Raw genomic sequence first — 139,633 nt, 5'->3', positions numbered from 1 at the left:
TAGAGTCGAGCTTACATACCTTTTTCCATCCTTAACGCATTTAAAGAACCAGTTGCACCTTTTCATGTGTTTATATGTATGGATTTCACGTTTTTTCATTTGCATTTCGTTTTATCATTTGTTTAGGTTTACGGATCTCACTTTTCTTGGCCTTTTTCTTTATCTTTTATCTTTTGAAAATTTGGGTAGAAGTAGTGATTTACATCATTATCAACTGACCAAAAAGAATGTAAAATGATATTCTTGCCCTAAGCATGTGTTTTTTGGTAGAACCTAATTGTTGTTTTTAACAAAGATGAGATTATATTAAGCTTGCTTGAAGATTTGAGACAAGCAAAGAGGAGTTTTCAATACAAGCGGGTGAAGAGAAGCACTAAGACCTACTAAATTGAAACTTATCTAAATAGTATATTATAGTATACTATTATTTTCTTTTAAAACAAAATCCAACAGGTTTCGGAGTACATCCTCTTGAACATCATTAGGACTAGTTGAAGGAGCTTTCAAAACATCATCTTCTTTGGTCAACTTCACATCACAAAGCAGTATATTACAAATATTTAGAAAAACAACAAGAGAAATGAATTTTCCATTGAACAAATATTGTTTCTATTAAGCCAAATCACCCAATGAAGAGAACCTAGATTCTATAAAATCTCACCACTCATGCAATGAATTGCCAACAAATTTAGAAGACCATAATCATGTTAATATGTTGTACGTTGTGTTCAGTTTTGGTTAACTTAGAAGTTAATATTACATTGGATGAAAATCCATATGAGTTGATATTATCAGACAAATTTACCATTCAATATTCTCTTGAAAAACTGAGAATTTTTACATTTTCAAAAACTCTAAAAATAATCATAGGTCGACCTCAATCTCTTCTCTGAGAACTTATTAGAAATCCCCATAGATAAGTTTTTCATCCACACTGCGTTTACATTATATTCTTGGATTATCTCCAAGTCTCCATCTCTTTCTACTTGTATTCTTTCTCTTCTTCTTCTTCTTTCCTTGCCTTTATGGATCATGTGAATGCAAATTCGCTCAACGCACTCAATGTGAGTTTCAAGAAGAATGTAACAAATGTGTTCCAAGTTTCAAGATTTGGATTTTGCAGTATATAAAACATTGAAAGGGTGTGTGATAGTGGACAGATTTTTGTCCTTGATCAAATTATTTTAGGTTCACCAACCCTTATCATCCTATAAACATGTATTTGTCAGGGATTAATAAAAAATTACATTTGAATAAAATTGTTGACAGTGTCAGCTTAGTAGACTTTAATATGCTACTAAACTTAGCAGAATTGCTCACGATTGCTAGAAGACCATAATCATGTTAATCAAGTTGTAACTTGTGATCGAAGAATTTGGTTAGTACATAGAAGTTTTAATAGTACAGTTGGATGAAAATCCAGATGAGTTGATATTATCAGACTAAATTTACCATTCAATATTCTCTTGCAAAAACTGAGAATTTTTTCTTTTCAAAAAATCTTGAAATATAATCGTAGGTCGACCTCAATCTCTTTCTAAGGAGAACATAATAGACTCCCCAGTAGATGAGGTTGTTCATCCACACTGCTACATTTATTCGTTAGGTTATCTTCCATCTTTTTATTTGTAGACGATAAGTCTCCATCTGTTTTTACTTGTATTATTTCTCTTCTTCTTCTTTCCTTGCCTTTATGGATCATGTGAATGCAAATTCTCTCAACGCACTCAATGTGAGTTTCAAGAAGAATGTAACAAATGTGTTCCAAGTTTCAAGATTTGGATTTTGCAGTATATAAAACATTGAAAGGGTGTGTGATAGTGGACAGATTTTTGTCCTTGATCAAATTATTTTAGGTTCACCAACCCTTTTGTCCTATAAACATGTATTTGTCAGGGAATTAATAAAAAAATTACATTTGAATAAAATTGTTGACAGTGTCATCTCATTAGACTTTAATATGCTACTAATTTAGCAGAATTGCTTCACGTTGCTTCAGCACCATGCAGCCTGCAATCAAGATTGAAACTTGTGATCGAAAAGAATTTGTTTCGCATAAATAAATTTTTTTCTCCCAAAGTTTATTTACAAATCTAATCTACAGTCTCCCAATCTATTATGGTCGATCTAGAACATAAGTGACCACCATTGTGCAGCACCCAAACAAGTCCCCATGTCATATAATTTTTTTTTAATAAAAAGTTTGAATTATAATAGTAGGTGACAGGTGAGCGTACCATGTATTTTAAAAACAAGAGAGAATATAATATACTACCCATAAAGAGGATGAGGATGATAGCATTTCTTAAGATTAAATGGTTATGATGTCTTTCTTTTTGGTAACAATAAATGGTTATATTTTCAGGTGTTTGAATGATGAAAATGCAATCAGTCAGGGTGGTGGTCTAGTGATCTCAAACTCAATCTTTAGAGGTTTGGTAACTTTCGTGATTAGCTTTTTGGGGTCTTCTTCTTCTTCTGGTTTTTGCATTGATAGTTGTGTTTCTTCTCTTTTGCCTTCTTCTCCATTGCAACTCCTATGGACTATATTAAGCCTGGAATGAAGCCCGCTTTTAATGTCAAGAGCTTATAGTAGTGGAACAAGGCTAAGAGCTTTGAGATAGGTTATGTGACCGGATGAGGTCCAAACATTGCTGAAAACATGATTTCGCATCCACACTCCTGCATTATATTCCTATGTTATCTCCACTCAAAATCTTTGTAGATGATGGGTCTCCATCTCTTTTTACTTCTTTGTTTTCTTCTCCCATTGCCTTTATAAATCTAATCTATACTCTCCCAATCTATTATGGTGGTATGAAGAACAACAGTGACCACCATTATGAACAGACTAAAAGAGAATGTAAAATAATATTCTTGCCATATTTTGTTCATTTGGGTGATTTGTTTAATCATCCAGTTAATATGTTGCTTTGTCTTTTTCTACAGATCATTAGAAGTTGGATGAATATCTATGGATGAGTTGATTTTACCAGACAAATTTACCCATCAATCTCTTGAAAAAACTGAAAATCTTCATGATTTACACTTTCAAGTGTAATATTCGATCATTATAGTGCCACCCAGATAGATAAAGTAGTCTGAAATTATACAGAAATGATTCTGATTCTAATAGAATTACTATGCCAGTAGGTGAGACACCCTGTAAAGAATGTATTGTCTGAACCTTTTCAGTTGTGTTCTAGGGAGATATATGATAGTATTTCCTAATTTCATAGTTCAGGTTAGCTGTTTTTAATTTTTTGGTAAAAATATTGTCACTTATTGAATGATTGGAATGTCTCTATCATATTTGCATTTTTACACCTTTAGACCATTCAATTGGAATTATTTATTGAGAAATCTTTTTTTGAGTAATGTAGTCATTTTTTTGAATTTAAAACTTTTCAAAAGAGTACAATCAAAATTATCTATTAACAGAGGCCAACATATGCAGGGGGTGTTTGACATAGAAGAAGTCGATCAGTTTGATCTTTAGCAGCTTTGGGTGCATGGCACGATGATCTGCAACATTTATTTGCTTCCCTGAAGTCGTGATTGAATTGTATGTGATCAAAACTTGGAATAAAATGCTGAATTTCTTGGGAGATAGACTTAAACTTCTAAGATGGTTGTTGATCATCCTTTATATTAATCATCTGGATACTGAAAATTACAAAGCATGAAGAGGCTATTTATAACCTAAAATAACAGACTGTGACTCTAATTGGGATACTCTTGCTGATAGAATCCCATTACATATTGAATTGGATTCTTATCAAAACTCTTAAGAAAATGGATTGAGTTGAGGACCAAGGTCTCCTTGTTGGGTAGGCCTTGCTTGCATTATCCCTTCCAAAATAATCTAAGGGCAGGGGCGGACCCACTAAGGGGCCGGGGGGCCATCCCCCCCCCCGAATTTTTATAATTTTTTATTATTTGCTTAGTTTTTTTATTTTTTATATTAATTTCCTTCATTTTTCTAGCTTTTTTCTCCTCAAATGTGAAATATCACTATTTGGCCCTCCCAAATTTGAAAACAAATTTTAAAGGTAAAATAATGGGTATAAAAGTCATCCCTATTTAAAAGATAAACCATCAATCCGTATTTATTCTCCCCTCTCCTCTTTCATATCTTTTCTTCCTATTTATTCTCCTTAAAGGAAATTTTTGAAAAAAAATATTATTAAATATTCAAAATGGCATTTCTAATGGAAACTAATTCCTCAATTCCGATTAATTATCCTCTCTCTTCTCTCTCACATCTTATCTTCCTATATATTCTCCTTCTATAAATTGGGTTAAGGAAAATTTTTGAAAAAAATATATTATTAAATATTCAAAATGTCATTTCTAATGCAAATTAACTCCTCAATCCTTATCTATTCTCTCATATCTTCTCTTTTCTTCCTATTTATTCTCTTCAGTTAAGGAAACTAATTCCTCACCACTTTTCTTTTTATTTGAGAAAAAATTTTCTGCTCAATTAGGTTCTCTTTCTCTTTTTTCAATTTATTTATTTTTTATATTTTACTTATTTTTTATGTTATTCTTTATTTGATTTTATATTCTTTGTTTTTGTAATTTTTATTATTTAATTTTATATTGTAAATAAAATGTCTATAATTGTAAGGTAACTAACTACCATTGATTTGCATCTTTTACCTAAATTTTTTTTTTATTTGAAAATTTTTTAGGGTTAAAGTCCATTTTTTTTTTAAATTATGCTTTAATTTACCTATATCTTGTTGAAAAAAAATATACCATTATTAATAATTTATCTATTTCTATCAAATATAAGTGGGCCCCATAAAATATATGTAGATGTATTTCTTAATATAATAAAATAATTCATAGGTGGAACCTTAATGGGTCTTATTAGGGCCCACACAATATGTGTGGCGAAAAAGCATTTGTGTTCTCCAATCTGAACTTTTATTATTCGACCCCCCACTATTGAATTTTGGTTCCGTCCCTCTCTAAGGGTAACTCATTCACTAAAAATCTCTTATAGATTTCCCTGTAAATGATTTCTATCTTTTAGCTTCTGTATAAAACATTGAGGGGAGGAGGGGGGGGGGGGGTGATACTGTATAGATTTTTATCCTTAACTAAATCAAATTGTCTAAGGTTCACCAACTCTTGTGTCCAATAAACATGTGTTTTTGGGGGGAATTAAAAAGAAAATTACATTAGAATACAATTGTTGACAATGTCATGCCGTGTCATCTTATTAAAGTTAAAATACATAGTTCAGGGTCAGTCTAGTTGAACCTCTATTTCATATTAAATAAACCCATTTGCATTTCTTCTGACTTTATTAATAATTGATTATTTTATCAGCTGATCCTTGACCTAGAAGCGAACTCCATATTAGACTTCCTTTCTTTCCAGCCCTATTTAATTAAATCTCCATTTTATATAAAATAAAAAATTTAATTCCTTAATTAACTGATTAGTCAGCTAATTCTTGATCCACAAGGCAATAAGCACAAAGGATGTACGTTTATACTATAAACAAGCTTTAACCATGAGAAACATGAGTGTGGATCATCTCCCCCAAGAGCACAAAATGCTCCCCTATGATCTTACAACCACAAATTATGTGGAGTTTAAAAATAAAAAATAAATTTCATCACCCTAATCCTGTGGGGCCTCCTGTAATTTGTGGTCAACAGCTGTCGAGAGATCACACGTCAGGAAGATGATTTGGACTCGAGAAACAAGTATACCATTAAACCCTATAATTTGTGGTCAACAACTGTCGAGAGAGCACACGTCAGGGAGATGATTTGGACTTGAGAAACGAATATACCATTAAACCCTGTAATTTGTGGTCTATAGCTGTCCAGAGAGCACATGTCAGGGAGATGATTTGGACTTGAGAAAGAGTATACCATAAAGTATTGCTTAATTGCTAATAATTGGCACCTCTTACTAATAAAACAACTAATTTCAAAAATTCTAAATAAATGAATAAATAAAAACTAAGGAGAGACAAGGTTTACATCCTCTATAATTCTCACCTCCTGCAATTTTCTGTAATTCCTATTTAGGATTGTAACACGTGATAATTAATTATTCAACCATCACAATTAACACCTAACTAAGAATTGAATTTAATAAATTCTTAAAATTTCTCTGACGAATCTTGTTTTTTTTACTTAATTTTAGGAATTATTAGATTCGATTTTTAGTTAAATTAATTGTGATAGTTAGATAATTAATTACCTCGTATGCCAAATCCTGGATAAGGATTAGAGGAAATTGCCTGGGGTGAGAACTCTAGTGGATGTATGAATCCTGAAAAACATAACACTTCCTTTTTCTTTTTACATTGGACTTTCTTGCCTGGGAGAAAGAGAAAGTCTTATGAAGGTGAGGAATTCTTAAATTTGAACTCCTGCAATTCGTTAATCTGGAGTTTAAAATTCCAAGAGCTCCCTCTGATTCCTCTGAGGTTTGTTCTTTTTGTTTTTCATTTTTTTTTTTTTTTTTTTTTTCCTGGAAATCTTTCCGCTGAAGTCTTCCATTAGTTTTTATAAGTATACGAGAGTAGCTATGAAGCATCGTGAGAGGAACCGTTGGAGGTTGGTTTTATTGTTTGGTGTTCTCATGTGTAGTTTGGTAGGGGCTCTAACGCTGCTGGCGTCTCTGTTTTTGGCCGTTGCAGACTTAGACGACCGGCCAACTGCAACAGCTTACAAGAAAATATTTATTCTTGCTGGGCAGAGCAACATGGCCGGGAGGGGTGGCGTGTTGGATGATCGATGGGACGGAATCGTGCCAACCCAATGCCAATCCAACCCTTCCATTCTCCGATTGAATGCAGAGCTGATGTGGGTTGCAGCGGCGGAGCCTCTCCACGCCGACATCGATTTCAATAAGACCTGTGGAGTAGGCCCAGGAATGGCGTTTGCGAACGCGATGAAAAGCAGCAAGGACAGCAGCAGCAGCAGCGGAGTGATGGGTTTGGTGCCCTGTGCGGTAGGTGGGACGACTATAAACGAGTGGCGTAGAGGGAGTCATTTGTACAAACAGATGGTGAGGAGGGCTCAGGCAGCCATGGAAGGAGGAGGAGGAGGCAAGATTGAAGCGATTCTCTGGTTTCAGGGGGAAAGCGATACGGTGTACCAAGAAGATGCAGAGGCATATAAGGGAAAGATGGAGACCCTCATCGCCGACTGGCGTGCAGATCTACAAGCCCCAAATCTTCTCATCATTCAGGTAATTCTCGATCCATTGATCAGTAGGATGGATCAGCTTCTTTCATTGATCAACCAACACTAAAAAATTTGGAAAATTTGCAGGTAGCTTTGGCATCAGGAATGGGACCTTTTGTAGGAATCGTGAGAGAAGCTCAATTGGGAATCTCGCCTGCCCAACGTTAGGTGCGTGGATGCCATGGGATTGCCGCTACAACCAGATGGTCTGCATCTTAGCACTGAAGCACAAGTAAGGCTGGGTCAGATGTTGGCCTCTGCCTTCCTTAACTACATGTCCAGCTCCATCTTCACCAGCAATGCTGCTCCCAGCAGTTTATGTTACCCATTCTTCTGTTGACATCCCAGTAACCTTCATCCTCTCCTCTCCAATTAACAACCCAATACAGCAATCAAATGAGGAATAATGGGGTCATTCATTCCCTTACAACAACAAAAAACAAACAGGATCAAGGAAAATTAACTTTTCATTCGTTCTTTCTTTTCTGGGTAGAGCTCACAGATGAATTTATTGAACATTTGATCCATTATTCGTTTAGTGTATATTCTTTCAATCTCAAAATCCTGAACGTGGTGGAAAAGAATAAATTATATTTGATAGTGTTAATCATTGTACTTTGGACTTCTTAAAATTTTCATTTTGGTGGATAAAAAGGGGGTCAGCTGACACAAGAACAACAGCTACACAGAAGCAGACGTTTTGAAATTAAGGTCCTCTCGTGTTCGTCTATTTCCACTAAGATATCAATAGAATATCTTATCAACAAGGAAAAGAAGATCTCCGGGAATAAAGCCCTTATGTATCTGATTCCTTTCTCCTGCTGTCAACCATATTGATTTGCATTGGAATTGACCTGGATAGATTTCCTTCAATAATTTTCTCACCAAATTCAAATCAAAGGAGGTATTTAGCTTTCTATTTTTGGTAAAGAGTGACGTGTTTAATTAGGTGTAGACTGTGGAGCAAGGCATCAAGTCGGAACCGGAGCACAATGGCGGCTACTGCCTCTGCAAATCTTCTCTCTGCGTCATCCTTCAACAATAAACCATTCCCTTTATCTTCTTCTTCTTCTTCCTTGTCAGCGTCTCTCTCATGTCGTCCTTCTCTCTCCAACATCTTCAGAATGAACGTCGCTGCCCCTCGTCGCGTTGGGCAGCAAAGGGCTTCCTTCGTTGTGCTGGCGATGGACGCGAAACCAACGGTTCTCGTGGCGGAGAAGCTCGGTGAGGCTGGGCTTAAACTCCTTAAGGAATTTGCCAACATCGACTGCTCCTATAACATGACTTTGGAGGATCTCTGTACCAAGATCTCTCTTTGCGACGCCTTGATTGTTAGGAGTGCTACCAAAGTCACTCGCGAAGTCTTCGAGTCGTCTGGCGGCCGACTTAAAGTGGTTGGACGCGCTGGGGTTGGCATCGACAACGTTGATCTGTCGGCCGCTACAGAGCATGGTTGCCTTGTAGTCAATGCTCCCACAGCTAATACTGTTGCTGCCGCTGAGCACGCCGTTGCCCTCCTCACTGCTATGGCTCGCAACATCGCCAGGGCTGATGCCTCTCTCAAGGCTGGTTGGTCCTCATCTTTTCCCCTTCTTTTTATCCAACACTGTATCAGTCTTTCGTTTAGGCATTTTGTCGTTCAATTCGTATGTGTTCGTCAGTTATCGGGAATTCTCTCTGGAGTATTTTATACCTTGATTGCTTTGATGAATGCCCTTGTTCCTGAAACTAATTCTCTGCGTCGAAAAATATCATTATGATATTACTGCTGCGAAAAGTGGACACAACACATGCAACTGATTCAAGTAAAATCACTACACTGCCTTATCATATGTTACAACATACATCAGGTTCCAAGCACTCACATGAAACAGAGAACTGGAAGAGATTGTTGTCGAACTCAATTTAGCCAGTGAATTATCAAATTGATAACTTCTCAGTTTCCAGGTTGAGATCATAGGGATTTATTGAAGGCACCTACGCTGTTGAATTATATAGCATCAAGTCCTCCATCCAACAACTCATCAGAACACTATAATTCAGTGATTTAGCAAGTGATGCTCCTACTTGTTTGGTCCTCCGCATTTCACAAACCCTAATTTAGAAGAAATCAGAACATTGAACCTCAAGATGTCTTAACTGTTGGAAAGATTGCATGTTAGCTGGATATTAATGAGGTAAGATAAATTTATATTAGGTAGGGACCTAATTTAATCATATCTTCCCATAAGAGTCTATACCATAGTTGTTGACTAAGGTCAAGGTATCAAAACAGCTTCTCAGCAAAAATTGCCAGGATAAGACTGCATAAGGTAAATGCCACCCCAAGCTTTGCTTGTGCGGAAGCCTTCGACATGGGGTTCGCGCTTCTGGAAGCATCTATATCACAGCTTGAGATGAGACCTGGTAGGCGGTGAGGAGTAGTTTACACTTTACATATGGGGAATCATAGTTCCAATAGCCATGGAATTAAAACTATTGTTCATTTTGAAATATCACTCATTATACTGTCTGGTGAAAAGATCCAACATTTTGTAACTGTTTAATGTTGTCAACAGCATTAAACTTGTTCTTTTCTTTATAATTGCTCACTCTTTTCATTTGCAACTCCAAGCAGACACCATCCTTCAGCACATAGAAGTGAATGAAATCCAAAATGTACAATTCATCCTCTTTGTGCATGACTTTCAATTTGACTGATTGATTTTCCTCTGAAGTTTTTTGTTCTAAAGTGATTTTCCTGATTTATGTCCCATTCTTGATGCCTAAGAAAATTTTCAAACAAAGCACCTTTTTTCTTGTATCAGTACAATAGAATCCTTTTTCTTTTTTGGGTTGGGGGAAGAAAGCAGTGTTATTGAAGTAAATCTCACAGCATGTATTATAGACTGCAGATACGACTTAACAAGATTTTATGCACTCACCATTCACTCACCATGAATATTCGTTGACTTGATGAATGCAAACCAACATCAGTTCCCTTTTGCAAAGAAGATATTTCCTTATAACGTCGTAATATTTTAGTTCTTCTCTGAAATAAGTTTACTGAGGGATTATGGCATACATGATGAATTAAAACCATGATTGCATGTCCTTTTGTCTTTAAAAACATTATTAATAAATTCTACACCCACCAACACCCCCCTGCCCCTCAAAAAAAAAAAAAAAAAAAAAAAAAAAATACTGTATTCATTATGCAAATTGATCTTGCCAGTTCAAAAGGCACTATTTCAGAGTTTTGGTCTTCAGGATCTACAAAACAAAAGCAATAAAGCCACTTTATTTTGGTAAATGCAGGCAAGTGGGAACGAAACAAACTTGTTGGTGTTTCACTTGTTGGAAAAACACTTGCTGTGATGGGATTTGGCAAGGTGGGATCAGAGGTTGCCCGGCGTGCCAAGGGGCTGGGTATGCATGTGATTGCACATGACCCATATGCCCCTGCAGACCGTGCCCGTGCAATTGGTGTTGAAATGGTGTCTTTTGATGAAGCTCTATCAGTTGCAGATTTCATATCATTGCACATGCCTCTCACTCCTGCTACATCAAAGATGTTCAATGATGAATCTTTTGCAAAGATGAAGAAGGGGGTTCTCATAGTCAATGTTGCTCGTGGTGGAGTGATTGATGAGGAGGCTCTTGTGAGGGCATTAGACTCTGGGATTGTTGCTCAGGTTCTTCTCATTTCCTCTGGGAGAGCCTATACATCAATTTCTCTTTTCAAAAATAGAAGGAACTATTGATAAACTTTTCAATTTCATTCATCCAGGCAGCTCTTGATGTCTTTACTGAAGAGCCACCTCCAAAAGACAGCAAGTTGGTACAGCATGACAGGGTAACTGTGACTCCTCATCTTGGTGCCAGCACCACGGAAGCTCAGGTATGTTGGCTTTATCTACCATGACATCTGCTATATGTCATTCATTGCGTCTGTTTGCCATCTTTTGACATTTTTATTACAATTATCAGGAAGGAGTGGCCATTGAAATAGCTGAAGCTGTTGTTGGTGCCTTGAAAGGGGAGCTTGCTGCTACTGCTGTAAATGCACCGATGGTCCCTCCTGAGGTACTCTCTAGAGATCTTGGCTTTATGTGTCTCCTCTCCATCAATATAATCCATGTTAATCATCTTAATAGGAAATTTGTGGTTCTGATCATAGTAAAAAAGATCTGCAACTTAATCTCTTAAAAGGTAGGTAGCAAAATTTGGCTACTTACTCGATTATCATAATTTGATCCCTTTTCATCCATTTTAGTTTGTCCAAAAATTTTGGGTATTCCAAATTATTTGTTGTTTCTCCCATGATATATTCTGATGCTTCTCGTATAGACGAGTTCACAGGAGTTTATGATGAAAAATTGGTATTCCATGAGTCATGATTTGAGATCTCATTAATTAGAAGTGGCCCTGCCAGATAGTCAAGACCACCATACTTATCATTTCCTTCAAAAGTGTCGAGAAAGAAAATACTGAGCAGTTTCCAAAGTCTCCTGATTTGCTAACTCTGCATATGCACAAGTCTATGTTTGTGTGTGTGTGATAAAGACAGAATTAAAATGAGAAATCTGGTTCACATCCCATCTTTCTAACGATAGAGCTGCAACCAAGTATCTCAATGCTTTGTCTCATCTACACTCAACCTTGAGATCAAAGGTTCAAGTCTTGGCAATAACAGCAGCCAAAAAGTACAAAAGAACTGCAGAAGATGTGGTCTGTGGTTCGTTGGCCGTTACCACTGCAAATAGTGCAGATTTGTATTTCCCTGTTATAGAGGTTTACCATAGAGGCAAACTGTATTTGGTGCAAGTCCAAGTTTAAGTACTATTATCAAAATAAACTTCATCTCTACCATCTCATAAGATCATATGGTTGGGAAAGTGATTTGCATCCTCTACTTTTTCTTGCTCTGTTGTGTATAGGTGGCAAGCACCGTGTCTTCTGACATAGCGTATCTTTACCTAGTGAGTAATATTTACCATTCTTTTCTTAAAAACAGGTTTTGTCAGAGCTTGCACCATTTATTGTACTGGCGGAGAAGCTTGGTAGACTGGCTGTACAGTTGGTAGCGGGTGGAAGTGGTATAAAGACAGTGAAGGTTACTTATGCATCTGCCAGAGCACCTGATGATCTTGATACTAGGGTGCTTCGTGCTATGATCACCAAGGGTTTGATCGAGCCTATATCAACTGTGTTTGTCAATCTTGTAAATGCTGACTTCATTGCCAAACAGAGAGGATTGCGGATTACTGAAGAGCGAATCCTGCTTGACGGTTCACCTGAGAATCCACTTGAGTTCATCCAGGTTCAAATCGCCAATGTGGAATCAAAATTTGCTAGTGCTATCTCGGAGGCTGGGGAGATTAAAGTGGAGGGAAAGGTGAAGGATCTGACACCCCATTTAGCTAAGGTGGGCTCATTTGATGTGGATGTGAGCTTAGAAGGCAGCCTCATACTGTGTAGGCAGGTTGATCAACCAGGTATAATTGGAAAGGTGGGTAGTATATTGGGTGAAGAAAATGTCAACGTGAGCTTCATGAGTGTTGGGAGGATTGCCCCCGGAAAGCAAGCAGTAATGACCATTGGTGTTGACGAAGAACCCAGCAAAGAGACCTTGAGAAAGATTGGGGAGATACAAGCAATTGAAGAATTTGTTTTCCTCAAGTTGTAATCTTCAATTTGTGGCTTTCAATTTTGAAACTTAAGATGTTCTACGCCTTCTTATTGTCTAAAGTATTTCCCGGCTTTCAAATCAGTTATTATTGCAATAATCAAGTGTCTTGATGGTTTATAGCAGTGAGTTCAGTTATTTTTATGCTTCAGCTTTGTCTCTTGATTTTCATTAAACAATGTACCCAGTGCCCAAGGCTTCTGCAACTTCGGACCGTGATGAGAACCAAGCACCTTAGCAAGTCGCCCAGGGGATGGGAGCTTATATATACTATGGGGAAGAGGCTCTGGCCCCAAAGAGATTTGAACTTACGAAGTTATTACTTATTACTTCTGGCATTGAGACTTTATTTTTCTGTAATGTATTTGACACCACAAAACAGTTTGATCTTCTCTTTACCACGACTTACTTTGTATAAAGCTAATCAAGAGTTGAGAATTTTGGCTGCTACCTGATATTTGTATTATATATAGGCTATGGAAGCTTAAACTTAGGGCTTCAGATATAGATGCGTGTTCCCAGTGAGAATGTGAAGAGATGAAGCCGCTTTGGGTTCCGAGTGGGTCCCCCAATTATACCTGTCGTTCAAGTTTCCCGCTTAGAATTCTTCTCCGATGGCAACGACTGGAAGCCTGCACCGTATCAACCAATGGCAAAAGAATGGACGGAAAACCACGGTGCCTTTCAAAATTTCTGCTACTCGAATGCCTCTTTAGGTGAAATAATCCATCAGAAGTTCTTTATTTCGATGCGTTTTGGGTGGGTTCTGTCCAGGGTTTTCTTTACCTAAGATCACTGCAATTTCCTTTTTAGGCTCAGGGAAATTAGGATTTTGATGCCGCTGGCAAGAGAACAATTCTGTACAAATTGAAGCTTGGAAAGATTGCTACCCGATACCCACTTTTGTTATTTAGTTTTGTTCCAAATTCCATTACAGAGTGCTTCTTGTAAGTTTACCATCTTGTAGTTTTGAAATTTTGCAAATGCTTTGTATCTGATACGCATAATATTCAATCTTATGCAGCAATTTTACCAATCCTAGATGGTAACAACAGTAGTTAGTAATTTCTTGATTATTCAGGTTTTGCTGTGGAAACTGTGGAATACGAAAGTGTCACCTTCACGGTATGGGATCTACGAGGGCAAGATAAGATGCTAGATTTGTCCATACAGACTTGTATCATTTGCTCGCTTCATTATTCTTCATATATGCTTTTTTGTGTAAAGAGCTTTCTTTTCCTAAATGATGATTTCTCTGGCTATTTCATGTTGATTCATGCTTCATTTTCCCCTCAAATTTACAAATCTTCAACCTAAAATTCCTTCTGTAGGTTGGGTAGGTTGGGATGTTCATCCTAAACCCAAAATCTCTACATCATTTTATTTCTTCTGAGCATATATTTGTTCACATTGTAGGATACATATGATACCATTCTTTAATAATGTGCATCTTCCATTTGGACTTAATGCAACTTAAATGCATCTCTACAAACATTTTTTTTTCATAATGTCCTGAAAACAGAAACGTGCATCTTTCCAACTCACTATGAAATAGACTTGACTTTGTGGCGACAATGCTTTCAGAATTCTCAGGGAGTTGTTCTCGTAGTGTATAGCAATGACACAGAACAAATTTGGAGGCCCAAAATGAGCTATATTGAATGCTCGCTGAGGTTAGTAATAATTTTAGGAAAGTGTAAAACTGTTACTCGTTTCACTATCACTTGGCTTATTTCCATATGGTAAAACATGGAGTGAAATTTCTCATTCCTATATTGTATCATCAGAATTCAGAAACAAGACAGAAAACAGAGACAGTTTTACAGTTCACCCACTATTTATACCCCAACCTCTGATTATTCAGGAAGAGAAAAATGTGTATTGATTTTGCATCTGGATATTTCAAAACATAGGGAGCATTCTATCTAGTCTAGAAAAAAAGCCTAATCTCATGGATAACAACCAGGAGCCTCAGAACTGGTTATTTACATAAGTTGCAGAAAGAGGCCTACCAATTTGAGTCTGAGCAAGTATGTAGAGATTACAACTTTAAAGCAAGCTTACCCTTACCTCTCTGGTTAAAAATCAACCAGTCAGATAAGTAGTATACTCTGATCAAAATTACCATTGGACATCTGAGTGCAAATGGCCCACAACATACAGTTCATCAGATTAGATGATTATGATCAACAAATAATGTCGATTGCTGTTGTTGATACAGCAATAGGTTTTAGGTTTCTCCAGTGTTTGGCCTCTAATTTGACCTCTCCTCTTTTATCTTATTTTCTGTTCCTACTGCTAGGGCTGTGGCTATTTAATTTGATTGTTTCAGTTCTCATCTTGTTTAGTCATTTTCTTTCTAAGAGGCGAAATTACAAAGATTCATGATTGTTTCAGAGGATTCCAGCTCATTTTCTGCCACAAATTGTTGTTTTCTTGTTGACATAGAGAATGTAAACTAGCCCTGGTTGCAGGATGAACTGCATGATGCAACACTGCTTGTTTTTGCAATCAAACTAGACCTCCCAAATGCATCAAGTACCTGTGAGATCACTGTTAAACTTGGACTACTGTCACTTTGTCAGTGCTGGTGGTAAGCTCTGCTATCTTAAACTTACCCACTTCTGAACCTCTGATACATGGTTGTCATGAGTGGTGAAATCCAGCCCTTGCAGAGATTACTAGCGTTCACCATTAGGTAAAGCTGGGTAATTTCTAGTTCTGTATGTCAGGGACCTTGCAGATGCAATAACTTATGAGCTGCCCATGATTCTAGAGCCATTTTGCAATGTTAGTTCATATCTTATTTGACTTTGGATATGCATCTCCTCTCAACATATTTATAACATCAGAGTTTTAAAGATGTATAAGAAAAACTAGAAATCTAAACCTTTTGTTTGAGGTACTTCATATTTTTAAGGTACATCCAGATCACCTGGTGCCACTTCAGGTCAAGATCTCTACGAAGGGGTGGATTTGTTATCCAGAAGTATCTCTAGCAAAGCAAGAGTCTGTTTCCTTTATCTTTCTTGATCACCTCATTCTCTTGTGCTAACTGGAACTTGTGTCGATCAGTCATTTTGTTTATTTCTAGCACATATAATCTGCATTGTCAATTATGAGTTCTGTTACCATAATTCGCTGGGTGTCTCCATCATTTCTCCTTCTGAAAATTGGTCTAACGAACTAAAGTTGCCAACCAGAAAAAGATCCTTATTGAAAGGTGTAAAATATCATATCAAAGGTCTCTGTCTGGTTGACATTGCCATGTGCACCAAATCCATTGGTGCATTTGTTATCCACTATCCCTTTAAAAAAATGACAGAAAGATGTCTTTTTTCTTTTCTTTACTGGTTATCTATCAAACTAAGCCTCTCTTTAATGTTTAAATGCTAAAGAGTTTGTTTTGTCTTCAATTGAAAAAAGCACCGAACCTTCTTTGAATTCTGCTTTAGGTAGCTAACCCGTGGTCCTCCTCAGCATTGCTTATTCTAAAATCAAGCTTGAGGACCAAAACATGAGAAACAGTAAATAACCCAGCTTACAAAAAAGAGAATTCCCAAGGCTTGAGTTTGGTGGGCATCACCATGTGCACCAAATCCCCCTTCTAAAGAAAAGAGGGGAAAAAATGAAGATAATCCCTCTCACCAAACATTTGTAAATTTATCAAATTATTAAATATCTATAGAGATTCCTTGTTCTCAAGGCTTAAACATAAAGATTATGACTCCATCATGGAGAATTATTTTTTCTTGGTGTGTTTGTGTGTATTGGAAAGGATTTGTATTGGGTAGGTGCACCTTAATGCCTGGCTAACCGTTGGCATAATTATCAAATTAGGTTGTTGCATACTTGAATATGGACCGAATAGCTGGAAACTGTTCTCTCTCTCTCCCCCCATGAAAACTATTCTTCAGAGCATAAATCATGTTTTTATTTGGTTTTCATTATACTGTTCTGCGTGTTGCTCTGTTTTGGATGATCTCTCTGGAATTTGCTCAGATTAGCTGAATCGGAAGGAGTCCATAAACCAAACTGGACCAGAATTGAAAACGACCCAAAACAAAATTCCCTTTATTAGACTGGTTTAACATGATTGGAATGGGATTGAACCTACTGGTTGCCAGTTAATGATCTTACATTTGGGATATCTCCTCTTAAATGCCTTCATATTTTTGGACTGAATTCCATTTGATATTTCATCAGTTATCTCACTTTATGTTGATAGTATCAAAGGTACATTTAAGTCCACGGATGGTGATGGTGAAGAACTCAACACTTTAATGAGTGGGGTGACGAGAAAGAAGCATCAAGCATGCCGTGTTTTGCTGGTTCAAGTGCTCTCTGCTTCTTTTACCTTTTGACCATCACACAATAATAACCTGCTTCACCCAACAAGTATTGCACTGAAAGGAAACCCCATTTACAAGTGCCTTTCTCTTTTATTGCTTTTCGGAAACTTAAAAGGGAAGCAAACAACTCTAGTGGATCCTACCATGTTTGATCGTGTCTTTTACTTTTGTTTAAGTGCTTCAAATATTTACCTGTGAAACAGGAAGAAAAAGTTTTTAACACATCAGATGGTGAGATTTACTTTCTCCTACTGACATGATGACGCACATTCATATCCTTTTACCCAGAATTCATCATCACCATGGAGGCAAACCAAAGAAGATGGGTTAACCACTAGCATTACTGGAGCCCAAATGTAGAATGTATGCAATAAGGGCGAGAAGCGTTGGGCAGAATCTAGGTAAGAGACAGAGCCAGGCCGGGCAAAACTTGGGCAAACGTAATACTCTATTCTACGGTATTTCTACCCAGGTACCCAGATTCCTACCCAAAAAACAGTACCCAGATTACACCGTTGGTTTGACACACATGAGAAACCCAGAATCATCAATGAAATTTAATTCTCTTGGCTGTACAGAAAAAGAATCCAATGTAAAAACCCAGCTTCAGAAAATCTGAGTCGGAATCGGTTATTTATTATACACTCTGATCATTGTACTATTAGATAAAAATGGATAGATCTCAGGATCTGACAAAATGTATTAAGACTGAAAATCTAAGGACTGGGCCAGCCAGGGTACGCTCGCCGGCATATACGGCTTGGTCTCTGCGAAGACGAACAGAGCTGTGACGTAGCAGGGCAACTCTCAAGACAATTATCACCGAAGCTCCCAATCACCGACGACCCAGGCCCTGAGAAGAACCCTGCCGGTGGTTTCCCATTCAAGAAATTTCCGTCAAGGAACAGCCTTCTCAGACTCTGATCACTCACCTTCTTGTAGAACTCCCAGGGGATTGGACCACGGAATCTGTTATAACTCAGCGTAAGTGAAGCCAGTTGGGGGAAACTCGCGAAATTCACGGGCAAGTGCCCTTTGATACTGTTAAACCCCAAATCAACCGCCACCAGTTCGCTGTTCTTCGTGTACCCAGGTGTGGGTATCTGAATCCGTGTGAAACTGTTGTTGGCTAAATCAATTTGCTGCAGAGACGGCATGAGGAAGAACCAGGCTTCTACAGTTCCTGTGAAGTTGTTAGCACTGAGTTCCACAACCTCCAACTGGGTAATTCCTTGAAATGAAGATTGTGCAAGTGACCCTGATAAAGAATTGGCCTTCAGAGCCAGCTCCACCAGGTTTGGGGGAAGTTTGGGCAGAGAACCAGTTAGATTGTTGAAGCTGATGTCAATAGTTGTCAAGTTGGAGAAGGAACTCAGGTCCAAGGGAAGGGGTCCTGTGAGGGCATTGTTGGACATATCCAGAGACACGAGAGAAGCAAGTTTGGTTAAGGAGGGAGGAATGTTGCCGGAGAAGGCATTGTTTCTGAGGCTAAGGGTCTCAAGTTTAACGAGGGAGGAGAGGGAGGAGGGGATTGCACCATAGAAGGAATTGTCGGAGAGGTCCAGTTGGGTAAGCTGGGTGAGCTGAGAGAGGAGAGGAGTGAGGGTGCCTGAGTAACCAACGGGGTCCAGGGTGAGTGAGGTGATACGGGTGGAGTCAGGACTACAGGAGATGCCACAGATGAAGTTGGTCCGGCGAGGAAGAGAGCAAGGATCGAAGGAAAAATTCCAGGAACCAAGGCATGACCAGGAAGAGATGGAATTTGGTTTGATTGAGGCCTTGAATGCCTTGAGTGCGTAGATATCAGAGGGAAGAGTGGCCGCTTGTACTCGAAGATGTGAAAGCAAGAAGGAGAGACAGAGAAGAAGAAGAAGAAAAAGAATGTTGTTCGACATGGGAAGGTAAAGGAAAAGGCAGGACTGTGACTTCACAGACTCTTCTTGCCTTTAGTTCTCACAATTTGGGTTCCAACTTCCAAGTCCCAGCTCAATTCCAAATCTGAACTTCCTTCTGTGAATCCGTAGATGTAAAAGCAAGGTGAAGCTCCCCTCAACTGTGTGTTTAAAACCAGAGGATCAAAGCAACGTTGAAGGGGAGGCAGTGGATTTGGGTGAGCTGGACCCGACTTGGCAGTCTGGTGAGAGTGGGTGAGCACAGAATAGGGAATAGGATTCTCTTCGACACGCCGACGCCTTCAGGGGCTTTTCTTTCCAGTTTCCACCACCACATGTTTGAGCCACGACTCTATATACTTCTCAAACCTTGGTTGGTCAGCTCTCAGCGACATTACGTCGAACACGTAAGCAAGCAGGTAGGGGGAGGCCGGGAGGGGAACCCCATTCACGATGGCTATAATTTATTTATTTTTGCTAATCCTAATCAGTAACGGTTATCTTTACCTAGAACAAATAAATAAATTCGTTATAAGAATCCAAGGAAATACTTTCCTTAATCATATGGTTTAATAGGTATTGGAAATAGGGTCGTGAACTGGATCGATCACTGTCGATCACTCTTTTTCAATAAAACTTCATTTTTATTATTTTAAAATTTTCTTTTAATCCTTTTGGTTGTTTCGATGGGTCGTCAGTATTGGATCACTCAATCGGACAAAAGAGAAAGCAACGGCTGTGCACGGCCCTACTCCATTGTCAGAATTAGAAAGACTTCCCTACACAGTTTCGTTCCCTAAATTTTTGATCCTGCGGCTTACACTTCTCCTGGGCAATCTCCACCAAACACTTCAAATCCAATTTTAGATGAGTAATTCCTCCACGGTTGGAAACAACCCATTTTCGTTTTCTTTTCTCCTTTTCTTTCAGTTTTTTCTTTATTTTTTATTTGGTTAGAGATTGTAATTTGTACATGAAGAGTAATATTTGTTCAGAGTTAACTCACTGCGCGGGCTCGCCCAGAAGGGGCTGTCCTGTCTGGCAATAATCAGAAGGGCTTGAGAAGACGAACTCACTTCATTCTTAAAACCCAGGAGTCTGGGTAAATTAATCCTTAAAACACAGGAACCCAATTCAAGATCTCCTCAGAGATGATGGATATATATAGCTTCAATACAACAAGAAACCCAGAAGTTTATCTGTGGCTTGATAACCGCACCTGTAATGTGAAGTTGTTGCAAAACTGAAGATAAAGGAGAGAAGGAAGTTTTTATTGAACCCTTGACCTTCTAGACACCAAACACTGGATCTGGAATCTAAACACTTAGAAGAATGAAATTTTGGGTTTTTTTTTATTTCGTTAGACTGCGGATAAAGGGTTTCTCGATTGAGCGAGAAATGTATCTCATGATCTCCACCGATGGATTTTGTTGTGTAAACGCAGATTAATCCGTAAATCCCACTAATTAATTCCATCTCAAATCTCTGAAATTTGAAACTTTTCTGAACCTCAGAAGAATTCTCTGGAAAAGGTGGGTTTGGGGAGCTGTATGGGTGATTTCTTTGATGGCGAATCTGAGAAACGGGAAGTTGATTGAACTATTATAAAAGAATAAAAAAAAAATCAACGAGGAGTACTCAACGAGACAGGATTTATTTGGCGGGTAAAGGTTCACGCCTGTGAAAACGAAAACTCATATGGCGTGGAAGGAGTTGCTCACTTGCTGCCTCCAGTTTCAGAGTTTACTACCAAGCTGTGTCGCTGCTCCTCCTCCACCATGGCAACCGGCAGGATGACGATGATGGAAGCTTTATCGGTTCTGCTTCTCTGCTTCACGTTTTCTCTCCTGTCTTTCACCTCATCTTCACAACCCAACGATGCTTACCCGTCGGACTACGGTGATGGTTCTTGCAGCATGAGAGTGAAGGACCACGATCTTTTGCCTCCTCCTCGGAGAGAGGTTCACGATGAGGGAAGGATCTTTGACATCACCCACACTTACAGGGAGGATATGCCTTATTGGGATTCATCGGAGGAGTTGGGCCAGTTCCTTTGGCTCCGTTCCACCATCAAGAACGGCTCCCTCGCTAATGTCTCAGAGATGAAGTTGTCCGTTCACACCGGCACCCATGTCGATGCCCCTGGTCATGTCATCGACCACTACTTCGATGCTGGTTTCGATGTTGATTCCCTCGACCTTGCCGTCCTCAACGGTATCTTTTCTATCCTTTCATTTCATTCCTGACGATTCCCTCTACAGTTACTCGTATTGTCGTTGGCTAACTGTTTGATTAAATTGAATTCTTCATTTTCGGCTATTAACGGGGAAAGGGGGAAGCATTTGGATCCTGTCAGGAATGTTTTAGTTTTATTTGACAACTCTGAAGGCTTCGCCTATTGGTTTCAACAGGTCCTGCGCTGTTAGTCGATGTTCCAAGAGATAAAAACATAACTGGTAAATCCCATTTCAGATTAACTTCTTCATTTCATTACTGGCACTTTGTATCATCAGCCAATTTTCAAAACTGTTTACTTTAGCCAGTATGACATATCATTTACATGGAATGGGGTGGGATACAGTTTAGGAGTTGTGAAATATCAGCATTCATACAGATTAATGAAATACCAGTATGCCAAACATAAGGGGAATGCAGCATGCTAGTGTTATGTTTTAACTTTTGTTCCTTGGTGCAAGGGTTTTGGGGAAGTAAAAAACCCGTGAACATACCATTTACTGCACAGATACTGAAACTTTTGAGGCCGCATTACTTGACAGTGGTTTCCATCTTTCCACAGCGGATGTTTTTCAATCCTTGAATATTCCCAGAGGAGTTCGTCGTGTTCTGTTCAGAACACTAAACACTGACAGGTATCTTCATAGTAACGTCTGTCCAAAATCTTGCATTCCTTTTGCTATAGTCTTCTCTATCAGTGTGTTGCATTTTACTGTCTTATCATTTGGTGAATACAGTTTAATGTCATGATGTATTGATTTAAGAAGAATACAATTCCTCTTTCTGGTTATTTTGGACCCAGGATGTTCTTTGTTATGGTGCAGCCTTCCAAGAGCATGAATTATGAAGCTCCATTAGCCTGATAAGGATGTAGAATAAGAAAGTGAAATTTGATATTCTTTTACAATGATTTGGACAATCAGGTTTCTATAGTAATGTGAGAACACACAGATTGACCTTCCTGAAAGGGCAAAATGCACATGTAAACAGTGGAACTGAGTTTTGAAAATAAATAAAATGGAGCAGCAAGTGGTACATTAGAGAGAAACAAATTCACAGATTGACCTTCCTGAAAGGGCAAAATGCACATCAATGCACTGCCCTTTTAGAAAGAAATAGAGTAGAGAAACACTTGGAATTTGCATACTGCTCTAGAGAGAGATACACATCAGCACTTTTTCAACAAACACTTCTTAAGCCTAAATTTACATGATTATTTTCTTTTGCCCTGGCTTGTCATGCCCTGCTTAATCTGAAGAAGAATGTAGTTCATCGCAAAACCATTCCAATCTATGTTTTTGTCTGCCTAGCTAGGTAATGGCTGAAACATTGCATCTGCAATAATGGTGGCCATTTAATTGGCATGCTTTCTTTGTTATGTTGGACAAAGGGAATTGATCTATTCGTAACTCTACATTCAGTTTTATGAATGGAATCATCCGTCTCCTTTGTACATACTTTGACTGCATGTAATGTTAACATGAGTTTTTTGGTTCTTTTGGAAAAAAAATTCATTAGAATTTGTTATTTTTTATCTCAGAATGGAATGGTAGATTAGGTTTTCTGTGGGCTACCTTCAATATTGATATAAGTCTTAAATGAATTTAATTCAGCTGACAAAACTTTTTCCATGTTTTCAAGAAAAAGTGATAGGTAACACAACTAAACAGCTATTCAGTTCAGATTATGCTGTAGTCCTCTATGCTGAACTTACTTTTTTTGGATCTTGTTTTGGCTGGATGACATGCATAGAGATGTTACATTGCCAAAAGGAAAGAAGGAGGGGGGGGGGCGTTAAGGGAATTACAAGAAGCGAGGGGCAGAGCCTGACCAAAGCCAAGAAGGCCCTAAACAAAATAAAACAACGCAAAGCAACAAGGCACAAGACCTAAAGCCAAAACAAATGCAAGAAAAAACTAAGTTCTCGTGTTTTTCTTTTTCTTCTTTCTACAAGAATTGAGCCCAACAATAGAGTCTTCATTGAGCTGGTGGCATCCTTTAGTGGAATGGTTGCTCTCCTACTGCCTTGAAATGGAGGAGAAAGGGTAGCAGTGTCGCAGGAGTCCCTGTTACAAGAGTCTCCGCTAGTTGAATGAACCGCGTCCAGTAGACTCCCTGTTCCGCTTGACTGTCTGTGAACACCGAAATGGGGTAAATATTGGGCTCCAAGGCCACGATGGAAGGGGAATGGGGAGGGTGGGAGAGAATGGGGGAGAGAGAGGAGCTTTGGTGGGTGAAGGGGGAGAGAGAAAGAGGACTAGGGGTGGGGCAAGGGAAGAGAGAGGGAGGCAGCTGAGCTGAGGAGTTGAAGGAGGGCTGTCGGCCAAGGAAGAAGGGGAGACTGAATTTAACTCTTATTTTTCTGTTTCCTATATATTTTACATTGAAAATAATACAATTAAGTTAAATTCCCCAAATTTCAGGCGACTTATGTGGAAGAAGGAATTTGATTCAAGCTATGTTGGATTCATGAAGGATGGTGCCAAATGGCTGGTAGAAAACACTGATATAAAGCTTGTAGGTAAGATACAAATACTTTGTGAATATATAAGGAAGAGCACTTGCAGGACCTAACAAATGAAAAATTCCCTTATTTAAGTTTCTATGCATATAGTATGACTTTTGTATTCAATTTTTTCTCATTGTATACGAGAATATCTAACCATTGAGGCCAGTGACAATGGAGAGTAGGCAAGAGGAAGAAGACCAAGAGAAACTGAGAGAAGAGGGAGAACTACTCACAGTTGAGTTGCAAGAAGAAGATTCAGCTGTGGGCTTCAATCTTCTATTATAATAAGTCCATTTACATTTACAGACTTAAAACAACTTAGAATGCATTTAGATAATTCTTTTGTCCTTGTTGAAACCGTAACTCTTTTGTAAAGTGTCTCAATATTATAGAATTCTCTAAAGTGTGGATTGATGTAAAATGAAAAATGTCGAACATTAAAGAAGAAGAGGAACCATTACAAAAGTGAAATAATCACTCCCAGTAGATTATGAATTTGAAGTATTGTATTGAACTATCCAGATCATACAATTCAGATCTATATAAGTCCGGACATTCCTGATATGGGAGAGTGCAATCACATAGTTTTGAAATTTTGATTGATGTCATTTGGTCATTGCACTTGATGTAATCCTTTGGCTGCTAACCTATGTTTCTGCCCTAATTCTTTTCCCCCAGAAAAGTCAATGTTGATGATTGTGTTTGTTGTGACATGTAGGAATTGATTATCTATCTGTTGCTGCCTATGACGATTCAATTCCTTCCCATCACATTTTTTTAGAAGGCAGGGTATGGAATGTCTATCCTTACTGACATTTTTTCTTAGATTTCATTTATAGTTGGAGCTTTTCTTTTAACTTTTTCTCTTAAATCTTGGATAATATTTCTCAAATGCATTTTTCTGGTTAGGAAACATCAAATTTGGAATTATTTTCTTAACCTTACATGATTTGTTTTTTAGACTTGGCATGAAGTTTCATTAAATTGGATTATCATTACCTCAATCGATCCGTTATAGACACCACCAATTGTTGCCATTTTGATGTTCAATAGAAATAACATGGTTATGAGTTGGCTTTGGTACAGATATTAAAAGTAATTGATACACTGAGTTGAACTGATGAATGGATAAAAGATGGGGAGATCTGCAGTCTGCTTTTGAGGTTGTCTATTGCTTCTTTCAATAGGATCAGCTGCTTTTGATTATGGTTTACAATGTAATGATGCAAGTGTTCCAAAATATGAATGTTGTGCTCTGTATATAGTGTTACCTAATATTCTGTTAGATATTCTTTATTATTAGATGTTCTTTATTAACCCCACATCCCCTCAGTACCTCTATACTTTAAAGCTCTAAGTCTAAGCTGTCACTTTAGAGCTTTTATGACTAAAAATCTTCTAGCTCTCTCTTCTTGTTTGTAGCTTTGTTAAAGCTGTTCCTTTGAAGCTCTCAAATATAATCCCTTTGAATGAAACCAAGACCTAAACAGTGTTATAGCCTCCTTGTTTTGAATATCAAATTTACCTTCGACAGTTCAGGGTTTTCCATTGTGACCACTGGGGTTCAAGTCTGAAAATAGTGTCTCTGTGAAAGTAGGTTTAAGGCTGTGTGCATAAAACCCTCTGCAGTTCTGCACTGGTAGGAACCTTGTGTGGTAGGTATGCCCTTTTTGATTTTTCATGAGTTGCATTTACCAGATGACACTTCTTCAAACACTAATAAAATCTCAACTTACCGCCCTCTAGTGCTTCAAGCAAGTTTTGGTATCACTTTTGTTTCTTTGAAGTTTATATATTTTCCTGATTCTTGCATATTCCTTCCGTGTTTCTTTTCCTTTTTCTTATCATTAAATCCCCCCCCCCCCCCCCCCCAACCCCAAAAAAAAAAAAAAAAATATGGGCATTTCTGCTGCTACTTTTTTTTATGAATAGAATCTCCTCCTGTACATGTTTTGCTTATGACAGTAAAGGTCATTGTATATACATTTTTTCCTTGAATTATAAATATTGCAGCTGATTATACTGCTAAATGCTTCAGGAAATCATTCTTGTTGAAGCCCTAAAGTTGGATGATATCAAACCAGGATTATATTCTCTGCATTGCTTACCTTTAAGGTTGCGTGGTGCTGATGGAGCACCAACAAGATGCATTCTCATCAAGTGATAATTTAATGTGGCAATATATTTGGCACAATTGTTTCTTTTACCTGGGAAGAAAGCTTTCGGTTTTTGCACTTTCAACTGTATAATACCAAATATATTGTGTCTATATTAATGATGGTAATAAATGAAGAGCAAACTGTAATTGTGGTTGAAGGTAAAGAAATAAATCCAATATTCCATGGTGGAGCAAAAGATAATAATTAAACCTACACCACTATGCTCAAATAGCCATATCCAAATTAATTTTGTTGGCTCTGCGATTCCTTTACAATATCACACACTGTCAAAGTATCAGAAATCTGGTCATGACTCATGACTCATGAGTATCCTCCTTCGCTATCTTAGCTATTATGAAATCGCCCAGCAAATTTTTTTCTCTTCTTTCTTTTGGGTAAGAAGCCCAGCATGTTTCAGGTCAATGTAAGAATCTAAAGATTTTTTAATATTCGAGAGACATCAAAATTCGGGATTCTAAGCCAGCGAAAGCAAGATAAAGCACGGCTCACCGCGAACCAGTTTACAAAGCCCACTTCGACGCTGTGTCGCTGCTCCTCAACCAAGGCGACCGAGAAGATGAAGACGATGAAAGCTTCCTCGCTTCTGCTCCTCTACTTCTGTCTTCTGACGCTTTCTATCCAATTCTTGGCCGAGTCTTCAGACCCCAGCGACGCTTACCCGTTGGGCTACGGAGATGGTTCTTGCAAGGTAGGAGTGAAGGAGCAGGAACTTGTGGCTCCTCGTAGGGAGGTTCACGACGAGGGAAGGATCTTTGACATCACTCATACTCTCAGGGAGGATATGCCCTCTTTTGAATCGTCCGAAGGTATTGGCCAGTTCCTTTGGCTTTCTTACAGCACCAAGAACGGTTCCCTCTACAATTTGTCCGAGATGAAGATAACTACACACACCGGCACACACGTCGATGCTCCCGGCCACTTCTTCGACCACTACTTCGATGCTGGTTTCGATATCGACTCCCTCGACCTCGGCGTCCTCAACGGTATATTTTCCGTTATTTCCTTGCATTCCTCTCTTCACTGCTCTGTCTGCTGCTCATAATCCGTTCCTTCGATTGTCGTAGAGAACTGTTTCATGAAAGTACTTCCGTTTTACTTTTGCAACTATTTGTTTCATGTTTCTGATAGCCGATGGCTACTGTTTACTCATTGTCTATTGGTTTCGACAGGTCCTGCACTGTTAGTCGATGTTCCGAGGGATAAGAACATAACTGGTGAGTTCCATTTCAGATGAACTTCTTCATTTCATTACTGGCACATGTATCATTTCAAAACTACTTATTTTAGTCAGCATGGCACTCGCCAGAATAATTTAGTATAGTTTACATGGAGAGGTCTGGTACTGTTTAAGAGTTGGATATGTCCGCATTTATAAAGATCAAGGACATGCCAGTACGGCATAGAGGATTGAAATATAGTAGCATGCAGGCATTATTTATGTCTTGGCTTTTTATTTTATGGGGCTAGGATTTTGGTAAAGTCGAATACCGATCATGTTTACCATTTACTTCAATGATACTGAATTGCATTCAGCCCTCATACTTGTACTTGACATAGTTTCCACCTATTCACAGCGGATGTTATGGAATCCTTAAATATTCCTAAAGGAGTTCGGCGTGTTCTGTTCAGAACATCAAACACTCACAGGTATCTCGTGATAAAGTTTGTCCAAAATCTTAATGTTCCTTTTGCCATTGCAAATTACTCTTTGGTAATAGTGTTACATTTAACTGTCCTATAATTTGATGTATATAGTTTAATGTCATTATGTCTTGTTTATGGTAGAAATGAATTTCTCTCACTGGTTAATTTGGACCAAGGGATGTTCTCTGTTTATGCAGCATGTGTTATTTTAGACTGTAAAAGGTGCTTATTTCTAGGAGGAATAGATAGTGAAGCTTTGTTAGACAGAAAATGTTGTAGAGTAAGACAGGAGACAATTGTGATTCTATCCTTCTCAACCTGTTCCTGCTGACATTTGATCATTGCGAATGAGACCTACCTCTCGTAGCTGTTAGCTTGCTTGGAGACACCACTTGAACAACAAGCAAGAAGCTGATTAGTTAGAAACAGGTAGGATCAGCAACACAAAGAGAAGAAAGGTTGAGAGAGTGAGACAATCTCAAGGTGGAAGAAGGAGAAGAGTTGGAGGAGTGCAAATAGATGGGGTAAGAGTGTGTGCCTATATCATTACTGGAAAATACAAAGGAATTAAAAGTAGCTTCCTGGGGAGGTATATAGAGAAGAAAAAGAAAATATGAAGTACAACTTGAGATGTTACAGACTGAACATTAGACTAAAGTACTCCTATTACATAACGTCTACCAAGGTGCACGTTAGAGCCCCATCAGGAAAAGGCCTATCTCTAGATATATGAGCAGTTGCAAATGCCTGCTATCACTTATTTCACTACTTTCCTTTCCGAAAATATGATATTCTGTAGTAATGCTAAAATGCGTATTATGCATGTCAGCATGGGTGAATATTTTGAACTGGTCTCTCTTTGTCAACTTTATGTTTACTCATCACTGTTCATTCAGGTGTCTAGGCACTTGCATGGCTGGGCATCTCATGTTTTTCAGCAATGAGTAATGAGAGGACAGTATCCATGCAGCCTGTTTTAGTTAGTGTCTGACTTTTTCGTTTTTAGCTTAACTTGTAGTCTTATGCAAACCTAATAGATATACATAGCATTATACATTTATGCAAGCATAGGTTTCCATAAATAGGCAGTACTTGAAACACTGCCTTCGCGACAATGGTGGCTGTGTTTTTTTTTTTTTTTTGGATGAATAAATAATTACAGGAAGCGAAGAGGAAAAAAGAGAATAAGGTCTTTAAGCAGAAGACCGAAAAGAAAAACTAAGGCCCCAGGAAACAACAATAAGCCTGTTCCTTGGGGTATCATCAACCGGGGGATGGGGGGTAGCTAATAGTCTAGAAGATACATCAAAATAGATGGCATTCCAAATCCTGTCTATAGAGTGGGATTTGGAGGTTCATCTTTGACGATTGAGCTCCCATCAAAGGTGATAGATAGAGGCACAATACACTAGCTTACCAATCCGATCGCAAATGAAAGTACCTGAAAAGTTCTTAAAATCCAAGACCAATCATGAGTAAACCCGAAGGAACGCTTCGAATGGGGCCAAATGGAAGCCAAAGCTTTTCCTCAGATAGATCTGGAGAAAGGGCAAGAAAAGAAAAGAAAAGGTGTTCAAGGTCCTCCAAACCTATCCAACAGAGGATGCAGTTGGGGTATGTGAGGATGTGGCGGCCAACAAGGAAGGATTGGGTGGGGAGAGCTTAGTTAAGGGCCCTCAAAAGGGTAAGTGAGTGACGGTGGATGTAGCATTTAAACCAAACCAAGGAGGGGCAGGGGGGCTTAGGGTTGTGGGTTCGGAGGAGATTACAAGCTGAGGAGGTGGAGAAGGTTTTGGTGGGGGATGTGAGTCAAACAGTAAAGTCACAAATGGAACGAGAGGGGGGGGGGGAGATTCATAAACCTGTGTGAGAATGGGGAGGAGAGCTGGGTTCCAGGTGCCATTTGAGATGAAAGCGGACAAGGGGGTGGCTGTGTGTTGATATGCTTTCTTTTTCTGTTGGATTATTCAAATTGATCTACTCATGAATTCCATGCTCACTTTTATGAATGGGATCATCCCTATATTGTGTTACTGTGTATGTACAGTGACTGCCTCTAGTGTTTGTGTGAGTCTATTTCCTTCTTTCACAAATTTGTTGTTCATTACTGTTTGGTACATTATCTTAGAGTGAAATGGTAAGTTAGGTTTTCATAATCTACATTTAGTTATTGGTATATGTATTGAATGTGTTGGGCTCCAGTGACAAAACTTCTATTTCATGTTTCCAAGAAAAAGGTACATTATTTCATCTTTAATGAATTCTTTGGTGTCAATTACTGGATATTGCTATCTTGTTTATACTGCTGCCTTGAAGCTGGTATGGCACACTTAGACCCTGTCGTACTTTATTGCTGTCTTGCAAATAGTCCTATACAAATGACAAACATTGAGACTTCAAAATTCAATTTAATGATTTAGTCTTTTGGGATTTCATTATATTCTGGATCTTGTTTTGACCTTCTTATTTACTTGCATAGGTTTGTTACCTTGTAGAAGGTTTTCTAATCTCTGCTCTGCAAGGGTTTCCCTACAGGTTGGCCTTGCCAAATAAGTAATGTTGTATATAACATTAGATGCCCAATTGAATATGCACCTTTAAACTGTAAAAGAATAGAATATCCACTTTCCAACCTAAAGAATAACTTAAAATATGCAGCTTCTGGAATGAATACTTCTGATTGTTATTGTGATACATAAATGTGTGCTCAAGTAATAGATTACTCTACAAGTCAGTTTATTTCAGAATATTCGGTATCTTCTATGCTGAATTGTTCTTCTTCTTTTTTTTTTTTTTTTTCACATTTTAAATTGAAAAAGAAAAAAATCTAACCAATAAAAGTTTAATCCACCCAAATTTCAGGCGACTTATGTGGCAGAAAGAATTTGATGGAAGCTATGCTGGATTCACAGAGGATGGTGCCAAATGGCTAGTAGAAAATACTGATATCAAGCTTGTGGGTAAGATACAAATAAGTAGTGATTATTTTTTAGTGATTTAGGGCATTTGCAGGAACCATCAAATGAAAGGTTCCTCAGTTTTTATTTTCTTTGCATATAATGTCATTTGTGTTTACTAAAAATTTGATTGCCTGACCGTGCATGTTACATATTGCTATGGGGTTGCATGTAGATGCTTTGCTTATCTAATGGTGGTGCTTAGCATGAAATGGTGTTGCTACACTATACTGAATACTTGGTCAGGAAATTGGGGGGGGGGGGGGGGGGGGGGAACAATGAGATAATTAATTGTCATATAAACCCCCCCCCCAGGGAAAAAAATAATAATAAGTTTCTGCTTTCATTATCATGTTATTAATTTATTTTCCAATATCATTAAATTTATGGTTTTGGTGATAATAAATGAGATAATTCATTGGATAGCTAAATAACATCCCCACTTCCCAAAACAATGCTGTTTTTTGTCACTTTATTTATTTATTTATTTTTAATCTTATTCTCCAATTTAAGTTATGGTTAGATGATTATTTTGGTCCTTGTGGGAGTGGAAGATTTTTTAAATCCACCACAACAACAGAGTCCACCTTACTCCAAGTTAGTGGGGTTGTCCACCTGAATCCCGACTAAAACAAGATATTGGGAAGAAGAACGAAGAGGGAAAGAAGAAGAATGAAAAATGAACAATGAAATATGACATGAAAAAACTGAAAGATAGATGAAAGCAAGAGAAAAAGGCACAGCCCAGTGAGTCTGAGAATATCAGCTAGGCTGTAGAATTCTCTAAATCAGGGAAATGTTAATGAAATTGTTGAACATTCAATTACAATGGGAAGCATCATGGAAGCAAAACAACCAACCCCCTAGATTATGACTTTGAAGATCGCTATCTGATTGTCCAGATCTGTATGAATCCAGGACAAGCCTAATTTGAGACAGTACAATGCTACAGTTTTGAGGTTTTTTTTTTCTCTTGTTATTCGGTGCTGGAACTCAGTGTAATTTCCCTATTGAGTTATCATATTATGTTTTTGCTGTCTTTTTCTCTCTTTTTTTTTTCTTTTTTTTTGGGGGGCGTAAAATCACATGGTTCATGTTTTTCTTTGTTGTGACATGTAGGAGTTGATTACCTATCGGCTGCTAACTTTGACAATTTAGTTTCTGCCCATTATGCCTTTCTAGAAAGCAGGGTATGGAACCCCTCTCTACTGAAATTTTCTATTAAACTTCCTTTGTAATCAGATGTTTTCATTTAATTTTTTTCTTTCCCAAATGTCAAATGATAATCTCTGCTCCATCTCCTCTTTTTAAAAATTCAAATTTTAGAGTTATTTCATTAACCTAACGTAATTTGTTTTTCCTAGTCTTGCACTAATTTTCATTAGATACTTTGTACCTGAAGTGGACCCATATAATATCTGCCAATTTATTGTTGGAAGGGGCGGGGGGACTATAACAAAAGCACTGCATGTGGGAATTGACATAAAATATTATGTGTCAAAATATTATAAGTAATGGAAATGTTGAGTTGTATCATGAATAGTGATGAAGGAAGCTGGAATGCTAGTGAGGCTGTCTATTGGCTTCTTACAGCAGGATCAATTGCGTCCTATTTTGGTTTACAATGCATTGATGCAAATGATTCTAAATATAGAAGTTTTCCTATGTATTCTATGTATCAGGTACTTTTCTATTAGGGTTCTTGATGTGCTCTGGTGAGAAGAAGGTTGAGAAAACATTTGGATATATAAATTAATGGTTTTAGCTTAGAATTTCCCCTCCCCAACTAAAAAAAGGGCATTGATCGTGGTTAGTGGTCAATGCATTAGTGGGTTGCTCATTTGAAAATAGAACAAGCAAGTGAAGACTAGATTCACTTGTAGGTGTAGTTTGGAAATGGATAAGATCGGACCTCCATTGCTACCACACCTTCCCCCCTCCCCCAGGCCTTTGGGCCCCCAGCCGCCCTGACTGGTTTGATGATGACCAGAAGAAAGTTGTGTGGGAAATGGATAAGATCGGTATAACGACTAGCTTCCATTGCACAAGCTCAGAACTGGTTGGCTCTCTCTTATGTAGACACCTGCCGTGATTCCATCAGTATGATTTTTTCTCTTTCTTTTGTTTTCTGTAGTCTCATGCCCCCATCCAACTTGTTACATTACTGTTTGCCTATTCTGCTGACAGGTTTCTTCATTGTCTAACATATTTCTTATCCAATATTTTCTCAAGTTGTCTTAAAGACACTTGTCTGAACTACTTCAGAATTGTATAGAATCTTTACGATACAATTCGAAAATCTAGATTATTGTTCTCAAATGTAAGCAAGTCCAGCAATAAAATCTACGATCAGATCTGTTAAAAATAAATAAACAAATAAACAAAAATAAACCAACTACATTGTAAAATGAAGAAATCAGACTGATGTTAGGGGAGGGAAGAGGATCAAAAAAATCAGGTCTGAGATACCAATCCTGTTTGTGTTTTGAACAACACTGAAACTCTTAGAAAGACATTTATATTCTTTACTCAGATTATTCTAATTGAGGGGGGAATGTATTACATGTATAAAGACCCTTGAAAACTCCTTATTTGACTCATAGAAGGGCAGCTAACCACTCTAATTCATTTAATGAAGTAAATAAACTCAAACCAAAACTGTATCTAACAATTTAAGTATCTCAAAAGTTTGAACATTCTACTAAACTAATAATCCCATGGACCAACTTAGCTGCGTTTTATGAGCTTTTATGTTGGACCTATTACATCAAATAAACCCAAGAAAAATAAGAAGCCCAAGGTCCTTAGAACCTAAACCATGGGCATACGTTCTCCTGAATGGAAAATCCATTCAAATTTCATGCTTTCAGTTTTCTATTTGGTTATCAAAGTTTTTCATTGTATAAGCAATATAGATTCTGAGGTTCAATGTTTAATGAATGGAGAATTCAGCCATAGCTAAGAAAATAGGTTGTAAGATGTGCATTTGACTCCAACTACTGTGTTACTTGGATCACCACCTACTTGACATGCTCCTGCTCCAGTTTACATCCCTGCATCTTGATACTCATATTATATTACCCTTCCTTAAAACTCTGATTGCACACATTATTTAATTTAATAGAGGCTAATGACAGAATTTTCTTTTCATTATTTTACCATTTCTCTAAGTTGTTGACCATAGTGAGTCTATTCAGTACTTTGAAGACAAATGGGCTGCTAAGAGTCGCTTGGTTTCGTCTCTAGTATAATCTTTTACTCAAAAAGCCGAGAATTAAGTGTTGTTCGTATGGCTTCCTTATCGTGAATATCTAGCCTTAATCTTTCGCAATGAAAATTTTTACATCAGATGATAATACTCTTCTAACCCTCACAAAAGCTTAACTTCCTGCACCAGAGACCTTTACCAGTTGTCATTACTCTTTTTTTTTTTTTTGAGGGGGGGGGGTGTTGTTGGGGGGATGAATACTTGTCATTTTGTTCTTTGAGGAAGTTATATTCTCCTAACTCTCATATACTACTCATCTTTCTTGTCTTTTCTTCTCCCTTCATCCTCCATCCTCCCCATAATAAAGCTGGCATTTCTGCTGGAACTTCTATATATATTAAATAGAATCACCTCATTACAGTATACTTCAATGGATATTGTTAGTTAATGACAAGTCTTGCAGCTGATCATTCTGCTGAAATGCTTCAGGAAATCATTCTTGTTGAAGCCTTAAAGTTGGATGACATCAATCCTGGAATATATTCTGTGCATTGCTTACCTTTAAGGTTACGCGGTGCTGAGGGATCGCCAATAAGATGCATTCTCATCAAGTGATGGTTTCTGGTAAGTTCAATTTAGCAGAATATTTATCAAGATTTTCTTTTTTAATTGAGCTGACTGCATTGGTTGGCATAAGACCACATCGTTTTTTTTCTCTCTTAAAACTGGACCTGCAGCCTAACATCGTTTCAACTTTTTTCACTTTTGGACTTTGTACAATACCACATATTGTATTTATATTTGTAAAGATAATAATTATAAAATGAACCTTAATTGGTGTTGAAGTTAAATAAATATATCAAAATGACATGGCAGACCAAAAGACAAATCAATGTCCTCAGGTAGGCTCAACAAAAACCTTGTCTTAATAATATTCACAATTAGCTATGTGGATAAATTACAAAAATCAAGATCAATATCTGTGTTTGTCAATTATTCCCGTCAGAATTGTGGGTCATGACTCATGTGTCTGGTTTTTTATTTATTTATTTATTTAGTTTTGCAGCTTTTCCCTGTTTTGTAGCTTTCCACATATATGACCAAAGCAAATCAATCAATTCGCCCTGTTAATATGAGCTATTGATTCTTCCTGTGAAGCTTCTATCAATTCATCCTGTTGTAACTTGATCAACTCACACCATATGATTATTCTATTTGTCCATGTCAGCATTCTCAGCACATAAATACTGTAGATTTTTGTCAAGTTAGAATTTGCTATCATGTCAAGGTTACTGGTGAATACATTAGCAGGTGCTCATTTAAAAATGAAGAAAAACAAGTGGCAATTGGTTCCACTGCCCAATTTTTTGTGAGAAATAAATTAGTTCCACGTAACAATTAGCTTCTACTACCCGAGTTTGAACTCAGTTGGCTCTCCCTTATCCATATACTTGTTCTGGTTCCTTCTTGATGTCTTTCTCTCTATTTTATTTATTTTTTCAATCTTGTTGCTCATTTATCTCAATGCCAACTTATGATTATTCTACTGACATGTTTCTTAATTGTCCATGGTCAGTATTTTCTCAAGTTGCCCTGCAGATAGTCTTAGTTCCTTTTTTTTTTATTTAACCTCATCTGTCTCCAAGTTATCCCATCAGCAAAGTAAATTAAGAAAGGTGGAATCCTTGCAATCCTTGGATGGAAAAGCCATACAAATGTTAATGCTTGTGTTTGCGTACTGAATCAAAATTTATCATCTTTGAGGCAAAGATTATTTGTTCCTTTTTTAGGAATGGTAAATTCACCAATAGCTAATGCAAAAAGATGGTGAGGGAGGGTAAGCTTCTGTCCTTTTCCAGTAGAGTAGTCCTCATTCGCTCTATGCTTCAATCCTCCTATCTCTACTGGTGTGGGATCTTCTCCATTCCTAAGTCTACCATCCATGATATGGAATCCTTATTCTACGCCTTCCTTTGGAAAGGGAGGGAGGCCACCCGTTTCATCCATCCTGTCCGTTGGTCGACCATTTGCCGCCCAACCTCTGAGGGAGGCCTTGGCATCCGTAGGATTTCTGATGTTAATTTTGCCTGTCTTCTCAAACTCATTTGGAAAATTGCCTCTAAACAAGATTCCATTTGGGTTAATTGGGTTCATTCTCACCTTCTCCACTCTGACTCCTTCTGGACTTCTCCTTTGCCCTTCAATCCTTTGTGGGTTTAGAGGAAACTCCTCTCCCTTCGTCCCCTAGCTCTCACTGTTATTTCTACCATCATCTCCTCTGGCTCTTCCACCTCCTTTTGACTTGACCCGTGGCATCCGATGGGCATTATCTATACACACTTTGGTCCCCAAACTGTTTATGGTCTTGGATCCCCAAAGACACCCCGTTGTCTGCTTTCATCACTGATGGCTCCTAGAACCCCACTCCCCTCCCCCTTCTCACACAGGTTTTGGATTCTCTTCCCCCTCTCGCTAGCTCTGTCCATTACCTCACTGTTTAGCTCCCTTCCCCCACCAAAACCTTTTCCACCATCTCTGCCTGGAATCACCTTAGTGCCCAACTGCCCATAACCCCAAACCCCCTTGGGTTTCCTTGGTCTGGTTTAAAGGCTCCATCCCTCGTCACCCAATCATTCCTCATTAGTTTCCATATCCTTGTCAATCCCAACTGCATCCTTTGTTGGAATGACGTGGAAAACCCTGAACACCTCTTCTTCTCTTGCCCTTTCTCTAGATCTATCTGGAGAAAAGCCCTTGCTTCGATTTGGCCCCGTTCGAGACGCTCCTATGGGTTTGTGCGTGACTGGTCTTGGATTGTGAAAAACTTTTCAGGCTCTTCCATTTGTCATTGGATTGGTAAGCTTTTTTCTGCGCCTCTATTCACCACATTTGGTGGGAGCATAATCTCAGGAGATGGACGTCCAAATCTCGCTCTATTGACATGATTTGGAATGCCATCTATTTTTGTGTTTCCTTTAGGCTGTTAACTTCTCCCCATCCCCCTGTTGATGATAACCAAAGGAACAGATTCATTGTTGTCTCCTAGGGTCTCAACTCTTCTTTTCTGTCTTCCTCTTAAAGACCTTGTTTCCGTTCTTTTAATATAATTATTTATTCATCCCAAAAAAAAAAAAAAAAAAAAAGATGGTGAGGTGTAGACTGGATTCCAACCATTGGTCTAATGTCCAATTGCTTTTGTCACATTACTGCTCCATCTTACATCAATGGAACAGTTTGATATCTTTTTTACATTATCTCCCTATAAAGTCTTATTGTATTTCTTTATGAAACTCAATTGAGGCCATGCATTGAGTTTCCTTTTTGTTCTGGACTTTTACCACTCTTGCAAGTTGTTGATCACAATGAGTCTCTTCCCCAGTTCAAAGCTAAGTGATCATCTTCGAGGCAGAGGTTATCTGTTTCATGTTTTAGGAATTGTAAATTCACCAATAGCTAATGCAAAAAGATGGTAAGATATAGACTGGATTCCAACTGTTGGTCTAATGCGCATCACCAATTGCTTTTGTCACATTACTTCTCCGCCTTACGTCAATCGAACAGTTTGATGTCTTTTCTGCATTATCTCCGTATAAACTCTTATTGTATTTCTTTATGACTGTGCATAGTCTTTCCTATTCGTTCTGGACTTTTACTGCTCTTGCAAGTTTTTGGTCACAATGAGTCTCTTTCCCAGTTCAAAGCCAAGTGCGCCATTTAAATCCAATAAATTTCATCATGTATTCTGGGGAGTGTCTGAATGACACCTTTGTTAAGTGTATTTAGAGCTTTACACCTTTTTATTGCTCTTTGTTCTACTCCCATAAGTTCAAGAATGGGGTATAACACAATTCGCAAAATAATGTGAAAGCAGCATATTGTTAGGTCATCGTCAATTGTATATGGTATCTAGAATTTGGTCCTAGAAAATTTTCGTGGAACCCATTTTCACAATTGAATAATTATTATCGATTTCTGGGAAGATGGGTCATTCACAATTTTCAAGTGCACGTAAGCAATAACACTTGGAACCTTATTGAAAAAACTGTATGCAATTCCAGAAAGGCAAAAAATTGATATTATAATTTATTTGACAACTGGAAAGGTGTTCTTGAAAAGATCCCTTTATTCTATAAGATAATGCTGATAGTTTGTCTTCACCATCCGTGGTTTTTCTCAGGTGGTTCAAAAGAAATTGGTCATGAAGAACTCTTTATGATAAAATATTGTAGATTTGTATGACAAGATATAGCTTTTAGAATTTCAGCACCTGTAATTAGCATAGGGACTGAAAGGAAATTAAGAAAGAAGAAGAATAGAAGAAGACTGAAGAAGAAGAAGAAGGAGAAGAAGAGAAGAGGGAGAGAGCTTGTATGTATATTTTGGCTTTGCCTGGTACTTTATTTATAATGTAACATAAACTGAATTATAGCAAAAAGAAAATTATATATTGCATAGAATTTCCTAAACCTACTAAAAGAAAATTATCCTAAGGAGATTACTTGTCAACCAAGCAATAAGAAAAATAGAAACTTAGAAAGTAACCAAAATAGAAACAAAAGGAAAATAGAAAGTATCCAAAAAGGAAACTCTAGGCTGCAACTCCAAAACTTGTGCACCAAGGTAGCAACTCCAAGACTTGCACACTAAGGCAACATCTCCATAACTTGCGCAAATGTCAACACTCTCCCTCAAGCTAAAATATACACAAAGAAAGATCCAACTTGGACAAATAAGAATAAACTTGAAAGGCAGCACTAGTATTGAAATAACAGGACATATATTAAAGCGCTATCATCTTAAACACAAGTAGCAATAGTAGATGCTGATAAATACCGATAGAACTTCACCCAGGACATAGTCAACATCATCTTAAAAAAATCTTTAATTCTTCAAGTCGAATGAACCATCCAATAATGAAAACAATCGGCGATCCATAAGTATAGTAACAGTAAAGGCACTTATCCAAATAATGCCAATTGTAGGGAGGAATCTCCACACTAATAAACAAAAATTGTAGCTCCAATGGCCACACATAACCTCTTGCAAGAAGGCAAAGGTATGGATAGGTAAAAGGCAGTATTGGTTACTGTGGTCCAAGTAGGTAGATAAAAGGCATTAAAGGTTACTGCGGACCAAGTAGGTAAGGTAATACAATAGGTAGGTAAAGGTAGTATAGGTTACTACAAACCAAGTAGGTAGTAGGTGTTGTTGTAGAATACCATCTTAGGATAAAAATCTCCACAAATAATACTCTTCAAAAGACTTGACTAGATATAGACTAGGGCTCCAATCTCCCCCTCACGTGGATAAATAATGACAAAAAATAAAGTCTATAATGAGGAACTACACTTGAAGGAACCATGTTACTCGATGAATATGGGTGCAAGAACTTCCAATCATTACAGTAGAAAAGTTTGAACTACCAGCATCAACTCAGAAGAGGCAGTAGCAAAAATAATACTCATAACATGACAATATTAAACCACTTTGTAGTAAGGAAGCACCAACTAATATCAGAGGAAGAGTCGATAATCAATAGTATGTCCCAAAGATCCAAAAAGTAGCAAACTTACTCGGAGAAAATTATTGCAAAACTAATGATCAGTAATATAATATTCCATCTACCAGAAGAATTATTCCATTGAAGTCGATTCTAGTAGACAAAGAAGCAAAGAAACGGGGCTGCAGTCGATTCAGGTAAATAGGACAGCAATGCTATGTAAATAAAATTTTCCAAGGAGTTGTATCACTCGAAAAAAACAATAGCAGCAATAGGGAAGCAATACGGTATTTACAAAAAAAAAAATTCTCAAAGCATAAAGACTCAATGAAACAGGGACTGCAGCAATATAAGTGGATCGAACAGAAGTCCAAATAATATCTTTTTTATTTACCAGAAGATAATACCTTGCAGCCGATTTTGGTTGTTAGCTAACAATGGGCAGCAGAAAATAAGACCTAATTCAAACCTCTATTTACCAAAAGAGTAAGGGGCTGAGGTCGAATCCAGTAAATAGGATATTATCCATCTAGAGCAGCAGAGGCAATAATAGGACAGAAATCGGGCATCCAAACAGATCTTTAAGCAAGTAATCCAATGAATATCGTAACCCAGGGAGCCAAGAGAAAAGAACACAGGCAGGTTGCAGTTATTGTTAAACTAGAAATAGACCAATTTATCTGAAGAAACATCAGTGCAGAATCCTTCACAGTTGTGAGAGTAAAGAACAGTTAATCGTGTCTCTTTTTTTTCAGATCAGTCATATTCAGTAGATAGGTTGTGCAGTGGTAATAATAGGTAACTTGGTAGCTCCTCTAGGGTCTTCAATTGTAGCAGAAAGAAGATCACTTCATGCTTTTATTTGAAGAAGGATCAAAATTTTCATTAATGCAGCAAGGGGTGGCTGCGCACCAAGTAGAAAGAAAAAGAATATTGCAAGAGAAGTAGTCCCAAGGCTGATTAAACTTGCTCTGATACCATCTTAGAATTTCAGCACCTGTAATCAGCCTAGGGACTGAAAGAAAATCATGAAAGAAGAAGAATAGAAGAAGACTGAAGAAGAAGGAGAAGAGAAGAGGGAGAGAGCTTGTATGTATATTCTGGCTCTGCCCTCGTACTTTATTTATAATGTAAATCTAAATTGAGTTACAGCAAAAAGAAATTTACATATTACATAGAATCTCCCAAATCTACTAAAAATGAAACTATCCTAGGGAGATTACTTGTCAACCAAACAATAAGGAAAATAAAACGTAACCAAAATAGATACAAAAGCAAAATAAAAAGTATTCAGAAAGGGAACTCCAGGCTGTGGCTCCAAAACTTGTGCACCAAGGCGACATGTCCCTAATTGGTGCAAATCTCAACAATAGCTTATTCACCCCCCCCCCCCCCCCCAAAACTCTTTAATTTGAAGCTTTGGTGAAGCTGTTCCGCAAAGTTCTCCTATAAAATTCATATTGCATCCCAGTTGCAAATTTTGGTCTTGATCTTTCACAACTTTTGGGGAAATTCCTTTTTGCAGATATGTTTTCCAGACCCTCACAAACCGTCAACTGACTGCACTCTGAGCATTCACCGTGTAGATTAGTCTATGAGAGTCTATCTTGTTTCTCAAATTAAAGCCAGTGGATATTATTGCTTAAATCTTATATACTGATGATACTGCTGAAATACTTCAGGAAATCATTCTTGTTGGAGGCCTAAAGCTGAATGAAATCAAGCCAGATGTGCATCTGTAATTTTTATGGTTACTTGGTGCTATGGGATCTTCAGTAAGATGCATTCTCATCAAGTTGTAATTTCTTGCAATGTATATGTATTTATGTATGTATATTAGTTGTTTTCTTTAAACTGGAACATGGTTGCAGTGGTTGCACTTTTCAACGGTACAAAATATCACTTTGTTTTTTATTTGTAAAACCAATCCTGATGATTTGAAGCTAGCTATGGAGATCCTTTGCATTATCCGTCATCTTGATATTTTCTGTGAATCTGTATGTGTTCCCATGAGGATTTAACCATCCTTACTTTCTTTTGAAATTTCTTTTCCTTTTACACCATGTCACTTCTCTCTAAAACAGTCATGTATCTTCACCATATGTGAACAAAGCAACTCAATGAACTTAACCTATTATGCTCTGTTAGTGCTTCCCCTGAAAGTTTCCATCAATTCATCCTACTATTACTCAACCAGCTTGCATTTGATCATTGTTTCACTTAACAAGACCTTAATCTTCTTTTTGAACAGAACACCTTAATCTCAACCCATACGGTATTCATGGTTCACTTTTAGACTTTCCGTTGTAAGTGTATTTCCTCTAATGAGTCTGCTGTCCCAGTAAAGACCAGTAGCTAGATGTAAAGGAAAGGTTAGAGTTGCAATGTTGCTGAACATCAAAGAGTAATATAGTTAGCTTCAGATGGCTTCATGGGGGTGTAGAAGCTTGTGCTATGTTCCATATATTACAAAATTCTACAGAACCATAATTTTTTTAATTATTAGTACATATATTTTCTTGGTCCCTGGTTCCTTGCCAACTGAGCTACTCCCTTGAGTAGTGGAGTCATTTTTTGTTGTTCCTTTCCATCAACATATATATGCCTATTGCTTCACTGTAACAGCTCAGTTAGTTTGGTTCAGATGTCTTTGTACATGTAAATATTAGTGTAGGACAATGCCATTATGCCAATACAGATTGGTTGTATCAGCCAAAATTTACGCTCCAATGCCAGGTAGATACTTTCAGTTGATATCTAGTATCCAATTTTTATATAGGGTTGGCTTCAATAGAATTACAGACATTTCTGGTTAGTTGGTGATAGAAACTTGGCATCTGTAAAAGCCTATATGTTTTTCGAGTGGCGATTCATGCTGAAGAAACAAACACACAACCAGAAAAAGTTTCCTCTACTGCATTTTGGATGTTAAAGAACAACCCAGAGGGCCAAAAGTCTGGTTACTAGATTCTCCATTTTGAGATAAATGGCCTGTCCTCTTCGGTCCACCAGGCCTCCAGTTACCCCTTTGTGCTTCCGTGTAACCACCCTTTCTTATATAATCATCATCCATGTTTCATCCACAGCCAATTTCCCATCTAAAATTACTACCAAGCCTGTTGATATGGTTTGGGTAGCAAGTCTAAGACAGTATCCAAGTTGCACCAAATTTCGTGTGGCATGGTACACATAGATGACTCATAGATAGTCCAATTTGAATTGCCCCTAGTAATGCATTGTTGCTGCTCTATTAGCTTCTATCAACTGCAGGTGCAGCTGGTGTGCCTGTTTGACTAAATTTTCTTTTATCTTCGGATAATCAATTGCCAGTGCAATAAAAAAAAATTCCATCGCTTGAATACATGATCCTCTACCCAGGAAGAAGAAAAAAATCCCTGATCGGGGATATTTATTACTAATTAGAAGGGTCTTCCTTCTTAGGATTTGTTTCCACCTTGAACAAAGTACACATATGCAGGGCTGTTCTTTTTGAGTCAGTAGTTGAGAATGCTATACTTCGGAAACGATGAACAAATTGTTGTGTGGTAATTAAATGATTGTGGTCTCTCTCCCCTAGGAAACAAGGACGGAATTTGTGGAGCTTTATGCACACAACACAGCCAATTACCAAAAACTCCCATCTCTTTACAAGCGTGACAGTACTAGAAGTGGGTTGGCCTATCAAGGTCTCTGACAAAGTGAAAAAGAGACCCCAGATCACAGGCGCAGGAGTAAATGGTGCAAGAGAGACAAATGAACACACAGCACACAGGCAGAGGGTCTATTGTCCCAAGAGAAGCCAGGAGACACCAAATCCTCCATAGCTGTCCTTTTCCTCTGACCATTTACAGCAACCCCTGAGGCCTAAAAGCTTCTTCTTGCAGGAGCTCATTGCTCATTAGCTAAAACCGTTGGCTCCAAAATAAGTAGGGAGAGGTGTCTATTGTCCAAGAGAAGCCAGGAGACACCAAAACCTCCATAGCTGTCCTTTTCCTCTGACCATTTACAGCAACGCTTGAGGGCTAAAAGCTTCTTCTTGCAGGGGCTCATTGCTCATTAGCTAAATCCAAAATAAGTAAAATTGCAATAAGGGATCTTTTCTTCTACTACCCCTTCTAAGGAGGACCACACCGGATTTCAAGAGAGTCTCTCTTTCAGCCTACGGAACCCACTAGTCAATACCCACTAGGGAGCCCTTTCAGTTCCTGGGACAAAACACAAATATATTATGTGCATTAAATGTCCATCTACTCGACCAGACCTCCTTCAATGAGAAGTGATTACTAATCACAACCTGTAATACCCAAGTACCCAACCCTGTTTTCCACGCTAATACAATAAAACAAGGTTGGGGACAATGGGTACAACTCAGGAGATGATGATTCAGAGAAATCGGTTCGTTTCTGAGGTTCAATTGCATCCGAAGGACTTCATTCCGGTCCCAAATCGATGGTGGGCCAATCGAACAGTTGTGATGATTTGTGTGAAAGTAGGACCACAGATGGGGTACAACCCAAATGTTGTCTTGCCTCCATTGAAACTTAGAAAGACGACGGAGCTGTACTGATTTAGCTTCTCGTGACAATGGTTGGTAGCTCCTAACATTTTCGCAGTAAATCATATATGGAGCCGATGGGTTTCAATGTTTTGGCCAAGGGATTTTAAATCACCTATCCTATTATCTTGGATGGTTTGTGTTGTGTGCTACAGCTATGAATAATGGGCACAGCTGCATCCTTATCACAATTATGAGATTCATGCCTAAGGTGGGCAAATGCTACCCAAGTGCAAGGTTTCAGAATGTTTTCACTTCATGATTTTTTTTGCAGAGAAGAGAAACCACAATTCAAGTTTAATTACATTGATATGAGCCTCGTGAGTCCAGTAAGGGTAACACTTTGAATTGGAAAATAGTAAGGCCCACAAGACATGGTTGGTTTACCTGTTAGGTCATCAGCTCGTCTTCTTATGCCAACTAGGTTATATTGAGCAAAGTATATATACCTTCATGGGTTTCCAAACCCATTATATAAATCTTGTGACTTATCACCCAGTTCAGCTATTTGTAAAAAGTTTGCCCTAAAACAGAAGTAGTTTTATTTAGTTCATTTATTATTGGGAAATTTTGGGATAGAGAAGATTATGAGGAATTGACATTTGTGCCTAAACATAGGAGGAACAAAATGACCATTGTCCTAAAAACAGATACTTACTTCTTTATCATTATCACATTTTCTTTTTCTATAGTTGTATAGTTGTAAATCCAAAAACCCAAAATAGACTATCGACTGTGAAATACTAAAATAATAAATATACTTACTGTTACACATCTAATATGAAACGAAATTCAAACACAAATGCACACAACACAACTTTTTACACACCACATGATGGTAAAAATTCATTTCAACCATGGTTCATAGCCAAACTCATAATAGAGTGGGAAGGTTGCACCAATGGGAGCACAGTGTCACTTTCATCAATAGAGGAACTTGGAAAAGATGGTTAAGGTTTCAACATCTAACCAAGAAAAAAGGAGAGAGATTGTCAAGATAAAGAAGAATTTTCCACTTTGGCAATGTGAAAAACTTTATATAGAAAAAGAAAGTGAATCAATAATTAGACCCATGTGACGAGTGAGGACATCAGCCAAGAGGGAAACACATTTGGGTCATAGGCATACCTCATTCCTCATATCATATCAAACTAGCACCCCTCTTTCATATATGCTTACTATATAGCCCATGCTGTGAAAAGGAACCCCATGCTGTGGAAGATCAAAATGGAGAAGGCTTGTTCTTCTGAGGCTAACTGACTTGTTCTCAATCTTAAACCTTTGATCTCTGTAAATCAGAGACTTTTATGTTCAATACATTTCAATAAATTAAGTCTGTTCTCCAGTAATAATAAAAGAAAGAGGGAGTGGAAATTGGAAATGATAGAGTTGCAAATTCTAATTGACTGTGATCTGTTTTTTAACATATTTGTGTAAGGGGTTAAGGACCCAAGGGGTCAAAAGGTTAAACTACCTCTCAAGAGCTTAGGTGGCAGAACCCCATAAGAGTAAAATAACAAAACAAAAAAAATGAAAGGAAGGTGGATTATGTGTGGATGTGGAACTAAAAAGGGAACCTGCTTCTGTCATTACATAAAAACCATCGCCAGGGCCAGGGGACTAATCACACTCATAGGCAGCAGCAGAGCATTCTCTCTCTCTCTCTCTCTCTCTCTCTCTCTCCCCAGCAATGTCTGCTGAGCCCACCGACCCAGGAAGAAAGAGAAAAGAGGGAAAGAGAGAGAGTGATATCTTTTGTTTTCTTTAAAGCCTTTACAGCTGTATGAGTTTATGAGAGGAAATTGTATCAGGAAAGGGAGGGAGAGGGTCTATGTTTGGAAGGGTGCAAAATGAGAAAAAGAAAACTTGTTTCCATGAGAAGAACATTAAGTTAATATTAAACAAGAAGGACTTGGACATGATTTGCAGTGGAGGAACTAAGGGGGAGGAGGGGAAAGACTGGAATTGGAGAGATTGTTTAGCAGCATAACAATAATATTATGGTGAGTTAAGTGTCGGTTGAGGACCGAGTCAAAAGAGAGTTAGAGCAGTGAGCCCATCATATTATTCCACAATTATTGGGTGGGGACTCTACATTAGATCTTTCAAACTTTAGGACTCTGCAGAGAAGACCCTGAAATGAGATAAAGATAGTAGCAGTTGCTTCTTCTGGTTATAAAAACAACTTCATTACTCAAATATTCAAACAGCAGAAAACATGAAGCAGAAAACTTTAATGGAGAAATGGGAAGCACATCATCATCACTCCACCTTCCCAATTTTATATATTAATGTTGATGCCGTGCTGCTTCTCCTACTGTTAAGCTGACAGGTATCGTGAATCCATCCATTCCATGCGTAGCCTCATTAATTTAAAAACAGGAAGACTTGGCTAATAAATAACCAAGGAAGGCCAGCAAAGTAAAAGAAACTAAAAGCAAACAAGGAAGGAAAAGGAGACACCATCCCCCACAAAATCAAAAGATTTTGTCTCCCATTTTCAAAATTCCCTACCTTTAGCCTTTTGCCTTTTTGTATGTTTGGTGGTAACCCTATTTTCTTCTCTCTCTCGTCTCTAACCTACTTTGCTTGGTCTGCTTCCCTGCTGTACCAGTTTCTTTTATAATTTGATTGTTTGTTAATTATGTCTTCTTGGGTTCTAAATCACATTCAGCTCCCCACACATGCATGCACGCACGCACACACACACAATAGCCTATCTGTATTCTCTTGTTTCGAAGAAGAAACAAGTTTCTTGAGATACTAATCCTAGCATACTGCAAGTCTGCAACACATTTAACGAAGTCTTCAAACTTAAAATACCAAAGACATTACAGTACACATGGAGCAATGGCCTGCAGATATGAATCTTGGGTTAAGGAATCCATCTACCATTTGTAGTTTATGGTAACCCTTCATTTTTATTTTTATTTTTATTTTTTATATTTGATAATCGATTATTCCACTTCATGGAAGCTTAAGAAAATACATTAGCTCAATCTCTAATCCCCATATGAATTTAGTAATATTTATAAATCTATGTCTAAAATATTTAATCAGATTATAACACTCTGAAAGAAATTAAACCAAGAACACCAATCAACAACCCATCAAATTAAAAATTAAGATGATATATCCATACACCTTTGGGCTGGCGGAGGTGGGAAACCCATATTTAATCTAGGCGCTTTAATGAAGAACAGAATATATAATTTTGGATTTCCACGCGTGAGAGAGAGAGAAGATCTAGTCTTTAGGAATAGTCAATAACTAAGGATATATTACCCAAATTCGTAAAGTTTATTCATATTTAAAGCTAGATTAATTAAGTTCTAAGTTAGTGTTGTCTCTCTCATTAAAGTATATTATCAACGTATATTAATTATTCCTCACTCACAAGACTCGGGGATTAGGAAAAGATGAGATGTGATTTATGTATGCCTGATTAGATCTAATTAGTATTATTAAGAATAGCAAGTTTGTTCTAAGTAAGATTTAGTGCGTTTCAATGATCATAAATTTATTGTTTTCTCAAAAGGTAAACAGGAACAAATCTCTAAATCTCTAGGCTGAAAACTGGAAAATTGAGGATTTGAAATGAAAACTGTAAGGGGTAGCAGTGGCAGAGGTGGCGGTGGAGGCCTGGTTGGCTATGGCCATTTCCCAGCAAAGCACCAAAGAAAATAAATTATAAGGATTCGAGGGAGATCTCTCATGGAGGTCAAACCCCCTAATGAACCCAAACTCAATAAACCCCACTGGCCGACAACTTGGGTTCCACCCTTCACATGCAAACAAAACCTGAAAAATCCCCTTTTCTTTCCACTGGATTTTCTCTCATCTCTCTATCTATCTAGTCGGATCAAAGACGATACCTGATACATCAGATCAGACCCAGAAGAAAAATCTGTATCATGATCCTTGAATAGCTCCATTGATACCTTTATATGTCAACTCCACATCTATATCGATCAAGTTGATGAGACGGGCATTCCAAACAAGTATAGATAAAGCTAAACCGGATAATCAACAGATGTAGTAGTAGGTCCATGGAGAAAGGCTGGGTAGGAAATTCCATGATAATTAATACGAGCAAATAGTCCTCATTGATGTTTCTTTTCTTTTGCTGGTGATTACTACAATGCCAGCCATCTCTGTTTTTCAATCACACACAAATTCAGATACGCTTTCTTCGAACTGGGATTTTGGTTTTTTCTGGATGGAACTGCAGAGATGACCTGCAATTTAACTTGAAATATAAATACTTATGAAGAGAGAATGTTTTCATGACAACATGGACGAGTTTGCTGATACTGGTGATAGGAGATTACGCAGAGTGATAAACGCTAATAAAATTGGAGACTCAAACGAGAGAAGATTCTTCTCTAAGCGTAGGCACTCGCATCTGGTGCCCTTCTCCTTTTCATCAAAGCTTCCGGCGACGAAGTAACCGATGATGCCACAGCCCACGAATCGTTAGAGCTGTCGCTGCTGAAGTTCACATCAATGACGCCATTTGGGCTACCTGGGATCGATTCATACTTACGTTTCTGGCCGCCAAAACGACGGTTGCCCGAGTTCAACTCCACGATGAGTTCATAGCAATCATTCACTTCTTCCTGTGAATTGAAAAAAAGAACATAATTTGGATCAGGGAAGCATTAATGGCAGCCCCTGTTCCGTTTTCATTAACTAATCATGTAAAATACTAGAGCAGAGAAGGAATTCTACACACCTTTCTGATCTTGAGGACACCCATGAGCTGGTTCTGGTATTCGATCGGATTATCGGGCTCAACCTGATCGATAACGTGCAGCATTGTCGCAGCAGCCAATACAGATGGGAGATAGCGAACAAACCTCGAATCTAGATGAAAACCCAAGAGCAGAGAATAAGAAAACAGATAAAAAGCAGAATCTTACCATTGATCCTGATTTCTTCTAACTGTTTATCTAAAAGAGAGATCTTGTCATTTTGGACGCTTACCCGCGAGGACGGAGAGCAGGAGACACTCGCATCGGCGGAGGAACTGCCAATGGAGGTGGTTCTTCAAACCAAGCCTCCTTATTATGTGGTCCAAGAACGAAAGTGGGGTCACCGGATTCATCTTCCACTGGAGCGTGGAGAGCACCAGAAGCTCCATCCTCTGAATCGTTTTGGCCTCAAACACATACTTCGATTCTTCCACCTGATCAGAAGGGATGGATCAAAACCCAGGTACGCGGTTACTGTTAAATCTCAGATATTGAAAACAAAAAGAAGAAGAAAAAAACGAGCTTTAAGACATTGTTGAACTGGGGAGTTGGAATTGCGTACTTGCAGGTCCAACAGCAGAGGCACTTGGGTTTCCTCCACTTTGGCGGCCAGGGAGAGGCAAGCGACGGCGGCGAGCTGAGCCATCCAAGGCTTGTCTCTCTGGAAATGGAAGCTGGAGAGGAACCTATCGATGTAGTTGACTGCGAGAACGGCAGTGAGAGGGCAGAAGGCGTAATGGGCGATGACCCTCAGCATCCACTCCACCACTTCTCGACGAGCAGAAGACAGAGCTGGGTCGATGCTGAGATGAGCCTGTTGTTCTTTGGAGAAAAGAGAGACGAGCTCATCGTCTTCCCAGAAAAGTTCTTGTTCCAATAACAGAACAGGAAGAAGACGAGAACTGTTCTCAGCATCACCGTTTAACTGTTCCACTGCTACCCCATCTACTTCCTCCCAACGCTCTTCTTCGCAGTAGAGAGAGTCGAATAGAGGGTTGGATTCTAAGCTTGGTAGTTGTTCTTGTTGTTGTTGTTGGTGGTGGTGGTGGTGAGCCATCTTCTTCTTGAGAAGAAGAGGTTGAGGGCTCTGTTCATTACTTCATTATTCACACAAGAAAAGAAGTAAAGAAATGAAGACTTGAAAAAGAGTGAGATTTTAAGTTTGATTATACAATCTTCTGAACACGCATTCGTCTCTCTTCCTTCCCTGTCTCAGTCTCTCCCTCGTTCAAAGTTTTGGCTTTTCAGTCTCATCAGGAGAAGAGACTCAGATTGAAAGCAGAGCCCAGAAGGGTGATTTTATTGTGGGTAGTTGTATTTCTCACTCCTCTCCCCTTGCTCACACCTGTCCCCTCTTCTTTCTTTCTTTTGTTTTTCTTCTTGTTACTTTTCTCCCTCTTTTCCCGTTTTACCCTCTTTTTCAAATGTGGTGTTGGGTGGTGTTGGCGCCTTGGCGGCACACGCAAATTGTAAACTAAATGAGACTGGTTCATCCCAATAAAACCAAACCCTGTTTGGTTTAGTTTGTTTGGTTATGTGTTTCAGAAACTGAATTCTCTCTGAACTGATCTACAAACAAACCTGAAACCAAATTCGTTATTAGAATGAAAAAACAAAGTCGAAATGAACCGGATCGAAACCAAATGGTTCACTGCAAATTGTTCTGTTCTGTTTATGGTAAACCACTACAAATTGTTCTAGTACCACATAAAGCCCATGCAGTTTCAGCCAAGCCAAGCCAGACCAAACAAACCAATTGAAACTTCAATGGATCAGCTACACATGCTGCTGCTGCTGCATCAGACAGTTTCGCCCTCATTATCTAAAAAAACAAGAAGAATCATGGGACCATTTTACCCTGTTAAAAGTCAATGGAAAAGAATTCGCCACTTGTTATAGTAAGATCCAACGGTGGGGATTGATTAAAAAGGGGGGGGGGGGAATACGTATAAATATAAAGTTTTTATCTTACATTCTAATAATCTTGTTTATGAATTTACAAAATCACAACCTATGCTCAAAATCGATTCTAAACCCTTATACTCATCACGTGCGAGAGATTCCTAAGTTAGAGAAAAATAGAAACCCGTTTTATGTGGGTCAAAAGTGTATTTAAAATAAATAAAAAATAATAATAAACTAAGTGTACATATCTCTGCCATTTTAACGACTAGCATTAGAAACACGTGGCGAAAATCTGATCGTACATAGGGGGAGTTTTGCATAATTTGTGGTGTTGTATTGTATATCATTATGATGGTCAAACCAAAAATCGTAATCTGTCAGATACAGTATCAATGACAGATCGATACGTACACCAACATACGTACGGTTTGGAAATATCAAATAATGGAGATCTGACCTGACTCACTGACTGACTCACTGACCCGGCAGCAGAGGAGAGACAGAGAGACCTGAACACTAAAATCGCATAAATAAGAAACTAGGTAACAAGGTTTCTATAAAAAAAATAAAAAATTAGGTATCAATATCATGCAGGTTTAAGGCTTTTTTTTAATCATTTTGTTTGTTTTTTTGGGAAATTAGTAGTTATTTATAATAAGAGATGGTAACTATCACAATGAGACTTGAATGCATGACCTCTTTTAGTAAAAGGTGTACTAAGTTAAGATGCTCTTTAATGGTCAAGTATCATTACCGTTTTCATAAAAGAATATACATTTGTATTGTGTTCGCAATTTACATTTGAATTTTAAATGACTTGTCCAAAAATTAGCGGAATAAGTTTTTTGACCTTAAATCAATAACAGGCAATAATTTGGGGAAAAATCCTCTACTGTGCACAGCATTGCGGCACCACACATTGACACGTGTCGTATTCTTAATAAACGGCTCAGATTATAATGTAAAGTTTTAAGTGAAAATAACCCATCTTGTGACCCGTTTTAACAAAAAAATAACCGACCCGATTTTAAGTATGTTGCCCAAGATTGTCCCATCGTTCCTGCAACTCCATCTTCTTCCCTCGACTCCATCTTCTTCCCTTTGTTCTTCCATCTCTTCCAATGGTCGAAGATAGTGAAGTCACCGCTGGAGATGGGTTTGGCATCGTCACGATGGGAACCATGGAAGAAGTGGAGGGTAGACAAAGTAGATTGATTCCACTATTAATTAGGGCTTTTGATCTCGATCAAATTCTAAACAATGTGTTAAGAGCCTTCAACATTGACCCTTGTTGTCTTGGTGGTTCATGTATGGAAATTGAAAGAAAGTGAGAAGAAATTGAAATTGAAAACAGAGGATCGAGACTCAATTTAATGTATGGAAAGCGTTCTTTGGTTGCCACACTAGGACGCACTTGAATTTTCATGATATTCAGGAGAGGGATTTCCTTTGTTTCTTCCAAATGTGTGGTGTGTTATTGATTTTCCACCTTCGGTTGGTGTGAATTCATTTATCATATCTTCTTCCTAACTTAAAGATGTTTGGTTTCCTCTAATAGCAGGAAGCCAACAAGAAAAATGAAGAACATCGGAAGAAGCAGAGATTTATATAACAACAATGATTGATTTGATCTCATTGTTGGGAAGAAGATGGAGTCGCGGGAACGATGGGAGAATCATGGAAACAAATCTTGGGCAACCATATTTAAAACCAGGTTTGGCTATTTGTTTTTGTTAAAACGGGTCATAAGATGGGTTATTTTCACTTAAAACCTTGCCTTATAATCTGAGACGTTATTAAAAATACGACACGTGTCAATTTGTGGTGCCGAATTGCTGTGCACAGCAGAATGATTTTTAACCCCAAAAAATTATTATGAAATTTTATGGTTTTTTTATTCTTTTAATAAAAAATAAGATTTAAAATGGAACTAAATACACATTAAAAAAAAATATGCTAAATAAATGCTTTACCAGAATGAGAAAAAAAAGGGCGAATGAGGCCCACAACAGTGTTGTCTTCTCATGCCTCATTACTTTTTGACATTGGAAGGAAAAAAATGGAAGTGAAACCTTGAAAGGCAGGCAAGGGAAATATCATATCTGGATTCTGCTTGACAGCCTAGACACCACTCTCTCTTTCTCTCTTTCTCTCTTTCTCTCTCTCTTTATAATTAATTATTCATGTCTCTCTCTTTTTTTCTTTTTAATATAGAAATGTATCTCTCTAATACCATACGGCTTGGGGATTCAAATCGTATATTTATACTTACAATTTACGGGCGTTTTTTCTTTAGTTTGTTTGGTTTAATAGGGTGTGAAAATTAGTAGAATTAAGGAAGCTTGTATAGTAACATCACATTCTATTTTTCTCACCCCCATCTATTTTTAGTGAGTCTTTATGAAAAACAAAAAAATATAATATAAAATAGACTCACATTTTCAATTTTTCCACAACTTTTTTTTTTTTATATATTTTCTCATCTCACTGATAGTGGATTTCAATTATTTATTTTCTCCTACTTATTTTTATCTTGCAAACAAATAAATTGTTACACTGAATCATCCATCGAATATTCGGATGCTTCGCAGAATTGGTGTCTGTAACGAGCAAACCTCGTCCACGTGCATGAGTTTGGATCATCCATCGATCAGGACAGAGGCATGTGTTTTTCTCTCATTTATCCACCACACTATAAAGGTGAGACTCGCCTCTAAATACTGATACAATGAATTGATGATGGGACCTCAGTGGCCCTCACATAGGCATTCTTTTTATATATGGTGAAGGAATGCGAGATAAGCATAGACCTCTATCCTGACTAAGACTCGCTCAAGATTATTGTTCTCATCAAATGGATCGGATTTTGACCGGATCCACCTGATTCTGCTCTTTAAAAACGGGTCTGGAATGGATTAACTATCCATGTAGAGTAATCATTTGGAATTTTCTCCAATCACGACTCAATCATTGAAGACGTTGATGATCTCTTCCATTCCATTTTGCAGGGAAAATACTTTACATATAGCTTTAACTTGAGTTACTCTCTACTGATTATTAATGGTCGTGTATGATGTTATAGACTTATAGTAACACTGTAATAGATGGGCCCTGGGCCCTCTTATTAATAACAATACTGACACTTTAGCGTGGAATAACATTTTTTTCCCAGAAATAATTCTTTCTTAACAGCTCATTCATTTGGCAATTATTATTCAAAACAGCAATCGAAGAAAAAGAAGAAATAAGGTCGGTTGGTCCCTGTATTGATTCCTTTATTAATTAAATTGAATGTCACATCCAAATCCTTTTTTGGAAAATATTCCTATACTTTTTTTATTTTTTATTTTTTCAGAGACGATTTTATATATTGGGATGAAGGAAACATATACAAACTCGGGTCTAGTCTCGAAAGATTCAAACTCTGACCTCCTACTTTGAATTCGCAGCTCAGAGTTAAATATTATATATACTCCTATGCTTATAGAGGAGTTCGTGAGCAGTCTAGATCAGTTTTGAACCATACATATAGCACATGGGTTCCAATATGCATGATCAATTTTGAGAATTCACAATAACTCAACCCGGTTATGATTATTTTTGGAGATAAAACACGTGTCAAGAATCTAACCATGTGGATTGGAAAAGTTTCTTCACACGGTACACTTAATTAGTTTTGGGCCAAATTTCAATGCCCACGTTCAAGCCCATCCTTCTTTCATGGACCCAAATGAGAGCCCATTCCATGCTATGCTGTGATTTCATGAAATTACAGGCGTACCACTTACATTCTCTTTCTTAAATTTTCATAGCCTGCACAGCCAGTAAAGAGAGGAATGGCAGTGCTGAGGGCAATAATTTCTTGAAAGCATTCCTTAGCTTTGTTTCTAGTCCTCTCATGCATGCAGCTGTTTTCCGCTGTTGTAAAGGTTTTCACTCACAGGTTATAAAACCAAGTGCCTTGAAAGCTGTTTGCATAAGGAGAAAAGAAAAGAAAAAGGACGGATTCCTTCACGGATATAGTAAAGTTTTTTTTTTCATTAAAGAAAGAAGGTATATATGTACTGCTACTCTTCCTTTTTCTTTTCTCAAGCTAGTGTCGACTGAGAAAAAGCATGCAGCCAAAAGGGAAATGCATAAGGCACATCGATCGATCAGCCTTTAAGCTTCTCTCAGGTTAAATTGTTGCTCATAAAAGCCAATTCAGGTGCCAGTGCCACATGAAGTCCAAACACAAAACTTCCAAAGGAGCAGCTAATTAAGAGGCATTAATGAATTTAAATAACAATTCAGGTTAATCCATCTCCTTCTTCTCTTTTGTAGCTCTTGTACCTGCTGTTGCAACCTTTTTCTCTTCTCATTCTGTAGCACTGCTGCTTTACATGAATCAGGAAAGCAAAACTAGCAGCAGATCTCTCACCCAGGGACTAGTGTGTGTGTGAGAGAGAGAGAGAGAGAGAGGAACAGAGGTGTATGAACCCATTATGAATGTCTTATATGAAACCACCTCACTGATGTCGTCTTCTCTTTTGACTTCTCTTCCCGTATACTGAACCCATGCAGGAAACCTACATCAACCAGATATCCTTTTTCTATAGTGTACTATTTCTCTCTTTTTCCTTTTCTCAGTCTCTAGTAGTTGTTGGAAACATGCCCATGAGACCATGATACATCACTTCTAGCTCTCTCATATGGGGGCCATAGTGAACTAATGGGACCAATCTGGCAGGGTCAAGACCTTCAAAGACAACATGATTTTCATTCCATCATTTGTGGACCATATCAAGATTCATCCCATGGCCCCCCCATGCATGCATATATGCATGGTATGGTACCATAATCATGATAACTCCAGAAGACCAACATGGTAATAAGATGAGATGAATGGAATTAATTAAGTAGATTCATTTAATACCTTTATTACATAGTTCATATATGCAGAGTAGTATAACAGAGCTCCTATATCTTCCATTGATAAGAGGGCATGCTTAGAACTTATACACCTATTTCATTGTTAATTACTTTGTAGGGTACCTTAGCTTATAACTTACTTTGTGGGGACATTACTACGTGTGCTTTAAGTATTGGATGATATAATAAAAATAACATACATGGGACCATAAACCCATATGACAATAAATCATTTTGCCCCTCCAATGGGAACCAACCTTCAATTAACTAGTTGTACAATTAAGTTTATTATCTATTATCTGGCTGAACTTGGTATCTCTTACCCAGCAAATTAAGCTCCATGTCAGAACTTAGAACTTATTTGGTGTTGTTTTGATTGCATGATTAACAATGGGTTAGTAAAATTAATCAATGGCAGGAAGATGCCCTGCATGCTTATGTAGATGGCTAGCTAGTTTGGTTGCCACCATATATGAGCATGTCGGTGGGTGGTTAATGCATAGATTAGGGAATGCCTTCTATTGATACTGTTCTTGTTCTACTTTTCATATTAACTAAACTGGTAATATATAAGACTAGCTAGCACTCATCAATCTTGGATTGTCAATTGAGTAAATTTTGTGTTGAAGCGAAGAATGGAAAAGCCTTTCTTAATAAACCCCACTAGGACCAGCAGTAATCACAATTTATACCAGCATTTTGAATCAATGTTGTCCCAGAATCAATGCTTTTCATTTGCTGCATGCATGAGTGCAACTCACTCATGATGAGGCTGCCAATAATATGATAGTGGAGAACATTGACAGCAAGTGAAGTTGATCAAAGAGCTTCAAATTAAACCAGTCATCACCTAACAAGAACTAACCATTGACCCTGTGCTATTACATATGATGATGGACAAGGACAACCTCTCTTTTCCACTTTAATTGTTTCCAAGCTAATTAAAAATTTAATGGACTTTCCTGATTTCCACCCATTACCCCCCTCATGATCAAAATTGATCTCCATGGTACCTAGCTCTTCCTTTTCAATGAGGATACATGCATGATAATTGATGACTATCAGGTAATCTATCTAGATTAATCATATTAGATCTGCATTTAACTAGGTTTTAATACTGGGAATATCATCCATTCACTCATTAATTAACATGCAAAAACAGTCTATCCTGAACTGTGAAAAACATCAAATCAAGAAAGCCTCTCCTATCCTATTCTATTGGAGAATGAATTCTGTAATTTTAGCTCCATCTTCAATAATCCCATAAGAGTACAAGGAAAAGAAAAGAAAACTATAAAACAGAAATTAACAAACAAATTTTCCTATACTCACATGAACAAGATTGACTAAATAGGGAAGAAACAACTTTTGAAAGTCTATGAGAGTTGTTGGATTCAACCATAGAAACCCACCATTTGTTTCAACTTTTCGTGCACTAAACTCTAAGCTTAGACTTTGGTGGTGAGTTCTTCCATAGAATATTGCCTCTTTTTTAACATATCTGATTATCAAATACCATCCACACAACCTCTAAAATTGTTGGTGCAATGGCTCTAAAGAATAGAGACAAGAAGTGGAGTGAATCTTAAGAGAGTTGAAGCCTTGAAGGAGCATTTATTGGGTGGCCAAGGACAAGACCTGCATGTCCAATGGAGATGAAAACTGTCCCAAGTTCTCATGTCCTCTGGCCCATTTTAGACCTTAAACAGCGCCGCTTCTCATGTGATAGACAACTTAATCTGTATCCAATACCTGCCTTTCGTATTGGTCTATTGAGGACTCTTGGGAACTGTCTATATCTACCCCAAAAGATGAACAGCAAGTCAAAAGTGACAGTTGTCCATACTTCAACTTTCAACCAGCACTTAAGAACTGATTTAAAGTCCAGAGAGAGAGAGAAGGGAGTGAAACATGTGTATATGGTCCTCCTTGGTAATGAATGGTGATGGTTACTGCAGGTCATGGTGGGCAAATCCTTTCTACTTCCTGTCTCTGTTTCTTTTATGGAGTGTTGTGGTGCATTTGGGTATTTGATGATACAATCATGCTGGTAGTGCAAATGTGTTTCTTTATCATTTTTGGACCATTACTTTCCCTCCCTCCTCGGGTTTGGGGAGATCTAGTGATTGTGAACTTAATATGTCTATATTAAACAAAATTCTGGGTTCTGCTATAATCTTTTTTTTTTCCATAGTGCGTGCCCTGAGGGACTCAAAAACAATTGACGATAGTATTAATTTTGTCATCCACTTCACCAACATCTGTGTCACTTCTCTGGTCTTCCCCAATGATATTCATGGTCGTACAACTCTCCACTTTTCCTTTGCCAGAAAAGGATTCTCAGATTTTCACCACACACCAAAACTTTCCTTCTGGTCAACACTGTTTTTCCAAGTGGAGTGGATTTTAGAGTTGGATTCACAAATATCCAACCAAAACTCCTAACTCTGACCGGACCCAACCGACCTTTAAGTTTGATCTGCAAAAGCTCTGGATTCAAGGTGCAATTTATACTGGACCAAGGGAAACCCAATGGGGGATCCATTGAAATCTCCGGAGCCCAAAAACCTGGCTGCACCTTCAAGAAGATGGCCTCAATGCTACAAAGAAGAATTCAAAATTTGAATTTGAATTCAGAGACTGTAAAGTGACTTATCACTTTACAGTCCTGTTGCATTTCATATGGTTTTACAATTATGTTTGTTGCCCATTATTGTGATGTTCTGTGTTTTCTTTTTAGTCCAGCAACGTTCACTGTTTCATTTCACATAAAAGCTAGATACGGTCATTTACTTTCAAGTCACCTAAAACTAGAAAGTTGAAACACCTTCACGAACAGTGGATGCACATTCCCACAATCAAGGCAGAGCGAACAATTGCATCAACCAGGTTATCTTTAACCACATTCATAGACCCTGTTTTGTCTTGTAAAACCAAGTTCTTAAACTAAAGTGTTATCTTGCTATAGACAATTGCAGCAACCAAGTGATCTTCACCACAGTGATGAACTCTGAATTGTCTTTGTAAAACCCAATTGTTATAAATTGTTTCGCAAAGACAAACATTGAATGCAGATGCTGGTTCGGCAACAGAGTGTCCATGAATCCAAATAAGGGATGCTTTTTGCTTCTAATTTTTTATAAAACCTTTTCATACAGAAAAGGTAGAGGAATTTATGTAAACAAAAGAAAAAGACCATTGCCAATATTCCTTTAGAAAATTAATATAAAAAACTTAAACCAACTATATTCCCTTCTAATTGTAAATGATTATTTCCCGTTTTCAAGTAGATAAAGAACTTCAGAAATCAACCATTTTCCATTTTCATACCCAACTAAAACGTAGGACATCAGAATTCATCACCCTGCAAAATAAAACAAGGATAGATCCATACTGTCTGTCACAATAGAAATTGGCAGATGTGCGTTCAAAGCACAGGGAGATGTGGCTCCATATATGAACCAAGCACGAGGATTTTCACTGCTGTGTCCTGCGACGTCTAAAATGTTTATTAATGAACTTTTCTGCATCCGAAGGGTACTTATTCCGAATGTACACTTGAAGACACTTGTGATATGAGAAGTCTATCCATCCACCATCAGTTCGTACAACAAACAGGCACCTTGAGCATCTGAACTGTGGATGCCTATCAACCTTCCAAAGAAAACACAAATGATGAGACTTCTTTGAACTATAACATAAAAACTGAATTATACTTTGCTCATACTGGCTCCATTTAGCCACCAAGTGATGGATGCAATGCTTAGGAACATATATTTGGTGCTTGTTATCTGTAGCTTCTGTTTGTTAATCCATGTCTTCCAAAGTTTGATCCATGAACATTATCATGTTTCAATTTTTCCCTCTTAGCTGAACCATAACACCTTAGATGGCTATTGTGTTCAAATTGAACTTGGGGTTTTAGAAGACGACATTTGGGTGCTTTAAATGTGTAAGCCAGATTCAGTGGAGGTAGGATTGAAGACTCAATTATAGGTTGAGTTTGAATTGCATTTGGTGAGCCATGGGGTCCGGCTTGGGGTTGCCTTCATTGCTATCCAGGGCCTTGAGAATTAATACCCTATAGCTCACTCCTTTGTTCCATTTTGCTACTTTCCTTATTGAATTCCTCCACCTCTTCTCTGTCCTGCCCCAATATAGTGTCACTCTTGCCCTATTCACACCAATCAAAGTCTGCGGCAACATTCAGGTTGACTTAGGTCATTAAAGTCAGGGTCAGGTTAGTCAGAACTCACACTAAACTAAAGTTGTCACAACTCTGCATTTGTGGATGGTGGAATTCTTCTCCAATCCCTTCAAAGCGATGGTCATCATGCTTACCATCATCTGGATGTTGCTTTACAAACCCCAAGGATACTCCAAGATGAAGAACTTGGCAAATGAATTATGAATGACCAACAAAATGATTGTTGAATCTGGCATATTATGGGTGTGCTCCATTTGAGAATCCAAACTTTGCTTTGAAGCACCCGGATTCGGATGGTTATGCCTTGTCAATGCACTGTCTTAAAAATATATAGCATAAATGGTGTACATTTTTGCACAATTTATACTTGATCTCAAAATGGTATCAAATTTCTTTGCAACCTTCATATAAAGAAACAAATATAAGCTCCAACTAGCATACTGGTTAGATAAATTAAACAATTCAACTGAAAGTGCAAAAAAATCCTACAAAGGTTCAAGTTGAATATAATTTACCATAATATAATCAAGACCACAGCCAATTTTATCTTCAGAATGGGGATGAAATGCAAGAAGCTTCTTCACCACTGCAGTCTCATCATCAGCTGTCAAACGCTCCCCATCCATATACCTGGAAGTATGTGAAGTTGTCAAACAAGGAGGAGGTCACTCGAGAGACAACTTAAAAGGATTTTTTTTTTTTTTTTTTGGGGGGGGGGGGGGGGGTGTGAGACCAGCAAGACCTGAACAGGGAAAGCAGAGAAAAAGAGAAATAGACCACTACACAGGATATGTCAATTTAACAGGTCCTCACAGAATGCTGTGCAGCACTCACTGCCCAGCACCAAGTGCTACTTCTCTGACTGAATGTTCTGGCCATAACAGTTAGTCCAAAATCTCGTCACTATAAGAATTTAGAATCTAAGTCTTATTTTTAGGGCATGGAAGTAGCATTAGTTGAAGTCATGGTAGGGCATGGTAATAGTATATCTCAAAGGTCAGTTTTTTAGGTGTGGTGTGTTGATATAAATTGTTGAATCTCTTATTTAACAGCTCCACTAGCATAACGTTAGAGCTACGAAGTTGGATGTTTGATCCCTGGAAAAATGAGAGGTTTTTGCTGTGTCGTTGAGCCCTCATACCTTGTATCCCCTGGTGCTATATGATTGCATGTGTATGAGCCTACACGGGCAGAGAGGTGTGCAGTGTTGATATGCATTGTTGTAGACTTATTTGACAGCTCTCACTTTTAGGATAAATGGTTGTAGGAAAAGAACCAGTAGTTCAAATACATGCAAGTCTATCACCATCGTCTGATTAATGGCAACGAAAAACAACCTGAAGGGGGGAGGGGTGGAAGGGTATGTGGAAGTGAAATCGTTGCTGATTAGTCTCCTGTCAAGAAGTTAATTAAAAAAAATAAACAATCTAATCTGTTTTTATGCAAGTGAGAAACTTAGTAGTTCACTCAAATGTTTGGTCATACCAAGTGATCCCATCCCCCACCCCGAAGAGAGAAGGGTTGCCATGGCAATAAACATCTTCACCCCCTCTTTTCTATCTCTTTTGCAGCAAGCTATTGACTTCCCACTACTGAGCAAGATCCAATTTCTTAAGTTACCAATTCAAAGGTCTCCATCAAAGGACCAAAACTAAAAAGACTCCAGTTCTCAACCAAAGCTTAGTATGCTTCAACTGGCCATTTTGGCAATCCAATGGTGCCATATTTTGGCCCAAAACTTAAGGGCACTATAATTAAGCAATAAGCATCTCTCTTTATACTGAGACCTTTTATATTGTGAAATCCAACCTATGCTGGTGGTGGCTAACTTCTTCATACTCTTTTGAAGTACTTGACCTGCCAGCCCAAAAATCAACTCATTTTTAGTCTATACACAGCCTTAGCACTCTCCCAAAACTCTTCAATTTCTCCCAGTTTACACCACCCAGCAGATACCTAAACCTATTTGTATCCATACCACAGCAGGCACAGCTCTTGGAAAGAATTCAACCAATGAACCACTAAACAAAGACATATATTTTGAAAAAACCCATACCAGACAGGTCTAATAACTTATCACAACCAAATATATTCAAATTTTGAGGACCATATGATATAATGTTTATTCACCTTTAAAATGCATACAGAATTCACTTGCTAAACTGAATCCTATTCTCTTAAAGTGCTCCAAAAATATAATCTTCTTTAGGAAAAGTACCATGAAAAAACAAAGAAATTTGAGGAGGCCATTACTTTTCCACATGCAAGCCATATACATAATTTTTTACGCTGTCAAGACATAATAATGCTTTACACATAATCCTGATTTTTGAATAAATGAAATATCCCCAAGATAGGTCATATTTCATTTTATTTTTATTTTTTTGGGTAAAATATTTCAAAATTTCACTGCCTATCATTTAGGGGAGACTGCCCCTGTTTTTTTCAAGCCCTGCTTGCCCTTCAGAGAAAATGAATTTCGAGCAATGCAATCCAGCAGTTATGGTCACCCTGCTTGAAGCACTTCCTGTGCTGGTGCCAAGAGTTGATTCTGTTAAGTAAGAGGACATATCTATGCTAGCAATCCTACTGAAGATCATATTAAAAATGTGATAGAATATTTTCCAGTGTAAACTAATCAGCTCATCCCCTCAAAATGAGAGGCATGCCACCTCCAGCTAGTTGTCACAAATAATGGTTAATGAAGAGCATTCTGTTTCAAGTTGGAAATTTTAAGGTATCTGTTTAATTTCCTCATTAATGTCTTTAAGCGACAACACAAAGGAACCAATCTTTCCACTTAAAATCCTTACCTTCAAAAACTGCCAGAATATCACCCTATTACTTGATGAACAAGTGCATACAATTATGCATCCAGTCACAGTAAATTTCCCAAACAAAAACTTCACAAGGGTTGTGGATATGAGGTGAACGATAGAAAACAACTACTCAGCCTCATCCCAACTAAATGGGGTCAACTACATTGATCTTCCTCGTCAATCAGCTCTATTAAAGTTTACACTTAATACAAGGCCTAACCTATGCATATCTTTCCTTGCCTATCCTCCAAGGATCATTTATGTCCACCATGGCTCTTTTAGTATCTTCAGTCTGAATCAGATCACTCTTCCATACTAGAGCAACCAAAGGCCTCCATCGTACATGAACATGCCACTTCAAATGACTTTCAAGCAGTTTATCCCATATCATAGCTATTCTGAAATCATCTTTAATACGATCATACCTTCCTTTACCCTTCCAAGTTTTGCCATTCATCCATCTCAACAGCCTCATACATTCCTTTACCCTTCCAAGCTCACTCTAGCAACTCCACCTATAGATTTCTTGGGAGTAACAATTAGCAATGGCTCATATGTTCTTCAGCCCCACATCGGCAAATCTCTTCTCAACTTTCCAGATGTCCTCACAACTCCCCAGCTCCATAAGTTTCTTAGCATCATCAATTACGTGATTTATTCCCCGTAAGGTAGGCTACACAACGCTTCTATATGAGCAGTTCAAAAAGAATTCTCCACCATGGTCAGACCAACACACCCAAGCAGTCAAAAAGATCAAGCAGATTGCTCAAAATCTTCCCCCATTGGCAATCCCCTCAACAGGTACTCAGCTATTGCAGACAAATGCCTGTGACAGGTTATGGTCAGCAATCCTCCTTGACACATAGTATTCTTTGTTAAAAGTCTAGAATTGCTCAATGGTGAACAAGGTAAGGAATGGATAGGATGGATGGCATTTAAACCATGTGTAGGCCATACCATATTTTGAGACCATGATTGCCAGGGCATCCTAGTAAGTGGTTCAGCATCGTCTGATAATGGTACGACAAGAGATGTCACCGTAAATTGGTGGGGGTAGATTTGAGAGGTGCTGAGGATCAATATCCACTTTAAAGTCAGGGTCATCAGGTGGAGGATCCTAGGGTGATCTTAAGGAGGAAGCTCCAGCAGTAAGTGGGAAACAAAGAGGAAGGATGGTCTAGATATTAGGGGGAGGTTTCAACGGTCTAGACCCCCCCCCCCCCCCCCCCGGCGGGGCCCGTGGGGGCCCCCCCGGGATCCCTAAAAATCCTAACCTAATAATCCGGCATTTCAGGTCGGTGTACCCGAAGTTCAAGATGAGGTCAACTCTTGACCATCTGAGTTGAGCCCAAAAGTTTAGAAATTGATCCTATAGACTTGAATGACAGTGATGAAGACCCAGGCACTTTGTTTGATTTCACCAGGAGAGAGAAAAGTACTCCTTAAGGCATTAAAGTGACATTTTGGTGTGCCCAGAAACCTATGCAAGAGGACTTCAAATCTCAAATAAAATATACCATTGAGTTGGTAATTGTGTAAGGTACCTACCCTCCGAAACTCATCGCGATCGGCCTTCGAATGAAAAAGATATGGGGGCGGTCGGATGGAGGCGGTCAGATAAATTATCTGACCGGTCCTTTTTCAGTGAAGGGCAAAATGGTCATTTCACCTCTTAAAAGCTTTTTAACTTTCCCAATTGAACCAAATTCGGGATTTTGGTTTTCTAAAGGGAGAGAGCTCGTGGGAGAGGAGAGAGAAGAGGAGAAGAAGCTTGGGGAGGAAGAGTTTGTGTAGTTCGACTGTGCGGAATTGTGATTTGGAGGTATGATCGCGTAGAGAGGTAAGTCTGCTTCAATATACTTAATTTTGGCCCAATTTCATGAGGTTTTTGATGGGTAATGTCATTTAAATGTGAAATTGGAGGGCTTAGGTTGAGGGGAATAATTTTCTGACTCCGTAGGAAGGTTCGCATGGCAGTTGCGCACGTCTACTTTGAACCTCGTGCGAAACCGAGCATTTTCGACCGAGTTGACTCGGTGAGCTGCCCGCCGAGTTAACCGGGTCGATTTGGGACTGAGTTGACCCGCCTTGTTGGACTGGAATTAAGACCCGGTTAAACCACATTTGATCTGTGTTCAAATTGAATCTCGAATTAAATCTAATTTAGCTTGTTTATTTGCTAGGTTAATTGGGTATTGGGCATTCCTTAATTTTGTGAATTTGTGGGACTTTGCGCATGAATTCTCGATTAACAGGTGAGGATAACATCGCATATATTATGTAATATCATTGTGTATTTGGATTGTGAATAATGTGGTATTGCATGATAATTTATGTTACCTTCTATAATCTCGATAGTCCTGCGTATCATACTGTTATTTCGATTGAATGATTAAAGGTAAATCGTATGTGATTATGTGATTGGTTGCTTCACTTGATTGATGCATATGAATGTATGTGACGGTGAAATGGGGTTTACCTATCTTGGTATTCCTAGCTTGGGTTATCAGCGGCTATGGTATGGGACACTGTCCTCTGATGTCCAGAGCACTTTTCATAGTCGGTGTGGTTGTCTAGATGCATGTGGTTAAGAATCCCGTGAGTGCTACTACCCTTTCGGCAGGGGTATTGAAGCCGAGTGACCCGTGATATCAGTGGATGGGGTTCTGTGTGCATCAAACAGACCCACGGTATCATGCAGTGGTATAGTGACATGTGTTAGAACGGACCTCGTGATCGCCCAAAAGACGGCGGTTAGGCGGCGTGAGGGGACATGACGGCATCCACCCTAGCATATGTAGATTACTACAGGGTTAAGGAATGGGATCCAATAGATGCCTCCCGTTGAGGATTCCATTCATAGGTGAGAACGATACCGGACCAAAAGGGCGCTTAGGCATGAGGAAAGGTATCCGGATCACATGTAGCACGAGACATAGTGACTTTGCATTGGGCTAGAGTAAATCCTTGACACGCGCCAGTTCTCAGGCCAATGGTGATGGGAGAGAGTGTTGACCTAATCCCCACCATGGTTGATGTGACAGACCCAACTACCGCGGTGAACCCAATAGACGTCTCTTGTTGAGGGTGAGTGATGAGACTACCCGGAGGGAGGCTGGTGTGTTATCTTAAAGCGTGTCTACTGTAGAGACTACATGGACTGTATATGTTGATATGTGTGTGTGTACATGATGAATGCATGATTTATGATATGTTAGACTCACTGAGTTCTGTGGAACTCATCCTCTGTGAATATTGTCTTCTCTTTAGACTCTGTTGCAGGTTGTGACAACTCATATTACTTGGAGAGTCTGCTGGCGAGCGAGAATACGAAGATGCATGATGGGATGTGTACTTGTGCAGATTGTGCTTTTGGAGTCCAGCCATTCTGAGGCTTGGAGTTTCTTTTACTTGGGTTGGGTTTAGGTTGTTTCCTCCTTTTTCCGTGGTTAGAACACCGTTTGATTTTTAGACTTCCGCTGTAATAACCTTAGATTTACTTTCTTTTATATTCTTGCTCTTGGATTATGCTATATAATATTGTTGTTATGGATTGGCCGCGAACCGAGATCCTGTGGAGAGTATCGCCCCACGGGTATTCGGGCGTGTCCGGAAACCGGCTGGGTGGGGTGTGACAGAGTGGTATCAGAGCTCTTGGTTCGCCTACAATCTTAATTATAATATTACATAGCGGAGCATCTTGAGTCACCGATGCATAAGTGACTTAGCTAAAGTAGATGTGAATAATAGGTACAACCTCTAACTTGAAACCAACAGTGATTTAGAGAAGCATAATGAAGCTAACTCGAATAATGAACAATAATGATATTAAATCCAAAGCCACACAGTGTTAGTAATCAAACAAGACACAATAATCTATATGAAACGATAAAGAGCATAAGGCATAAAATATTACAACCCCTAATGTAAAGTGAAAGAGCGTGAACAATCACGCATAAGAATAAAACAAAATCCATAATCTCTTACAAGCCGAAATGTAAAGTTCGGGAATCGAAATGAACATCAGATGTGACCAGGGATCAGTCTTAAGGTGGTAGTGGTGGTGGAGGCTTGTATTGATGAAGTAAGATTCGGGTCAAGAGACGCCCGAAAGTCAAGTTCACTACCCTGAGAGTTCTCGGCTCAGTAATCGTCGTTCTCTATATGGATATAAGAAAGATCAATGGGATGGCCCTCATTTGGAGCGAAGGTGGCGAAGGTTTGCATCAAGGAGGTATGATCCTGGTGCCCTTCCTTGGGTAAGGTGTTTCGACTCACGATGCGGAAATGAGCTAAGGAGAAAGGAAAATATGAGATTTCTTGAAAATATGAAGTTTTTCTTGAAATATGGGAATTTTTCGACAAATTGTGTAGACGGGAGGGATGCGATGTGAATTTGAGCTTAAATGCACGGGAATGTTACTAAGTAATTTTGGAATGCATAACATTTTGGTAGCATTCAAATTCCATAGGTGAGTGTGCAAGAATATTTTGAATCTAGCAAGAAACGGAAGTGAAATCTTGAATAAATGGGCTAGATTTGAAGATTACGTGTGCTTTCGCGGATAAATCGTCGACGAATTTGAATTCGGAGCATTGTGGAAGTGGGAAATCAAGTGGGAACCTTGCCTCTGAGTCATGAATAGTGAAAACCGAGTTGAATTTGGCTTTGAGTCATGAATAGTGAAAACCGGGTTGGCTCTGAGTCGTGAATAGTAAAAGGTGTGAGTTGGAAGTAGGTGGTCGGATCGTATCTGACCGCCACCTTTTTGGACCTATTCAACCGGTCCCAGTTGACTCAGTCTTCAATCACCCTTGTGTCGCTCTGACTCGGCTGAGTTTTGGCCGAGTCAACTCGCAAAATTTGAGGCGGTTGAACAGGTATCCTACCGCCCCATGCTACCGGTCCCATTTCTGAATTTTTTTTTTTGAATTCCAGTGGGTAGGCGGTCAAATAACCATCTGACTGGCTCATTTGACCGGTCCCAAAAAAAAAAAAATTTTTTTTCTTTTCTTTTTTTGTTTGAGATTGGTTACTCAATTCGGCTCGTTTTCTTTACTTATACATTTGGCAAAAAAAAAGTTTTTATTATTATTATTTTTGTGTCTTCAATTCAGTTTGTTTTGTTTCTTACTCAATTGGGTTTAAAAAAAAATTGTTTGGTTCTCGAGTTCAGTGAGTTTTCTTTTCTTATACACTTAGCCAATCTTCAATTCGTTTTGTTTTGTTTTCTTACTCAGTCGGCTAAAAAAATTAATAAAAAAAAATTTTGGGGTTTTTGACTCGATTTGATCCCTTTTCGCGTGTGAAGAGTTAATGGGTGATTCTCATGCCTGAGGGTGCTATGATTGAGTATTTCTTGGACTGGATGATTGAAATTTGAGATGTTCAAACGATATTCTTTTGGTCCGTGAATGTTGTTTTTGCTTTTGCGAATGGTAATTTAGATCGGACGTTAGATGGCAATGCTTGTGGCTATAACCATGAGAATGGAAGTGGTAGTAACCCACCTCAGCGGAAGTCCCCAACCCTCTGCTCAAGGTGATGACCTCCCACCACTCCACGTGGTTGTCACCCAAGATGTGTTGAATATATTGGGTAATATGATGAAGCAAAAGCGACCCATGTCAACACTTTGATGCAAGGTGTGTTGCTGAGTCAAGGGAATCGCTTCACCCCGTGGCAATGAAGCCGGGTTCCGCTCAGGAATGTGAGACTTTGGTTTGGGACCCCACACCAAACTGATGGAGCATTTTCTTAAGCTCCAAGTACCTTCATTCACTGGTGTGACTAATGATCCTCTGTTGCCTAGTAGGTGGTTGAGAGAAATGGAGAAGGCATTTCGACACCTAAGATGCACCGAGGACCGAAGATCTGTGTGCCGATCGAAGCTCCAACTTTATGGCATTTTCCATAGGGATCATTGTCAATTCTGAGTATCAACAAAGGTTTGAAGAACTCTTTTCTTTGCCTGTTTTCATGAAAGTTGACATGGAGAAAGCCAAGAAGTTCTCAGGGCTTCTTCCTCCTTTCCTTTTTTCTTTCCTTTTTTTTTTGTCCTCAAGGGAATAGCATCAGCAAGACCAGCTCAATATCCCCGTAGGGAAAGTGTCTCGACAAAATTGAGTTTTGAGTTAGTGTTTTGTACACCCCTTGATCTATAGTGAGACTTGATGAAGTAAGAGTTTTGATGCATATTTTGTGTCTTGAAGGAAGAGACCAGATGCACATCTTTGAAACTTGATATGAGAGTTTTCAATGTGAACCTAGATGTGGTTTGGTTGACCTCATAAGGCTCATCTTTTGTTTAGAGAAGAAGGTTCGTTTGTTCTGGTACCCTCCAATTGGATTTCAAGGTGATCTAAGAAGCATGTGGAGATTTTGATCATGTGTTGACTTTGTCTTTCATGGGGGAGGAGAAGTCTTTTGGGATCTTTAGATGTAAGAGGTTCAAGGATGTGAGCGAAGTATCCAACCCTCTTGGAGCCTCGATACCTCAATTTCGAGGACGAATTTTTTAAGGGGGGTGTAGATCCCTAAAAATCCTAACCTAATAATCCCTTTCGTCCTGTCCTTCAGATGAGGTCAACTCTTGACCATCCGGTTGAGCCCAAAGTTTGAAATTGATCCTATAGACTTGAATGCTGATGAAGACCTAGCACTTTGTTTGACTTCACCGAGAGAAATTACTCCTTAAGGCTTAAAGTGACTTTTGGTGTCCCAAAACCTTGCAAGAGGACTTCAAATCTCAAATAAAATATACCATTGGTTGTATTGTTGGTACCTACCCTCCGAAACTCATCCGATCCCTTGATGAAAAAGATATGCTGTGGGGCTCTTTTCACGTCCTTTTCAAGGGCAAATGGTCTTTCACCTCTTAAAAGCTTTTTAACTTTCCCAATTACCATTATTTTGGTTTTCTGGGGCGGAGGAGGGAGCTTGGGTTTTTTTCTTTTGTTTTTTCCGAGGTAGTCTCTTCAACTACCTAATTTTGGCCCAATTTCGGTTTTATGGTTGTCTTTATTAATTAGGCTTGTTGGAATAATTTTCACTTGTTCTCTTCACGTCTACTTTGAACCTCTCAAACCGACATTTTCACCGTTACTTGAGCTCCCCTTTCTTTCTTTCCCCCTTGTTGACTGAATTAAGACCCTTAAACCACATTTATCTTTTCAATTGAATCTCGATTAAATCTATTTACTTGTTTTTTGCTGTTATTGGTATTGGCATTCCTTATTTTTGAATTTTGACTTTCACTGAATTCTCGTTCTGAGGATAACATCATATATTTGTATATCATTGTGTATTTGGATTGTGAATATGTGTATTCATGATAATTTATGTTACCTTCATAATCTCATGTCCCCTTCATCTTTTCTTATGTTAAGGTAATCGTTTTTTTTGTTCTTCCTTGATTGATGCTTGATGTATGTCTTGGGGTTTCCTATCTTGTTTCCTACTTTTATCCTTTTCACCTCCTCATGTCCCCTTTTCATGTCTTGTTGTCTGTCTGTGGTTAGAATCCCTTCTACTCCCTTTCTATTCCTGCCTGATATCTATGGTTCTTCATCACCCACGTATCATCTTATGTGACATGTTTAGAACACCTCTGTCGCAAAACGGTTAGGCGGCGTGAGGGGACATGACGGCATCCACCCTAGCATATGTAGATTACTACAGGGTTAAGGAATGGGATCCAATAGATGCCTCCCGTTGAGGATTCCATTCATAGGTGAGAACGATACCGGACCAAAAGGGCGCTTAGGCATGAGGAAAGGTATCCGGATCACATGTAGCACGAGACATAGTGACTTTGCATTGGGCTAGAGTAAATCCTTGACACGCGCCAGTTCTCAGGCCAATGGTGATGGGAGAGAGTGTTGACCTAATCCCCAGCCATGGTTGATGTGACAGGACCCAATTACCGCGGTGAACCCAATAGACGTCTCTTGTTGAGGGTGAGTGATGAGACTACCCAGAGGAGGCTGGTGTGTTATCTTAAAGCGTGTCTACTGTAGAGACTACATGGACTGTATATGTTGATATGTGTGTGTGTACATGATGAATGCATGATTTATGATATGTTAGACTCACGGGGTTCTCCGAGTTCTGGAACTCATCCTCTCGTGAATATTGTCTTCTCTTTAGACTCTGTTGCAGGTTGTGACAACTCATATTACTTGGAGAGTCTGCTGGCGAGCGAGAATACGAAGATGCATGATGGGATGTGTACTTGTGCAGATTGTGCTTTTGGAGTCCAGCCATTCTGAGGCTTGGAGTTTCTTTTACTTGGGTTGGGTTTAGGTTGTTTCCTCCTTTTTCCGTGGTTAGAACACCGTTTGATTTTTAGACTTCAGCTGTAATAACCTTAGATTTACTTTCTTTTATATTCTTGCTCTTGGATTATGCTATATAATATTGTTGTTATGGATTGGCGGCCGGGGGGGGGGGGGGGGGGGGGGGGGGGGGGGGGGGGGGGGGGGGGGGCGGGGGGGGGGGGGGGGGGGGGGGGCGGGGGCGGTCGGGGTTCTGGGCACCAAAAAAAGGGGGGGTGTGTGGTGTTTTTTTGTTTTTTTTTTGGCCCCCCGCCCCCCCCCCCCCCCCCCGCCCCCCCCCCCCCCCCCTACCCCCCCCCCCCCCCCCCCCCCCCCCTCCCTTGGGGGCCCTCCCCCCTTTTTGCCCCCCCCCCCCCCCCCCCCCCCCCCCCCCCCCCCCCCCCCCCCCCCCCCCCCCCCCCCCCCCCCGCGGGGCCCCCTCTTTTTCCCCCCCCCCCCCCCAAATTTTTCTCTTTTTTTTTTTTTTTGGCCCCCCCCCTCCCCCCCCCCCTTTTTTTGGCCCCCGCCCAACCTAACATGAACCATTACTTTGCCTATCATGCTAGCCATTTTGTTTATACAACAATGGACTATGATCTCTATCTCTCTCGGGTAGATGAACATGAAGAATGGCTCCAATTCCAGCTCAGTATAGTCGAATTCAAAAACACTGTCTCATATATGCTCTCTATATGGTGTGATTATATGATGGACCACTATTATCTCCAAGACAGCCAGCTAGCATATGACTCCGATTCATAGTGGGATTTGGACTCTAATTAATCATATGTTACATACTGTTTGTGTGTATGGTGTTGCATAATGTATTGTATTAGTGTATTGTAACAATGATGCAAATAATGACATAAGATATGACATCACCGTTGCATTATTGAGTTTACTTTTACGCAACATTACACACAATGCATCATAGCCAGCCATATGACTTTCCTATGAAATAGTCCTCAAGATTTAAGGAATACGTTGATTATACCACCCTCCAAACGCACCCTCCACTTCATCCATCTTATTCTAATTTCTTGTGAAACATCGTCCTATATATTGCCTTAATTAAATGTGATCGAGCCCAAATCCCTAAAGTAAACACTGTTGAATCTCCCTCCTGTCAATTTTCACCACCTCATTATATATGCTAGTGTAATTATAGTAATACACCCTACGCCCTGTTCACATTCTACTTATCTTAAGACCTTTTGGTCCAAGGTATACCTCCAAACTCCAACTCAGACTTAATACCTCTTCGTCTCTCATCCAACCAATGAATACATCTAGGAACCTCATCTTGATTATCCTAGGGAAGTCATCTGATGAGTATAAACAAATAAGGGCTTAAAGTTAATACTCAATTCAACCAGATTATAAGCTCGACTGCACCCCCAACTTTTTTTTCAGACCAGGAAGGTTCGTACCTAAACCAACATAAGAAGGGTGGTTTCATAATTGATTTCATGATATAATAAATAAAACTATAAAGGGAAAATGAGATTCAGACGTCAGAGGAGTCGCTAGTTCATATGCATTATTTAAGGAAATGAGTTGCCACCATTAAGCTGTCGCATGTTTCCTCGTAGGAACTCAGGTTGGAAGCAAGCAAGCAAGCAATCCATTTTAATTCTCTTCTTAGTATTATTATTTTAATCGAATTCAAAAGCACGGTTGAAGAACGCGTTAGTGACTAACTTTCCAGAAGCCAGAATACTCTAAACTAATCTTACGTCAAACCCCAAACAGCGGGGAAGAGTGAGGTCCTAGGTTTCAGTTGAATGATACCGGTGATCAACCCAAAGTCCAATTCACGCGTCTGTGGAGCCTCTAGGTTTTTAGCGAATCATCAATTACTTACTGGAAATGAAAGAATGAAACAAGATAGGCAACAACCTAAATGCTAATTAGGACAGAAAAGAAGAAAATTTTTCCAATGGTATCCTGTAGATAGCGGTTGAGTGGTACCTGTCGGAGTGAATAATCTCCTTGACGAGCGAAGTAATGGGTTCAATCTCACGAAGTATCTCATCTTCTCTGTCCTTCCACTGTCTGTAGTTGGGACTGGCTAAACGAGAGCGCTGCAGAGCATCTGTTGACTTCCAACTATCGTTTTGGGGCTGCGACTGAGACTGAATTTGCGGCGGAGACTGGGTGAGTTCGGCAGCTGTGCAAACAGACGGTCTGCCCACCGAAACGAAGAAACCAAATACAGAGGAGCTACTTCGCCGTGGGAGTCTCGGACACAGCCGCCGTGGAATCCCTCTCAGCAGAATGGTTGCAGCGGCCATTGTGTTATTTCAGCTTCACAGTGAAGAAAAACTGAAAATCTCCGACAGTAACTATGAACTGTGATGTAAATTCGCCTTCAACGCTTCCAAATTCTGCATTCTTTCTTATCGTCACTATCTATGGCAGAAGGACCCTTTGTTTCCTCTTCGAACGCCAAACATCGCTTCTGTTTTAGATGTACGGTCAGTGAATACAATATGGGAGAGATCTGAACCGTTGGTTCTAAAATAATCGCCTCACAATCCAAAAATTAATGTCCTGTTTGAGTGATCCCGATAGTGATCCGATAGAGGATTATGTTTTCCTTACATCTCTCGATCACATATTTAAGAGTGGAGTTCATCTTAATTATAAATTAATCACTTTATTAATATTTGCATACTTCATTTCTAATTTTATTGTAAAAGAGGTGTAAGATGAACACAATCCTCACATCAATAGCAACTCGGTCTCCAGTGGTTTAGCAAGCTAAATAGTGAGAATGAATGTAACAACTTTCTTTTCTCAATTTCACTATTTCGATCAATTTTTTCCTCTGCCCCAAATAAGTGATTCATATTAAACTCTCTAGAGAAATTCTATAGAAAGAAACATGGGCTCCCCGATGGCTTTTCCACCACATAAACATGTGGGTTCCACAAGTAAAAGTAATAAAACGTAAAAAAATACATCACCAGTTCCTATGGGTCCCACATGTTTTTGTGGTGGGAAAGCCTTCGAGGATCACAGAGTACTTCCCTGATGTAGTGCAAATCTGGACTGGTCTACTTATGTATTATGTGATCTTTTGACATAACACATCTAAACAGAAGTAACACAAAGTTTAAGTCTTAAAATCTCAACTACCAAACAGTGACTAAGCCAATCTAAGGATCGATCTTCTCCTTGTAATGGGTAGACAGTCTGAAAACATCACAACATCTACTAGATGTAAAGCAATGCAAAAAATAAAGAGTCCCATTCTGCTTTGAGTTCTAAAACTAGAGCTGAAAACCATGGCAGGCCAAAACCCCCTAGGGTTCCATAAGATGTAGTTCTAACTTTTTTGCTTGTTCACTTGAATGACTAGTCTTTTGGGAAGTGATATCTGAAGCATCAAGATTACATGAAGAATTTTGAGATAATGGGAGGAGAATCCATTATAGAGATTCACGGGCCACAAATATTCCCGATCAAGGAAATCCAAATTGGGTACCTCCATGTCAACCTTTCACAAAACTAAATATCGATGCTTCTTGGATAGAGAATAACAAGTAAGGTGGAATTGGCTTTGTTGCTAGGGATTGGGAAGGACGATTGAAGATGACATGGTCTGTTTCAACACGCTTCTATTCGGTATTGGAGGGGGAAGCATTAGCACTTAGGAAGGGCTGCTTTACAACTTCACCGAGGGTATTGATTATGTGTATGTGAAAACTAACAATCAACTGGTGCTCGCCTGCTCGGTTAAGAAGAGAAGCACAAAATGTCCTTCCTTGGTAAAGCCTTTGATTGAGGACATCTTTACTTTGGCAAGAAAATTTATAAAATTTTAGATTTCATATGTATATAGGAAAGCTAATGTAATAGTAGATCTCCTAACTCGGAAGGCCCTTTCAAAAGAGAGCTCGAAAGAATAGCCAAGTCTTTTTTTTGTAAGAAATTAAAAAACTTCATTCAATGAACTTGAATGGAATACATAAACACACTAAAATAGAAATAAATACAAAAAGATAGATGCATGCATAAGAACACAAAGTTCAATTAGACTCGATGAGAGGAAATTGACCATAGGAGGCGAGACAAAACAAGCCACAAGGGAGAGATAGAATAAGCCACAATGTGTCAAGGCATAGACGAAACACACCACAAGGGCAGAAAAACACAGACAACGACTTGGTTTTCATGGCGGTGGCACTAGTAGCATGCAGAAGGCTATTGCTGCAGTGGATCTAAAAGAAGATGAATCCATTTAGGGCAAACTAGGCTGGATATCGATTCTGAATTGCCATCAGTCGTTGCCATAGACGCGAAGATCAGTAGCACCACTTCTAGATCTAGCATCTACAAATATATAGGAAGAAAAGTTGGAGAAAGAGGAGGAAAGAGAAAGGGAAAATGAGAAGAAGTATGAGGAGAATAGAGAAGAAAGGAGGAAAGGCTAGGAGGAGACAAGTCAGTCTCTCCACCTCAAAACGGAGCGGAGCAGCGACTGTGGGGTATTGCAGAGCTTTGTAGTTCTTCAAAGGCAAACCTTCTTGAAGGAAAACCTGAACCACGACTAGTCCAATTAGAAGACCAAGTGATTGAAAATGTCAACTTCCCTTGATAGCCCACACTTTTAATTGAATTTCAAATTTGTGAAAAGTAAAGACTCCCAATTTGCTTCGAGTTCAAAAACTGGAGCTGAAAAACCGTGGCAGATCAAATCCCATTAGGGCTCCATGAGATGCAGCTCCTAATTCCTTCTTCGTTCACCTGAACGGCTAGTCCAATTAGAAGACCAAGTGACTGAAAATCCCAATGACTGAAAATTTCAAATTCCCTGGATACCCTACACTTAATCTAATTTGAAATTTTAAATCCCCACATTGCAAAATCCCAAATTATGAACCTTAAATTATATATGTTTGTGTTTACCAAAAAAAAAAAAAAAAAGTATATATGTTTGTATGGTGTTTTTTAATTTTGTAACAACTTACACGACACCATATTTAGGGCAAAACTCTTAATCACTTACTATTGCCTTATGTTTAAACAAAAAAAAAAAAAAAAAACTATTGTCTTATAAATTACATGGTACCTACATGTAAATTACAAAATTTTCACCGTTAACTTTATGTTAAAAATGTTTATGAAATTGAGTGTGGATCATCTCCCTTGACTGAGATCACTGCCTACGGTTTTATAACTACAAAACTATAGGCCCCATAAGTAAAAAATAATAAAATATTTAAAAAAATCCAAGAGGGCTCCCTTGTAACTTTTGTAATTTTTGGTCAATAACAGAGAACACCCAAATGCCCTTACTTTTATATAAAGCATTTACATTTTGAATTTTAAAATATCCAAAAATTCTATTGGTAGAAAAATGACGATAATACCCCCATTTTAATTAAGCAAATAACATTAATACATTCACTATAAATGATGATAATACCTCAATTTAGCTCATTCAGGGCATTCCCTTCACCTATCTTTTTCAGCGGAAGGCACTTGCCACCGCCGGCTCTTTGACGAAAATTATAAATTAGAATTTCAAAAAGACAAAATAAATATTAAATTTCTAATCACAACTCATGAGTAACACCAGAAATAAAAGGAATAACAACAATTTCATAAAGAACAGGATATTTTTAATAATTAAGTTACAGGGGTTGGAGTAATAATAATTAGTGTCTTAACCAAAAATAATAATAATAATAATTAGTGTCCATAAAAAATAAAAAAAAATCCCAGGTCAAAACATTTTTAGTCAGATTGAGCATCCTGCGATAACAATGGAGGTTGAATGTCAACGTGGAACTTCGGTCGTAGAATCGCGTTAGTGCAGGGGTGTGTGGCCGTCGCCGTCATGGTTCATGACGATGATGATTCAGATTCATATGTTTCATATGATCCACGCGGTCGGTGACGAGGACCATAGACCAAACCACACAACGCACATCTCCCTTCGACTCTTCGACGCCTTTCCCTACCCGTGCTTGACGGTTAGATTGCCCTCATTGTTCCGCTAGGGCCAGGACCAACTAAGGGCACCCACCCCACCCGCCAAAAGAGAAAAAGAAAAGATATTAAAGAGGGTGAAAACCAAAGTTGTAAGAAAGAAAAAAATAAACCACAATTAATTTGGACATGAAGTCCGCCAGCCCGTCCAGAATTCCAGATTCATTGTCGCCATGATCGTCTATTGGGACCAAGGCGAAGAACGAGGAGCGTAAATCCAGAAGAAGAAGATGAGAAGAGTAGAATAGGAAAAAGAAGAAAAGATTGTGAAGAACCACAAGGAAACTGGAAACCATTACCGTTTTCGCTTTTCCCCTTTCACCTTGCTCTGCCTGAGATTCATTTAAGATTAGGTTTTGTTTTTGTATCTTTGTGGATGGGCCAGTCGGCTTCGACTGCTGCCGGAATCGCAGCGGCGTCCAGCCGCCGGTTTAATAATTTCGATCTTCATCGCAGCAGGAACAGAACCTCCTCCACGGCTTTGATTTCTCCGATGCCGGGAGGCGATGTCGATGTCGATGTCGATGTCGATGTAGATGTAGAAGTGGAAGTGGAAGTGGATGTGGATGTCGATCTACAGGGGAACAACTACTGCAACTACATCTCCGATCTTCCCGATGAATGCTTGGCTTACATTTTCCAGTCACTTAGTTCGGGCGACCGCAAGCGGTGTTCCCTCGTCTGCCGCCGTTGGCTGACTGTTGAAGGTCAGAGCCGACATCGCCTTTCCCTCAAGGCGGAGTCCGATCTCTTACCTCTCATCCCGTCTCTCTTAAATCGCTTTGATGCCGTCACCAAACTCGCTCTCAAGTGTGACCGACGATCGGTCAGCATCGGTGATGAGGCTCTCATCCTTATCTCTAAGCGCTGCAGCAACCTTACACGCCTCAAGCTCCGTGCTTGCCGGGAGCTGACGGACGCTGGCATGGCCGCTTTTGCCGTTAACTGCAAGGGTTTGAAGAAGCTCTCGTGTGGTTCCTGCACCTTTGGTGCCAAGGGCATGAATACCGTCCTCGATCACTGCTCCTCTCTCGAAGAACTCTCGATTAAGCGCCTTCGTGGCATCAACGATGGTTCTGCTGCCAAGCCTATAGGCCCTGGCGTTGCTGCCGCGTCCCTTAAGACCATCTGCCTCAAGGAGCTCTACAACGGACAGTACTTTGGACCACTTATTATCGGCTCCAAGAATCTCAGGACCTTAAAGCTCTTTCGCTGCTCCGGTGATTGGGATAAGCTCCTGGAATCCATAGCGGATCGGGTTACTGGCCTGGTTGAGGTTCACCTGGAGAGACTCCAGGTTAGCGATGTTGGCCTTGCTGCCCTTTCTAATTGTTCTAATCTGGAGATCCTGCACCTTGTGAAGACCCCCGAATGCACTAATGCGGGGCTTGTCTCGATAGCCGACCACTGTAAGCTCCTGAGAAAGCTCCACATCGATGGATGGAAGACCAACAGGATAGGTGACGAAGGCCTTATTGCCATCGCCAGTCGATGCCCTAACGTTCAGGAGCTGGTTTTGATTGGTGTAAATCCTACTTCTTTGAGTTTGGGTCTGCTCGCGGCAAATTGCCAGAATCTCGAACGCTTAGCACTCTGTGGGAGCGAGACGATTGGTGATACTGAGATTTCATGCATTGCTTCCAAATGCATCGCATTGAAGAAACTGTGCATTAAGGGCTGCCCTGTGTCCGACCAAGGGATGGAAGCGCTTGCTTGTGGCTGTCCTAATCTGGTCAAGGTGAAGGTCAAGAAGTGTAGGGGAGTAACTTCGGAGGGGGTGGATAGGTTGAGAGCATGTCGAGGGTCAATGGCTGTCAACTTGGATACTGGGGAAATAGATCATCAGGATGCTAGTGCTAGTGATGGCGGTGCACAGGAAAACGGACTCGAGTTCCCTCCAGTAATTAGCCACATCCCAGTTGTTGATAATCCATCTAGCAGTTCCAGTAGATCGGCGTTGTTCAAGGGCAGGTTAGGCCTTTTTGCCGGGAGGAATTTTGTGGCTTGCACTTTCAGAAGATGGTCAAACAGTAATAACAATTCGCACAGTAACTAGTGGAAACTGATGAGAAGCTCGGAACCCACCCCCCTCCAAGAAAGAACAGAAAAAAAGAAAAACAAGAAAAAAAGAAAGAAAGAAAAGATAGACCTTTATCACATTGTTTTGTGCTGTATCATTGTTATTTGCTTTCTTCTTCTTGTTATTGTTTGGTGTTGTTTTTCTCCCTTCAAAATTGAATCCATGCTCTTAGAAAGGGAATCTGCAAGAATTTTTCTTCCCTCTTGCTTAATTGAAGCTATCAAATTAAGTACTTCTTTCCTTAATAAATATCTCCTACACACCCCTTATTGCCTCTTAATTTATTAGCAATCTTGCTGTTTTCATTGATGAATAATATTTAAACATCAATCAGAGCGAGTAGCCATTTAAGGCTTGGGCTATCTGGTTATGGATTAGATGCCTCTCCTTTTATATACAACACCAATTACACTGATAAGGAAATGATGGGCATGCTAATTCTTAGGTGTTTGTTGCAATACTAACTTTGAAGGGATATGCATCAATATGATTTCCTGCATGATTCTATAGATTGAATGTGTCTCTGTGCAAGTATATGAGTTCGAAGAAATTGGTTGACTTCTGAAAGTGGAATAAAGGAATGATTCATTTCCCTTTGGGACTTTATGTTTGCATGGTTAGCTGTGAGGTATGTGGTGCAGGCAGATAGCTTGCTCTGAATTATGGTTACTTTAAATAGTCATTGAGCATGATAACCTCAAGGAAGACAAAAGGATAGCTTGCTCTGAATTATGGTTACTTTAAGTAGTTATTGAGCATGATAACCTCAAGGAAGACAAAAGGGTAGCATTTATGCTGTGCTTGCACACTTGCGGTGAGGCTGTATGTGCAAACATTACCAGAAAGTAGTAATTGAATGTTTGTGTACATGAAAATAGCAATTGATGTTGCCATTGTGGCATGGTTTACATGTCTGACGAATGTTGGCACCAATGCCTGGGCTTATATATTACTTGGAAAATGGCAACCAGGATTTGTTGTTGCCATAGTGGCATCAGTTTTTTCTTGTATGGGAGAGGGTTGCTGTCCACCTTTTGATATATGTTGATTGAGTGCTTAAAAAAATTTAGATGGTTTTAAGTAGTAGGAACCTTGCATAGTGGATTTTTTGCCACTTGCATTTAGATGCTAATTTGTGATTATCAGTTCATGGGAGATTTGGTGTTTTTTGGGTTCTCTTTTCATCCCCCCCCCCCCCCCCAACCCCAACCCCAACCCCAACCCCAAAAGAAAGAAAGTAGCTTTTATCATTGTTATTATCTGTCTGTCCACACGGTTCTTGCATCTTGTGTGGTCTTAATTACTTCTTGTTCAGTGGATTATGCTTTTTGTGTTTGTAATTGTCTAATAGAAGGCTGCTTCAAGTCTCGTTTACAAATGGTGGTAGTTAGCTTTCTTCTTTGGAGAATCAAAATGATGTCTTCTTTGACCGCCTATTGTTTAGCCATATGTCCTTCATACATCCTGACATCTTGCCTCTACCTGTGTGAAGCTTCCTAATCTAATTTTGTTGTGGGTAGCATTCTTATCTCATTTTGATGAATACTGGTATGACTTTTGTGCTTCATTAAACTGTCTATTTGATCCTAGACAGATGGTGTAAACAAGCCTTTTGTAGTCTATTTCACAAGTTTGTATGTGGACTTGTATTGCTAAGTTCATGTACCTAGTGCTCTACATTTTAGTCTTTTCAGGTTCCTCCCAATTTCTCAAATGGCTGGTAGTTAGTTCTATCATTAGCGCATTGCGTGGCATTCGGATATGTTTCAACAGGATGGTGAAGGTAGTGTTTTCTGTTAGCATTTCATGCTTTCTGGAGATCGAACTTGATGGTTTTAGTTCTCTGAAGTATCTCTTTTAATTGAAGCTTATGAATATCTGTTTTCAGGATTTCATGGTTCAGTATTTATTGAAGTCCAGGGCAGATTAATAAGAGATATAACCTATGAACACTGGATGTTGCATTTGAAATCAACTTGTTTTAAGTTGTGGTTGGTTAGTTCTAGCATGACCTCAGCATGCTGAAGATAGTATTTCTGTTGGCACTTCATCTTTTGGAGATCAATCTGAAGGGTTTTTAGTTCTCTCAAGTAGTTCTTTAAGTTTATTGCATATGAATATTTGAATTTTAGCATTCTTGAAGCCCAGGGCAGATTAATATGTTTGATCATGCATTTTAAACCCAAAATTTTCTCCATTTTCTTGCTTCGGAGCGAATCCTTCTAGACACAGAATGAATGTGTTTCCAGAATGCTCGCGTGCTTATCATAGCAAGCCATCGGTCCTTTGTGGAGTAGACTGACACTGGGTTTTGCTCTGATTGCCATGAATTTCAGTGGTGGTTTGTGGAGTGTACTGCACATTTTGGGTTCTGTGTATCCATTGCTGGATTTGGTGGATAGGTTTTTCGTTTTTTTGACCATTTTCAATTTTCTTCATTATGCAGTGTTCGCGTGGGATGGTTTGCCTGCTGAATTGCAGCACATCATGATTCATCATCACGCATAGCAGTTCACTTGCTGAACACCTTTTTGTATTGGATTTTGTTAGTCACAAATGAATCTTCTTTCACTTATAGAAAAAGAATAGATAGGCCTTTAATTCGCTTTCCCTTTTAACAGAAAGCCTGTTACTTTCCATGAAAAAAGATAAAAAGCCCATTGTTTCCTTCAATTTCCCTTTACCGAAAGCTTGTCACTTCCTTCCCTTTCCTTTTGGCATGGTTTCACGTGTATGAAAATAGCGTTGCCAAGTGCTAATTCATTCCTTTCTTAGTTGCGTATGAACACCGTTCAAATGCGACCCTGGCTAACTGATCTGTCTTGAGGTTTTGTCGAAGCATGATCATCCAAAATTGGTTTTAGGTTATAAGCCTTCTATTCAAATATTAAGCTTTACGGTTTTACCTTGACTTCCATCCAGCTTTCCTTTTAGTTTTAGATAACCATGCTCACCTCGTAGCTGGTCAGCATCATCATCATCTGGAGCCTTAGCTGCACCTTTGAAGAACTCCTTAGGGCTGGGGTTGACACGAGACTGGTTGTTGTTTTGATGGATTACCCAGGAGAACCCATTGGCGAGCTCCCGTTTGTCAGTTGTTTAATAGAACTTCCCTAGGAAGTTCCAGTTAAGAAACCTTGAAATTTCCTTCCTTTCTGGTCTTTTTTTTTTTTTCCAGGCATAAAATATCAGCACTTGGTTCCTCTTCTTCAATATTTTAAAATTCTCCCCCTTTTTACCATTTTTTTTAAAATTTTCCTGTGTGAGATACAAGTAGTTGGTTCTCAATTGAAGAAATTCAACAGTAAATAGAAAAGTGATTGCATTGTGTGAAAATTCAATATTCGGCCCTCTGATATTAAATCTTGGCTTCGCCCACCTTTTAGACTTTTATGCTTAGTCTTACACTTACTAGTCAGAGGCTGAAGGGTTGCTCTCTTCCCCGTCACACCCCTTCCGTGGACCAACACCATAACCATTAAAGGTGCAAGGTGGGTATTGTTCGGCAATCTCAACTTGAATTTTCTAAAGTTTAGATTAGATTAGATGCAACATCTTTCTCAGGGGTGAAAATGAAACCAGATAAACATGCGTCAGGAACTATCCTTTCTTTTGAATGTCCTAATCAAAACCTTATCTAATGTAGTGATTCTGGGTAGATTACACACTTAAATATTATTAAAATAGTTATAATTTCAAGATATTCATCAACCATAATAAATCTTATAAATATCTATCTTTGTCAAAATAAAGTGACTCTTCCCCTCCATTTCAAGCATTCAATTTAAATATAGGGATGGGTCATGGTACCCTTGATGTAGTATCGCACGAGAACTTGTTCATCAAGTAGGAGCTTAGCATCAAGAGAGTCATTCGATGACTAAGAAATTTCTCCAATCAAGCGTATACCTTGAATGATGACAATGGTTCTATGTAGAACAGATTTGTAACCCGAGATCTAATCAAGTGCTTGCACAAGGGTACACGTTACAGATTCGGAACCGCACGGCAGATTCAACGTCTAATCTCAGAGACTCCAGGTTTCGTTTCTTGATGAGCCTTCAGAGTTTGCGTACCTGGTGATTCAGTCAGACGTCTCGATTGATCCCATCGCTCAAGAGTCTCAATTCTCAAAACAATAATCTTCTTCTTGACCAATCGAAGGTGACACAGCAATAGTCATGGACCAGCAAACGATTGTCTTCCACGCAATCGCCATGCTTTGTTTCACTTGTTCTGAGGCTGGTTACTTGCAAGTTGCAACATTGTTTATACTAATTGTCTGATACTGTATTTGTGGCAATGATGGGATGTTGATGAGGACCACAGCTACTCAGTTGCTGTGAGAGAGAGAGAGAGAGAGAGAGAGTCTTGAAAGGTGGAGAAAAAAAAACTCACTAACGATTCCAGGAAATATGCTCACAATGCTGCATTCAAAAGACAGGAAAATGATAACAGTAACCATAAATACATTTTGTTTTCCTCTATTATCTCCTACCAAGCTGCCATAGAAAACATAAATAAATAATTTAAAAATAAAATAACATCTCTAGTCACAAGCAACATCCCGAACCCCACCCCCAAAGAAGAAGAAAAATAAATCCAAGGCAAGAAAGAAGCACAGAAATTCCACTGTAAGAGAACCACTACATTCACAGATGTGAACTACTGAGGAAACAAATATGAAACAACTTTGATTTGTGTATCCAATCAACAATGCTATAATACATCTCTTGAAGGCCAACTAGATAGGGGAGGGAGAGGGAGAGGGGAAGGGGGATGCCCCTCCATATATTAGTCAAGACAATGGAAAGAATGGGCCTCTTGCAACTCCAGATGAATATTAATTGTACAGAGCTACCCAGGCTTCTATTCATCCTTCTTCTCTTTCTTTGCTTGTGGCTTCCAGTAGAAAAGTATCTGGCTGAGGATCGTCCCATTCAAAACAATTCCAATCGCGGATCCCAGAACCACTTCAACTGAATCAAGGTAGACAAGTACAATGACAATAGACAATGATTTGATAATTGATAAATTTAAGCCATCAGAAGGATTGACAGCTGAAAAGGGTTAAATATCTTCAGAAAGATCTGAGATGCAACCAGCAGGTAAGCAGGTTCTGCCATTCGTAGGGTTCTTAAAGTGTTTGCAACATGGAATTTTGCAAACCCATGATGCCCCATTGTTGGTTGATTTCTTGCTGAATAGAAGTAACATGAATGCTATACAAATTTAGCATTAGTCACAGCCTCGGATAGGATGGAGCAACATATTCATGTCACCCACATCCTTATTTTTCTTGGTGGTACATTTTAAATGAGTAAAAACTATTTTGATGGAAGCAATGATTATGATATGCGTTAAGAATAATAGTATAAAGTCAAGGCAAACACACGGGGATGAGTCATTCCAAACTATATCTCTTGTCATATGAATTTCATGATAAAGGTCAGAAACCAGCAACTATGAGAATCAGAATTTCATGATAAAAGTCAGAAACCAGCAACAATGAGAATCAGAACCACAGTGGGATGTCACTGGAACCCATGGATATTCAAGAAATTTCTCACTCGACAAGCATACAGAAGATGCAGTGAAAGTTCAACTACCAAATGAGATCATGAGGTACTACAGGGTATGATGGCCACACTGGAGATGACATATGATGAGAGCTGATGCAAACAATAACTTTGTATAAGCAAAGATTTCTACCAATCTTTGACTTCTTGGTGTTTCTGACTAACGAAGGACTAGGTAGCAATATCAAAGTCTCATTGATTTTCCTCTTCTTTTTTTCTTTTTTGAGGACATAGATTTTCCAACTAGTTAACTGACTTCTGTGAATGGCAAAACAGGAAGATAAAAGAACATTCATGGCTGATTCCAGAATAAATTGTAGGAATGGTCGTTAACAGGAATTTGGTCGGCTGATTTCATTTAAGATCAGCCAATCAGAATTCTGAAAGCATGCTAGAATTCATCATAATAAACAACAAATTGCACAAGAACATGATGAACCTCAACAAAAGAAATCGTGGTGGTTGTTTAGCAAGAATGGGAAACAAAAACAAAAGAGACCAACTGATCAACTCTTGAAAGTAAATCCGAAGCTATGTGATCTATGATGGCACATTGAAGCTAGACTGCAGCACGGAGATTACAGATAGCCTAGCAGTAAGTGGAATGATGGATAAGATGCTTGAAATATAAGTGAAGCCTATGACTGTCTATGAAATGAGATGATAACCCATGGTTTGTTGATTGTTACCCAACCAAAACACCAGGGAGGCCAAGACCATGCTGATGACCAAATGAAATGAACCAAGTTTCTGTAGGCACACACCATCACCAATGGAACTTCAAAACATATGTTAGGGTTTCTGGTACGCATGATGTCCGATATATGTAAAATATTTTTATGCACTTCCTTTACTGTACTGGGAGAGTGTTAGGATCAGATTTGGTCACCTTCTCCATACCTACATTATTAATAAACTACGCTCAACCATAAAAAACTAAATAAAAATTCAAGGATACCACTAACAGGAGCTTTTTCCTGGATGCTGGTGAAAACTCTCACTGCAAAACAAAGATTTAGAATTCATAAACAAGAGCACCAAAGCATATCCAAGTTCACAAAAGATCAGTAAAACCTTGAAAGCTCACCAATGGAACCTCCAACATTCATAAAAGAAGTTAAGAAGCTCAGCTCCCCTGTGCTCTTGTTCTGTCACCAATTTGTTTCCACATGTATGAGAAAGAGAGCTCAAAGAAATACTTCAAAACTTATGGAAACAGACATATTAGAAAGGGAGCCCAAAGTAACACTTTGACACTCTAAGGAAACAGGACTAATTGTCCAATTTACTACTGTAAGATAAGAATTCATCAGAGACAGGTGACACAGAGAAACAAGTGTCAAATTCCCAGAATGGACACTGGAGATTATACATGCTCAAAAGTCAAAGATTTAGGCTAGATTTTCTCTACTTCAAAAGTCCAAGTTTAAATAGAAGCAGGATAAACGTTGCAAACAATCAATTTTATCTTCTCACTCTTTTCCTAATCTTACTTTTATCCTCCCAATATTCTGTGTTCCATGGCCAAAATACTTCTACTTTTCATCTTCTTCCATACCCTATACATCACACCATGCCTCATTTCAAGGCAGCCACATCAAATTTGTCACTGAATTACCATTAAACTATCTTTTAACTCACTAAAACTGACATATTCCACACAACCAACAACATACACCTTGGTACATTTCCATATGGGAAAAATATATTTCAGGAACATTTGAAGATGATTTGGTTGTTCATTTGGGGGGGGGGAAAAAAAGAGGAGAAGAATTTGGCATTACAGGTAATATTTATTTATTTAATTTTTTGGTCTTTTTTTTTTTTTTTTTTTGGGGGGGGTGGGGGGCGTGTTATAAATAAATTATCAAACACATAAAATTAGGTCGAAGAAAAGGACAATTCCAGAATAACAAAGAAAAAATAGGCACAAATTTGCAAATCATGCAGTCAAAGAATAAAATGTGAAACTCTCTCAACCTTGCCCTCCACGCTCATTCATTTGTCCCTTTCCTCAAACATATTTTACCTTCTCAAAGCATTTCATGCAAGGAAGTTCTTGAAATTTCAGTAATTTGTATACATGGGGTGATCCTAAGGATCAGTAGTCTTTGTAGCAATATACTTCACAATCCTACCACAACAGCAAAATAAACATGAAGACCTTTTACTATCAACTTACAGAAAAATTCTCCCATATTTGTGGTACCCTGGCAAAGAAAAAGATTGCATGTTGAGATGCCTGCAGCACATATTATTGAATCAGATAGCTATAAAATCTTCAGAAATAGCACAAATTAAATTTGGAGGAAGAGGATGGGTGGATCATGTTTGGACATTGACTTATGCCCAATATGAATGCTAAACAAAGGGAAAATGGAAGGAGTCATAAAAATTCTATATGGTCTACTGAAAAAAATGCTGTGCAGAGTTGCTCTTACATATAAAGCTTCAAAAAGAACAGGATCAATCTGACCAGCCAAAATGGTGGGTGCCAAACCACAAAATCTGAAGAAACATTCAGGAAAAAAGCTAACAGGGTTTTGCTGAAAACAGCAGATTGCTCCCACATGTAACAGTTCATAAGTCTGAATTTAAAGTTGACTCCAACCAGTAGATACTTGGATTAAAAAACCATGTAGGATACATTAACGCCTTGATCCATGTCTTCACTCCCATTGGTGGAGAATAATAGTAGATGATAGCAATTAAAATCAGAGCTGTAAAACAGAAAACTGGTTACATACTTGGAAATTGTCATAACATGCCAAAATATTTTAAGAAATATGGGGAACAAAATATTTAACATAGAATGCACTCCAAAGTCCAAACCCAGGAGGATCGGGAAAGTAAGTAGTAATTAACCCCCTTCCAATTTCCTGAGGGCTTACCGTACACAGATGGGTTTTACTATTGAAAATCTTTTAGCTTACCTTATTCCCTCAATGGATGAGAGAAACCATTTGAAAGTAAAGGGAATGCAAGGAGTAGCTCAGAGGTGAACTCTTACAATTACAACTTTCTAGATAGGAGGACCCATGGTCTCTTAGTTACATGTCAAGGTTCACCCCAATTGGAGTTGGCCACACAGCAAAATCAAGTATTGGAAGATAAAGGATCATGGAGAGAATGCCCACCAAAAAAGTGGATGGCTGACAAATAAGGGCATGGATATACATGGGGTGGGACATTTGATTGAATTTGTTTCATAACCAACATGCTGCCGATCATTTGCTTGATAACTAGCAGCCAAAATCACAAGATCATTCCATGTGGCTACAATAAGTGGGTCACTTAAAGACCTCTCCAAGTATGCCAGTCCAGAAATACTTTTGCTAGATCTAAACCTACAAACTCAAGAAGAAAGACAATCTAAGCTCTTCAATCAAGAGAAGAGAAAAACCAATCTAGTAAGGCTCAAGGTTTAAAGGGAAAGAAACACCCAGTAAGACCCCCAAAATCAGCAGCCCAGACTTAGTCACTCGACACAGAAAGATCTAAACAATCATTATTATAAGAAGATTAGAACTTTATATTACATCACAAATGAATAATAAAAAAGATTCAGTACACCTGCCCGTATGACCAAATCACTTCAAGGAACTCTATAAATGGCAGAAAAGTACTCCTGGGAACTCAGGAAATTCTAATTAATAGTGAGATCCATTACAAAACAAAGAACTATAGACGCCAGTTGACTAAATGAAATCCCACCAACACAGTCTTAACTCAATGATTTGGTTCCTCTGAATCTGTCAGACAAGCCAATATCTGTTGCATCATAGGAAAGATCAACAAGATTTGCAAACCCAGTTTCAGGTGATAAGATAATATAAAAATCAATTACCATATTAAGAAAATTAAAAATTTTGGAGTGTCTATAGTTTAAAATTTCTTTTCAAATCTATGCTATAGATTGAAGTGATAATAATTAAGCCAAAAGAATTATTATTGTTATGCAAAAATAAATGGAAACAAAGCTAATTACAGTGCAAGTACATGAGCACGGGGAGAGATAAGGTGAATCCTGATGTTTCTGTCCTAAAAGCATGCTGCAAGTATTGGATAGTCATGAGACTAATAACAATCCTGAAGTGTTTCTTGGAACCTTGTAAGCAGGCAGACCATTGACAATTGGGCCCAATGAGACAGTCCTACATCATAATAATGAACCCCTAGGAACCACTGAAAAGTAATTGGAATCTCCAGGTCTTCTGCAATATGGAGGAAAGGGAGTGGGGTTACCATAACCAACTGTGGGTGGGTTATAAGAAGGGCGGGAGATGCGAGGACAGGGTATCACTGAATTTGTGAGTTTTTTGGGCAGCCTTTGACTGAAAGTAGCATATGCTGTAGGGGGTAACTGGCACCAATCAAAACCAGATTATCTTGCATATTTTACATGCTTTGTAATAGTTCTCATGTTTGATTAGTGGGTTGATTCAAATGTGACCACCTGACTATCTAGCAATAAAGGACACTAGGCATTAATTTTGAATTGATTCGTTATAAACCAACTTGTAATTCGTTGACTTTTGAGTTGATGTCCAATTATAATTCAGATGCTAGGCAGAATCAAAGTTGAACTCTAGATTTCCTACAATCCTGAGAAAGTAACTCTAAAATGCTTTCCTAATCCCAATAGCTCCTGTTTGCAAAATTCCATGTCTTCAAAAGTAATTCAAATATTTGACCACCTCTATTATTTTTATTACTGGTGCATGATAATAGTCAATTGTTATATTTAAGTGAATTTTCTAAAACATAGAGCAAGATCGAATAATAAGTTAATAACACAAAACACAGAACCACACAGCAAGAAGCTTACTCATTGAACCGAGTCCTCCCAAAACCAAGAATCATGAATAAAAATCCAAAACGCTGAAAACAGAGAACCAAAAACTGTGGCCAGAAAAGCCTGAGAGTCTGGTCAAATATTGTAAGAATTGATTCTAAGCACAAAAAATCAGATTTCTGATAAGCCCAATTTTTGGTCCAGATGGCTCCTATAAGAGATGATTAAATAAACAGAGCCAACTTGACAGAATATTCCCTCCAGGAATATAGTAAATTCATGGTAAATATGCCAAGGGCATCATCATAAAATATATACCTTGGATTAAGAGAAAAGCCAATTCCCCATAAGCTGAAAAAGGAAGCCCCTTGTGAAGACAATACGACAAAGCGATTGTATACCCAACAACCTCAAGCTCAAAAGCTGCAACACTAAGGCCCCTGATACTTCCATGCTTTAAAATTTTTAATATCTGCATAAAAGGATGTAAAAACCTCACATTAAAAAACATATCTGAGTGATAAAAGCGCTAAATGAAAGGTATTCATTTTCAAAATCATGGGATTGGACAAAAAAATCATATTGGGGGAGGTATTCCTACAAGGATAGTGTGAGAAGGAATCTGCGAACTACACCGATGAGGGGCTGAAAAATGGTAGAGTCCATATGCCAACAACATAGCTAAAATAAGAGGAATTGTTAATTAGCCCCCATGTTTAATTATGTGAGAAATATATATAGGAAATTGTACAACAGCGGCACATACTTAAATGATGCAAGTTTCAATTAAGATATTTTAGCACTCAAAACATTGGATAGGTTTTTACTGGCCTCATTTAGGAAGAGCTTTGTAGAACAATCCAGCAGGAAGAGCTTTGAAAATTCCACCACACCTTTGAGCCATGTGGATAAGCGATGTGCTAATTTGGTCGCTGGATAGTGAGTACATAACCAGATTACCCATGGGTCAATATCATAGTCAAGATTCAACTAAATGCCCACCCATATATGTTCATGCCTCCTTATGATTCTATTCATGCAAATGGTACTCTGCCACTACAATGCTATGGTCTTGTCTTTTAAAGCTTTATTTTGTCACTTGATAAATTCCGTTTGAGCTGAAAAATGACATGTGAGCAAAGGACCTAGGAGTCTGCTGCCTCTACACAAAATCTACCCCTCACTTGATTTACCATATTCCAGAAGTTTGGGCGTTTAGCAAATGGCACCCTAAAAGTGTGTAGGAACACTCGACTAAAAACGCATAAGAAAGAGGGTTACAGAGAGGGGGGGGGGGGGGAAGAGACTACCTACATTTAAAATTACCCAACAAATTAGAAACAGCTCACTAAGATAAAGGACACTAAAGGCACCAGTATTATATGTAAAACACCATATTAGACCCTTATTTCCCTTGTGAAATGCATTTTTCTGGATTTTCTGCATGAATATTTGAGTGTTTTCTCTGTGGTTGTCCATCTATGGAGCCTGATACAAATAAAATTTCCATTGGAACTTTTGCTAACTCACCTAATTTTATGGATCAAACTGAAAGCTCCAAGTCTTAATCTCACTTGTACTACTATTCTCCACAAACAGACAAGACAGAAAGCATAATCTTGTCGCAAATGCTTGATGTGTAATGGTCCAGCATGGAAGCAGGAACATTTATACTGGAAAGCTGGTCATCCCCAATCAGTCAACTAAGGAACATTTAGCAAAAGACTTAAAGAAAAAGCTTAAAAACCATAATAGATCTTAAGTGGTAAACAATAAAAGAACCACAGCTTTAACATAGCAGAAGTCAATACCATCGGTTTTGGAGATTTTAATTGATTAGTTACTATGATCTGTAATATTTGTAGTTGAAGGCAACTACAACTGTTTCAGTGAACAGAAAAAAGTACCCGAGTCCTACGGTACTGGGGACCCCCGCGCGGGGGAGGTGGCTTAGGGGGCAGGGGTAGTAAAATTATCATTTTTTCTGTGCTGCATGAGTCTGGAAAGACTATCCATTTACTGGGGATAATGGAACAGAGCAGAGTCAATTAGAACATCTAGAGTGATCATTGTGGATATAACCAATTAACAGAGTCATTGTTGTTACCTAGAGCTTACCTTCTAGTTCCAGTCCTAAAGGCTGGTACCCCTCCCCCATTTTCTCCTTTGTATATTCTTTTCCTCTCCTCGGGGGTTTTGGTAGTCATAGTTTATTCATCCAAAAGGAGTGTTCTTCATTTAAGAAGAAAATCAACAGACAAATCGAAGATCCAATTTTCATTTCCCCCAAACTTTATGGTTACAGTAGAAGACATCATTTCGATATCAGGAAAGGGAAAGCTTTACCGGCCTAGTAAATGAAGTGGCGGTTCATTTAGAGACACTAACACAATCTTGCATAAGACCCTTTCCTCATTTCATAAGTGGCTTCTAAGGGTTGCAACTGAAGGCAGATTTCATAAACAATAAATAGAAATTCAACTGTAAAACTAGAGGAAGATTATTAAGGTATAGGGAAACAAACTACAAGATTAACTCCCTAAAAATCATGAAATTCAATCAGGGGTGCATTATGTAGGTGAGGAGGCAAACCTGGGGGAGTTTGACTATAGAGGAGGCAGCGACGATGCAATATCCGAGGAGCTTCGAAATAAGAGGAAGCAAACAGTCCTTATCAGGGAATTTTCCATCGCTGAGAGAATCAAATGCACAGCTAAAATCCATGCCCAGAATATTCATCTTCATGTTTTTTGAACTTCCAATGGATGATTGGATCCAAAACAACGAACAAATAAATTGCTTATGGAAAGCTATTTAATCTACGAAGCTCTCTGCTCCCTCTAATAAGGTCTTCACTCTTGAGCCCGCATCGAGCACCGTTTAGGTTAGACTTCAAAAATAATATTCGAAGGCGAAGAGTGTGAAGAAAGAAATTGACCTCACTGCCGCGACGAATTTTTTGTTTTTTGTTTTGTATTTATTTTATTTATTTATTTATTTTTATCATCAAACCAATCCCAAATTAAAAAATAAAAAATAAAAAAATAAACATATTGATTTTTTAAACTTATTGTGTCTCTAAGTCCCTACATGATATTTAAAATTTCTTAAAATCGTATATTAATTTAAAATCTGATTCCAACAACAAAGCTCTTTCTAAAGATGTAATCAAGATGTGCACAAGTTCACCCGGATGAACCTCAGACAAAATAAAAATAAAAATTTTTTAACAAAGACTACCACTCCATAATATATAAAATTTAAAATTTAAATCTCATTAAAATAGACACAAAATCTTATTATATATTTCAATAATTATAAAAAACATATCATTTTTAATCATGTGTGGAGTGTTTGCCTATAGTGAATGGTGGATGGAGAGTGAGGGAGAGGACATTGGCTTTGTGTTTTCAATATTAAAATAAATTCTTTACAATATTGATGAGTTTTGAGATCTAAGAAAATGGAAGTGTATTTATGGAATTTGAGCCCCATTTATTATCATAATTCGAGTCTCACTTGAATTGTATTAAAGAGTAGAAAAAGATGTTGCTTGGGGAATGTCTTATCTATTAATCTGCAACTTTACACTTATTTTCGCTTTAATTAATTGTCTTATTAAAAAGATATGATGAAGGGTTAACAAATTTTAGTAGCATAATTGGAACACTTTGAGGGGTTTTTACCATCAAAACACAATCATGCCCATTCTCGGTTTTTTTCTTTTTTTGAATCCTTCAATTAATGAATTAATTTAATCTTCAGACTAAAAAAAATTAGGACCACTATGTTACTATAAAATTACTTCCAACCTATCCTAAAAATAAAGCACAATAAAGTAGTTTTTTTCTTATAATTTTTATACATTAATTATTGTTTTTTTCCTTGTAATTTCTATTGATACATTGTCAACCAAACACAGCCTTCTGAATTTATGGATGAGCAATGAAAGCACACAATGTCGAATCATGGGTGGGGCATTTCTTTTTAATGGATGGAAGAAATTTCACCTCTATGTTTGAATAGCAATACATTGTTACACAATTTTTTTTCCTTTTTGTTCAAAAGAACCTCTTGAATGTGGTATCAACTAGTACTTAACTAATTTGACTACATGAAGTGAGCTTTTGTAAAGTCTTGGTTTTAAGGGGGTTAGCCATATTTCCAATAGAAATAAAAGAGACCTAATGCAAAAAATTATAAAAAAAATAGCTCCAAAACCCAATTTGTTTTGTTCTAGCATATCTTTCACTCCATGAACGCAAATTTAGTTACAGACGTAATAGGTATGTCGTATCTACACGTTGGAAATTTGTTTACTCAAAATATAGGTTCCAGAATGTGAACTTCCCCAAAACTTCCCTGCCCTAACAGAGCAGTTGTTCCGTATCTGCCGCAACAAAGCAAGTCTTTTTTTTTTGTCCAACAACAAATCAAGTCTTTTTTTTTCGTCCAACAACAAATCAAGTCTTGGGGTTGAAAGTTTCATAATGATTCTTCCATCTTTATCATCAAGATCTTGAACTGGAGAGTTTCATGATCAGTAAATTAATGACAGAAGGTTACATGAGCGCTTGACAAGAAAGCCGAAAGAAATTTTAATTCAAACATTTTAACATTGTACAGGCATCATAAATCATGAGACATACAGACATTTGATACACTAAGTAAAGAGGTTAACAAGAAATTTCATGCTCTAACAACCGAAAAAAAATTCATGTAAAGAATTAAATTTCTGATGCTTTTAAGACACTTCTGATGATTTTGGAGACGATTGACGATCAACTGAGTAGCTGGAATCGTTCTTTTAGTAGCTTGCTCAGTAGGGTGGTGGTGGTGGATACACTCCTGGGTAAGGGCCTGCAAATTAAGAAGGGAAGAATGAACAATCAGAGAAAAGTCTTAACAGCAATCAAAATTGACAAAGCAGCACAGACGGCAAAGAAAACTACCTGGCGGTGGTGGGTAACCATAGGAGGCATGTGGTGGAGGTGGGTAGGTTTGTGGTGGAGGGGGGTAGGTCTGTGGTGGATAGGGTGAAGGGGGGTAAGTCTGAGGAGGATAGCTGGATGGTTGTGGTGGCGGAGGATAAGCCATATGAGGTGGTGGAGGATAAGCAGACACCTGTTGAGGTGGTGGAGGATATGCTGGTTCTGCTGATTTTGGAGGATATGAAGGGTACCCAAGTGGTGGTGGAGTTGAATATACAGGGTATTGGGACGGTGGTGGAGTTGAATATACAGGGTATTGGGACGGTGGTGCTGTTGAATATACAGGGTATTGGGACGGTGGTGCTGTCATGTAAGGTGGAGCTGATGGTGCAGACATACTCGCTGGTTTCTGGAAATGGAACACAAGAGTTAAAACCACGCAGATCATAAAATCCCTACTTGATCTTCCAAGGCTCTTTCAGAACCCCAAATCCTCAAAATATATGAACTTACATTAGCATAGGAGTAGTGCAATATAAGTCGAACTTCTCCGGCATGTCTGCAAATGATGGTAAATATGTTTTTTTATATCAGAAACTAAAGAATCAAACGTGCATTATAATGATTAATCTGTTTGTTTTCTTCCTTCAATTCTCAATACCTGCCAGTTTTACTGTGCAAGGGCCAAGTCGAATCGTCAAAACCTTGGGAGAGAGTCTTCTGAAGTTGAATCCTAGAAACCAGAAAGGGTAAGAAATCAAAATTCAAACTAGGTCACTGATTCGGTATGAAGAATTTTGATGTTTAAACGATTGATTACTTTCCGCTGCCAATGAAGTCGTCGGAAGAGAGAGAGTTGCTATTCCAGACGATCACATTCAACTCCCGGAGACCTTCGATGAGCGTGAAAACGAATTTCTCTTGAAAAGTAGGGTTCTTACCTCCATCTGTACAGAATCAAATCGCAATACGAGTTTAAACTACGGAGAATCAAGACGATTATACGAGAAGCCAAGGGATCTAAAAATGAATGAACGACTAAACCTACCGGTACAGGTCCTTGTCCGGAATTTAGAGCTTCCGTACTCAAGGCAGACGTAAGGATCCTGCCTCGAGATCCATTCCGTATCCTTCAACCTGTTGCATCCCACGACTACACCACACAGAGCCAACGAACGATACCGGAAATTCAACACAACGATCCCATCCAAGAGAAGAGATTAGAAAAGCTGTGGAATTTGCAGACAAAATGTTCGAGAAATTGAAAGCGGTCAGGTGGCGTACCTGTAACCTCCAGCATCTGGCCTTGGATCCCAGATATCGACATGGATGAGCTTCAGTTCACACTTCACAGCAAATAGATGGAAAATGAAATCTATTTTATTCGGAAAAAAAAAAGAAAAACAGATTGATGGAAAACAGTATCGCTAAGACCCTGAGAAGGAATGCAAATCTCTCCTCATCGACGGATCTCTGCGTGCGGCACACCTTCTTGCAGGGTCAGAAGTACAACTTCGTGTTGTATCTTTTGATTAATTCATAAGAGAGTGGACCTTGGACGGTCAACGATGGTAACATCCAAGAAAATCACGATCCTTCGTCGTCCCAAAGTCGTCAACCGGTGTAAGATTTATCGTTGGAATATCAAACTCACTTTGAAAATCGAATCGAAACCCTAATAAGGCTGCATTTGTTTTCAATGGTGGGGTGAAAAAAAAATGTGAACCCATGTATATTTTGAGATGAGAGAGAAAGAAAAGAAAAGAAAAAATTTGTAGAAATATGTTAATTGGAAAAGTTGGCTTGACACCCCATTGGACAAATTTTGCTAAATTAAAAAATACTTGCCTTTAATTTTTCCACCCAATTAATAAAAAAAAAAAAAAACTTCACTTTTAAGATTTAAAGGAAAAGTAAAAAAAAAAAATATTTTTTTAAAGAATTTTTCCACTCCATTTTTATTCCAAGTAACAAACGCAGCTTAAACAAACAATTCAACGAGTTCACAAAGTAGACAAAGTAGAAAAATGCAATGAGGATTTTCCAGGGTGTACTCCATGTTTCAAAATTCATCGTGACATGTGGCTGATTTTGAATCTTGCATTAGCCAAATGACAAGACAAGATTTAATCGTTTCCGGCTAATTCCAACTTATTCAGACAGATACACAAGCAGATGAACTTTCCCACTTAAATGGGAAAAATGGACATCTCTGTTCCCCAAATATCAAACCTTATTAAGGTAACAATCAATCTGAATTTATCTAAAAATGCAACTAAAGAATTGAAATGGACATCAACTTCCTGAAGGGATGCCTACATACAGGACACTTATGTACATATAAGACTCAAATTTCGAACATTAATGCTGGCCCTGGATCATTCACTATCAAAATCCTCGTCATCTCCAAAAGTGAAAACAGAAGCATCAGCAGCAATTGGCTTGAAGTCACTTGAGTCCATTTTAGGCACTTGGGTACCCGACGCAATTCCACCATTACTACCAACTTCGTCACTTTTCACTTTACTAGCATATGGGATTTCGGGGACTGCTTCACTTCTCAATGAAACTTGTTCAGTTCCATGTGTCACTGCTGCAATCTGGTCTTGAGTAGTCCTAGTTTCAGGATTCTGGCCACTTGATGTAGCAGGTCCTCCCTCCCCAGAAGCTGCTTGGTTTTGCCTGCTTGCTGAAGATACACTCTCTTCTGTTTCACCGTCTGAGAATACATCATCCTTATCATCCTTATCTTGGCCTTCAGAATCTTTTCTTGGGTCAGGAGCCACAACACCCCCATCTGCAAGGGCAGAAACAGTGCTTGAGCTTCCACCGGATGGTTTGTTGGCAATTTCAGGTTTGGGAATTGTCAACTTGGTGTCATCATACCCTACCATCACAACCTCAACCTGGAATCCTGGGGAAGGAAGTTTCCTCTGCACAGCAAATACCACATGCTTATTAAGACAATACAACTGGACCACCGAAAAGGCACAATTATAAATAGCAGATGCAGCAAAACAACAATTGTCTTCTCAGTTTCTACTTTGGTAGTCTACTATGAATCTGAATGCCTCCAAACATGGTCAATTTCATGAGTTTTCAACTCATATAGGAAAGAATCTTATTTACCTTGTCAAATCCATCAAGATCAGAGACCTGCAATATTTTTCTGTTCTCTGTCATTGTTGTATTCAACCAGCTGAAAGCAGAGAGGAATTGGGCTGCATGTTAGTTTCAAACAGATGGAAGAAACAATTGAGGTACTGAGCATATGAATTTTCAATAGAAAGCAAGATGCTAGAAAGGGAAATCCTCAAATTGGGTACCGAATAATTAATTAAGGACCAACTGGTCCTCTTCACTACAATTTGTAAGCAGACCTCAACAGCAATGGCTTACAATGTTATGAAAAGCAAGCGTTGCCTCATCTTTTTTTTTTTTTTCTTCAATCAGTGTTAATTTACAAACTGTGAACATTCAGACAGAAAACTGCATTAGTTTATCTGCCCCCATCAACAGATTAATCACCAGTGACATGTTGTAATTAGTCAAGGGCAGGCTTCCCATGTCAAAAGCCACCAGAAAATAAGCAGCTCTTGTCATTTGAAAGCCACCCCTCTCCCCACCAGCCCATTGATGCAATCCTGAGGTACAAGTCCTGTTTGGGTTCACCATGGACCCCCCCCCCTAAAAACAAGTGCGTAGATGGAAAATAGTAAAAATATTGAAAGTTATATGAGCAATGGCAGAATTGTAAATAAGAAGTACATTAAAGGATAAGAAAGGGAACTAAAAAATGTGGTATGAAAGGGCTAGGTTAAAGTAGGAAAAAGCTAACTAAAGGATAAAGGTAAATATTTGTTCATTCCCCTCTTTTGGGTAGTGGTGTGAGGGCAGGTGTGGGAAGTTGGTGAGCTGGGGGTAATTAGGCCTTTTAAGAATTAAAGCCAGTGTTGAAGGCTTCCGCACAAGCGAAGCCGTCCAGCGGGGGGGGGGGGGGAGGGGAGGAGCGATTTTCCTATGCAGCCTTACCCAACAATTTTGCCAAGAGGCGGTTTCAATACCTTACCTCAGGCTACAACTGTGGTCCACCAACCATGGGATGATTTCTACTTCCCATGAATTAGAAATACAGATAAATTGAATGAAAACTAACAATTTATGATCATTATAGTTAGACCAACACTAACAAAAAAGGCGCATTTTACAGACCAGTAGAAATCTCCCTGGCGGTCATGAAAATGGATTTTGAAGTCTCCAGCTACTTCAGTAAGACCAGGCTCCCCTGGCAACGCAAAGACCATGATTCCTTTTTTTGGTGCAGAAAACCAGAAATCTTCTGGCTGCATAAGGAAAACAGCGAAAGCAAATTGTAATGGATAAATGCAGGCAGAGTGCGATTTATAACATGCTAGTGGCAATATTCATTACTGAACTACTGAAAAATGTTTTTTTTTTCCCCTTTCCTCCCCTTCTGGGGGGAATGGGAGGAAAAGAGAGCACAAGGTCCTTTTTATTTATTTTGAAGATAAAGATGTCAGAGGTTTACCATCAGATCCTTTGTTCTTGGATGCTTCTTGGTAGTGAAGAGAATCCCTGTGCAGCAAGAAAGAAAATCAAAGTTCATTGGGAGTACACAATCCAATCTTAATATATGATAATTACATCAAGCTAGCAATGAAACACGAAGAAAGATATTGAATAAATGCTTCAATTTCTGTGAGGTTCACTTAAGGGTTTGCCCGATCCTCCTAGGTTACTAAACAAAATGGTTGGGGAAAGGAGAAAAAGCAATATAACAAGAACAAAATAAGATATCTACCATAGAGTTCAACACCAGGTTGAAGGCAAAAATTATTTAAGATAACTAATTCATGAAACTGAAAAGATGATCAACCTACACATCAGATTGCAATCACCACCCAATTTGTCTGTCCCTCTTGGTGACGCAGGCAAAAAAAGAGAAAAAAATTGGATAAATGAATGCTGATGTATAACTAGTAATTACAGATGCAACCTGGGTCCCAGAAAACCCAATGGAAATTCAGCCCATGGGACAGTTAAGTGTTGATAAATCCTGGCTGAGTTTGGGCTAGGTCAGATAAGGATTTGAGGTGTTAAGCTGATCCAGACAGGCCCATCTCAACCCCAAAGTATGATGGTAAACCTTTTTTTTTTGAGCTGAGATTCATCCAGACCAGCTTGTGCGCACCTCGCCTACATCCTCAGGGGAGATGCCTCAGCGAGAGTCGAACCCACAACCTCTTCACTAGGAGGTGTGGGTCTTAATGCTAGAGCAACTCTGCGTTGGCATATGATGGTAAACTTTGGGCACTACCACCTCCTATGAGTATTGGACTCAGCTTCATAGCCCCGTGCATATACACATTTGTTGCTTAACCCATTGGGTCAAGCTGGGGCCATGTTGGGATTTCCCAGCCCAATTTCTGGCAAGGCTCCACTATGGTGTCTTGAGTCGCACTCCCACCAGTATTGTCTACAGAAAAACAAGAATTTCCTTTGGTCCCACCCACTGCAAAAACATAATGTAGGATCAGAACAAAAACTCAGGGCAGTTAGAATTCGTCATGAGAGAGAATGGATCTCCCAGAGACAAAGTTAAAAAAAGATTAAGACAACATCCATGTTATTAGTTCAGAGCATTAAATCCTAGAAAGAAGAAACAAGGCCACTAAACAAGTCAAAGCGAACCATTATGATCAGAAACAGTTATTGAAGGCCTAATCCAATAAGGACATCGGTGAAGTCGAAATCCCCTGAGCATACACCTGCAACAAAATGTGATGTCACTAATCACGTAAAAGAACAGAAAGCTATTTAAATTGAGATTAATGTACAGCTTCATACCGTCGTCCAGGTTGAATTTCCCCATTGAAGTTCTTCAAAATGCACTCAAAATATTTGACATACCTCTAGAAATTAAAGTATTTATTAGATAGGAAAAAATGACATATATCCATTAAAGAGATTATTTCTAAATAGAGTAAAAGGACTGACAATCTGACTTGGAAGAACTAGCCCCTTTCCATCCAAACACCTTTTCTGATTATAGTAGTCAATTGACTCCTCAGCCGTGGGAAAGAACTGCATGGAGATGCACATGGTATTAACTTATGGTCATAGAAGGTGAAGACCACCAACCTAATAAATAAAATCTTTTTGAATCCATTATGCCGAACATCTTAAAGCAACCAGCCACAGCTCACCTTCAAGTATAAAAGAAGGCTAGAAATCATTAATCCGGTTCTTGCCATACCAGCCTTGCAGTGCACGACAACCACATTTTCAATGTCTTCTTTCAACCATGAGTATGCACTTTGACAAAATAATAGTACAAGTTGAAGAGGGGGGCAGTTGTGATCATCAAATGGAAAACATGCAACCTGGAGATGCATAGAACATTCAGACACAGAAAATATTTAAAGCAGCCTCTTTATTATAACCGATCAACAGAGGTAATAGCTTCCTAAATCCAATATGTCAATCTTCAATCCCAACTTCAAAAGAACAACAACTAATTCTCATTCACCCCAAAAAAAATTTAACAGTAACTAGTTCAGGCTATTGTTACAAGCTTGGAATCTAATGAGATAGGTTAGTTTTAGCCATTGAAAGAGTACTTCTCAGGGTGAACATGATTTCGATCTCCCAACATTAGTATGCATTGGAGCTGAAGCACCGGGATTTTAAAGGGATCCTATAGAGAGGTACTGTATGCCCCAGCTCTCATGCCAACTAGATCAGGGTGGTGGTTCAGAAAAAAAAACAGGCTCAAAGAATCACAGAAAAAGATGCAAGTTAGCATGAAAAATTTTATTTCAAAACCTCAGGCAGGTAAAAATTGTTGAAGCATGGACAGCAAGCACTATATGAGGTCTTCAAAGGGGATTCAAAATTGCAACATCATCAACTGGTGAGATAAAATGAACTTAGAGATTCTGCAAAAAACCCAACCATAGGCAAGTTCATCATAATCTCACTATCAAAACACTTTAATCCTTCTTGATGTGATGCTAAGAATGTCTACATCATAGCTGGAGCAGAAACTAGTCTCTAAGAACAGCACAAAAATAGCAGCAACAGGTAGAATAAAAAATATCCTCAAAGACAACTCTTAAATCAGCAACTTTCCAATTTCAGAACGGTATCTGTATCATGGCTTTGATACTGAGTAACAACAACAACAACAATAAGCCTTGTCCCAATGGCTTTGATACCGAGTAACAGTAAATAAAATTGAATAGCTAGAAAGAACAAAAGATAGAAGGAAGAGAAGTAAGAAGCTGAAGAGAAGAAGAGATGGAGGAATGAAAGTTGGAATTAGCAACCCTCTCCCCATGATACACACGTGCACACACACACACACACACACACACACACACACACACACATATATATATATATACACGTGAAGTAGTACACCTTCTTCCCGAATAGATTACAGCAACAAAATAGAAAGAGATCTCCGAATCTAATAAGTAGAAGCCAAGGAAATAAAATAAACTCTAAGCAAAATAAAATCAGATCTTAGTGAATCTGGGGTGGACCCCACATAGTGTGGTTACCAACGAAGTGGCAAATCACGCATAGTTTAACACGAATTCACCCAAAATCTATCCAAAGCCTCCATAATTCATCCCCTTCATTTGAATCTTTGATCCTAGCTGCTGCCTAAGAATTCCATTAAACCTAACACCAACATATCCAATTTTATTTAAGTTTTCAATTACAAACAATCTATGGTTTTGAAGACATACAACCACCTTCTAGAAGAGGGTTCACAAGTTCTCTTTTTTTATTGTTTTGCAAGAATTTTGCCTAGGAAAATTTTTAACCTTTAAAACCGGCTGAAATTTTGATTGAAATTTCTCTTAACCTAAGAGAGACTCAATCAATGTTTCATACCCATCCACCCAGCCAATGCCCTGGAATTACTCTTCAACCCCTAATTCTACTTGTAATGTTCCATAATTTCAAATTTAACCATCTGATTTAGTTATAACTTTCAGCACATATTCTCCTCCGCATCGACTTGACATAAACCCCATCATCTACCCAAACTCTAACCCTGAAGTGGGGCCTACTGTCAGTTTTGGCCTACTTGAATTGGCTGATTCTGTAGAGGTCCCGCCTAACTGTCGCCCCAGCTGATCCATTACAATCTACAGCTACATCAGATCCACTAAACAATTAAAAGAATCTAGTTATTAACAGGAATATTTCCCAATCCAAAAAGGTAATGTATTCTAAAACAACTATGGCAAAAATAAACTGTGGCAATATAACTACTAATACCATGTGAAATCCTAATATCTCAAGTTTAGGCCCTTAAAGTGGCCTATGATATAGAAAACCCAGGGATCAACTCCTCAATGTTGAACATGCCATTTGACATTCTGCAGTAAGCCAGTAACTCTACAAGCTCAACACAGCATTTGAGGAATTTGCAGATTCTCGACTCCTCAAATATTCAGTTCTTCACTACGCTCACCCTTGTGAGTAAATATTTACTTAGTTACCTCTTTGAATAAATCTTGGATAAATAAAGTCAAAAGACAGATGAAAGCAGGATTCCTTAGATTCTGAAATTTGAAATATATCACAATATTATTGGAAGGAGAGCATTGCTGGTCGAAAATTCAAACAATATGCTTTTAGCATGTTAAGATAATCGATCGGTATAACAGATAATGCAATGACAAAAGACACTTATTTGGCACATTTAAACTAATCCTGATACTTGAACATAAAAAATAGAAATCACAAGAGCCATCAGTGTTTAAGCTTCAACTATAATGCCCCCACCCCCAAAAAAGGCCTGAAAACATGCAAATAAAAGCACATAAATTATTTATGGGAATAGCACAAACCTTCCCCTCAAATAATGATGCATCATACAGCCTCTCTGAACACAGATTGTATACTTTGTAATTTCCCTGGAGAGATAAGACTTGTTAGCAAGGAAGACTAGATATAACTCATGGTAAAAGGAAAGGAAAAATAAATGGTTCCCAGATGGATTACTAATGGAGCAGTACAATGCAATCATACGAATGATAAAAAGTCATGACGCAGTATCAACAATCTACAGCTCGAATTGCTTGGCTCACCATAATATTAAGCACCACAGGTGGAAGAAATCCCCAAAGCCCATTTTAAACCCCTTAGAACACTCAGCATTCCTAATTGCACCCCTTATTTCACATTTCATTTTGGTCCTTTTTCATGTTAAAGCCCAACAGAATGCATATCTAGTTCAAATGGTTTGCTCACCATGAAATTAAGCTCCACAGGTGGAGAAATCCCATAAGCCCATCTAAAACCCTTGAGAACTCCCATCAAAACTTAGCATGCACCATTTATTTCATGTTCCCCTTTGGTCCTTTTTCATGTTAAAGCCAACTGAATGCTTACCGTAATTTCCCTAACAAAATTTCTACTATTGTTAAAAAGTTTCCTGGTTTCAACTATTACCTGAGTAAGCTAAATTAAACCAAACGCTACACATTATCTGACTGTGAGGGAGGTCATACATAGTCTAGGTATTATTCCAAGTATGAACTGGGATAGATCTTATTGGAAGGCAAGGATCCATGTAGCAGACATCTTACTTTTTTTGGGCTGTGTCTCATTCCTCTTAGTTCCGCCTTCCATTTTCTTTCTCTATTTTCCATCTCTCATTTGTCTTTTCATTTTTGTTTTTCCATTACAGTTCCTATCCCTCGTTTACCCATCTCTCATCTTTCACATTTGCAGTTTAGACCCCAGTTTTCCTACTTTCTGTTGTTTAGATCCATGTAGCCACCTCATTAAGTTGGGAAAAGGCTGACTTGTAAGTTGTTCTTGTTTGTACTAAACATTATCAAATTGTCTCGGAATCACAACTCCAACTTCTCTATTCCCTGACAAACACATCCAATATTCTACTCGCTGTAAATTTCTCAAAATTTTCTCAATTCTTAAGAAAACTCTTTCATGTGCAGTTATGGTGATTTGGCACCAACTCCCCAGTGTTTGATAAATAATCTATCCAACCTCTCCAAGTAGTGTGAACCAGAATTTTCTGTATCCAGACTACAGATGGCATAATCTTGCAATAAAAACAAAGCACTAGATCCAGGGACTATTCCATGTAATAAACACCACAGAGTACATGGGACAGCCACACTGAAACTTCTTAAGAATTACAAATTATAAAACAAAATTTGCATCATCACCTTGTGGTGGGTCTCAAAAAACTTGATCACTTCTTCCATATGGTTTCTGTAAAATCCCTGCATTACATATAATCTCAAGAGTCAAATGCAGTTTTTGATTCAACAATTACAGTAGAATCTAGCCTATCAAACACGCATCAAAAACCATCAAGATCATTTACCTCAAAATATCCAAAAAAACCAGAGCTCATATCACCAGCAGGGAACCCCATAGCAATAATATTCTCAGTGATATACGTCATATCCAAATCAAATCCTCCTTCCTGGACATATGGAATTAGAATCAATGACAGTAATGCTAAGGAAACCACATCTCAGAACCATGTCTCAGAAGTGGCATTAATCTGGTATGGAAAAGGGAAATCCTACAATGATATACGACAAATAAAATACATCAGCATGGGATAGGGCTATTATACTTATTTGAGTCGTCATGTGATAAATTCAAGAATTTAAAATCTTGCATCATGCAATAAGGCTACAATAGTTGCAAAAGCGACAGTAAAATGGAACCATCTAATAATTAAACAATTCAAAGGGATTAAACAAGTCATTCAATCAAAACATGATTCTATAGTACCTTCTATCAAAGGATCATCATACACAAATAATACAGATGCAGATTCGAAACTACACCATGAGTATGCCCGTGAACTGCTGTACTAGTTCTTCCCAGAACCACCATATGAAGGCTTTGACTTATGAAAACATTAACAACAGTACCAAGTTATTCAGAAATTTGAACTTTTAAGGGACATTTATAGAAGAAATAAAATTCACCAGCAACTTGTGGTAACACAGAAACTAGATATATAACTAAAGAACAAGCATAAACGAAAGCTACTTCCATGCATAGCTGCTTGGCTGTATCCCTTGGTCAATATATGCAGAGTTACACAGCTGGCAGCCAAAACTAGTGAGGCCAATAACCAATGGTAAATTTCACCTCCACGGAATCCCCACATTGTTAAAGTTAATAAAGTAATCCATAAATTGTTCTCTAATTATTCTGAGCAAACAAGTTCAACAACTCTAAAGGACAACATAAACCTGATTCTTGAACATCCACTCGAGTAACATACTAAGCTCTATTAACAAACCCATCCAGCTGCACAAAAAGAGAATCTGGAAATTGTTGTATGTCCACCACTTTGAAAATTTTTAAAAGCAGAACTCAACAGCAAGTCTAGGTGGAGCATCAAAACAGACACAATGGTTAGTTCATGTAAATAGGAGATGCTTCAATAACCAACATATGAGCAAAATATGAATTTAATAGGCATTTTGACCTTTCAAAGATATTACTATCAATTATCAATCCTATAGACAGAATCAAACAATTTAGGGAAAAGTTAATTTAGATGGAAATGAAGAAAACTTTGATCAACAGAGTCTCAACAGAAAAAAGGGGGGGGGAATAGAAGGCAGAAACACTTGAAGCTACCTGATATCTTCGTTTGTTTTGAGAGACAATATGTCGAGCCTTAACCTGCACAGCCTTCACAGCACTCATAGATGAGTCAACTAAACCTTTTGTGAATGATCCAAAAACACCAGCCTGTGAAGTACTTGAGGCACCATCAGCACTCTCATCAGGTGAAGGAGCTTTAGGAGACAAACGCATTCCAAACCCACTGGTGAAACGTGAAAATCCCGATTTCCCAGCATTCAAGTCCTCTTGCCCAGCTGTTGAAGGTTGAGAAATTCTCAGATTTCTAGCCCATGATGATATGCCAGAAGCAGACAGAAGGGACGGGGCATCTCGTGCAGTATCTTGTCCAGTAGGAGCGGCAGGTTGAGTATCTGGAGCTTTAACTGGGGGTGAAGATGGTGAATCCATTCTATCATCAAGAATCCCATGTATTAGCATGTCATACAGATGCCCAATTTATGCAGGATCTCATAGATTATAAGTATATAAGGGGAAAATAACAAAAAGTGAAGAAGAGAGAATGGAAGCACAAGATAAATAAGAAAGATATCCACATCATATAAAATGTTGAACATTACAAATCAAATCCTCAACTATTAGAATCCTTGGTGTCCTACTTGAATGATTTAGCAGTTAACTGTGTAACTTAATAATTAATCTCTTCAATTATTAACATCACAAGGCTAAGTATATTATCGGGATTGTATTTGACTTGACATGAATCAAAATAGTTAAAGACTGTCAGAAAGGCTATGTCAGCCCTATTTCATTAACATTTCCCAAAACAGCTTGTTTCTTTTGAGCATAGTGGAAGAAGGAATCATTGGTGAGCACAAGTTATAGACTAACCCATAACTCCGTCTTAGTATTATAGTATGTAAATGTGAGTTTTGGGCAATATCGACGGGTCAGCGACTAGTATTCTTCTACTTCTAAAGTTCTGTGACAATGAACAATTTGAAGAAATTTCTGTGATGTAAAATCCCATACAAGATGCAAGAGCAGAGGTGACCACTAACATAGGAATTTGGAGCAGCACTGCAGCAAAACCTTCTTATGGAAAGAAACAAATAAGGGGGAAGTTCCTCAGTGCATGAGGCTCCTGCTACTGAAGAGTCTGGAGGGGCAAATGTACACAGCCTTAACCCCTGCTTTGCAGGAAAGGCCATTTCCAAGATTTTAACCTGCAACCAACAGGTTGTGATAGCACAACTTAACCACTGAGCCAAGAGAGCAAAAGAGTGCCCAAGGTCCCCACTACTGCAGGTTTTTGGGGTACAACTAAACTGTTGCACCAAGGCTTGCAATAAGTAAACCAGGGTTTGATGTGAAAGAAAATGGACAGAACTGAATCATGTTCATTGATAGATCAGGGTTTCCTGAGAAAGAAATTGGACACAATTGCACTGTATCCATTCTAGCTTGCTGCATTTCAGGATATCCGAATCTTTTGTTTTAATTTCTCTCTGAGAGGGCTTCATTGAACTTAAAGAGAGTAAACGATGTAGTCCTAGATTTGGCAGGAGATCAACTAGGAACCAGTGGCTAAGATCTTCAGTCAACTACCAGATTTAAATGGGTCAAAACTGGGTTTCTAGATAAATCTAGAGTTAGGGTTTGATGTGTTGGTTATGCTAGGAAGGTGTAAAGGAAGCTATAATGAAGGTTTGGGGTTTTGAGGATGATGAAATATTGCTGGAATTGAAATTTAAGTAATTTAGGTTTAGGGATTCAGGTTTCCAGAAAATGAAGAATGTGGGAATTTAAGGTATCAAGTTGGAATCTAGGGATGGGACTTGGATGAAGCTTCCAGCTATGGGAGGATACGAATAAATCAAGATACGGATAAAAAAAAGTGATGGTGGATTTGAAACAAGAAACCATTATTACAGAGGACCAGTTTGGTTATATGCAAGGAAGATCTACAATGGAAGCTATTTCCTTATTAGGAAACTCATGGAAAGGTGTAGAGAGTGTAAGAAAGATCTTCATCCCTAGAGCATTAATTAGGAAGCTGGGCTACATCAAGGGTCAGCTTTAAGCCCATATTTATTTGCACATATAATGGATGATTTAACCAAAGACATTCAAGATGAGGTTCCTTGGTGTACACATTTTGCTGATGATATTTTTTCCGATAGATGAGAATCAAGTAAGGATTAATACCAAGTTAGCATCATGGAAAGCAAATTTGGAATCAAAAGTGTAGAACAAATATAGAATATCTAGTTTGTAATTTTGGTGATGATTGAACGTATGACAAGGTGGTAAGACTCATGAGACGGAGATCCCACAAAGCGATTATTTTAGGTACCTTGGCACAACCATAAATATAAAAGGTCATATAAAGGATGATGTTTCCCAAAGAATCAAAATAGGGTGGATGAAGTGGAGAGGTATGTCTAGGTCTTTTGTGGTCAACGTAGTCCTTTAAAGCTCAAAGGAAAATTCTATCAAGCTGTCATACAACCAACTATGACATATGGTGCAAAGTATTGGACTATTACAAAGTATCATATGGATAAACTCAGTGTAGTAGAAATGACGATGTTAAGATGGGTGAGTAGCAAAACTAGGAAAGATAAGGAAACACATAATCATATTAGAGCTAGATTAGGAGTAGCTCCAATAAATAACAAGCTACAAGAAAGTTGATTGAGGTGGCATGGTCATGTTCAATGGAGGCCTTTAAATGCCCCTATGTGGGAAGCGGTTTGATCTAGATTAAAGGAATTAGGAGAACTAGGGGCAGACTTGAGACAACCTTAAGAAAAGTGGTTAGAAATGATATGCATACCTAGGCCTCGTATCTACTAGTATGGCCTCAAATAGAGCTGATTAGCGAGGCAAGGATCCATGTAGCCGACCCCAATTATTTTGAAAAAGGTTTTTTGTTGTTTTTGTTGTGGTGGTGGTGGGTTTGCATTGGGTGGATTTTAGGGTTTCCCAAAAGAACATGAGATAGAGGTTCTTAGGGTTCAAGTAAGGTGCTTGGGCTGGGAGAGCTGGATTGAGTTTATCAAACGAGGCAAGGTGAAGATTTGAGTGACATATGGACGATTTATATGGCTAGAATGGTTTGTGGATGACTTAAAGTTTGAGGTTATGGAGGATTAGAAGGAGAATCATGGGGATGGGATTTTGTAAATCTACTGTTATTGCTATAGAACTTTGGCTGCTTGGCAGCAGCATGTTTGATGGTGAAACTTTGAGTAACAACCAGAACTTGAATCACAACTTCAAGAAGATAAGATCTTAAACTAGTTGCAGGGAAATGAACTACATATTTTCTAAGACATGGGCATTTTGATTTACGGATATAAAATACCCTACTGACTCGTACCGATAAAATTATTTTACATTGCCCTTCAAGAGAGAGATAGAAGAGGTTCAACTACATACCTTATAGGTTAAAGGTGAGGAAACTGGCTCATCAAAGAACTATAGGTTATCGGATGATTAAAGTTCAGGTCATCACCTCCAACGTAATCGCACAGGTTACAACACGTTCATGCCACCGCTAGACAAGGCATGTAGAAAGAAACAAAACCTTCAAAATATACCGTTTTCCTTATTTGATTAATCCCCAGTTCCACCGATACCAAAACCTCCGATATCCCAGCGCTTGCCATTGAAATACTAGTTCAGCTTAACATTTCTAGTAGGCCATTTCAGCTCGTCAAAAATAATACAGTATCCGGTGATCATAAAGATACAGATTAGTAGGTAAAGATCTAAGACTTAGGCTCACAACAATTAGAAGCAATAATTAAATTCGAGCACAAATAAAACAACTCAGTTGAGAATCAAAGCAAAATAAATAAACGGATAATGATTGCGAAACTTCAGATTTCTGAATATAATCTCTTACCCGACAGAAGATAAACTTTTTCCTAAAACAATATTTCAGAGGTTGGAACGAGTTATATCCAGGGAAATCGTCCGATCCTTTTTAGGGGTTTCAAGGAACTGTGAGAGCTGTTGTAATTTCAAAGATTAAAATTGTAATCGCCGCATAAAGCAAATAAGGTATCCCGGGAGAAGAAAGTTTGTTATAACTTCAGAGACGCCATTTTAAAATCCTATACCCCAATCGGTCGACGCAAATTTGCTGGATTTTTGCTTTGACTTCCAATCCGACGTGTTTTTTTTTTTTTTCTTTTCTTTTAGAGATTTAAGGTATGTAATTCAAACCAATTGACAGTTAGTAGAATGATTAAGAACCTTGCTTCTCAATAGATAAGCCATGGGTTCAACTCAAAAAAAAACCTACAAAAACAAAAGTATGTACTTCAAAACTTGCCACAGTTTGCTTACTTAATAGTAAGGAACACTTCTTAGTGAATAGGTTTCCATATTCTTAGTTCGCCCCTAAAAAAAACATCAATTGCAACTAAAAAATAAAAAATAAAAATTTATTGCTTGGTTCATTGTATTCCAATATTTGCTAATTCTATTGCAGATTTCTTGAACTCGTAATTGTTTGGCACCTTACATGGTTCATGCAATTTTATAAGCGTGAAGCTATTGTTTGTAATAGTTCATTAGGGCAAACAAAAAGAAAAGAAGAAACAGTTGGCTCAATTTGCAAAACCTAATATCTCATAGTTCAAGGATTTGGATTTCACTAGGCCAAGGTGAAGCCTCACGTGTATCAATTAGTTATTCCTCTTATATAGATATTAAATTACGTATGCATTTACAAAATATTATGTTAATACTTTGTGTAATTTATAGTTTAATATTAGCATTGATTCTATCACAAGTATCATTGTCACCTTAGGTTGTGATGGGCATAAGATGCCCAATATGATGAGCATTGCTACCCTCATTGTAGTCAGCATCTTTATCTTTTTATTCATCAGTAACTCGAGCTCTCTTCATGCAGTATTTGTTGTTTGGTTGTACCGAGTCTATATATTATATTGAGGGAGAAGTTGAAGTATTGCTCTCTTCTAAAGAAGTTGAATGGAAAAAATTATTGTACTTGAATGCGTAGTCGTATTGTTAGTCAAGTATAGAACTATAATTTATAAAGCATGAGGTCACGAGTTTAACTTCTCGTACATTTGAGATTTGAGAAAATTCAAAATCAATACTAATCTGGATGTACAGATATGGAGCAAGCATCAAGCGTTTTTGTAGCAAAAATTCTGCCTCGAAAAAAAAAAAAAAAAATTGTAGGGAAATCATTGATTTGTATATCGAACTAGAAGATTGATGGAAACAGAAAAAACCATTAATTCATCTTAAGATCAAGGAGTTCGGATAAGAATAATATGATTTCCAGGTAGAATCACATGATTCATACTTAGCCCTAACCCTAAACCAATTCAATAATGGTCCGAGTTCTTCCTATTGGTTTTGGTTCCAACGCTATTGTGTTTTCATTTTTCAAGAACTACATGAATACGACCGCACCTGCACTTCGCATCTTTGTGTTCCCCTTCTCCATACCTGTTTTTTGGAGCACAGGATCCGCGTGGGCGCAGAAATAAAGACGAGGTACGAAACATGGAATCCGGTGCCTCCGTTGGCGGTGGCGGAGGCGATTTCTCGTCGAAACTTCCTGATTGGGTGGTTTCGAAGCGGATCTCTTCAGCGTCTCGTCGGTACCAGTATCTTTTGGACAAATCAACTCCTCATGTCCTCAGGCGCTGGATCGCATTCGCCGTAATTGCAAGCATCTACGTCATCCGTGTTTTGTTCCTCCAAGGATTCTACGTCGTCTCTTATGGTCTGGGCATCTACATTCTCAATCTCCTCATTGCCTTCCTTTCCCCTCAGGTTGACCCCGAGATTCAAGAACTCACTGATGGCCCTACTCTTCCTACCACTTCGTCCGAGGAATTCCGCCCTTTTGTTCGCCGTCTTCCCGAGTTCAAATTCTGGTGCGCTTCTCACACCTTTCACTTTTTCTGTCTAATTCATGGCCTTCTTCTAAGTCATACCACAAATCAAACGTAGAATTCCGTTATTTTCTTTTGTTGTGATTCCGAGACATCGAGTAATCAGATGGGGAACGGGCTGGGTGTGCTGTTGATGTGACAAAATTGTATCTTGTTCATTCGTGTAACTAACTATATTACAACAACGGCATGATTTTGTATTGATTTTAATCGTTGAAGTTATTAGGGCCATCGACAGGGACCAGCTTTTAGAAGAAAGAATAAGACGATATGCTAACTGAACCAGGGGAAGAAAGGGATTTTGCCAATGCTCTCTCTCTCGTTGTTGTTCCTGTTGAAGGTCTAAAGGGAGAAAGGTGTTTAAACTGTAAGTTAAAACAAGACCAGCTTTTTTATCAATATTCGGTACTGGATAATGGATATAAAGCATCAAACCTGTGAAAACGAGCAACATCCTGCACCAATTGAGTACCAAAAATGTAGTCAGAACCACGGAACGTATTGCTTCGGAAACCGACGCTGGTTCCCGGGGAAGAGACGCAACACCACTCGACGTCGATCCGCGCCACCGCGCTACCGTCCTCCCACCCTTTTTTCCTTTTTTCCCCCGTCGGTGGGCGCCCCTTCGCGGAAGGAGAAGAGAAGAGAGCTCCTCCGGCGGGGGTAGCGGGAGAGAGGGGCCGGGTGGGGGGGAGAGGGGCGTTTCCTCCGCGCCCCCCGGTCAGCTCTGCATCCTTATGTCAAGTATCAGCTCTCAGCTGAACAAAATGGCGAGGCAGTTTTAGACTGATGAGTTCATAGGAAGGGTGAGAAAATGTATACTGACATTAATACACTTGTGGGATAAGTTAATTGTAGCAATTGCACTAAAGTCCTTAATCAAATAAAGAAAGCTTGAATAGATAATACTGGATGTGTCCTGAACTGCCTTAATAAGTAACAAGCATGGCACATTAGTATGTAGAAAAGACAGGCATCTGACTGAAGCTTTTTTTGGGCAAGGTGTACCATGTTCTCCTTAAGCACTGTGTCTCCTGCATCCACAAAATTGAAATATTGGGTGCTAGTATGCCGCCGTTATATCAAATCATCATCGTAGAATGAAGAAGATACCTTGTGATAACATTAGATATAGACCAGTCTTTGACCAGTTTTTCAGCCTTATTGGTTGGCTGGTTATTCAATTTTTAAATTTCTATATTTTTCTGCCTTGTTGTTCTCTAAATCTTAGTCACTGCGGTTCTGTGTTGAAACTTTGTTGATGAATCTACAAAATTATACTTGAACGCTTGTTCTCACAAATATTGTCAATTGAGCTGAAACGTACCAGAGGTACTTTCTTTAAGGTATTTAGACACCCCGATTTGTGCAATACGGGTTCTACAGTGTCTTCACCCCAAGATCAGTCAGCCCAACCTTTAAGGTTGCACCCCAGAAAGGTTACTTCAGGTGTATCAGGTAATGTTCACTGCTTAACAGAACAACAACAGGGAGAGAGAGACAGAAAGAGGAGGAGGAAAATTCCGTACCTAGAATGAACTCGGAAATGGCTTTGTATAGAGCTCCAAAGGCTGTGGGTGAAGGCTAAGGTCACCTCTCTTTGTTGAGGGTACCTTTCAGCTCAGCTCCCTTCAAGAAGGTACCTGTCCAGCTGACCTCCCTACTGGAGAGTGCCTCTCTAATGGCATCTCCACGTAATCACCTAGCAGCGGGCTTTCCAGAATAGGGTCCATGACAAAATGGGCCTTCCGAATCAAAGCCCACGACCCAAGTCCCAAATCATAAGTCACATAGATATATATATATATATATATATATATATATATATATATTTATATATATATATATATATATATATATATATAAAAAAATAAGGCACTATAGGGTTTAGGCAAATTAATAATACATGGGCCCTTACTATATATAAACCATATAATCAGATCATCTCAACCCGATGTGGGACTAAATAAAACCATGGATAAAAGACACAATTAAAACAAATATTTATATAAAATTTATTGTTGTAAATATATTTAAAACTTTATATAAATATTTGTTTTAATTGTGTCTTTTATCCATGGTTTAATTTAGTCCCTCATCGGGTTGAGATGATCTGATTATATATGGTTTATATATAGTAAGGGCCCATGTATTATTAATTTGCCTGAACCCTATAGTGACCTTGACCATGATTATATATATATATATATATATATATATATATATATATATATATATATCATATGACTTGGGACTTGGGTCGTGGGCTTTGATCCGGAAGGCCCATTTTGTCATGGGCCCTATTCTGGAAAGCCCGCTGCTGGGTGATTACGTGGAGATGCCATTAGAGAGGCACTCTCCAGTAGGAAGGTCACCTGGACAAGTACCTTCTTGAAGGGAGCTGAGCTGAAATGTACCCTCAACAAAGAGAGGTGACCTTACCCTTCACCCACAGCCTTTGGAGCTCTATACAAAGCCATTTCCGAGTTCATTATAGGTACGGAATTTTCCTCCTCTTTCTGTCTCTCTCTCCCTGTTGTTGTTTTGTCAAGCAGTGAACATTACCTGATACACCTGAAGTAACCTTTCTGGGGTGCAACCTTAAAGGTTGGGCTGACTGATCTTGGGGTGAAGACACTGTAGAACCCGTATTGCACAAATCGGGGTGTCTAAATACCTTAAAGAAAGTACCTCTGGACGGTTTCAGCTCAATTGACAGTATTTGTGAGAACAAGCGTTCAAGTATAATTTTGCAGATTCATCAACAAAGTTTCAACATTCTGCTTTATGGTTTAGTTTTCCTAAATGCTTCCTTTACCTGTATCAACTCTCCCTGGCTTAAAAAGAAAACTCTTCCTCGAGTTTTAATGTGTATAGGGGTCAACTTGGTGTGGTGTATGTCTAGTATCCTAATCATTCTTTTTTTTATGGACTTCAAGTAAATAGTCTCAAAATATAAACCTTAACACTACTAACCTAGTGTTTTGACTTCACCCATTTTGCGAGCTTATAAATTGAATTTGTTACAGTGAAACTGAAGAGAGGGGTGGACCTCAGTGAATGGTAAGGTTGCTCCATTGCAACCTAGTGATTTTGTTAGCACACGTTTCCCTTCCCAGACCTTGCAGTGTTGGGAGCCTCATGGACTAGGTACTCTCCTCTTTTGTTGCAATGGGAAATCCAAGGAAATGAGTGTCCCACTCATAACTGCCCCGATTTTGTCTTCAGCTCATTGGACTGCCACCTCACCTTGTGGGCATCCCACGCTTGCATGTAGGCCTCTATATGTAATCAATGTCTCATGCAATTGCATCACACAATCTAGAGCTGGAACAGTTGAGCTTTTACCATTATAGAGTAACTAAATGTGATGGTCTGCAATAGGCTATGGAATCTCATTGATGGAGTTTGTGATCTCTTTGCTCCCAATGAATAGAAACAAGGAGTTTGTAGGTGAACCATGCATCATGATGGGAACAGTTCAACCTTCAAAGGGAGCTTTTGTTCATAGACTAGCGCAGTCTTGCTCAATTGAGTGAGATGTATACTCTGCTCTCTCACTCTCTCTTCCTCCCTCCCTCCGTCCTCTTTTGACTCAGGAGTGTTTTTTCATAAGATTGGTTAGACTAATATGATCAGCCTACCCCGTGACACCTCCATTTGGTCCCCATCTCCCTCCAAAGCATTTACTACCTCATCCGCTTGGAATCTCCTCCGCTCCCCCCATCCCCCTGTCCCTTGGTCCCACTTGGTTTGGTTCAAAGGTCACATTCCCTGTCATTCCCTCACCCTTTGGAGAGCCTTCAACAATGCCCTCCCTACCCAATCCTTCCTCATCAGCCGTCACATCCCTGCCAACCCTAGATGCATCCTTTGCTGGAATGGTTCTGAGGACATTGACCACCTATTTTTCTCCTGTCCCTTCTCCCGTCCCCTTTGGGATAGAGCCCTTGCTTCCATTTGGCCCCACTTGAGGCGCTCACATGGGTTCGATCGTGATTGGCTTTGGATTTCAAGGAATTATGCCGGTCTCTCCATCTGCGACCGCCTTGGCAAACTAGTCTTTTGTGCCGCCATCCATCACATTTGGTGGGAGTGCAACCTTGGAAGATGGACCACCAAATCGCGATCCCTATATCTGATTTGGAAAGCCATCTTCTTTGATGTTTCATCTAGATTGTCCTCCCTCCCCCATCCCCCTGTTGCTGACAGCCCCAGAAATAGGTTGATTGTTAGCTTCTGGGGCCTCAGCTGCTCCTTCATCTCCCCCTCTTGATTTCCCTCCTCCCCCCCCCCCCCCTTTTTCTTTCTTCTTTCTTGTTTGCCCTTTATTTTTCTGTGGTGCTGTTGTTGTTTTTTAATATATTATTCATTCACCCAAAAAAAATATGATCAGTTTGGAGACCCAAGAGTTCCCTCCATTTAAGATTCAGTCTCTGTTATCCTTCCTTCTTTGAGCCTTAGTCTTGGAGTGTGCCACCTTTCACTTTGGGCAATCCTAGCACTATATTATCATGCCTTAAATCCATACTTTCTCTGATATATCTCTTTCAATGCAAATTCGGAACTCCGACTATTGCTCATTTGGATTTCAGAGATTTTTATCTCTATCAGTTGCTGATCACTGGAGCTGTCAACCCCCCAGATCCTAAGGTACTCAAAAGAACTGTATTACGTGCAATGCACATCAATTACAAAGTAAAAGGAATTTATAGGCTGCAAGGACTTGTCAAGGATGTTAGGCAGCAAGAAGGGCCACATGTAGAATGCAGCATTTTAGCTTGCTAGGCTTTCTTCTGTGTTTTCTTTTTTATGTATCTGCTATTATTTTATAGAGCTTCTTGTTTGAGCCATATAAACATAATGATTTTAAGCCAACTGTCCATCATGATTTGTTGAATTGTTCTTGAGTAAGCTGAACTTAGAGAAGTAACATCCTGTTTGCAGTGCAATCTATTGACCAATTAAATCTCATGTCTGTTCTCTTGAGGTGCACTATGATTGTGAAATGTGCTTGTTGAGGTTCCATCTGGAAAGTTGACTGCCCAAAATTACATAGCCTTGGAACTGTACTCAATTCTCACCTAGTCATCAATTGTATGTTACCTCTGGTGTAGGTCAGTTCATATAGCATACCAAGCTCCCTAGGCATTACGTTGGGCAATTAAAGCTTGCAACCAGCCAACTTAGCACTCCTGCTTTTATTCATGTCCATTTTAATTTTTGCATAATAGTTATAGAACTATGGAAAGTAGAAACCAGATGAAAATAGAGCAGCATCCTCATTGGCTCATCATGCAAATCAGATATTTAGGTTGCATTACCTCATGTTTGGCCATATGATCAGCTTATTATTTGGATATGGTGGCGTTCATTGAAATGAGCTGCTTACCAACAGTAAGATGTTTTATTTGCTCAATCATTTTTGGAGACCTGCATGACTAGTCCTCATTAGAATTAACCCAGTCAATGAATAGGTGTTCCACTTTCCATCAATATATCAGTTAATCCCTTCCTAACAGCAAACTCTATAGATTGTAGTCCTGCCTTCTTCAGGGTTCAAAAACCAATACTTGAGATCGAAACCGGAGTAGCCAGAATCAGGATCAGCCTGAATTGGGCAATCCAATCGGATTTTTTTATCCTGGTACTTGTAAAATCTCCATCTCCAATCTACCCAGGGTCAAATGTAAACATCAGATCATCAAAGAACCACTCTGCAATAGATTGATGATGGGCCAGAATTAATGCTGAAAATTGATATTCAATGGCTGGAGAGAATAAAAGATCGATCACTTTGTTCAGTAGCAGGTTTACTCTTCGATTGCAGCACTTGTACCAGTTCAATGCCACATGATTAACAATAGAAAGGGAAAAATCTGGGATAGAAGGGTGGAGTAGACTACCTCAGCCTTTGGCCTCTCAAGCACAGCTATGTCAGCTGTTGAAATGCTAGCTTCAATCAAGTTATTGAATTTCTTTTAGTTCAATCTGAAGTAAGATACGATTAATAGGTCTTTTTAATAGCTTAGCCTATGCTTCACAATATACTAAGTCTAAAAAATAGAGGCTTGAGAAGCTTCTAAATAAAAGCTAAGCAACTAAAATAAAAACTTCCTATAAATCTAGCTGATATACTCCAAAACCGATAACTCCAAAAACCAAATAGTGAAAAAAATTAAACTATAAGCTACCATAATGAAATAAAATAGTTTCTAAAACTGAAAATCAAAACTAACTTACGGCAGCATTGGGAAGAATCTTTCCTCCACTTTGCAGGCTGATATGGGCTGTGACATGGTTTACAGGGTTAATGAAACCTTGGTCGTTTCTTCTTTAAAGTTTGATCTATGTCATTTTTATTACTGTGACCTGAATCAGTTCTTTCCACACCATTTTGCATCCAATGATTTTCTGTTCTATTCTTGGTCAGTCTAATTCATCAGACATTGGATTAACTCCTGACTTCGGATATCTTGTAAGGAAGCCTGGCATCTTTTTGTCTTTTGATTCTTTCCTCATTATCCCTCTTTTTTCTGTCCCTGGCGTGTGGGGCTTGTATGGCTGCTTTACTTGTCAACCCTTCTCTGACCAACCAGAGACCTTAATGGTACACATTTTTTTCCTCTTTTGGTGTTGTGCTTATTTTCTTTCTCCACAGATTAATAATAACTAGCTGTTCAGTTTCTAGGCCTTATTTGATGGATGGATGTCTTTCGTTGCCACAGGTATTCCATCACAAAAACCTTTTGTATTGCGTTTGTGATGACATTCTTTGCTGTATTTGATGTGCCTGTGTTTTGGCCTGTACTACTCTTCTACTGGTTGATGCTGTTCATGCTCACGATGAAGAAACAGATACTGCACATGGTCAAATACAAATATGTTCCTTTCTCGTTTGGCAAACGGGTATGTTTGGGCTCCTACAGTTGTAATTCTTGTGAATTCGTTTCTTTGGCAGCTTCCAATATTTATTTTGTTACATCGTCCCTCTTTATCTTTTTCAGCGCTACACTGGAAAGAAAGTAGTTGCAACAGATGATGCAAGCCGAGATTGAAATTTCTGGTGGGTTGAACAGTCAGATGTGGATAATAGACAGCTCAAATTAGCCATTTTGTTATTTATGTACTTTTCTTTCTCACCAAGTTTCTTCAGGCAAGGTGTTCATTCTGTAGCCAAAGATTCGGGCTCTCGGAGATGAAATTTGTCCTATATACCCTTCTATTATTTAGTGGCAAGAGTTTTATTACGAACTCCAATGCTGGTGGGATTGATCGCACCATACTTTAGGCATTTAGAGCAGAGATTGCTATCCAAATGAGACTTTGCATTGCTGTGTAGAATTTACAGATGATATTTTTATCCAGTCTTTGTTTTCTCTTGTAAAGTATTTGGCCGTGTTGATTTTAGGAGGGTAAAGGGAGAGACGTGTGGATTACAGAAGGCTGTTTCTAGTTTTTTGGTAAAATTTGTGCAGAAGGTTGTTTGAACAAGCAACATAGGAGAGACGTATGTATGGTGTCAAGAAGATAGTTCATGAGTTAGAAGTGTAAGGTATCCATTGAAAATTTCTCAATACTAACCATCCATCACTATCTTCTAGGGATGGAAAAATCTCTCAACAAATACTTGAGTCTCCACTACATGATCGAATCTATGTAAAAGGGTTTGGCTTGATTTTTTCGGTCATGTTGCGGATCTAATGTACTAAGTCTCTTCCTTTACCCAGGCTTGGGATCAGCAGCAAATACGGGGGGAGTTTTCAGCCGCCACTACATGGTTAGTTCAATTTGGATGAAAAATTTGTGAAATTGATAGATCTTAACCGTTAAGTATCAGCCTAAAACATTATTTCTGAACAGCAACACAGACCATTAAAACAGGAATTTAAGCACCCAGACCAGGGGATTGAAGGGTTGAAAACTTGCAATTGTTATTTGTGCTCGTTGAGCAGACTTCCCTACACGACTGAGCTTGCTAAAGGCTAAAGCTGATTCGGATTTCTCCCGCTTAATATTTTCTGTTCCAATTTTCGAAAACTTGGGTTTCTCCCGCTTATTCTTCTCTTCTTAAGGGGGTGGCACGTAGTATGCATAAACGCTGTAGAAGCTCTGCGCCGAAGTGAGAAGCAACAAGAACACAGCAGCAAGAACGGAGATGATGGCCCAGGGATTATTGAAGTAGTTATGCTTCAAGGTAGCCTTCCACGCGTTCCACCTGTGATTATGGTATCGATTCACCTCCTCCGATAGCCGGGAGAAATCGTTGTCGTTGATATCGTATACCACCTCCTGACACATCCTGTGGAACAGCTCCGCCACCTCTGCGTCGCTCCCCAGCCAGTGCTCGATGATATCGTAATGGTGAAGGTAACCGACATCCTTCGGTGAATTTATGAGATTGTCCATGAAAATTACATAGGCTGTGATTTGGTTGCCGCATTCTGGGTAGCATTGCTCGAATGCTATGAGATTCAGGAACAGCGATTTGGTCCCATCGTGAATCAACAGCCTCGGTATCCAGAGTACCCCGTTTTCGAACTTGATATCCCAGAATCTGTCTGTCTTTCTCTTCCTAAACTTCACCCCTGCATCCTTCAACTCAGTGACGCAGTGGATCAGCTGCTGCCGTCGTTTGTCCGCTACTCTCGCGGAGTTCAATGTCCATTTCATCCAATTCCTCAGCACCGGCGGTGGCTCTGGACCAGGGCCTCTCCGCAAGAGACTTCGCCGGAACACGTCAAGGCAGTGAAGCCCCATTTGATCCGTCAAGGGATCGAAGTGAGTGGCGGAGGATTGATTAATTGATGACTCCAGTTTGTCCCTCTCGCGCTTCATCAGCGGCTCGTCCGTCGGCATTAACGGGTCGAAGAATCGGAGAGCGAGTTTGGCTACTAGTCCTCGCTGATCGGGCTCTCCGATCTGCAGACCTAGAAGGCGATCGAGAACAAACAGAGGAAGCTGGTTCTCCAGCATGATCATGTCGCGCTGGATTGAGTGCATCAGCCCCCGCATTGCGAAGACTGGGTCATTGAGAGGGTATCCTAGCTTCTTGAAATCCCCTAATGCGCCTCGGAAGAGCTCAAGAACGAAGCAACCGTCAAGAACCAACATCTCTACGAATTCGTCGCTGGTGAGAGGAATTGGGCCTTCGTAGCACGCACGAGCTTTCTCTTCGAGATCCTGGAGGGATTCGAGATACATATTTACGTCCTGACGAGTTCGCTTGAGCATCCTGTGGAAGGCTCGCCACTTGTGCCGCTCCATGTCTCGGAGTTGATCTCGGCCGTGATGATAAGGACCCAGTGAAACGATTTGGGGAACGAACGCCTTCTTGGAGTCATCGCCCTCTCGGAGGCTCCGCGGAATTCGATAAATGCAGAGCTTAGCCCATGAGGCTGCGTCATGGTCACGACGTGCCTGCTCTAGCTTCTCATTAATGGAGATCACCCACTCTGTTTTCTTCCGATCTTGTTTCTCTTCTTCGACATTTTCATCGTCGCCGTTGATTGTTATCAAATGCGAAAAGGAGGGCGTTTTCTCCTCCAAAAATGGCCGTGGCTGTTGCTCTGGTTGTGGCTCCGGCTGAGGCTCTGGCTCTGGTTGTTGGGTCGATTCCAATGGCTGGTCGTGTGATGGGGTGGAACTGGGTGACTTCACGATGCCAGCTTCTACGGTCTCTCTGAGTTTTACAGTGATGAGGTACCAACTTAACATCTCCTTGTTAAACACTGCCACCATTTTTCTCCGACTCTACAACGCTTTGTGGTTTGAAGTCAAAATTTAGTACTAGTTTCAGGTGCTCCTTGCTCATTCCCTCTTCCCCTTTTTCTGTTGTGAATGGTGGTAGGGTTCAACAGAACCAAAACTTCTCATATCGTAATCCTTCGGGCTTTACATTATCAAATAATTTCGAGAAGCTCACAGGTGCGTTCTACTTTTTATGATGCTCATTAATTTTTTCCATGTTCTTGGCTCAATGTTGTTCGAGTTCAATTGTCAACTTTTGGTTAGGCAAAGCGTATCATCCCCAACAAATAGAAATGGAATTCATTGGTCAAGTTTATCTATAACCAAAATAATGGAGTAAGTGAAGATTTTAAACAGATCAGCTGCAGACAAACAACTTATTTTATTGTAAATAGAAAATAAAGAGTAACATGTATGTTTTTGGTTAATTGGCTATACATGTTGGAAGAGAGGAAGTAGTGCTTGATTCATGCTACACGTTGAGATACAGCTGGAGAAATTAAAATATAATCAATTTATATTTTTTCTCATAATGTTCATGTGGGATATACCTCTTTACTGTTTCTATAGTTAAAATTGGAAGGATTCAAATGATGACTCTTTCCACAAAGCCTTATTTAGTGAAGCCTTCAGAACTCTATATAGTGCAATCCTTTCAGTTTCTTAAAAGCCTAGACAATGGGGTCTTCACTATTCATACCCAAGAGGGGTGCTGTGGCAACTACTAGTGGTTTGAGCTGCAATTCCTTGTCATATAGTGAATATAATAAGACTATGTTAAGTGATTACATATTGACATTGACATGAATGATCATAGATCCGATACCTACTAAAGATTAGGTGACATAATAATGTTTAAGCATGCATCTAGTAGGCATTAGGGTTATTTCTTGATATTAGAGTTCGGACGCATATGTTCATTATAGTATAGATTCTGGAACTAGTACAATTTTTCTCAATTGACATAAAAAAAAGAAAAAGAAAAAAGAAACAAAAGTTCCTGCCATGAATAGTCTTAATATTAGGCTAATGAATTCCTGCTTGTCAAGGAAAAAGAAAGGATATTCTTTGTACTCTTAGTTCTTTATGTCAGTATGCCAAGAAAGCAGTTCACTTTACTATGTTATCCATGTCCTTGCTTAATAAATTCACTTCCCCATAAATCAATGCACCAAATCCCTTTCCCTTTCCTGTCTAGCCTAATTTCTGTCTGCATCTCCCTTGCAGAAATCCTGCCACCCTTGACCCACGCTGCCTTTAGTATCCTTTTGATGTAATAATTGTTATGCTTCCTCAATTTTGCAGTAGGTTCAAAATTGTTTAACTGCTGATGTTCAGCAGAGAGGTATTCGGATTCCTTCTCTTTTTCTTTTGCCCTTGTGCCCCCTGCTAGGCAATGTTTGGATTTTCGAGTTAGATCTATGCAAGAATTAACCCTGTGAACTACTAGCGCAAGCACTAGCCCAATCAACGTAGCACCATTGATGATGTAGTATAATCCACAAAAGCTGGTAGTGACCCCATGCCTAGGCTGAAGGGCACACGACTGTCCAGTGTGAAAACAGAGGATTAGAGGGGATTCAAACCTAACACTTAGGGGCTACCAAATCACTTGGGAGTGAGCTTGGGACCACTAGACCACCACCTTTGGTGGTTATTTGGATTCCATTTCAGTGCATCCTGTGTGGTTCAGATGTAGTAAATTCTGACCATATATATATATATATATATACTAATTATGTTTGATGCATCCATGGGAGACAAGCTCAATAACCTAGTCAGATTCTTCATGTTGCTCAAGGCATTTATTTGGACCACTGGTCTTCCACAGTTATTTGAAGGGACTCATTCTCTCACATACATATCAGATGGGGAGCTCCTCAAGGGGAGATTATTAAACTCAATGTTGATGGCTCTAGTCTGGGTAACCCTAGTATAGCAGGTTTTGGTGGTGTAGCAAAGAATTATACAGGGAAACATCTTCTGTTTTGCTGTTCTATGTGGATGCCAGCATGCCTTGTTAGCTGAAGCATTAGCTATCAGACATGCCCTTTTGGTAACCTCAAAACTAGGATATAAAAACATCTTAATTAAGAGTGATAATCTGGCTGTAATGTCCACCCTGCAGGATCTGAACAGTTCATTCCATGAAAATCCAGATGCTTATTGAGGACTGGGGAATCTACTTCATAACTACACTCATGTCACCCTCAAGCATGTCTGCCCCACCTCTTCCAAATTCTTTTTTGTTGAGCTCTGTTTGTGGATGTTTCTGTCGTCTCTGTTCTTAGAGGATTCCTAGTCGATAAATTTCTTTGCAAAAACGACTTCGACTTTACAAAATACAAACCCAACTGAATGAGAAACCCTCTGGTTTCTCTGTTTCAGAAAGCAATAGAGCACAAATTCTTGTTTTAATTTGAATAAAAAAGAAGCAAAAACAACTTGGATGTTCCAAACCCAACTGAATGAGAAACTCCGTTTCTGTTTCAGGGCCTGTAGTATGCGTAAACACTGTAAAAGGTCTGTACCGAAGTGAGAATTAACAGGTACACAGCAGCAAAGACAGAAATGATAGCCCATGGATTGTTAAAATAGTTGTGTGCTAAAGTAGCCCTCCATGAGTTCCACTTGTGGTTGCAGTATGTGTTCACCTGCTCCGACAATTGCGACAGCTCGCTCTGATTCATGTCATACACCACCTCCTGACAAAGCTTATTGAACAACTCAGCCACCTCTGCATCGCTTCCCAACCAGTGTTCGATTATCTCATGGTAGTGTAGGTACGCCACATCCTCCGGCGAGTTTATGAGATTGTCCATGAAAATCACGTATGACGTGATATCGTTGCCACAGTCCAGGTGACATTGCTCGTAAGCTATGAGGTTCAAGAACAGTGACTTGGTTCCATCGTGGATCAAAAGCCTAGGTATCCATAACACACCATTCTCGAACTTGATGTCCCAGAAACGATCCGTCTTCCTCTTCCTGAAATCCATCCCTAATTCTCTCAACTCTGTCACGCAATGAATCAACTGCTGCCGCCGCCTGTCTGCAACTCTCACCGGCCGCGACTTCCTCCGCCAAATCCTCGCCACTTTGGGTGGTTCTGGTGGCCCTTTTCGCAGTAAGCTCCCCCGGAACACATCCAGGCAGTGAAGACTACTCTGATCAGCGAAAGGGTCGAAGGGGGCGGCATTGTTACTGTTTGAATTACTTGATTCCAATTTGTTAAGTTCGCACTTCCTTAGTGGCTCATCTGTAGGTATTAATGGGTCGAAGAATCGCAGGGCGAGCTTTGCCACCAGTCCTCTTTGATCCGGCTCACCAATCTGCAGACCCAGAAGGCGATCCAGTACAAACAGAGGTATTTGATTCTCTAGCATGATCATGTCGCGCTGGATCGAATGCATCACTCCTCGCATTGCGAAGACAGGGTCATTGTGAGAGTAACCCAGATGCTTGAAATCCTGGGTGGCGCCGCGGAAGATCTCGAGCACGAAGCAACCGTCGAGCACCATCATCTCCACAAATTGGTAGCTGCTGAGAGAGATTGGACCTTCATAGCACGCTCGAGCCTTCTCCTCAAGCTCTCCAATGGAGTTGAGGTAGAGATTTGCTTCCTGGCGCGTTCGCCTGAGAATCTGGTGGAAGGAACGCCATTTGTGGCGCTCCATGTCTCGGAGGTGTTCTCGACCGTGATGGTAAGGACCCAAGGAAACGATTTGGGGAACAAAGGCCTTCTGGGATTCGTGGCCCTCACGGAGACTCTTTGGTATTCTGTAGATGCAGAGCTTGGACCATGAAGCTGCGTCATGGTCTTGACGTGCTTGCTCTAGCTTCTCTCTAATGGAGATCACTGCCTCTGATTCCTTCTGCTTTCCTTCTTTAACATTTTCTCCATCACCATTGATAGTTATGAAATGGGAAAAGGGGGGTTCCTGCTTCTGCAGCTGTGTCTGTAGTTGTGACTCTTGTTGGGCGGCTTCCACTGGAAGATCGCGTGATGGGGTTGAAGCAGGAGATTTTACGACTCCAGCTTCCACGGTCTCCCTGAGTTTAACCGTGAGGAGGTACCAACTTAAAAGCTCCTTGTTAAACACGGCTACCATTTTGCTCAGAATATATAGTGTGTTCTGAAATCAAAATCTTTGTTCTTTCACAAGCTCCCCTGTATAATCCACAGCTACCCCCAACTCCTCTGTTCCTCTTTATATGTGATGTAGGTTGGAAAGGGTTGGTAAACAATTGTTATCACACTTTTTTGGTAACTTAAAGAGTAGAACTAAATCCCTTTGATTAGAAAACTGTGGTTGACCAGATCATTTTGGAATACCCTACAGCACATGGTACTGTTTTGGTTCTTGATTATCACAGTTAGCAGCTCTTTCACCCCCTTATTAAAATGTTCATTTCTTCACATGTTCTTTCAAGTCAACTTGTTAGTTGTTTAGGTTTAAACACATTCATCCCCATCAGACACAAATGAGTTGCTGTGGCAAATTTCCCTTTTGTGTATATAATCTAAATAAATAGAGTTTTAAAACATTCTGAGCAGATGATATGCCAGATAAACCAAGTATTTTATTGCCTGTTGGGAAGAAAAAAAATAAAGAAGAAGAAGCTTATTTTGTTTTTGTCATCCTTGTTAGTTCTCCAAACAATTTACACAACTAGAAGTTCCCTAAACATGAATTTTTGGATGTTCCGTGTACCTAACCTATTGTACTACAGCTTGCTGGAGCTTTATGAATTTGGTATGTCATTTTTTAAACATGCATGCCTAGAAAATGGTATAAATTCGATCAAATAATGCATGTCTAGGGGTGTTCCAGAAAGTCATATTCAATATCCTTTCATCAAGCTGTCTTTTTTCTTTTTTCTTTTTTCTTTGGGTGATTGCATGGATTTATTTGGAGTTAAAACCTGGAGGAAAACTATGACCTAAATTATCTACTAATAAAACGCCAACAGAGGAAGTGTGGGGGAGTTTTCACAGAGTAACACTGTCCGTTCTTTGGCAGCAGAGGCAGCTGAATTACTGCAACAATGTAATCTTCCCTGCAATTTACCAAATGTCCTAAATAATATGTTTAATCCTCCATGAAGCTCCCACTTTCCAAAAAAAAAGAAAGAATATGATGTCCAGATTGTCTCCTTCCACGTTAAGCTTCTTCTGTAGGCTCTTTTCTTGGTCCCAGATTAAGGCCTTTCGAGCACAGCAAGGAATTGTGCTATTAATGCCTTCTGCATATTCTTTGCAAAACAGGAGCAATTTGCCAGTGTGAAGTCTTCCAATTCCAATCAAGCTCCCAAATCTCTCAACTACTCGTAACAAGGCTTTAGCCTTTAAGGGCATTAGAAAGAACTTTAGTGTGTTATCTACTCAAGTCTCCCACCCAAAAATCAGCGACATAAATTGGTGGTGGTGTTGTCAAGTATCAAGAAAGTGATATCAACAAGCGACAAGTATCCTTAGCCCTTAGCTTGCATTATTCCAAGTGATTTAACAGTAAACCAACCCCCAAACACATCGCTGCTCAAGACCTTGTCATGTGACTCATGTTTATCCCACTTTATATGCAAATTATGATGGATGAGGACGGAGTAGTGTGTGACATTTGGGGTTCCTTGTTTATAAGGCCCAACAAAGTTAGGATGGGCTGGGGCTGCCCTGACTAAAGAGTCCCCTTAGCTACGCAATCGATACCCAGACCATCAGAGCTTGAGACCTTGTTGGGTATTTAACCCACGGCCCAGTTCGGACCACTAGTGGAGTAGACTTTTTTTTGGAATAATCTTGTGAAGAAGGGTTAAACGGTTTGGAAGCTTTATCCAGCAAAAACTTTGAGAAAACATCTGAATTTGAATCCGGGATTTTTTCAGATATTCGATAATAATCTGATCCGATAAACTATCTGATTATTGATTGATGACTGTCATTTTTTTTAATTTTAATTTTTGATTACCGATTATTAACCTCTTTTTGGGCCTGATTTCAAATATCTAGAGATTTCAAATCTATGGAATTATAATTCATAAAATTAACTGTTTGGTTAATCTGAATTTGTGGAACGAACTCTGTGAATTCATCTTGAAAGATTTTAATTACTGTGTGAACAAATGGAAAACATTTGGAAACTTCTTCCTCAATGAGTGTACAAATTCATCTGCAAATTTTGAAAGATCTTCCTTTATCTGCTCGCTCTTTTGACAAGTATGGACTAATTATGTTTGATGCATCCATGGGAGGAGACAAGCTCAACAACGTAGTCAGTCAGATTCTTCATGTTGCTCAAGGCATTTATTTGGACCACTGGACTTCCACAATTATTTGAAGGGACTCATTCTCTCGCATACATATAGATGGGGAGCTCCTCAAGGTGAGGTTATTAAACTCAATGTTGATGGCTCTAGTCTGGGTAACCCTAGTATAACAGGTTTTGGTGTTGTAGCAAAGAATTATACAGGGAAACATCTTCTGTTTTGCTGTTCTATGTGTAGATGTTCCAAACTCCGTTTCTGTTTCAGGGCCTGTAGTATGCGTAAACACTGTAAAAGGTCTGTAACGAAGTGAGAATTAACAGGTACACAGCAGCAAAGACAGAAATGATAGCCCATGGATTGTTAAAATAGTTGTGTGCTAAAGTAGCCCTCCATGAGTTCCACTTGTGGTTGCAGTATGTGTTCACCTGCTTCGACAATTGCGACAGCTCGCTCTGATTCTTGTCATACACCACCTCCTGACAAAGCTTATTGAACAACTCAGCCACCTCTGCATTGCTTCCCAACCAGTGTTCGATTATCTCATGGTAGTGCAGGTACGCCACATCCTCCGGTGAGTTTATGAGATTGTCCATGAGAATCACGTATGATGTGATTTCGTTGCCACAGCCCAGGTGACATTGCTCGTAAGCTATGAGGTTCAAGAACAGTGACTTGGTTCCATCGTGGATCAAAAGCCTAGGTATCCATAACACACCATTCTCGAACTTGATGTCCCAGAAACGATCCGTCTTCCTCCTCCTGAAATCCACCCCTAATTCTCTCAACTCTGTCACGCAATGAATCAACTGCTGCCGCCGCGTGTCTGCAACTCTCACCGGCCGCGACTTCCTCCGCCAAATCCAAGCCGCCTTGAGTGGTTCTGGTGGCTCTTTTCGCAGTAAGCTCCCCCGGAACACATCCAGGCAGTGAAGAGTACTCTGATCAGCTAAAGGGTCGAAGGGGGCGGCATTGGTACTGTTTGAATTACTTGATTCCAATTTGCTCCCCTGGAACACATCCAGGCAGTGAAGAGTACTCTGATCAGCTAAAGGGTCGACGGAAGCGGCATTGGTACTGTTTGAATTACTTGATTCCAATTTGCTCCCCCGGAACACATCCAGGCAGTAATTACTTGATTCCAATATGTTATTCTCGCAGTTCCTTAGTGGCTCATCTGTAGGTATTAATGGGTCGAAGAATAGCAGGGCGAGGTTTGCCGCCTGCCCTCTTTGATATGGCTTACCAACCTGCAGACCCAGAAGGCGATCCAGTACAAACAGAGGTATTTGATTCTCTAGCATGATCATGTCGCGCTGGATCGAATGCATCACTCCTCGCATTGCGAAGACAGGGTCATTGTGAGAGTATTCCAGATGCGTGAAATCCTTGGTGGCGCCGCGGAAGATCTCGAGCACGAAGCAACCGTCGAGCACCATCATCTCCACAAATTGATAGCTGCTGAGAGAGATTGGACCTTCATAGCACGCTCGAGCCTTCTCCTCAAGCTCTCTAATGGAGTTGAGGTAGAGATTTGCTTCCTGGCGTGTTCGCCTGAGAATCTGGCGGAAGGAACGCCATTTGTGGCGCTCCATGTCTCGGAGGTGTTCTCGACCGTGATGGTAAGGACCCAAGGAAACGATTTGGGGAACAAAGGCCTTCTGGGATTCGTGGCCCTCACGGAGACTCCTTGGTACTCTGTAGATGCAAAGCTTGGACCATGAAGCTGCGACATGGTCTTGACGTGCTTGCTCTAGCTTCTCTTTAATGGAGATCACTGCCTCTGATTTCTTCTGATTTCCTTCTTCTTTAACATTTTCTCCGTCACCATTGATAGGTATGAAATGGGGAGGGGAGGGTTCCTGCTTCTGCGACTGTGTCTGTAGCTGTGATTCTTGTTGGGGGACTTCCACTGGAAGATCGCGTGATGGGGTTGAAGCAGGAGATTTTACGACTCCAGCTTCCACGGTCTCCCTGAATTTAATCGTGAGGACGTACCAACTTAAAAGCTTCTTGGTAAACAAGGCTACCATTTTGCTCAGAATATATAGTGTTTTCTGAAATCAAAATCTTTGTTCTTTCACAAGCTCTCCTGTATAATCCACAGCTACCCCCAACTCCTCTATTCCTCTTTTTATGTGATGTAGGTTGGAAAGGGTTGGTAAACAATTGTTTTCACACTTTTTTTTGGTAACTTGAAGAGTAGAAGAACAATTGCCAAAAAAAGATTAGAGACCGGACCAATATTAGGTTCATTTCTGATAAGGAAATGAACCATTCATTTTTTTGTATATGGGTGCCATGTGTTCCAACATCACATAAAATGATGGAAATCTATTTATCAATCACATCAGTTAGTAACATTACATCAGATAGTTGAAATCCATTTATCAGCCATACATCAGTCAATTTTGAAATACCTTGCAACACATGGTACTATTTCGGTTCTTGATTATCAAAGTTTGCAGCTCTTTCACTTTCACCCTGTATTAAAATATTCATTTCTTCACATGTTCTTTCAAATTATCTTTTTTTTTCTTCGTCCAAATCAAGTCAACTTAGTTGTAGGTTTAAACGCATCATCCTATCAAACACAAATGGGAAATTTATACCGTTCATTTTCTTGGGAGAAATGGATCATCTATTTTGTTGTATGACATGTGTCCAAACATCACATCAAACAGTTAAAATATATTTATAAATCACATCAATCAGCTGTGATTAAATTTAAAAAAATAAATAATGTGACTTGTAAATAGACATTAACTTTTTGATGTGATGTTAAAATACATGTTCCACATCCACAAGAAAATGTATAGAATATTAGTCTGACACAAATGAGTTGCTTTGACAAATTTCTTTTTTATATATACAATCTAAATAAATAGAGTTTTTAATTCTGAGCAGATCATATGTCATATAAACTAAGTATTTTATTGCCTTTTGGAAAAAAGAAAAAAAAGGAAAAAAAAAAAAAAAAAAAAAAAAAGGAAGAAGCTTATTTTGTCAACCTTGTTAGTTCTCCAAACAATTTACACAAATAGAAGTTCCCCTAAAGTCTCTCATTTAGCCTTTGTTGATGACCTCATCCTCTTTGGTCAAGCCAATCTTAAGGAAATTCACCAGTTCCACAAGATTATCAATCAATACTATAATGCCTCTGATCAAGTCCTAAATACCCAAAACACTAGAGTCCATTACAACCAAAGCACCCCTAACTTGGTCAAGAAAAAACTTACTGAAATATTCAATATGATCCCAACCTTTGAACTTGACATTTACCTGGGTATCCCTATGTTCCATGGAAAAATCAAACACCATCACTGCTCAAACCTTATTGACCGAGTCAACCAAAACCGCAAAGCTGGAAAGCCAAACTTCTGAGCTACCTGGGAAAGCTACTCTCATTCAAGCTATCACTCAAGCCATACCAAGCCACTATATGTCTTGCGTTCTCTTCCCCAAAAAAACCTTATCATTGTTGGAGGCTGCCAACCGAATTTTTTTCTGGTCTAATGGCGATAAGAATCATGTTCATACCATTGCATGGAAGGCTATCTGCAAACCCAAAAGATATGGTGGTCTGAATATTAAGGATCTTGGAGCATTTAACTTAGCTCTTGTAGCTAAAAGGGTGTGGGAACTTATTACAGGCTTTGACTCTATGTGGTTCCATGTTATGAAAACAAATACTTGCAGAGACTGCAATTTCCTTCAGGCTATTGCCACAATCAACTCTTCTTGGAGTTGGAAATCACTATTGAAAGTCAGGGATCTCATGTTGAATAACATTTTTCATAAAGTGGGAGATGGGAAAAATATTAATCCCTGGATTAATAGATGGATCCACCCATCTCTTAAACAATCTTCACTACTTCCTTGCGAAAGTGAAGCCCCACAAACTGTCTCCCAGTTCATCAATCATGAGGATTCTTCGTGGAATCAGGAGCTTATTACTCGATGGTGGGATGAGGATCTGGCAAAACTTATATTAAACATACAACTCCCTTTGTCCAAGAGTGATGACTCCATTTGGGACTTAACATCAATGGTGAATTTACAGTTGCTTCAGCATATAAGCTCTTTGTTGGGGTTAATCTGGTAATTTGTCCTGTTTTAGTTATGAACCGAACCGGTTTGGTTCTTATGGTTCATACCTAGTTATATTAGGGGTTTGGGGTTGGCTCGCACGGGTATGCAAATCATTTTTTCTCATTTTGGGTTATTCCTCTGCTATGGTTCTTGAAGCTGCTTGAAGGAACTTCCATGGCAGTCGTCTTTGGTCACCTGGATCTCTGTTTTTAGTTGGTTCTTGGTGAAGATAAGAGAGGGCTTCTGATCGCAAGAGTGAGGCGAACACTCGATGGTCTTTTGGAGATCAGAGATTACTATATCAGGTGTTTCGTATTCCTTTCTTTCTTCTTCTAGGTCTGTAATCTCCCATACTATATAGTGGATTGGATTCATACCTGAATCCCGGAGACGTAGGCTCAAGAGCCGAACTCCGTCATCAAACGCTTGTGTCTCTTCTTCTTCTTGCTTCCAATTTCTTGTTAAATCACACGATCGGTTGGCTTGACTAGGTTAGGGTTTATAGGTTGCATTTCTTCTTATTGATTAATTGATAATTTATATGAGTTAGTCACCTAATGATAACGTGAATTGAGACCTGGGTACATCACTCTTTAGTAAAGAAATCATCGAGGAAAACAATTTCAATTGGCTCAAAATGTGGCACCTCCCCCTCACTCCAAGGATCATGCACTTCACTTGGAAGCTCCTTCTTCATAAGCTTCCGACTCCAAATCTCCTCAAAAACAGAGGATGTAATATCCAGGAGACATGTCCTCACTGCTCTCATAATACTGCTGATGTTAATCATATTCTCTTATCTTGTAACTATGCTAAACAGGTGTGGAGCAACTTCAGAGTTTGTTGGCTTATCCAAACAACAGACATCGGTGCTCAGCTTTAAAACTGGATTAATGCTGTTCATAGAGGCACTTTAGAAGAGAGAACATTGACACTTCATATCATTGCACTTTGGGCCATTTGGGCTGCCTTCAACAAAGCTATTCATGGGAAAGAATTTAGGAGTCCTAGACAGTCATGGTGGCTCGCTTGGAACCTTAATAAGGAACTCCAATCACAAGCTCATCATCCAAACTGCAAGCTGAAGATAGATTCATCTCCTGGACCCCTCCACCTGCTAACACAATCAAGTTTAACATTGACGGTTCGTCAATCAGACTCCCGGATGGAAGCATCATCGCTGGTCTAGGAGGAGTGGCTAGGGATCACAACTGCAATTTTATCATGTGCTTTGCCACTCATAAACCTCATCTCTCTGCCATTCAAGCTGAGGCCGAAGCAGTTAGAGAAGCCATGCAGTGGGCAATAAAGCTCAACTTGAAAAATCTGGTTTTCGAAGGCGATAACGAGACAATCATCAAGCTCATTTGCGGATCATACAGCTCTATTCCATGGCGAATCAAACACATCATTAAGGACATCCACTTGCTGAAGCATAGCCTGGGCTCTGTTTCTTTTGTTCATACACTTAGAGAGGGCAATAGTGTTGCTGACAAGCTTGCTTCTCAAGCAGCCTACTCACACTCTTCTTTAGTTTCACTCTCCACCCCCCCACCCCCAACCCCTTTATCCACTGGTATTTGTACTTTGACTACTCTGGCTGTATTTTCCCTAGAGGTTTCACTTTTAAATAAATGCCTTATGTTGTAATTTTCGTAGTTTTATTTGAAAATTCAAACAATTTATTTTTCTAAAGGTTGAGTCTTTTTCTAAAAGATACCTAAATGGCCAATAGGTGTCTTTGCTAACAAACACGCCTTAAGGGAAGATGTTTGTTCTTTGAGAGACAACCTTTGGTGGTGTCTCTAACTCTTCTATATAAAGGTGGGAGACGTTTTGTTTATGATCGCGCAAAACATATTTTTGAGAAGCGTTACTTTCCTGTAAATTGTGTCAATTGGTGAATGTAGCTTTACGGATCCCTTAGTCCATCAATTACGGGGTGCACCGTCTATGATGGAGGGGTTGACTGATCTTGGAGGTGAAAACGCATTCAGACCGTGTGCACTACTCGAGGCGTTTAAATACCTTAAAGAAAGTGCCGTTGGCATGTTTCAACTCTGTCACTTTTCGACAAGAAGATCATTCATGCTGTTTGAAACAAGATAAGTTTTTATATTTATGATTATGCTTTATTTGTCTTATACGATTGCTCATGTGGTAATGTATTTCCAACACCTTATTGCACCAAAAAAAAAAAACCTATTGTACCACAGCTTGCTGGAGCATTATGGATTTGGTGACGTTTTTTTAACATGCATGCCTAGAAAATGGTATAAATTCGATTAAGGAATGCATGTCTAGGGGAGTTCCAAAAAGTCATATTCAACTTCCTTTCATCAAGCTTTCTTTTATTTTTTTATTTTTATTTTTGGGTAATTGAAGGGATTTATTTGGACTTAAAACCTGGAGGAAAACTATAACCTAAATTGTCTACTAACAAAACGCCAACAGAGGGAAGTGCAGGGAGTTTTCACAGAGCACTGTTCGTTCTTTGGCAGCAGAGGCAGCTTAATTGCTGCGACAATGTCATCTTCCCTGCAATTTACCAAATGTCCTGAATAATGTTTAATCCTCCATGAAGGTTCCGTCTTTGATGTTGTAAGTAAATGATGTCCAGGTTGCCTCCTTCCACGTTAAGCTTCTGTAGGCTATTTTCTTAGGTCCAGATTAAAGCCTTTCGAGCAGCAAGGAAGTGTGCTATTAATGCCTTCTGCATATTCCTTGCAAAACAGGAGCAATTTGCCAGTGTGAAGTCTTTCAATTCCAATCAAGCTCCCAAATCTCTCAACTACTAGTAACAAGGCTTTAAGGGCTCTTCAATCATTGAGAGTACTCTTAACTATTTTGGGTAGTTGAAAGAACTTAATATGTTATCTAGTCTCCCACCCAAAAATCAGAGACATAAATTGGTGTTGTTGTTACGTACCAAGATAGTTATATATCAACGAGCGACTACCATCCGTAGCTTGCATTAGTCCAAGTGATTTAACAGCAAACCAACCCCCAACCACATCCCTGCTCAAGACCGTGTCACGTGACTCACGTTTTTCCTGCTTGGTATGCAAATTATGATGGATAAGGACGGATAAGTTTGACATTTGGGATTCACTGTTTATAGGGCCCAACAAAGTTAGGATGGGCTGGGCCTGGCCGGGCTAAAGAGTCCCCTTAGCTACACAACCGATACCCAGACCATTCATTAGAGCTTGAAACCGTGTTGGGTATCTAACTCAAGGCCCAGTTCTGATAAACAATTATCCAAATCCGAATTCTGTTACTTAACGAAAAATATTCGAACATTTTTTAGTAAAAAAATCACCGATGCGAACACCCTTAAAAGAATACAAATACAGAGGCATATTTTAACTATCCATTTGCAGGTCTAGCGAAGACTCTACCTATTAAAACAGTTATACCTCATAATTCAATTTAATCGAATAGCCTCGCATGCATTTCCACTTAACTGAATTTCTTTAAAAGCTATAAAACATACATGACAAACAAAACAACTGTTCACACAGTCCACATCTTGTCAATTCTCAGTTTTCATTAGATAGCTCAATTGCAGAAATTAGGTTGTACAAATAATCCCCCAGAAGTACCAAATGCTCCAACATTATGAGCATGGTCAATGTAACTTCTGAGACAGGTAAATAAACTAGTAACCATAAATGCTGGCATATAACTGAAAGCAAAGATCGAACTACTGAACTGCATCAGAATATAACTGACTTATCAATGGAAATGAAAATGGATTTACAGAGAATTGTTAAGTGAAGCGTGAAGGCCTGAAATATGGGAAGTTCTATGTACAACCATCTGCAAACTTAGACCAGGATGGAAAGATGATGGCATGAATGATAGCATGCAAGTGAGAATTCCAGCACGCAAAGCAAGCATGGCAATCCTTCAGTGGGCATATTCCCCTATTCAACCATTCTGGTCTAAGCGCCCAAAAGCCATTTCAAGCACTTGTACCAATCTTGCGTCCAGTGCCCTCATAATTCCAGGAAGGTTTGGCAGGGGTACGCTTCAATGCCTTGATTCCCAGTGGGTTGCCCTTGCTCTGTTGCAGTAGAGAGAAAAGATTAGCAATAGTTACATAATGCTGGCCTAGTTTATAAAAATAATGACCAAGAAGCATATCCATACCATCAGGCAAGTCCCGGCTTCAACGTTGCAGACGGGGTAATCTTGTGGGCAGCAGCTGTAGTGGTCTTCACAGCAGGTGGCAGATTCAAGAGAGCAGCATCCCCATGCAAAGCAATAGTTTCCATACTCATAAACACAGCAGCAGGTGTTACTTTCTGGGCAGGTATAGTAATTATCACATACAGTGGGCGGTTTCACTGGAGATGGGGGAGAAGGACCAGGGTTGGGGGGGTTCTGGCCTTTCTTGATTGGGTATGAGGCTTGCATGGCAATTCCACACTTGCCGGTAGCAACACCTCTCACATTACGCTCCATTCTGATGTATCCATTCTCACCCCAGCTGGGACCCCACGAGTTCCTCACAATCCAGTAGTCAACACCATTATCTGTACCATAACCAACCGCAGCCACACCATGATCTAGAGCTGTCTGGCATGTTCCGGAGAATACACCCTGAAATATTGGAAAGGGCTTCAGTACAAGCAGGAAAGTACAGGGATATTTCCAAACAGTTTATTCAACAATATTCTACTGAATAGTCTATAACTCAGTTTGAAAAAGCCCTAGACTCTTCAAATCAGATCATATGATTTGCAGAACTATAAAATCACCACAAAGTCATTATCTGTAATAATCTTGAACTCATGGTTAAAACTGTTGAATGTACACGGGTTGAAGAAAATGAGGCTCAATCAGATAGTTAAATACTCAAGTTCAATTACCTAAATATGGTTGCCATATTGTATTAACCTTTCATGGCCTATATCTGGAAGCTTTTACCCTAATCACATTGAATGGATGACTTACAGTTCACCAATTCCAGAAATGGGACAATTACCAAAACCTACATAATATATATGAGCTAAAAGGAGCATAATCGGGGATGGCCAATCCTTTACTGGATCGGATCTAGGATTCGATAAAACGGATCCCAAAAGAAAGAATTAAAACACGACAAGAAAGCAATTCAGGTTGAAACATTGCATTTCATGACATCAGCCAACAGATTCCTATCCAATACAGTTCCGGATGAGATAATTCCAGCCCCTCACCAGAGAAAAATCAGCTACAACTAGACCAAAATAATAATAAAAAATTAATAATGATGAAAGGAGTGAAGAGAAAGATGGGTAATTACGGTATCATAGAGTTGGAAAGCGCGGCCACCAGCTTCAATGGCAACGCTGACGGGTTGATTGGCCACAGCCTTCTGCAATGACTTCTCATCGTTGGCAGGAACATCCTCATAGCTGTCAATAGTAACAACCCGGGCATTTTTCTGTGACACAAGATAAAAAAAGGAATTCAAGTATTAGCTGTGACAAGCAAGCAAATTATGAATTCGTAAAAATCTATGAATTGTAAAAATATAAAAACATACCCGAAGTGTGTCGCATCTGTTGTCAGTAGCTTTGTAAGGGTAATCTTCCTCGGTGTCGATACCACCATTGCTCATGATGAACTGGAAGGCGTAATCCATAAGTCCCCCGTTGCATCCCTGGTTGTATGAATTGTCGCAGTCCACCAGCTCCTGCTCCGACAAAGATATCAAATCGCCGGTCACGATCTGGTTTATGCCTTCCACCGCAGCAATGGTCGAAAACGCCCAGCAACTCCCTGCAATTCCCACCAAATAAAAATAAAAAAACAAAAGAAAAGAAGTCAACATGGAAAACGAAACTGGAGTCCGAAAATCCCTTTTATATTTCAGATCAAAACGCAAAAATTCCAGCAACCATGGCCAAGCGAGGGTATTATGGTAATTTAAGAAAAAGCCAACCTTATGTCCTTATCTTACTTACCCAACACGGAAAAGATTTGAAAATAATAAAGTTTCCGGATAGCCAAACGAACTCAAAGACAGTGAAAATAATAAAGAAAAATAAATATAATTAAAATCACTCACCGCAACTGCCTTGATCTTTGACATCAGCGACGGCACCTTTTTCCCTCCAATCGACGGAGTCAGGCAGGCTTTCGCCTTCGCGGAAAGCATAGCGATCGCTTTGAGGTCTCGACAAGCGGCGGTTAGGGTTGAACTTGGTTCCTAAATACATATTCCGGTACTCCTCGTTGGTCAGATCGGCGAATTTGTTCAGGCCGACCTTGTAGGTACGAGGCACGGCGTTGTGCTCATCGACGAACTTGAGATTATCCTTGAAGATCTCAAATCTCTTCTCCTTTTCCCCCAAGGCGTTGTAGTTTTTGCCGTGCCTCACCAGCCAAGATTCGTACAGAGCCATTAACTCCTCCTGGCTCCTCAAACCAGTGCCAGACTCCACTCCGTGTTTCTCATCGTAGCTGATGATCGACATATCCATCGCTGAACACACAGCAAAGGAAACAAGCAACAAAAGGCCGACCATGGCGGCGATCTTATGAAAAAAAGGGGAAGAAACCATGTTTTCCAGATGGTGAAGGAAACTACTAATAATTCTATCTAAAGCGCAGGAGAATGAGGGTTTATAAAGAAGTGATGAGGGAAGGGTAAATCGTTAATAACCCAATAAGGGAAGGACAAAACAGTAAATAGACAATCAAGAGTCCAGCTAGACTAGAAAAGAAAAGGTGAAGAATTATCTAACCAATACGACACGGAAAGAGGTGGAGAGCATGTGGACTGAAATTGATGGAAAAGCGGAGAGAAAATTGGATAGAAACGAAGCGAACCAACCAAACGATACCTACCCATAAATATCGGAACGGTGGAGAATCTGCCACTAGTGCTTTACCAGATGTGGTGGGCCAGTCACCCATTGATATTTTAATAATATATCTCAACGGCCCATGGGCAAGGTCCACCCCAGCTTTTACCGTGGTTAACCTTTTCTTCTAACCAAGTACATTAAAGAAAGGGTAACCGCCCAAAGCGGGTATGCCATTTAGTCAACAGAAGAGATAAATTGTGTTTGCCACAATCGGCAAACGCTTTTCATGGATCGGTGAAGACTCGCTTTTGCGGCTATTAACTGGGCCAAGGAATAATATCTTGGACATCAATAATATCGCCCACTTAACGAAGATATTATTTTCTATTACTTTCTGTTCCGTAAAATTATTAAATTAAAATCAAAGAAAAGGAAAAATTACTGATAAGAACGAGTCATGACTTTCTTTTTCCTCTCTTAGATTAGACACAGAGACTAATCGTTTTCAATTTTCTTTCTTGCGTAACAAACACTATGATTATCGAAAGGAAGCAACAAGGATAATTTCTAGATGTATTACTTTTCTTTTGTTGAAGATTGAAAATTGATAGATCCATGAAAAAAATCTGATAAAGTGGGGAACCGACCTTTTAATCCATGATGCAAGTGAGTTGAATTGGGGCTGAAGCAAGCTGTGAAAGGAAGCTCAGCCTTTCAGGCAGCAACCACTTAAAAAGTTGGGAATCTACTTGCCATCTCTTTTTGTATTATTATAACTTACAATAATTGTTTCAAGCATGTAATCATGTATCAAAGAGAAAAGGAAAATTGTTACAAACGTGATAAGTTTTAAAAGCCTTAAGAAAAAATGAAAAAATGAAGAAAAAAACTATATAATAACGATGAAAATAAAAGGAAAGACAGA

General features: G+C 39.1%; 15 protein-coding genes, 1 long non-coding RNA gene and 1 pseudogene across 21 annotated transcripts; 7 read left to right on the top strand and 10 right to left on the bottom strand.

Moving 5' to 3' along the window:
• The first annotated feature begins 6,281 nt into the window (after positions 1-6,281).
• On the top strand, positions 6,282-7,746 carry LOC149017138 (putative carbohydrate esterase At4g34215; annotated as a pseudogene). The gene is made up of 3 exons (XR_016172787.1): positions 6,282-6,378; positions 6,674-7,227; positions 7,311-7,746. The product of XR_016172787.1 is annotated as a putative carbohydrate esterase At4g34215 (transcript).
• Positions 7,747-7,890: 144 nt separating this feature from the next.
• LOC149017137 (D-3-phosphoglycerate dehydrogenase 3, chloroplastic-like) lies at positions 7,891-13,302 on the top strand. The gene is made up of 5 exons (XM_089151466.1): positions 7,891-8,792; positions 10,521-10,897; positions 10,993-11,103; positions 11,193-11,288; positions 12,220-13,302. The coding sequence occupies exons 1-5, from the start codon at positions 8,216-8,218 to the stop codon at positions 12,889-12,891; spliced, it is 1,833 nt and encodes a 610-aa protein (XP_089007592.1). The 5' UTR covers positions 7,891-8,215; the 3' UTR covers positions 12,892-13,302.
• Positions 13,303-17,187: 3,885 nt separating this feature from the next.
• LOC149017136 (uncharacterized) lies at positions 17,188-19,450 on the bottom strand. Its single transcript, XM_089151465.1, has one exon. The coding sequence runs from the start codon at positions 19,136-19,138 to the stop codon at positions 17,960-17,962; it is 1,179 nt and encodes a 392-aa protein (XP_089007591.1). The 5' UTR covers positions 19,139-19,450; the 3' UTR covers positions 17,188-17,959.
• Positions 19,451-19,892: 442 nt separating this feature from the next.
• On the top strand, positions 19,893-26,246 carry LOC149017135 (cyclase-like protein 3). 3 transcript variants are annotated; one of them, XM_089151462.1, is made up of 7 exons: positions 19,893-21,349; positions 21,547-21,591; positions 21,933-22,005; positions 23,794-23,891; positions 24,598-24,668; positions 24,966-25,042; positions 25,918-26,001. In XM_089151462.1, the coding sequence occupies exons 1-6, from the start codon at positions 20,914-20,916 to the stop codon at positions 24,993-24,995; spliced, it is 753 nt and encodes a 250-aa protein (XP_089007588.1). In that variant the 5' UTR covers positions 19,893-20,913; the 3' UTR covers positions 24,996-25,042; positions 25,918-26,001. The 3 variants fall into 3 exon arrangements, with proteins under 3 accessions (XP_089007588.1, XP_089007587.1, XP_089007586.1); XM_089151461.1 differs by lacking the exon at positions 25,918-26,001 and having other exon boundaries at positions 24,966-25,568; XM_089151460.1 differs by lacking the exon at positions 24,966-25,042 and having other exon boundaries at positions 19,894-21,349; positions 25,918-26,246.
• Positions 26,247-26,367: 121 nt separating this feature from the next.
• On the top strand, positions 26,368-41,336 carry LOC149017134 (cyclase-like protein 2). 2 transcript variants are annotated; one of them, XM_089151464.1, is made up of 7 exons: positions 26,368-27,042; positions 27,229-27,273; positions 27,634-27,706; positions 30,566-30,663; positions 31,780-31,850; positions 34,358-34,492; positions 41,051-41,336. In XM_089151464.1, exons 1-6 carry the CDS (start codon positions 26,616-26,618, stop codon positions 34,481-34,483), a joined length of 840 nt encoding a protein of 279 aa, XP_089007590.1. In that variant the 5' UTR covers positions 26,368-26,615; the 3' UTR covers positions 34,484-34,492; positions 41,051-41,336. The 2 variants fall into 2 exon arrangements, with proteins under 2 accessions (XP_089007590.1, XP_089007589.1); XM_089151463.1 differs by having other exon boundaries at positions 40,894-41,336.
• A 5,728-nt stretch (positions 41,337-47,064) lies between these two features.
• On the bottom strand, positions 47,065-50,019 carry LOC149017133 (cyclin-D3-1-like). The gene is made up of 4 exons (XM_089151459.1): positions 49,240-50,019; positions 48,910-49,111; positions 48,659-48,789; positions 47,065-48,542 (listed from the first exon to the last, which is right to left on the bottom strand). Exons 1-4 carry the CDS (start codon positions 49,732-49,734, stop codon positions 48,309-48,311), a joined length of 1,062 nt encoding a protein of 353 aa, XP_089007585.1. The 5' UTR covers positions 49,735-50,019; the 3' UTR covers positions 47,065-48,308.
• An 8,527-nt stretch (positions 50,020-58,546) lies between these two features.
• LOC149017131 (DCL-like protein) lies at positions 58,547-73,300 on the bottom strand. Its single transcript, XM_089151458.1, has 3 exons — positions 72,807-73,300; positions 60,216-60,330; positions 58,547-59,147 (listed from the first exon to the last, which is right to left on the bottom strand). Exons 1-3 carry the CDS (start codon positions 73,127-73,129, stop codon positions 58,971-58,973), a joined length of 615 nt encoding a protein of 204 aa, XP_089007584.1. The 5' UTR covers positions 73,130-73,300; the 3' UTR covers positions 58,547-58,970.
• On the top strand, positions 63,999-66,303 carry LOC149017132 (uncharacterized). Its single transcript, XR_016172786.1, has 2 exons — positions 63,999-64,774; positions 65,790-66,303. It is a non-coding gene; the product is annotated as an uncharacterized LOC149017132 (long non-coding RNA).
• Positions 73,301-76,974: 3,674 nt separating the features above from the next.
• Positions 76,975-80,085, top strand: LOC149017130 (F-box protein At1g47056-like). Its single transcript, XM_089151456.1, has one exon. The coding sequence runs from the start codon at positions 77,212-77,214 to the stop codon at positions 78,889-78,891; it is 1,680 nt and encodes a 559-aa protein (XP_089007582.1). The 5' UTR covers positions 76,975-77,211; the 3' UTR covers positions 78,892-80,085.
• A 3,196-nt stretch (positions 80,086-83,281) lies between these two features.
• Positions 83,282-92,226, bottom strand: LOC149017129 (Mannose-P-dolichol utilization defect 1 protein). The gene is made up of 8 exons (XM_089151455.1): positions 91,882-92,226; positions 89,608-89,761; positions 87,142-87,214; positions 86,936-87,002; positions 86,677-86,736; positions 85,582-85,642; positions 85,453-85,494; positions 83,282-83,888 (listed from the first exon to the last, which is right to left on the bottom strand). The coding sequence occupies exons 1-8, from the start codon at positions 92,032-92,034 to the stop codon at positions 83,785-83,787; spliced, it is 714 nt and encodes a 237-aa protein (XP_089007581.1). The 5' UTR covers positions 92,035-92,226; the 3' UTR covers positions 83,282-83,784.
• Positions 92,227-93,744: 1,518 nt separating this feature from the next.
• LOC149017128 (uncharacterized) lies at positions 93,745-95,935 on the bottom strand. Its single transcript, XM_089153866.1, has 7 exons — positions 95,505-95,935; positions 95,269-95,373; positions 95,041-95,167; positions 94,882-94,953; positions 94,734-94,779; positions 94,242-94,629; positions 93,745-94,149 (listed from the first exon to the last, which is right to left on the bottom strand). Exons 1-7 carry the CDS (start codon positions 95,545-95,547, stop codon positions 94,109-94,111), a joined length of 822 nt encoding a protein of 273 aa, XP_089009992.1. The 5' UTR covers positions 95,548-95,935; the 3' UTR covers positions 93,745-94,108.
• Positions 95,936-96,262: 327 nt separating this feature from the next.
• On the bottom strand, positions 96,263-110,021 carry LOC149017127 (phosphatidylinositol 3,4,5-trisphosphate 3-phosphatase and protein-tyrosine-phosphatase PTEN2A-like). Of its 2 annotated transcripts, none has more exons than XM_089151453.1 (13): positions 109,762-110,021; positions 105,903-106,299; positions 104,620-104,721; positions 104,459-104,515; positions 103,112-103,177; positions 100,448-100,624; positions 100,239-100,325; positions 100,089-100,153; positions 99,933-100,009; positions 98,770-98,816; positions 98,433-98,563; positions 97,350-97,419; positions 96,263-97,153 (listed from the first exon to the last, which is right to left on the bottom strand). In XM_089151453.1, the coding sequence occupies exons 2-13, from the start codon at positions 106,296-106,298 to the stop codon at positions 96,599-96,601; spliced, it is 1,830 nt and encodes a 609-aa protein (XP_089007579.1). In that variant the 5' UTR covers position 106,299; positions 109,762-110,021; the 3' UTR covers positions 96,263-96,598. The 2 variants fall into 2 exon arrangements, with proteins under 2 accessions (XP_089007579.1, XP_089007580.1); XM_089151454.1 differs by lacking the exon at positions 109,762-110,021 and adding an exon at positions 109,293-109,751.
• Positions 110,022-110,957: 936 nt separating this feature from the next.
• Positions 110,958-119,707, top strand: LOC149017126 (protein RER1A-like). Its single transcript, XM_089151452.1, has 3 exons — positions 110,958-111,781; positions 118,528-118,708; positions 118,807-119,707. The coding sequence occupies exons 1-3, from the start codon at positions 111,405-111,407 to the stop codon at positions 118,855-118,857; spliced, it is 609 nt and encodes a 202-aa protein (XP_089007578.1). The 5' UTR covers positions 110,958-111,404; the 3' UTR covers positions 118,858-119,707.
• Positions 119,708-119,869: 162 nt separating this feature from the next.
• Positions 119,870-121,662, bottom strand: LOC149017125 (UPF0481 protein At3g47200-like). The gene has a single exon (XM_089151450.1). It carries the CDS (start codon positions 121,538-121,540, stop codon positions 119,870-119,872), a length of 1,671 nt encoding a protein of 556 aa, XP_089007576.1. The 5' UTR covers positions 121,541-121,662.
• A 1,786-nt stretch (positions 121,663-123,448) lies between these two features.
• On the bottom strand, positions 123,449-125,661 carry LOC149017124 (UPF0481 protein At3g47200-like). Its single transcript, XM_089151451.1, has one exon. It carries the CDS (start codon positions 125,659-125,661, stop codon positions 124,039-124,041), a length of 1,623 nt encoding a protein of 540 aa, XP_089007577.1. The 3' UTR covers positions 123,449-124,038.
• Positions 125,662-127,778: 2,117 nt separating this feature from the next.
• Positions 127,779-129,894, bottom strand: LOC149017123 (UPF0481 protein At3g47200-like). The gene has a single exon (XM_089151449.1). The coding sequence runs from the start codon at positions 129,844-129,846 to the stop codon at positions 128,077-128,079; it is 1,770 nt and encodes a 589-aa protein (XP_089007575.1). The 5' UTR covers positions 129,847-129,894; the 3' UTR covers positions 127,779-128,076.
• A 5,541-nt stretch (positions 129,895-135,435) lies between these two features.
• LOC149017122 (cysteine proteinase mucunain-like) lies at positions 135,436-138,482 on the bottom strand. The gene is made up of 5 exons (XM_089151448.1): positions 137,967-138,482; positions 137,442-137,677; positions 137,199-137,339; positions 136,061-136,513; positions 135,436-135,974 (listed from the first exon to the last, which is right to left on the bottom strand). The coding sequence occupies exons 1-5, from the start codon at positions 138,460-138,462 to the stop codon at positions 135,873-135,875; spliced, it is 1,428 nt and encodes a 475-aa protein (XP_089007574.1). The 5' UTR covers positions 138,463-138,482; the 3' UTR covers positions 135,436-135,872.
• Between the last annotated feature and the right edge of the window lie 1,151 nt (positions 138,483-139,633).

Source organism: Hakea prostrata, chromosome 4 (genome assembly GCF_041222555.1).
Source record: "Hakea prostrata isolate BN-2017 chromosome 4, UWA_Hpros_2, whole genome shotgun sequence".
In the NCBI taxonomy this organism is placed as follows: domain Eukaryota; kingdom Viridiplantae; phylum Streptophyta; class Magnoliopsida; order Proteales; family Proteaceae; genus Hakea; species Hakea prostrata.
This window is presented reverse-complemented; position numbering and strand designations above follow the sequence as displayed.

What these genes read in the sequence shown, in the direction of transcription:
- LOC149017126 (XM_089151452.1), top strand. Translation starts at nt 111,405, where the DNA reads ATGGAATCCGGTGCCTCCGTTGGCGGTGGCGGAGGCGATTTCTCGTCG. An exon ending in CTTCCCGAGTTCAAATTCTG is followed by an intron (nt 111,782 to 118,527) that starts GTGCGCTTCTCA and finishes TCGTTGCCACAG; the next exon opens with GTATTCCATCACAAAAACCT. An exon ending in CTTTCTCGTTTGGCAAACGG is followed by an intron (nt 118,709 to 118,806) that starts GTATGTTTGGGC and finishes TATCTTTTTCAG; the next exon opens with CGCTACACTGGAAAGAAAGT.
- LOC149017123 (XM_089151449.1), bottom strand. Translation starts at nt 129,846, where the DNA reads ATGGTAGCCTTGTTTACCAAGAAGCTTTTAAGTTGGTACGTCCTCACG.
- LOC149017131 (XM_089151458.1), bottom strand. Translation starts at nt 73,129, where the DNA reads ATGGCCGCTGCAACCATTCTGCTGAGAGGGATTCCACGGCGGCTGTGT. An exon ending in GAGATTATTCACTCCGACAG is followed by an intron (nt 60,331 to 72,806) that starts GTACCACTCAAC and finishes ACATACTTCCAG; the next exon opens with GTATATGGATGGGGAGCGTT. An exon ending in GTGGTCTTGATTATATTATG is followed by an intron (nt 59,148 to 60,215) that starts GTAAATTATATT and finishes TTTCTTTGGAAG; the next exon opens with GTTGATAGGCATCCACAGTT.
- LOC149017137 (XM_089151466.1), top strand. Translation starts at nt 8,216, where the DNA reads ATGGCGGCTACTGCCTCTGCAAATCTTCTCTCTGCGTCATCCTTCAAC. An exon ending in ACTCTGGGATTGTTGCTCAG is followed by an intron (nt 10,898 to 10,992) that starts GTTCTTCTCATT and finishes TCATTCATCCAG; the next exon opens with GCAGCTCTTGATGTCTTTAC. An exon ending in CCAGCACCACGGAAGCTCAG is followed by an intron (nt 11,104 to 11,192) that starts GTATGTTGGCTT and finishes TACAATTATCAG; the next exon opens with GAAGGAGTGGCCATTGAAAT.
- LOC149017135 (XM_089151460.1), top strand. Translation starts at nt 20,914, where the DNA reads ATGGCAACCGGCAGGATGACGATGATGGAAGCTTTATCGGTTCTGCTT. An exon ending in CGACCTTGCCGTCCTCAACG is followed by an intron (nt 21,350 to 21,546) that starts GTATCTTTTCTA and finishes TGGTTTCAACAG; the next exon opens with GTCCTGCGCTGTTAGTCGAT. An exon ending in CACTGATATAAAGCTTGTAG is followed by an intron (nt 23,892 to 24,597) that starts GTAAGATACAAA and finishes TGTGACATGTAG; the next exon opens with GAATTGATTATCTATCTGTT.
- LOC149017129 (XM_089151455.1), bottom strand. Translation starts at nt 92,034, where the DNA reads ATGAAGATGAATATTCTGGGCATGGATTTTAGCTGTGCATTTGATTCT. An exon ending in ACATGGATCAAGGCGTTAAT is followed by an intron (nt 87,003 to 87,141) that starts GTATCCTACATG and finishes ATGTTTCTTCAG; the next exon opens with ATTTTGTGGTTTGGCACCCA. An exon ending in TTCTTTTTGAAGCTTTATAT is followed by an intron (nt 86,737 to 86,935) that starts GTAAGAGCAACT and finishes TATGTGCTGCAG; the next exon opens with GCATCTCAACATGCAATCTT.
- LOC149017134 (XM_089151464.1), top strand. Translation starts at nt 26,616, where the DNA reads ATGAAGACGATGAAAGCTTCCTCGCTTCTGCTCCTCTACTTCTGTCTT. An exon ending in AGAACATCAAACACTCACAG is followed by an intron (nt 27,707 to 30,565) that starts GTATCTCGTGAT and finishes CCCAAATTTCAG; the next exon opens with GCGACTTATGTGGCAGAAAG. An exon ending in ATGCCTTTCTAGAAAGCAGG is followed by an intron (nt 31,851 to 34,357) that starts GTATGGAACCCC and finishes GAAATGCTTCAG; the next exon opens with GAAATCATTCTTGTTGAAGC.
- LOC149017133 (XM_089151459.1), bottom strand. Translation starts at nt 49,734, where the DNA reads ATGGCTCACCACCACCACCACCAACAACAACAACAAGAACAACTACCA. An exon ending in CTCTGCTGTTGGACCTGCAA is followed by an intron (nt 49,112 to 49,239) that starts GTACGCAATTCC and finishes CCTTCTGATCAG; the next exon opens with GTGGAAGAATCGAAGTATGT. An exon ending in GTGTCCTCAAGATCAGAAAG is followed by an intron (nt 48,543 to 48,658) that starts GTGTGTAGAATT and finishes TTCAATTCACAG; the next exon opens with GAAGAAGTGAATGATTGCTA.
- LOC149017125 (XM_089151450.1), bottom strand. Translation starts at nt 121,540, where the DNA reads ATGGTGGCAGTGTTTAACAAGGAGATGTTAAGTTGGTACCTCATCACT.
- LOC149017128 (XM_089153866.1), bottom strand. Translation starts at nt 95,547, where the DNA reads ATGTCGATATCTGGGATCCAAGGCCAGATGCTGGAGGTTACAG. An exon ending in TGCACTACTCCTATGCTAAT is followed by an intron (nt 94,630 to 94,733) that starts GTAAGTTCATAT and finishes TTCCATTTCCAG; the next exon opens with AAACCAGCGAGTATGTCTGC. An exon ending in TGGTTACCCACCACCGCCAG is followed by an intron (nt 94,150 to 94,241) that starts GTAGTTTTCTTT and finishes CTTAATTTGCAG; the next exon opens with GCCCTTACCCAGGAGTGTAT.
- LOC149017136 (XM_089151465.1), bottom strand. Translation starts at nt 19,138, where the DNA reads ATGTCGAACAACATTCTTTTTCTTCTTCTTCTTCTCTGTCTCTCCTTC.
- LOC149017122 (XM_089151448.1), bottom strand. Translation starts at nt 138,462, where the DNA reads ATGGTTTCTTCCCCTTTTTTTCATAAGATCGCCGCCATGGTCGGCCTT. An exon ending in CAAAGATCAAGGCAGTTGCG is followed by an intron (nt 137,678 to 137,966) that starts GTGAGTGATTTT and finishes TGGGAATTGCAG; the next exon opens with GGAGTTGCTGGGCGTTTTCG. An exon ending in CTTTCCAACTCTATGATACC is followed by an intron (nt 136,514 to 137,198) that starts GTAATTACCCAT and finishes CCAATATTTCAG; the next exon opens with GGTGTATTCTCCGGAACATG.
- LOC149017127 (XM_089151453.1), bottom strand. Translation starts at nt 106,298, where the DNA reads ATGGATTCACCATCTTCACCCCCAGTTAAAGCTCCAGATACTCAACCT. An exon ending in GAAATTCAACCTGGACGACG is followed by an intron (nt 100,010 to 100,088) that starts GTATGAAGCTGT and finishes ATTTTGTTGCAG; the next exon opens with GTGTATGCTCAGGGGATTTC. An exon ending in AACTGTTTCTGATCATAATG is followed by an intron (nt 98,817 to 99,932) that starts GTTCGCTTTGAC and finishes CTTGCTGCACAG; the next exon opens with GGATTCTCTTCACTACCAAG.
- LOC149017124 (XM_089151451.1), bottom strand. Translation starts at nt 125,661, where the DNA reads ATGGTAGCCGTGTTTAACAAGGAGCTTTTAAGTTGGTACCTCCTCACG.
- LOC149017130 (XM_089151456.1), top strand. Translation starts at nt 77,212, where the DNA reads ATGGGCCAGTCGGCTTCGACTGCTGCCGGAATCGCAGCGGCGTCCAGC.